This window comes from Macaca fascicularis, chromosome 20 (assembly GCF_037993035.2).
Source record: "Macaca fascicularis isolate 582-1 chromosome 20, T2T-MFA8v1.1".
In the NCBI taxonomy this organism is placed as follows: Eukaryota; Metazoa; Chordata; class Mammalia; order Primates; family Cercopithecidae; genus Macaca; species Macaca fascicularis.
Genome location: NC_088394.1, coordinates 28,052,457 through 28,173,841, shown reverse-complemented (window position 1 = coordinate 28,173,841; position 121,385 = coordinate 28,052,457). Strand labels below are relative to the sequence as shown.

Genomic DNA, 121,385 nt, shown 5'->3' with positions numbered 1-121,385 from the left:
ACTTTTTATTTTATTTATTTATTTATTTATTTATTTATTTATTTATTTATTTTTGAGACGGAGTTTCACTCTTGTTGCCCAGGCTGCAATGGCACGATCTCAGCTCACCGCAACCTCCACCTCCCAGGTTCAAGCGATTCTCCTGCCTCAGCCTCCTGAGTAGCTGGGATTACAGGCATGCACCACCACGCCCGGCTAATTTTGTATTTTTAGTAGAGACAGGGTTTCTCCATGTTTGTCAGGCTGGTCTCGAACTCCTGACCTCAGGTGATCCACCCGCCTCGGCCTCCCAAAGTGCTGGAATTACAGGCATGAGCCACCACCGCGCCTGGCAATGCCAGTTAATTTTTATATATTTTTTTATACAGATAGGGTTTCGCCATGTTGCCCAGGCTGGTCTCAAACTCCTGAGCTCAAAGTGATCCTCCCACCTTGGTTTCCCAAAGTGCTGGGCTTATAGGCATGAGCCACCATGCCCTGCCAAGCAGTGGGTTTATTTGGTTTTTCAGTTTTTTTACTCCTGGAATAAGGCCCCCACGCTGGATTTTTGATTATCTGATCAGGTATTTATTTTGTCCTTGGTGCAATTGTTTTCTGTCCTTCTACACTCATTTCTACGGTGTCTTCTTGTCTAGTATTTTGAATATCATTTGTCTGTAAGAGGCAAAGTCAATATAAAAAGGATGGATGTAGCAGGCGCGGTGGCTCAGGCCTATAATCCCAGCAACTTTGGGAGGCCACAGTGGGTAGATCACCTGAGATCAGGTGACCTGGCCAACATGGCAAAATCCCGACTCTACTGAAAATACAAAAAATTAACTGGGCATGGTGGCAGGCGCCTGTAATCCCAGCTACTTGGGAGGCTGTGGCAGGAGAATCGCTTGAACTTGGGAGGCGGAGGTTGCAGTGAGCTGAGTTCGTGCCATTGCACTCCAGCCTGGGCGACAGAGCAAAAAAAAAATCTCTGTCTCGGAAAGCAAAGGAGAAGGGAGGGGAGGGGAGGGGAGGGAAGGGGAGGGGAGGGAAGGGGAGGGAAGGGGGAGAGGGAGGGGAAGGAAGGGGATGGGGAGAGGAGAGGGGAGGGGAGGGAGAGAGGGGAGGGGTGTGAAGGGGACGGAAGGGGAGATGGGAGGGGAGAGAAGGGGAGAGGGGAGGGGAGAGAAGGGGAGAGGGGAGGGGAGGGAAGGGGAGGGGGAGAGAGGAGGGGAGGGGAGGGAGAGAGGGGAGGGGAGGGAAGGGGAGAGGAGGGGGGAGGCGGGGGAGGATATGTAACCTCGGATTACAGGCATGAGCCACTGCACCTGGCTTAATTTTTGTATTTTTAAAATAGAGACAGGGTTTCACCGTGTTGGCTAGACTGATCTCAAACTCCTGACCTCAGATGATCCACCTGCCTCGGCCTCCCAAAGTGCTGGGATTACAGGCGTGAGCCACTGCACCCAGCCAACATCAACAGTTTTGTAGAACACCATGACAGAGACAAGGCCACTCTATGACTGTGGTGGATCAGACAAAAACAAGGCCACTGTGTACTCATGATGTCTGAACACAGACAAAAACAAGAACATTGTCCAAACTATTTAGTTCTGCTCCTTTCTCCCACCTTTCAGTTGAAAATTAAGATACTCAGACATAGAATTACCCCTTCCTGGCTGGGCATGGTGGCTCATGTCTGTAATCCCAGCACTTTGGGAGGCCGAGGCGGGCGGATCATGAGGTCAGGAGATCGAGACCATCCTGGCTAACATGGTAAAACCCCGTCTCTACTAAAAATACAAAAAAAATTAGGCGGAAGTGGTGGCGGACGCCTGTGGTCCCAGCTACTTGGGAGGCTGAGGCAGGAGAATGGCGTGAACCTGGGAAGTGGAGCTTGCAGTGAGCCGAGATTGTGCCACTACACTCCAGCCTGGGTGACAGAGTGAGACTCCGTCTCAAAAAAAAAAAAAAAAAAAGAATTACCCCTTCCTTCGTGATGCGTCTAAACCAGAGCAAACCCTCTTGCCTCGAATCCTCTCCTGAAACATAACATGAGCATAAGTCCTACAATAAGTCTTTTTTTTTTTAATTAGACATGGGGTTTCACTATGTTGCCTAGGCTGGTCTTGAACTCCTGGGCCTAAGCAATCTTCCTGCCTTGGCATTCCATATTGCTGGGCTTACAGGCGGGAGCCACCATGCCCAGTCTAAGTCATCTTCAACACCTCTTTCTGAGATGCCTTGCGGTTCCCCATATTATGTGGTCTCCTTCATTGCAATGAGTCCATAAAACTGACTTTTTTTGTTTTGGGTTTTTGTTGTCATTGTTTTGGGTTTTTTTTGTTTGTTTGTTTGCTTTGTTTTGTTTTTTTGAGACATGGTCTCATTCTCTTGCCCAGGCTGGAGTATAATGCTGCAATCATGACTTACTGCAGCCTCAACCTCCCAGGCTCAGGTGATTCTCCCACCTCTGCCCCCTTGAGTAGCTAGGACTACAGGCACATGCCACCACGCTTGGCTAATTTTTTGTAATTTTTATAGAGATGGGGTTTCACCATGTTGCCCAGGCTAGTCTCAAACCCCCACGTTAAAGCAATCTTCCCACCTCAGCCTCCCAAAGATCTGGGATTACATGCATGGGCCACCACACCCAGTCCCCCAACTTTGTTTTAAAACTTTCTTTTAAGTGTGTTCTTGGTAGCCCTTAACAGAAGGACATTGACACTGGAATCTGGATGTTTGTTTGTTTGTTTTGGAGACAAGATCTCACTCTGTTACCCAGGCTGGAGTGCAGTGGCACAATCTTGGCTCACTGCAACCTCTGCCTCCTGGGTTCAAACGAATCTTGTGCCTTAGCCTCCCAAGTAGCTGGTATTACAGGTGCATGCCACCACACCTGGCTAATTTTTGTATTTTTATTAGAGATGGGGTTTCACCATATTGGCCAGGCTGGTCTTGAACTCCTGGCCTCACGTGATCCACCCACCTCGACCTCCCATAGTGCTGGGATTATAGGTATGAACCACTGTACCGGGCCTGGATTTTTTTTTTTTTCAGTGAAAGATACTGATTTTTTTAAAGTTGACTCAGAACAAGTTTTAAGCACTCTGTGTCCACTTCATGTTGCTATCACAGAATATCACAGTCTGCGTAGTTTAGAAACAATAGACATTTATTTGACTTATAGTTCTGGAGGCTGTGAAGTCCAAGATACAGGAGCTGCCTCTGGTGAGACATCATCACGTGGCAAGAGAGCATGAGAGAGAGGGAGAGGGGGCTGAACTTGCTTTTATAACAAACCCATTCCTGAAATAATGGCATTAATCCATTATAATGGCTTCTTGAGGATCCCACCTCTCAACAGTATTACATCAGGGATTAACTTTCCAACACCTGAGCTTTGAGGGACTCGTTCAAACCATAGTACTCTGAAATTGGATAAATAGGTCTATGGGTGAGATTCCGGCTGAGGGTTGCCAATTTGCAACCTTTCAGTTGAATGGTCTCCCTTCTGAATGTCAAGGTTAATACTGCTATGAACAGCTATTATGCACCTAAGTTGAACCAGGGAGAGAACACATCCTTCCACATGTACCATTTTATTTAATGTTCTTTTCTACTAAGTCATTCAGAACTCTCTGGACTCTCTTTATGCTGTGTCATTTGCAAGGTTGCCTGCTGCATGTTTGGTTATAAATGAGGTCAAATCCCAATTTTGCAGGAGGAGGTGGATGTATGCCCATTCCCTTCACACTGTGAGCCGGTAGCCATGGGAACTATGATCAAGTACACAATAACTCCCCCATGAACAAATCCTCAGGGAACAAGGTTCATTTGAATGAAACTGGCTTGACCACAAAGGAATCTGGAGGACTTTCGGAGCTTCTCGGCCTTGTGCTGCCTCCTGACTTTAAGCTGGCTCTGCAGGAGGAGGAAGTGGAGATATCTCAGGTATGGACCTCTTTCTGGGAGCTGGGACTTAGACCAGGCAAAGAAAGGAGGCGGTGGGGAAAACTCCCCCAGAGGAGGCAGGAGTGGGCCCTGCATACCAGGTCCCCAGGTCTCTGAGGGCTTTACTAGTTCTGGGAGTGTGTGGATCGAGCCTAAAGTCTAGGAGGAATTCCAGCATTACCCAGGGCGTTGGCTGGAATATCTTTAAGGACGCTTCCAGCCCTGGAATCATAGCAGCAAAGGACCCAATTGTATGACAGCTGCTTTGGCCAGTGAAGATGGAAAGACCAGGAAAAGCTTTAGGCTAAGCGATGGAGTTCGTACCCCGCTAATTCACCTCCCTTGCCGCATCCCTGACATTTCCCACACAATATGTCCTTCACTCTGTTCTCCAAAAAGCCATTGCCTTCCTCTAACTGCCGAAATGAGCCCTGGAAACCCTGATGCCCACCAGACCCCTGCCTTTCCTCTTCTCTGCTCTGTTGGCCAAGGTTTCTGCCTCAGTTGCCCTGTCTGACAATATAGTTTCCCTAGGAGTGGAGCTAGTCCTGGCATCCCAGAATCCCCAACAGGTGCTAGCCTCTGGAGTCAGGACTGTCTCCCTGTGCCCCTGTGCTTGCTGCAGAAGAAACTGATTACTTGTAACTGCCATTCTGAATATAGTCACTACCAGGAACCGCTGGCTACCTGTGACATACCATCTAGCATGGTACCACAGCACCTGGCCCAGCACCTTGGGAGGCCAAGATGGGAGGATCACTTGAGGGCAGGAGTTTGAGATCAGCCTGGGCAACAACATAGTGAGAACCCCACCTCTACAAAAAATTTAAAAATTAGCCGAGTGCGATAGCACATGCCTGTAGTCCCAGTTACTTGGGGAGGCTGAGGCAGGAGGATCACTTGAGCCCAGGAGGTGGAGGCTGCAGTGAGCTATGATCGCACCACTGCACTCCAGCGTGGGAGACAAAGGGAGATTCTGTATGTAAATAAACAAATAAATAAAAAACAAAGGAGAGGGATTTTTCTACAAGAGAGTTAACATGCAGGGTGCTATGTACCGTGAGGGGTGGAGACTCGCCGAGGTTCAGTGGGAATGGGAGCTCAATCCTGAGAGTGGGGGAAGGCATTACAGAGGCTGTGACCTTTGAAATTGGTCTTGAAGAAAGAGAAAATGTGTACAAGGCAGAAAGAAGAGAGAGCTGCACCAGCCAAAAATATGGAGGTATGGAGTAGGTAGAATTGTGAGACATTTATGTGACTGGAATGAAAAATGAAAGCTGATGCTGGAAAGGAGGGTTAAGGCCAGGTTTTGAAGGATCTCTTAAAAAAATAGTAGGCTGGGCACAGTGGCTCACACCTGTAATCCCAGCACTTTGGGAGGCCGAAGAGGGCAGATCACTCGAGGTCAGAAGTTCGAGACCAGCCTGGCCAACACAGCGAAACCCCGTCTCTACTAAAAATACAAAAATTAGCTGGGCCTGGTGGTGCGCGCCTGTAGTCCCAGCTACTAGGGAGTCTGAGGCAGAAGAATTGCTTGAACCCGGGAGGCAAAGGCTGCAGTGAGCAGAGATTCTGCCACTGCACTCCAGCCTGGGTGACAGAGCAAGATCCTGTCTCAAAATTAATGCATTATTATTATTAATTTTTTGAGACAGAATCTTGCTCTGTCACCCAGGCTGGAGTGCAGTGGCATAATCACAGTTCACTGCAGTCTCAAGCTCTTAGGCTTAAGCGATCCTCCTGCCTTAGCATCCCAAGCTGCTGGGACTATAGCCATATGCCACTGATGGAGCAGGAGCACCGTCATCTAGGACAAACACCACCACTTTAAGTTCCAGCTCCCTTTCTAGCCTCATGCATTTCAAGGAAATCACTTCTAACTACAAGCAGACAGAAAGAGCAGACAGTAAAACACAGATAAGACAGTTTGGGTACAGAGGGAGGTGGAGGCAAAGTCTCTTGGGTAACTGCCAAACTTCACTCTCATACAATGGGCCCCAGTAAAACAGTGGGCCTTAGGCCGGGCGCGGTGGCTTATGCCTGTAATCCCAGCACTTTGGGAGGCTGAGGTTCCAGACCAACATGGTGAAACCCTATCTCTATTAAAAATACAAAAATTAGCCGGGCATGGTGGTGTGCACCTGTAATCCCAGCTACTAAGGAGGCTGAGGCAGGAGAATCCCTTGTATGTGGGAGGCAGAGGTTGCAGTGAGCTGAGATCACGCCACTGCACTCCAGCCTGGACGACAGAGAGAGACTGTCTCAAAACAAACAAACAAACAAAAAATAATGGGCCTTAATAAGCACATTTCTTTCCCTTCAGGTGAACTAAGATACAGAAGTTAAAAGCAGACTCAGGGGATATGCCTGTAGCTGCAGAAAAAAGATAAACACAACATAAGTACAACAAAGAGACACAGAAGCAGTCCAAGCCTCTGATAAACTCTCCCACCCTGAATCCTTACAAACTCTTAGTCCGTAAGAGAGGGTGGCTCTGACCTAACCCTGCCAGCCACCCCTCTCAGGTTTATTCAAAATAAACCTATCCCTGATGACTGTCAAGCCACCCTTCATGTTTCTCTTCTCTTTCCTTAATTCTTACAGCCACCACGCCTGGCTAATTTTTTTGAATTTCAGTGGAGGTCTTGCTGTGTTGCCCAGGCTGGACTTGAACTCCTGAGCTCAAGTGATCCTCTCACCTCAGCCTCCCAAAGTGTTGGGATTACAGGCGCGAGCTACGGCGCCCCAGCTGGAGGATCATATCTGTTTCAAAAGGTGGAGCTTTCGCCATGCGCAGTGGCTCACGCCTGTAATCCCAGCACTTTCGGAGGCCGAGGTGGGTGGATCATGAGGTCAGGAGATCGAGACCATCCTGGCTAACATGGTGAAACCCCATCTCTACTAAAAATACAAAACATTAGCCAGGCATGGTGGCGGGCGCCTGTAGTCCCAGCTACTTGGGAGGCTGAGGCAGGAGAATGGTGTGAACCCAGGAGGCAGAGCTTGCAGTGAGCCTTGATTGTGCCACTGCACTCCAGCCTGGGCAACAGAGCGAGACTCGGTCTCAAAAAAAAAAAAAAAGGTGGAGCTTTCTGCTGGAGGCAGCAGAGTTCTTCAGGCAGAGCAGCTGAGTCTTGAGGTTGCTCTTTTAGGAAACAAACTCAGGAGGCAATGTGGAGGGTGCACTGAATGGAGGAGAAAGTGGAGGCAGCGAGAAGGGTGAGGAGACACTGCTGAGTCCTGGTGAGAGACAAAGAAAGCCTGAAGGAAGCAAAGGGAATGGAGAGGAGGGGAAGGCTTCTGGAAGACTGTGATGCATGGATTGTGTGGGATAAGGGCAGAGGGTGGAGTCCAGGCTGACTCAGAGGTTTCTTGCTTGGGAGACTGAGTAGATGATCACGCTGTTACCTGAGATGAAGACACAGTAAGAGAAGTTAAATGAAGAAAAAGTAGGCTGGGCACAGTGGCTCACGCCCGTAATCCCAGCACTTTGGGAGGCTGAGGTGTGTGAATCACCTGAGCCCAGGAGTTCCAGACCAGCCTGAGCAACATAGCAAAACCTCATCTGTACTAAAATTCAAAACAATTAGCCAGGTGTGGTGGTGCTGGCCTGTAGTCCCAGCTACTTGGGAGTCTGAGGTGGGAGAACCACTTGGGCCCAGGAGGTCGAGGCTGAAGTGAGTCATGATCGTGTTACTGCACTCCATCTTGGACAACAGAACAAGACCCTGTTTCAAAAGGAAAAAACAGAAAAAATAATAAGCTCAGTTTTTAAAAAGAAATTGTAGTAGAATAAACACAATGTAAAATTTACCATTTAACCATTTTACAGTGTACAATTCAGTGGCATTAAGTACATTCACAATGTTTGCAAGCATCACCTTGATCTAGCTCCAAAACATTCTCATCACCCCAAAGGGAACCCCCAAACCCGTTAGGCAGTGATTCTCTATTCCCCTGTGTGCCCAGCCCCTGGCAGTCCCTAATCTCCCTGTAGATTTGCCTGTTCTGGACATTTTATATGCATGGAATCATATGATATGTGACTATAGTTTATGTCTGGCCACTTAGCACAATGTTTTCAAGGTTCATCCATGTTGTAGTATGTATCAGAATTCTTTTTTTTTTCTTTTTTGGAGACTCAGCCTATTTTTTTTTTTTTTTTTTTTTTTTTTTTTTGGAGACTCAGAGTCTCATTCTGTCACCCAGGCTGGAGTGCAGTGGTGCAATCTTGGCTCACTGCAACCTCCGCCTCCCAGGTTCAAGTGATTTTCCTGCCTCCAGAGTAGCTGGGATTATAGACGCATGCCACCACACCTGGCTAATTTTTGTATTTTTAGTAGAGATGGGGTTTCGCCATGTTGGCCAGGCTGGTCTCGAACTCCTGACCTCAAGTGATCTACCCGCCTTGGCCTCCCAAAGTGCTGGGATTACAGGCATGAGCCACCGTGCCTGGCCCCTTACCCATTTTTCAATTGGTCTATTTGTCTTTTTCTTATTGAATTGTAAGAGTTATTTATATGTTTTAGGTACAAGTACCTTATCAGATGTAGGATTTGCAAATACTTTCTCCCATTCTGTGAGCTGTCTTTTCACTTTGTGGCTGGTATTCTTTGAAGCACAAAACTTTTTATTTTGATGAAGTCCCATTTATCTATTTTTACTTTTGTTGCTTGTGCTTTTGGTATCATATCTAAGAAATCATTGCCAAATACAATATGATGAAGATTTTCCCCTATATTTTCTTCTAGAATTTTTATGGTTTTTGCACTTAAGTTTAGATCTTTGATCCATTTTGAGTTAATTTTTTGTATGTGAGCTAAGCGTTCTATGTGGGGTACAGAAAAGGTCTAACCTCATTATTTTGCATGTTTCCCCCATTGCCCACCAACATTTGTCAAAAATATGAATGCTTTCCCCATCAAATAGTCTAAAAAACTATTTTCAACAAGGGAAAATAGTTGAAAATCAATTGTTGAAAATCAGTTAACCATGTATGTGAGGGTTTATTTCTGGGTTCTCTATTCTACTCCATTTGTTTCTCTGTCTACCCTTAGGTCAGCATCACACTGGGTTTTTTCTTTTGTTTGTTTTAACTTTTTAAATTTCTTGTTTTTAATTTTCGTGGGTACATAGTAGGCATATATATTTATGGGGTACATGAGATACTTTGCTACAGGCATGCAACACATAATAATCACATCATAATAAATAAGCATTTATCTTTTGTGTTACAAATAATCCAGTTATATTCTTTCAGTTATTTAAAAATATACAATTAAATTATTATTGACTGGCCTGGCACAGTGGCTCAGGCTGTAATCCCAGCACTTTGGGAGGCTGAGATGGGCGGATCATTTGAGGCCAGGAGTTCAAGACCAGCCTGGCCATGGTGAAACTCCATCTGTACTAAAAAGACAAAAAAAGTTAGCCAGGCCTCAGACTACCTGTAGTAGTCCCAGCCACTCGGGAGGCTGCGACAGGGGAATGGCGTGAACCCAGGAGGCAGAGCTTACGGTGAGCTGAGATCGCGTCACTGCACTCTAACCTGAGTGACACAGCGAGACTCCATCTCAAAAAAAAAAAAGTTAGCCAGATCTGGGGGTGCACGCCCGTAGTCCCAGCTACTTGAGAGGCTGAGACAGGGTAATTGCTTGAATCTGGGAGGCGGAGGTTGCAGCAAGCCATGATCATGCCACTGCACTCCACCCTGGGTAACAGAGCTAGACTCCGTCTCAAAAAAAAAAAAAAAAAAAAAAAGAATGGCCGGGCGCTGTGGCTCATGCCTGTAATCCCAGCACTTTGGGAGGCCAAGGAAGGCAGATCATGAGATCAGGAGTTCAAGACCAGCCTGACCAACACGGTGAAACCCATCTCTACTAAAAATACAAAAATTAGCCAGGCGTGGTGGTGTGTGCCTGTAGTCCCAGCTACTCAGGAAGCTGAGGCAGAAGAATCACTTGAACCTGGGAGGCAGAGGTTGCAGTGAGCCAAGATGGCACCACTGTACTCCAACCTTGGGAACAGAGCGAGACTCCGTCTCAAAAAAAAAAAAAAAGAAGAAGAATCATATTGCTAAAAAAAACCATATTCATTCTGTCTATATGTCATAAGTGAGATGACTTGAACTCCCTGAGCATATGTGTCCATTATTTCCACCATTAAAATGAATTAAGGTGCTTGGCATGACTGTCCCCCGTTTATTAGTTCTAATAGTTTTTTGGTGGAGTCTATGTTTTTTCCAAATATAAGATCCTATCATCTGCAAACAAGAATAATTTTTACTTCTTCCTTTCCAATTTGGATGCCCTTTGTTTCTTTCTCTTGTCTAATTATTCTAGCAAAGGCTTCCAGCTTGGGAAGTGACAGTGTTGTTGAGTAACAGTGGTGAAAGTAGGCATCCTTGTGGTGTTCCAGATCTTAGAGGAAAGTCTTTCAGGTTTTTCCCCATTCAGTATGGGTCTGTCATACATGGTTTTTATAATGTTGAGGTATGTTTCTTCTATACCCAGTTTTTTGAGGGTTTTTATTATGAAGTAGTGTTGAATTTTATCAAATGCTTTTTCAACATCAATTGAAATGATCGTATGGTTTTTGTCTTTCATTTTGTTGATATGATGTATCACATTAATTGATTTGTGTATGTTGAACCATCCTTGCATCCCTGGGAGAAACTCCACTTCGTCAAGACGATCTTTTTTTTTTTTTTTTTTTTTTGAGACAGAGTCTTGCTCTGTCACTCAGGCTAGAGGGCAATGGCATAATCTCAGCTCACTGCAACCCCTGCCTCCTGAGTTCAAGTGATTCTCCTGCCTCAGCCTACCTAGAAGCTGGGACTACAGGTGCATGCCACCACACCCAGCTAATTTTTTTTATTTGTGGAGTCAATATTTTGCCATTACCCAGGCAAAATGAGTAACATTTTGAACTCCTGGGTTAAAGTGATCTTCCCGCCTTAGCCTACCAAAGTGTTGGGATTATAGGCGTGAGCTACCATGCCCAGCCAAATACTATGTTATTACCCATTATTTTAAACTGATGACAACTTAACACTGGCTGCATAAACAAACAAGCAAAATGAAAAATAATAAAAACTGTACACTTTAACTTCATCTACTCTGTTTTGCTTTTTTTTTTTTTTTTTTGAGATGGAGTTTCACTCTGTCACCCAGGCTGGAGTGCAGTGGCGTGAGCTCAGCTCACTGCAACCTCTGCCTTCCGTGGTTCAAGCAATTTTCCTGCCTCAGCCTCCCAAGTAGCTGGGACTACAGGTGCGCATTATCACGGCTGGCTAATTTTTGTATTTTTAGTAGAGACGGGGTTTCACCATATTGGTTACGCTTGTCTTGAACTCCTGACCTCGTGATCCACCCGCTTCAGCCTCCCAAAGTGCTGGGATTACAAGTGTGAGCCACCGTGCCCAGCCCCCACTGCTTTTTTTTTTTTTTTTTTTTTTTGAGGCAGAGTCTCGCTCTGTCGCCCAGGCTGGAATGCAGTGGTGTAATCTCGGCTCACTGCAAGCTCTGCCTCCCGGGTTCACGCCATTCTCCTGCCTCAGCCTCCCAAGTAGCTGGGACTACAGGTGCCCGCCACCAAGCCCGGCTAATTTTTTTTGTTGTTGTTGTATTTTTAGTAGAGACGGGGTTTCACCATGTTAGCCAGGATGGTCTCGATCTCCTGACCTCGTGATCCACCCGCCTCAACCTCCCAAAGTGCTGGGATTACAGGCATGAGCCACTGCACCCGGCCCCCACTGCTTTTTAATTTGGTTCCCTTTATGTCTTATTGTACTATGCCTTGAAATGTTGTAGTTATTATTTTTTATTGGTTCATTGTTTAGCTTTTCTACTTCAGATAAGAGTAGTTGACCGGGCACAGTGGCTCATGCTTGTAATCTCAGCACTTTGCGAGGCTGAGGTGGGTGGATCACCTGAGGTCAGAAGTTCGAGACCAGCCTGACCAACATGGAGAAACCCTGTCTCTATTAAAAATACAAAATTAGCTGAGTGTGGTGGTGCATGCCTATAATCTCAGCTACTCGGGAGACTGAGGCAGGAGAATTGCTTGAACCTGGGAAGAGGAGGTGTGTCAAGATTGCACCATTGCACTCTAGCCTGGGCAACAAGAGTGAAACTCCATCTCAAAAAAAGAAGATAATGGTAGTTTATATATCAAAATTACAGTGTTATAATATTCTGTATTTTTCTGTGTGCTTACTATTACCAGTGAATTTTGTACCTTCAAATGATTTCTTATTGCTTATGAACATCCTTTTCTTTCAGATTGACGAACTCCCCTTAGCATTTCTTGTAGAACAGGTCTGGTGTTCATGAAATCCTTCATTTTCGTTTGTCTGGGCAAGTCTTTATTTCTCCTTCATGTTTGAAGAATTTTTTTTTTTTTTTTGAGGCGGAGTTTCACTCTTGTTGCCCAGGCTGGAGTGCAATGGCATGATCTCGGCTCACCGTAACCTCTGCCTCCCAGGTTCAAGCAATTCTCCTGCCTCAGCCTCCCTAGTAGCTGGGATTATAGGCATGTGCCACCACGCCCAGCTAATTTTGTATTTTTAGTAGAGACGGGGTTTCTCCATGTTGGTCAGGCTGGTCTTGAACTCCCGACCTCAGGTGATCCACCCGCCTCGGCCTCCCAAAGTGCTGGGATTACAGGCGTGAGCCACTGCGCCCGGCCTTTTTGAAGAATATTTTTACCAGACATACTATTCTAGGGTAATTTTTTTTTTTCTTTTAGCACTTTCAATATGTCATGCCATTCTTTTCTGGCCTGTAAGGTTTCCACTGAAAAGTCTGCTGCCAGATGGGAATTGGAGATCCATTGTTTTGTTTGTTTGTTTGAGATGGAGTCTTGCTCTGTCGCCCAGGCTGGAGTGCAATGGCGCAATCCCAGCTTATTGCAACCTGCACCTCCCAGGTTAAAGCGATTATCCTGCCTCAGCCTCCTGAGTAACTGGGACTACAGACATGCACCAATATGCCTGTTTGTGTGTGTGTGTGTATTTTTAGTAGAGATGTGGTTTCACCCTGTTGCTCAGGCTGGTCTCAAACTCCTGACCTCAAATGATCTGCCTGCCTCGGCCTCCCAAAGTTCTGGGATTACAGATGTGAGCCACTGCACCCAGCCTCCATTGTATGTTATTTGGTTCTTTTCTTTTGCTGCTTTTAGGATCCTTTATCTTTGACATTTGAGAGTTTGATTATTAAGCACCTTGAGGTAGTCTTCTTTGGGCTAAATCTGCTTGGTGTTCTATAACCTTGTACTTGAATGTTGATTCTCTAGGTTTTAGAAGTTTTCTGTTATTATTCCTTGAAAAAAGTTTCTACCCCTATCTCTTTCTCTACCTCCTCTGGTAAGGCTAATAACTCTTAGATTTGCCCTTTTGAGGCTATTTTCTAGATCTCGTAGGTATTTTTCATTATTTTCTATTCTTTTTTCTTTTGTCTCTTCTGCCTATGTATTTTCAAATAGTCTGCCTTCAAGCTCACTAATTCTTTCTTTTGCTTGATCAGTTCTGCTATTAAGGTACTCTAATGTATTCTTCTTTTCTTTTTCTTTCTTTCTTTTTTTTTTTTTTTTTTGAGACAGGGTCTCACTCTGTTGCCCAGGCTGAAGTGCAGTGGTGAAATCTCGGTTCACTGCAACCTCTGCCTCCCAGGCTCAAATGATTCTCCTGCCTCAGCCTCCTGAGTACCTGGGATTACAGGTGTGTGCCACCATGCCCAGCTAATTTTTGTATTTTTAGATGAGATGGGGTTTCACCTTGTTGGCCAGGCTGGTCGCAAACTTCTGACCTCAGGTGATCCACCCACCTCGGCCTCCCAAAGTGCTGGGATTACAGGTGTGAGTCACCTCACTTTCTAATGCATTCTTTAGTATGTCAATTGCATTTTCCAACTCTAGAATTTCTGCTTATTTTTAGTTATTTCAATCTCTGTTAAATTTATCTGATAGAATTCTGAATTCCTTCTCTGTGTTACTGTGAATTTCTTTGAGTTTCCTCAAGATGTCTTTTTTGAATTCTCTGTCTGAAAGGTCCCATCTGTGTTTCTCCAGGATTAGTCCCTGGTGGCTTATTTGGTTCATTTGGTGAGGTCATGTTTTCCTGGATAGTCTTGATGCTTGTGGATGTTCATCGGTATCTGCACATTGAAGAGTTAGGTATTTATTGTAGTCTTTGCAGTCTGGGCTTGTTTGTGCCCATCTTTTTTGGGAAGACTTTCCATGTATTCAAAGAGACTTGAGCTCCAAGCCCAATAACACTGTGGTTCTTGTGGACTCATGTAAGTACCACGTTGGTAGTCCTAGATAAGATCCAGAAGAATTCTCTGATTACTAGGCAGAGACTCTTGTTCTCTTTCCTTACCATCTCCCAAATAAATGGAGTCTCTGTCTCTTTGCTGAGCTTCCTGGAGCTAGGAATGGGGTGATGCAAGCCTTCTTATGACCACCACCACTGGGACTGTGCTGGGTCATACCTGAAGCCAGCACAGCAGTGGGTCTCACCCAAGGCCCACTGTAACCACTACCCGGATACCACCTGTGTTCACTCAAGGCCCTAGGGCTCTACAATCAGCAGCTGGGGCCACCAGTCAGCTTTTTATCTTTCCCTTCAGGGCAGTGAGTTTCCCCAGGCCCTGGGAGGGTCCAGAGATGCTGTCTGGGAACCAGAGATTAGAGTCAAAAACCTTAGAAATCTACGTGGTGGTCTATTCTACTGCAGCTAAGCTGGGACTCAAACCACAAGACAAAGTGCCTCCCACTCTACCTTCCCCTTTCCATGGACAGAGGAGCCTCTCCCAGTGGCCACCACCACCACTGGCCCACAGAGAGTTCTGAACACTCACTTAAAGCCCAAGGGCTCTTCAAGTCAACTTGTGGTGAATGCTCTCAGGCCTGGGACTCACCCTTTAGGGCAGTGGGTTCCCCTCTGGCCCACGGCAGGTCCAAAAATGTTGTCCAAGAGCTTAGGTCTGGACTTGGGGGCCCCAAAAATCTGGTTGGTACTCTACCCCACTGTGGCCGAGCTGGTACCTAAGGTGCAAGACAAAGTTCCCTTTACTCTTCTCTCCGCTTTTCTCAAGCAGTAGTCTTTCACCAGAGCCACCACGGCTGGTAATGTGCTGGGCCTTACCTGAAGCCAGCACAACTCAGACTCTTATTCAAGGTCCACAGATACTACCTGGGTATCGCTGTTGGCTATTCAGGGACCAAGGGCTCCTTAGTCAGCAGGTGATAAGTCCTTCCAGGACTGGGTCCTTCCCTTCAGGACGGCAGGCTCCCTTCTGGCCCAGCGTGTGTCTAAAAATGTCATCCAGGAGCTAGGACCTGGAATGAGGGCCTTATGACTCTGCCTGGTGCTCTATCCTATTGTGGCTGATCTGCTATCCAAGATACAAGATAAAGCCCTCTTTACTCTTTGCTTTCCTCTCCTCAAGCAGAAGGAAGGAGTTACTTTCTTTGCTGTGAGCTATGCCACCTGGGATTGGGGGAAGGGTAGTACATGCACTCCTTTAGCTGCCCCAGCTAGTGTTTAGCTAGGTCATGTGCCTTCCTAGTCCACTGGCTCTAAGGCCAGCCCAGCACTAGGACTTGCCTAGAAGTTGCAGTCCTTGTATCCTAAAATGCCTTTCAAATTTATCTAGGACCCCAGAGCACTTTAGCCTGTGGTGGCAAGGCTTGCCACAGCTTGAGTTCTGACCACTAGGATGGACAATTCCCCTCTGGTTCAGGCTGATACAAATGCTCCTTCCTTGGGAAGGCACTGGCTGAGTCCAGCATGGCTTTGCTCTCCACTGTGACAGGGCAGCACTGAGTTCATTGCCAAGTCCCTCAGTTCAATGTGCCAAATCCCCCAGTCCATGTGCTCTCTCTCCTCCAAGTGCACAGTTTCTCTCTGTGCCATGCAGCTACTGCTAGGGGGTGGGGGAGGAGTGGTGTCAATGATTCAAGACTGTCTTTCCTGGCTGGCGCGGTGGCTCACAACTGTAATCCCAACACTTTGGGAGGCCAAGGCAGGCGGATCACTTGAGGTCAGGAGTCACTTGAGGTCAGATAACTTGAGGTCAGGCCAACATGGTGAAACCCCGTCTCACTGAAAATACAAAAACTTGCCAGGCATGGTGGCGCATGCCTGTAGTCCCAGCTACTAGGCAGGCTGAGGCAGGAGAATAGCTTGAACCTGGGAGGCAGAGGTTTCAGTTAGCCGAGACTATACCATTGCACTCCAGCCTGGGTGACAGGGAGACTCTGTATCCAAAAAAAAAAAAAAAAAAAAAAAAAGACTGTTTTTCCTACCCTCTTCAGTGCCTCTTTCCGTGATATGAAGTTAAAATCAGCTACTGTGACCACTCACCTGATTTTTGGTTCTTATGATGGTTCTGAGGAGGCTTCTATTCTGCCATCTTGCTCTGACCTCCCACTACATTGTTTTTTGTTTGTTAGTTTGTTTGTTTGTTTTTGCCACTCTGTCACCTAGGCTGGAGTACAGTGGCCAAATCTTGACTCACTACAACTTCTGTCTCCCAGGTTCAAGCAATTCTCGTGCCTCAGCCTCCCGAGTACCTGGGATTACAGGCGCTTGTACCCACTCCCAGCTAAATTTTTTTATTTTTAGACTGGGTTTCACCATGTTGCCCAGGATGGTCTTGAACTCCTGGCCTCAAGCAATCCTCCCGCCTCGGCCTCCCAAAGTGCTGGAATTACAGGCATGAGCCACCACACCTGCCCCCACTACAGTTTTTGTTGGTTTGTTTGTTTGAGACAGAGTCTAGCTCTATCCCCCAGGTTGGAGTGCAGTGGCGCAGTCTTGGCTCACTGCAACCTCCGTCTCCCAGGTTCAAGCGATACTCCTGCCTAAGCCTACCGAGTAGCTGGGATTATAAGCACTCGTCACCCAGCTAATTTTTGTATTTTTAGTAGAGATGGGGTTTCGCCATGTTGGCCAGGCTGGTCTCAAACTCCTGACCTCAGGTGATCCACCTGCCTTGGCCTCCCATAGTGCTGGAATTACAGGCATGAGCCACTGCACCCAGCCCCTACACTGTTTTGATTATGATAGCTTTGTAGTAAGTTTTAAAATCAGGAAATTGAGTCCTTCGGTTTTTTTTCAAGACTGTTTTGGCTATTGAGGATCCCTTTAGATTCTGTATTAATTTTAGGATGGGTTTTTCCATTTCTTTAAAAACCATAATTGGGATTTGATATGATTTGTTAGGAATTTGCATTGAAACTGCAGATCGCTTTGGGTAGTATTGCCATCTTAACACTATTAAGTCCTTCAATCCATGAATGTGGGATGTTTTCTCTTTTGGGGGTCTTCTTTAATTTATGTCAGCAGTATATTGTAATTTTCAGTGTACAAATCTTTGAGCTCCTTGGTTAAATTTCTTTCTAAGTATTTTATTCTTTTGATACTATTGCAAAGGAAATTATTTAAATTTCCTTTTAAAATTGTTTGCTCCAAGTGTGTAAAAACTGAATTGATTTTGTGTCCTGCAACTTTGCTGAACTTAATTCTAAAATTTTTGTGTGGATTCCTTACGATTTTCTATATATAATTATATCATCTGTGAAAAGAGATCCTTTTATTTCTTCCTTTCCAATTTGGAAGTCTTTTATTTCCTCTTGGCGAATTGCTTTGCCTAGAACTTCTAGTACTATGTTGAATAGAAGTGATGAGAGCAGGCATCCTTGTCTTGTTCCTGGTCTGAGGGGACAAGCTTTTAGTCTTTCCCTGTTGAGTATGATGTTAGCTGTGATTTATAGCCTTTATCATTTTGAGGACGTTCCTGTGTATTTCTAGTTTATTGAGAGTTTTAATCATGAAAGGGTGTTGGCCGGGCACGGTAGCTCACGCCTGTAATCCCAGCACTTTGGGAGGCCGAGGTGGGCAGATCACTTGAGGTCAGAAGTTCGAGACCAGGCTGACCAACATGGAGAAACCCCGTCTCTACTAAAATACGAAAAAATTAGCCAGGTATGGTGGCGCATCCCTATAATCCCAGCTACTCAGCAGGCTGAGGCAGAATTGCTTGAACCTGGGAGGCAGAGGTTGTGGTGAGCCGAGATCACGCCATTGCACTCTAGCCTGGGCAACAAGAGCGAAACTCCATCTCAAAATAAATAAATAAATAAATAAATAAAATCATGAAAGGGCGTTCATTTTTTCAGAGCCTTTCTGCATCAATTGAGATGACCATGTGTTTTCTCCCTAGTTCATTCTATCAATGTGGTGTATTACTTTTTTTTTTTTAAGACAGAGTCTTGCTGTGTCACCCAGGCTGGAGTGCAGTGGCTTGATCTCAGTTCACTGCAACCTCTGCCTCCCGGGTTCAAGTAATTCTCTTGCCTCAGCCTCCCAAGTAACTGGTATTATAGGCACCCGCCATCATGCATGGCTAATTTTTGTATTTTTAGTACAGTGAGGGTTTCACCATGTTAGCCAGGCTTGTCTCGAACTCCTGACCTCAGGTAGTCTGGCTGCCTCGGCCACCCAAAGTGCTGGGATTACAGGTATGAGCCACTGCACTCAGCCACGCTTCGCATATTTTGAAGTGCATCTATTTACTTAGCATTCATGACTTGAATAATTTCACCAAATGAATAATTTTGGGTAGTTTGAAATTCATTCTTCCAATTGTTACAGTTTGGTGTTTGTAATAAATATGTAAAGGTAAAAGAAACAGTTTTTCTGTATTCTGCCAATCGTGTTTTTATATAATAAATAATCCATTTTTTTTCCCAGGAAAAAAAAAAGAAAGTTATTGCTTAATGTTACAGAATTTCTGTTTGGAGTGATGAAAAAGTTTTGAAAATAGTGGTGACAGTTGCACAAAATTGTGAATATAATTAATACATTGAACTATGCGCTTAAAAGTAGCTAAAATGGCCAGGCGCGGTGGCTCACGTCTGTAATCCCAGCACTTTGAGAGGCCAAGGCAGGTGGACTACCTGAGGTCAGGAGTTCAAGACCAGCCTGGCCAATATGGTGAAACCCCGTCTCTACTAAAAATACAAAAAAGTAGCCAGGTATGGTGGCAGATGCCTGTAATCCCAGCTACTTGGGTGGCTGAGGCAGGAGAATCACTTGAACTCAGGAAGCAGAGGTTGCAGTGAACCAAGATTGTACCACTGCACTCCAGCCTGGGCAACAGAGTGAGACTCTGTCTCAAAAAAACAAAAAACAAAAAACAAAAAAAGCTAAAATGGCAAGTTTTATATTATATATATTGTTTACCCCCCCCCCACACACACACACAAAATCAGGCACATACTCCTCTAACGACACTTACAGTCTATTAAGTGAATGTGGGCATTTTAAAGAAAAAAAATAACTATATGTGGTTACGGAATCAGGATAGTAGTTGTCTATGGACACGGGCAGTGGGGACTGACTAGAAAGGGGAGGGAAGGAAGTTCTTGGAGTGCTAGAAGTGTTTTATGTCTTTTTTTTTTTTTTTTTTGAGATGGCGTGAGCCACCACGCCCAACCCGTGTTTTATGTCTTGATTGGGGTGTTTAGATAAGCATTACATTTGTCAAAACTCAAGAAATTTTATACTTTAAGATCTGTGCATTTCGCTATATGTAAATTTTGTTTTGTTTTGTTTTGTTTTTTGAGACGGAGTCTCGCTCTGTTGCCTGGGCTGGAGTGCAGTGGTGCGATCTCGGCTCACTGCAAGCTCCGCCTCCTGGGTTCACGCCATTCTCCTGCCTCAGCCTCCCGAGTAGCTGGGACTACAGGCGCCTGCCACCACGCCTGGCTAATTTTTTGTATTTTTAGTGGAGACGGGGTTTCACCGTGTTAGCCAGGATGGTCTCGATCTCCTGACCTTGTCATCCGCCCGCCTCGGCCTCCCAAAGTGCTGGGATTACAGGCACGAGCCTCCACGCCCAGCCTATATGTAAATTTTACCTTAGTAAAAAACAAAACACGGTGGCTCATGCCTGTAATCCCAGCACTTTGGGAAGCCGAGCGGGTGGATCACTTGAAGTCAGGAGTTCAAGACCAGCCTACCAACATGGTGAAACCCTGTCTCTACTAAAAATACAAAAGAAATTAGCTGGGTGTTGGCAAGCGCCTGTAATCCCAGCTACTTGGGAAGTTGAAGCAGGAGAATCGCTTGAACCTGGGAGCCCGAGGTTGCAGTGAACTGAGAGGGACCCACTGCAGCCTAGGTGACAAAGTGAGACTCCGTCTCAAAACAAAACAAAACAAAAAATGTTAGCAGCTTCTAATCCCTTGACGGTGTATATAGACTGCAGCGATTTTCTCCAACTTCTCACTCACATGGTGTCTTATTATACAGAGGTTTTAAATTTTAAATAAATTTATCAACCTTCTTCATTTATGGTTTCTATATTTGTGTGTCTTGCTTCAGAAAGTTTCTCTTATTCCAGGTAATCATATTATCCTATTTTTTAAATTCTATTTTGGAATAAGTATTTCTTATTACAGGCAATCATATTAGCCTATTTTTTTCAATATGTTTATTGTTCATTCCTGTGTGGGACATGTAGCTGGTGGGCTAGGTGGAGACCATGGACAAGTTTGCTAACATTGCTAAGTCTTGGTTTTCTCATCCATAAAATAGGGATAATAATTTGTTTTGTTATTGACATAATTCAAAAAAGTAATATTTATTTGTTTATGTATTTATTTTAGAGACAGGGTCTTACTCTGTCACCTAGGCTGGAGTGCAGTGGCAATCTTGGTTCACTGCAGCTCAAGTGATCCTCCCGCCTCAGCCTCCAGAGTGGCTGGGACTACAGGTGCACGCCCCCACGCCCAGCTAACTTAAAAATTTTTTTAGACTGGGCGTGGTGGCTCATGCCTGCAATCCCAGCACTTCAGGAGGCCGAAGTGGGTGGATTAAGAGGTCAGGAGTTCGAGACCAGCCTGGCCAAGATGGTGAAACCCCGTCTCTACTGAAAATACAAAAAATTAGCCGGGCGTGGTGGCGGGCACCTGTAGTCCCAGCTGCCCGGGAGGCTAAGGTAGGAGAATCGCTTGAACCTGGGAGGCAGAGATTGCAGTGAGCTGAGATCGTGCCATTGCACTCCAATCTGGGCGACAAGAGTGAAACTCCATCTTAAAAAAAAAAAAAAAAAGCCAGGTGCGGTGGCTCATGTCTGTAATCGTAGCACTTTGAGAGGCCAAGGCGGGCGGATCATGAAGTCAAGAGATTGAGACCATCCTGGCTAACATGGTGAAACCCTGTCTCTACTAAAAAATACAAAAAATTAACTGGGTGTGGTGGCGGGCACCTGTAGTCCCAGCTACTTGGGAGGCTGACGCAGGAGAATGGTATGAACCCAGGAGGTGGAGCTTGCAGTGAGCAGAGATCACCTCACCACACTCCAGCCTGGGCGACAGAATGAGACTCCGTCTCAAAAAAAAAAAAAATTTTTTTTGACCAGGCACAATGTGTCACACCTGTAATCCCAGCACTTAGGGAGGCAGGAGAATCACTTGAACCCAGGAGGCAGAGGTTGCAGTGAGCCAAGATCGTGCCATTGCACTGCAGCCTGGGTGACAAGACCAAACCTCCGTCTCAAAAACAAGACAAAACAAAACAAAACAAAAATTGCCTCACTATGTTGACTAGGTTGGTCTTGAATTCCTAGGCTCAAGTGATCCTCCCACCTCGGCTTCCCAAAGTGCTGCAATTACAGGCGTGAACCACCGTGGCCGGCTTTGTATCTGCCTGTTTCGTTAAGGCTTTTCCATGGTAGGAAGTGTGGCTTCCCACAGTGCCTAACCAAGTGCCTGGCATTTAGCAAACGTTTAAATGTTTCTTGAATGAATGAACTGGTTGACAGAATGGATGAATAACACATGATAAAAACCAAATTGTAAAGGGGAAAGGAAGGAGTAATTTCTTTTTTTAGAGATGGGGTCTTGCTCTATTCCCCAGACTGGTCTCGATATCCTGGGCTCAGACAATCCTCCTGCCTCAGTCTCCTGGGTGGCTGAAATTGTAGGCACTGGCCACCACGCCTGGCTCAGGAAGGAGTAATTTTATCAGTCGGTTCTACTATGAAACTAAACACAAAACTAAGGCCCAAGTAGGGTAGAGAGAACCATATTAAATACATTATTTAATATCTACATTGGGTTCTTATTCAAGGATGGGCTCCAAGAGGACTGAACTTCCACTGATTGAATGTGCATGTAAAACTTTAGGTGGATGGGTGGGAGCAGTGGTTCACGCCTGTAATCCCAGCACTTTGGGAGGCCAAGGCAGGTGGATCACTTGAGGTCAGGAGTTCGAGACCAGCCTGGCCAACATGGTGAAACCCCCGTCTCTACTAAATACAAAAATTAGCCAGGCATGTGGCATGCCCCTGTAATCCCAGCTACTCAGGAGGCTGAGGCAGGAGAATTGCTTGAACTCAGGAGTTGGAGGTTGCAGCGAGCCGAGATCGCGCCACTGCACTCCAGCCTGGGCGACAGAGTAAGACTCCATCTCAAAAAAAAGTTTAGATGGGGCCAGACAGAGTGGCTCACACCTGTAATCCCAACACTTTGGGAGTCCGAGGCAGCTGGATGGCTTGAGCTCAGGAGTTCAAGACCAGACTGCACAACATAGTGAGACCCTGTTTCCACTAAAAATACAAAAAAAAAAAAAAAAAAAAGCTCGGCGTAGTGGTGCACACCTGTGGTCCCAGCTACTTGGGCGGATGAGGTAGGAGGATTGCTTGAGCATGTGGGGGAGGGAGGTTGCACTGAGCCAAGATTGTGCCACTGCCCTCCAGCCTGGGCAACAGAGCAAGACCCTGTCTCAAAAAAAAAAGAAAAAGAAAAAAAAAGGCCAGGCTCACCGGCTTACACCTGTAATCCCAGCACTTTGGGAAGCTAAGGTGGACGGATCACTTGAGGTCAGGAGTTTGAGACCAGCCTGGACGACATGGCAAAACCCTGTCTCTACTAAAAATACAAAAAAATTAGCTGGGCCTAGTGATGCATGCCTGTAGTCCTGGCTACTAGTGAGGCTAAGGCAGGACAATTGCTTGAACCCAGAAGGCAGAGGTTACCGTGAGCTGAGATCGCGCCATTGTATTCCAGCCTGGGCAACCAGAGTGAAACTCTGCCTCCAAAAAAAGAAGAAGAAAAAAAGTTTAGGCAAACATGCACTTTTCTTGTTGCCTTTTTTTTTTGAGATGGAGTTTTGCTCTTACTGTCCAGGCTAGAGTGCAATGGCATGTTCTTAGCTTACCACAACCTCTGCCTCCTGGGTCAAGCGATTCTCCTGCCTCAGCCTCCCGAGTAGCTGGGATTACAGGCATGTGCCACCATGCCCGACTAATTTTGTATTTTTAGTAGAGACAGGGTTTCTCCATGTTGGTCAGACTAGTCTTGAACTCCCCACCTCAGGTGATCCTCCCACCTTGGCCTCCCAAAATGCTGGGATTACAGGCATGCGCCACCGCGCCCAGCCTGAATGTGCCGGATTGTAGTTCCAGGAGGCCAGAGATCATGAATACTTTGTCCACCACTATATTCCCAGCCCACAGAATACACAGCCTGGCAGCCAACAGATGCTTATTGAATGAATGAGCCTCAACAGGGCTTTCTCATTCCCACATGCCATGCTGTGGTCAGGCTTAAATCATAACCCAACTTCTGCCACCTAATATATGTATGACCTTGGTTAAATTAAACCAGCAGTCCCCAACCTTTTTGGCACTGGAGACCAGTTTCATGGAAGACAATTTTTCCACTGGGGAAGGAATGGTTTCGGGATGATTCAAGCACATTACATTTATTGTGCACTTTATTTCTATTATTATTACATTATAATATATAATACAAATAATTATCATACATACAAAAACTCATCATAAAGTAGAATCAGTGAGATCCCTGAGCTTGTTTTCCTGCAACTAGATGGTCCCACCTGATGTTGATGGGAGTGACAGATCATCAGGCATTAGATTCTCATAAGGAGCAACCTAGATCCTTCGCATGCGCAGTTCACAATAGGATTCATGCTCCTATGATAATCTAATGCCGCTGCTGATCTGACAGAAAGCAGAGCTGAGGCAGTAATGTAGGCAATGGGAGCAGCTGTAAATACAGATGAAGCTTCGATCGCCAGCCATTCACTTCCTGCTGTGCGGCTCAGTACCTAACAGGTCACGGACTGGTACTGGCCCCACAGCCCAGGGGTTGGGGACCCCGACTTAAACTAAGGCCCAGGTTTCTAAAATAACATCCACTTTGAGGGCTTGTTGAGTGGATTAAGTCATAAATGTTGGTGTACTTGGCCGGGCATGGTGGTTCATGCCTGTAATCCCAGCACTTCCGGAGTCTGAGGTGGGTGGATCACTCGAGGTCAGGAATTTGAGACAAGCCTGGCCAACATGAAACCCCATCTCTACTAAAAATACAGAAAATTAGGCCGGGTGCAGTGGCTCATGCCTGTAATCCCAGTACTTTGGGAGGCTGAGGTGGGTGGATCATTTGAGGTCAGGAGTTTGAGATGAGCCTGGCCAACATGGTGAAACCCTGTCTCTACTAATAAATACAAGAATTAGCCAGGTGATAGTGGCATGCACCTGTAATCCCAGCTACTCAGGAGGCTGAGACGGGAGAATCCCTTGAGCCTGAGAGGCAGAGGTTGAGGTGAGCTGAGATCGGGCCACTGCACTCTAGTCTGGGTGAGAGAGTGAGATCCTGTCTCAAAAAACAAAACAGAATAAAATTAGCTGGGCGTGGTGGTGGGTGCCTGTAATCCCAGCTACTCAGGAGGCTGAGGCAGGAGAATCACTTGAACCCAGTACACGGGGCTTGCAGTGAGCCGAGATTGCGCCATTGCACTTCAGCCTGGGCAACAAGAGCGGAAACTCCATCTCAAAAACAATGCAAAAGAAAAAATGTTGGTATACTGTTGGAGCATTATAATGCACAACTAATTTTGTGTCCTCTCCTGCTCCCCCACCACCACTTTACTTTCTCTATGTAAGTCGATTGTTCTCAGGCCTCAAGGCAGTTCCTTGCTCTAACCAGTTTGCCTCTACTAGTCCATAGAATTGCTTGGTTTGGCCGAATGAGAAAATCAATTATGGTCATTTACAAGAACCATTGCCCAAATATGCCTACTTACTCCAAAGCACAAGAATCATGAGGGGCAGTTCACATTTGTTCACCTCCCGTGATGTACAGGTCCTATGCTGGACACTTTCATGCCTTATCCCACAAATTAGGCTTGTCCTTAAGTAGAAGCATTGACAAAGTTTTTGCTACATGGATATTAATTTTGTGCCCAGATCATAGCATTTTTTAAAAAATTGTTGACTGAATAAACTCTGTTTTAGTTTTTTTTTTTTTTTTTTTGAGACTGAGTCTCGCTCTGTCGCCCAGGCTGGAGTGCAGTGGCCCGATCTCAGCTCACTGCAAGCTCCGCCTCCCGGGTTTACGCCATTCCTGCCTCAGCCTCCCGAGCAGCTGGGACTACAGGCTCCCGCCACCTCGCCCGGCTAGTTTTTTTTGTATTTTTTTTTAGTAGAGACGGGGTTTTACCATGTTAGCCAGGATGGTCTCGATCTCCTGACCTCGTGATCCACCCATCTCGGCCTCCCAAAGTGCTGGGATTACAGGCTTGAGCCACCATGCCCGGCCTTTTTTTTTTTTTTTGAGATGGAGTCTCACTCTGTCTCCCAGGCTGGAGTGCAGTGGCACCATGTCCGCTCACTGCAACCTTCGCCTCCCCAGCTCAAGCAATCCTCCTGCCTCAGCCTCCGAAGTAGCTGGAACCACAGGCATGTGCCACCATGCCTGGCTAACTTTTGTATTTTGTCATATTGGCCAGGCTGGTCTTGAACTCTAGAGCTCAAGCAATCTGCCCGCCTAGGCCTCCCAAAGTACTAGGATTACCAGTGTGAACCACCACACTGGCCTATTTTTTACTTTTTTTTTTTAAATACAAATTGCCGTACTGTTTTCCATAGCAGCTGCACTATTTTATTTTCTTTTGAGACAGAGTCTTGCTCTGTCGCCCAGGCTGGAGTGCAATGGTGCGATCTCGGCTCACTGCAACCTCTGCCTCCCAGGTTCAAGCGATTCTCCTGCCTCAGCCTCCAAAGTAGCTGGAATTACAGGCACCTGTCACTGCACCAGGCTAATTTTTGTATTTTTAGAAGAGACAGGGTTTCTCCATGTTGGCCAGGGTGGATTCGAACTTCTGACCTCAGGTGATCCGCCTGCCTCAGCTTCCCAAATGGTGGGATTACAGGCGGGAGCCACCGCGCCAGGCCAGCTGCACTATTTTATATTCCCACCAACGGTGCACAAGTATTCTGATTTCTCCACATCCTCACCAACACTTGTTATTTAGTGATTTTTGATAGCTGACATCCTAATGGGTATAAGGTGGTATCTCATTTTGGCTTTGATTTCATTTACCTAATGGTTAGTTTTGTTAAGCATTTTTTAATTTGCTTGTTGGTCATTTCTACAGTATAGTATATATTTCTTTGGAGAAACGTCTACTCAAGTCCTTTGCCCTTTTAATTGAGTTGCTTGTTTATTGTGGTTGAGTTGTAGGAGTTCTTTATATATTATAGATATTAACCCCTTATCAGATATATGATTTGCTATTTCCTCTCATTCTGTTGGTTGCCTTTTCACTGTTCTTTTTTGTTTTGTTTTGTTTTTTGGGGGGTGGGGGTTTGAGACGGAGTTTTGCTCTTTTGCCCAGGCTGGAGTAAAGTGGTGCAATCTCAGCTCACTGCAACCTCCACTCTGGGGGTTCAAGTGATTCTCCTGCCTTAGCCTCCCGAGTTGCTGGGAATATAGGCGCCCGGCACCATGCCTGGCTGATTTTGTACTTTCAGCAGAGATGGGGTTTCACCATGTTGGCCAGGCTGGTCTCAAACTACTGACCTCAGGTGATCCACCTGCCTCGGCTTCCCAAAGTGATAGGATTACAGGCTTGAGACACCATGCCCAGCCTGTTGTGTCCTTTGATGCACAGAAAATATACTTTTCTCTACTGAATGGCCACAGCACCCTTGTCAAAAATCATTTGACTAGTCAGGGCATGGTGGCTCACGCCTGTAATCCCAGCACTTTGGGAGGCTGAGGCGGGAGGACTGCTTGAGGCCAGGAGTTTGAGACATACCTGGGCAACATGGCAAACGGCAAAACCCCGTCTCTTACACACAGTGCAAAAGTTAGCTGGGCATGGTGGGTGGCGTGTGACTACTGGCTGTCTCAACTACCCAGGAGGCTGAGGCAGAAGGATCTCTTGAGCCCAAGACGTCCAGGCTGCAGTGAGCTTTGATTGTGCCACTGAACTCCAGCCTGCGCGATGACGGAGCAAGGCTCTGTCTTAAAAAAAAAAAAAAAAAAAAAAAAATCAGCTGGGTGCGGTGGTTCAGCACTTTGGGGGCAGAGGCGGGCAGACCACGAGATCAAGAGATCGAGACCATCCTGGCCAACATGGTGAAACCCCGTCTCTACTAAAAACACAAAAATTAACTGGGCGTGGTGGCGTGCGCCTGTAGTCCCAGCAACTCGGGAGGCTGAGGCAGGAGAAACGCCTGAACCCGTGAGGTGGAGGTTGCAGTGAGCCAAGATCGCGCCACTGCACTCCAGCCTGGCTACAGACCAAGACCCCGTCTCAAAAAAAAAAAAAAGAAAAAAAGAAAAAAAAAAATCATTTGACTGTATATGCGAAGGTTTTGTGCCACAAACTTTTGTGGTTGGTGATACAAACAACATAGTCTCCGCCTTAAGGAAACCACAGTCGAATTAAATAGATTCCGTTTCAAGTAGCATCTGTCCTGTGTGCTCAGTGGGCACTGGGCCCATGTTTTCCCACATTTTGCCCCTTGAGCTTCTGATCCAACCGGTGAGATAGGTAGGATGATCCTCTTTAGCAGAGGGGTAAGCTTAGTCCCCTGAGAGCGCGGCTATGGCTTACGCGAGGGTACGGATAGTCAGGATTTGAACCCAAAGTTCCTGGCTCCATGTGTCATGCTACCTCCGGCCAGATGTTCTCACCTCTAAAACTTGGGTAGAAGTGAACCGAGATGCTCTCTACTGAGCAACTCTTCAGCTCCAGCATCCTATACATTAAGGAGTCACTAAAGGCCAGGGTCCACGAAAAAGGTGCAGACATTAAGCATGATCGGGGTGGACAGAAGAGCGGAGCCCAAAACACCACTTCCAGCTCCAGTGGACGAGTCCTACAGCGGCAGCCCTGCAGCTCCGAGCGGTTGCCGAGTCCTCACCCGGAACCCGGGCGCGGTTGGGCTGTGCTATTGGCGCGGGTGGGGGACGCACAGCCCAAAAATGCCCGCGACAAGTTTCTAGGGCAGTTCTCGCCAGTCTCTCTGGAGGGAGCCTGTGGGCTTCTGCGACATTTCTCGCACTTGCTCCCTAGCCTTCCTCCCGTTTCCACCCTTCCCGCGGAGGTTTTCCTTCCCGGTGGCCCCTTCCTCGGGTGTCCCTTTGGTACGCCCCCACCCTGGCGGGGAGCTGCGTGGCTGGCGCCCGCGTGGCCACTGCGCATGCGGACCCGTCCTTGGGGCGGGGCCGCGCGGGGAGGAGGGTCGGGGACGGAAGCGCGGAGCACGGACCCCGCCCCTTCGCGGCCCCGCGCGTGACGTCGCAGGGGGCGCCGGCCTCCGCCGGGCCCGGAGTGGTAAGCGCGAGCGGCTGGCGGATCGGACGCGCGAGACCGGGAGGGGACGAGGGTGTTGCAATCGTTCGGGGCGGGGGCTTTCCGGGGAGGGGGTGCTCAGGTGCACCAGCGGCCGCGGACCCCCAGGCTCTACCCTCTCCTCCCTTTAACCCCCTTCCAGCCGGACGGGAGGCGGGGCAGGGCTGAGCATTTGTGACACCTGCATTTCCGTGGCTCCTTCCTTCTCCCCCCACCGCTGTTTATCTCTTCGCCTTCCAGAAGTTCTTTTCCATCAGGCTGTCGCACCTTGCGTGGGAAGGAGCACCCCACTTGGAAGCAGGAGACAGGGTTCAGACCTTGGCCCTACCCCTCCTATGTTAAAGTCCGCGAGCCTCAGTTTCCCCCACAGTATTTTTTGCCTCGCCTTACCCGGTTTTGAGAATCTGTACGAGAAAGAGAAAGGAAATGGACATCTGTTGAATTCTGCATGGCCAAATACCACGCAGATTGCTTCATCCACCACGTTTAATCCTTATTACTTGGTGTTCTTAGAACTCCTATTTCATGGATTCTTAAGCTCACAGAGTCAGTGAGTAACAGAAAGGGATTCAGATCTAGCCGTTTAGCTGCACAGTGGAGTTCTTCTCCAGAATCTTCCCTTGTCTGGGCTCTGGCTGGAACTATTCCTCAGCCAAACCCTCGCCCCAGAACAGTGCTTCCTGTTTCTCCAGCTGAGAAGTCTCCCTTTGGGGTTCCTTCTTCCACCACGGAGTGCCCTGCTCTGCCTCCACTGAGATTACTTCAGAAATTAAATGCAGCAAATATTTATCCAGCAGTGCAGGGAGATGAACTTTTGGAGTCGGGAACCTTGGATTCTTGTTCTGGCTCTGCCACTTACTGTGTGGCCTTGGAAAGTCCCTTGTCTTCTCTGAGCTTTCTTTTCTCTTTGCGTAAAAGAGGTGCTCTTGTCCCATTCTCCCTCCCTGTCCTCCAGCAGGCTCTCCCCGGAGGCTCAGCCCCCTCTGCTCCCCATGGGCAACTGCCAGGCAGGGCACAACCTGCACCTGTGTCTGGCCCACCACCCACCTCTGGTCTGTGCCACTTTGATCCTGCTGCTCCTTGGCCTCTCCGGCCTGGGCCTTGGCAGCTTCCTCCTCACCCACAGGACTGGCCTGCGCAGCCCTGACATCCCCCAGGTAAGTTCCCCACCCCCATACCTGCTCTTCCTTCCAACCTAGACAGGCTTTTGCTGCTAATCTCATCTCACCCATCTCCCACCCTTCTTTTGCTCACAGGACTGGGTCTCTTTTTTGAGATCTTTTGGCCAGCTGACCCTGTGTCCCAGGAATGGGACAGTCACAGGGAAGTGGCGAGGGTCTCACGTCGTGGGCTTACTGACCACCTTGAACTTCGGAGACAGTCCAGACAGGAACAAGACCCGGATATTCCAGGCGACGGTCTTGGGTAGTCAGATGGGATTGAAAGGTGAGATCAGAGGCTGGGCTTGGTGGCTCACACCTGTAATCCCAACATTTTGGGAGGCCGAGGTAGGTGGATCATTTGAGGTCAGGAGTTCGAGACCAGCGTGGCCAACATGGTGAAACCCCGTCTCTACTAAAAATATAAAAATTGTCTCAAAAAAAAAAAAATACAAAAATTAGCCAGACATGCTGGCAGGCGCATCTAATCCCAACTACTTGGGAGGCTGAGGCAGGAGAATCGCTTGAACCCAGGAGGCTGAAGTTGCAGTGAACCAAGACTGCACCATTGCACTCCAGCCTGGGTGACAGAGCAAGACTCTGTCTCAAAAAAAAAAAAAAAATTAAGAATAGTACAGGCACGGTGGCTCATGCCTATAATCCCAGCACTTTGGGAGTCCGAGGAGGGCGGATCACGAGGTTAGGAGTTCGAGACCAGCCTGGCCAATATGGTGAAACCCCATCTCTACTAAAAATACAAAAATTAGCCAGACATGGTGGCAGGTGCGTCTAATCCCAACTACTCGGGAGGCTGAGGCAGGAGAATCGCTTGAACCCAGGAGGCTGAAGTTGCAGTGAACCGAGATTGCACCATTGCACTCCAGCCTGGGTGACAGAGTGAAACTCTGTCTCAAAAAAAAAAAAATTAAGAATAGTACAGGCACGGTGGCTCATGCCTATAATCCCAGCACTTTGGGAGTCCGAGGAGGGCGGATCATGAGGTTAGGAGTTTGAGACCAACCTGGCCAACATGGTGAAACCCCATTTCTTTTTTTTTTTTTCTTCAAGACGGAGTGTCGCTCTGTTGCAGTGGCTGGATCTCAGCTCACTGCAAGCTCCGCCTCCCGGGTTTACGCCATTCTCCTGCCTCAGCCTTTGGAGTAGCTGGGACTACAGGCGCCCGCCACCATGCCCGGCTAGTTTTTTGTATTTTTTTAGTAGAGACGGGGTTTCACCATGTTAGCCAGGTTGGTCTCGATCTCCTGACCTCGTGATCCGCCCGTCTCGGCCTCCCAAAGTGCTGGAATTACAGGCTTGAGCCACTGCACCCTGCCATGAAACCCCATTTCTACTAGAAATACAAAAATTAACTGGGTAGGCTGGTCACAGTGGTTCACACGGGTAATCCCAGCACTTTGGGAGGCCGAGGCAGGCAGATCACGAGGTCAGGAGTTCGAGTCCAGCCTGACCAACATGGTGAAACCCCATGTCTACTAAAAATGCAAAAATTAGCCGGACATGGTGGCACACGCCTGTAATCCCAGCTACTCAGGAGGCTGAGGCAGGAGAATCATTTGAACCCGGGAGGCGGAGGTTGCAGAGAGCCGAGATCGTACCATTGCACTCCAGCCTGGGCGACAGAACAAGACTCAGTCTCAAAAAAAAATTAGCCAGGCTTGGTGGTGCGCGCCTGTAGTCCCAGCTACTCAGGAGGCTGAGCCAGGAGAATTGCTTGAACCTGGGAGGTGGAGGTTGCAGTGAACCAAGATCGTGCCACTGCACTGCAGCCTGGGAGACAGAGTGAGACTCCGTCTCAAACAAACAAACAAAAATACAAAAATTAGCCAGGTGTGGTGGCAGGCGCCTGTAGTCCCAGCTACTTGGGAGGCTAAGGCAGGAGAATCTCTTGAACCCGGAAGGCTGAGGTTGCAATAAGCAGAGATCACACCACTGCACTCTAGCCTGTGCGACAGAGACAGACTCTGTCCCACCACAAAAAAAAAAAAAAAAAAGTAAGGTGAGATCACAGAGGACTGTGGGGTCGGGCATCAGAACACTCAGGGCTGGACCCTACCTCTGACCTCACCAATGATGACCTTGGACACATCCCTGGACTTTAGTCACTTCTGTGGTTCGGGCTTTCAGTGAACATGCTGCCAACAGGGTAGGTTTTCTATGAATGCTTTCTTCCTCTGCCAGTTCTGACGTTCTTTGAGTCTATCTTTGGAGGTAGGATGAAATGGGCTAGATTTGACCTACTGTTTCCTCATCCTTTAGCTACCTCCTCTTAGAGACCCCTTTTTCCTCAGGGATATCAGAGAAGCATATTCAATTAAACCAGTGTCATAAGGGCCCGCTATGTGCTTAGCATAGTTCTGTATGCCACAAAGGATGCAGAAAAAAATTAGACAACATAAATTTCCAAAGAGCTATAGTGTTCTGGGAAAATGACAAGCGAGAGAGACAGAAAGTGAAAATGTCAGTGGATGCCATTAATCCCTGTATGACATTTGCCTTATCTAAAATATGCTGAGATAAAGAGGGATGGAAGAGGGTGGTATTTTTTGACTTCTGAGGTCCTTTACAACACTATCATTCTAAGATTCTCCTATGAGTATGTATGTAACGGGGGAGTGGGTCTCTGCCTGTCCAGGTGTACATATATGTTAACAAAAATAAGGACTGTGTCTGATATATGCAGACTTGGGACAATTCTTTCTCATTCTTTTTACTTTTAAATAGATACATAATAGTTTTATTGAGATATGATTCATACACAATACAGTTCACCCATTGGAAGTGTACAGTTAGGGCCGGACGTGGTGGCTCACGCCTGTAATCCCAGCATTTTGGGAGGCCAAGGCAGGCAGATTGCTTGAGCTCAGGAGTTTGAGACCAGCCTGGACAACATGGCAAGACTCTGTCTCTACTAAAAATACAAAAAAAAAAAAAAAATAGCCAGGCGTGGTGGCACACGCCTGTGGTCCCAGCTACTCAGAAGGCTAAGGTGGGAGGATTGTTTATCCCTGGGAGGCAGGACTTGCAGTAAGCATTCTCCCACCTCAGCCTCCTGAGTAGCTGGGATTACAGGTGCTCGCCATCATGCCCAGCTAATTTTTTTTTTTTCCCTGAGACGGAGTCTCGCTCTGTCACCCAGACTGGAGGGCAGTGGTGCGATCTCAGCTCACTGCAACCTCTGCCTCCCAGTTTCAAGAGATTCTCCTGCCTCAACCTCCCAAGTAGCTGGGATTACAGGCACGTGGCACCATGCCCAGCTAATTTTTGTATTTTTTTGTAGAGATGGCATTCCACCATGTTGGCCAGGCTGGTCTTGAACTCCTGACCTTATGATCCGCCCGCCTCGGCCTCCTGAAGTGCTGGGATTACAGGCGTGAGCCACTGTGCCTGGCCAATTTTTTTATTTTTTGTAGAGATGGGGTCTCACTATGTTGCCCAGGCTAGTTTCAAACTACTGGGCTCAAGTGATCCTCCTGCCTCACCTCCCAAAGTGCTGGGATTACAGGCATGAACTACCAGGTCTGGCCTATTACCCAATTGTTTTAATTTACTTTCTCCTGATTGCTAGTAAGGTTGAACCTCTTATGGTTTATTGTCTGTTTTCATGTTGTCTGTGAATTACCTGTTTGTTTCCTTTGTTCATTTTTCTTTTCAGTTATTTGTCTTTGTCTTCTTGATTTGTGGAAGGTCTTTATTCTGGATAGTAATCCTTTTTGTCATTTAAATATAGGTATTTTCAATCAATATGTTACTTGTTTTTTTAACTTATCTTTCATTGCATAGAAGTCTTTAATTTTTATGAGGTTAGGTTTGTCACTCTTGTCCTTTATTAAGACTTTTAGGTTTTGTGTCTTTCATAGGAAGTCCTTCCTCATTTTAAAATTAGAAAATATTCTGGCCAGGCATGGTGGCTGATTGCTGTAATCCCAGCCTTTGGGAGGCTGAGGCAGGTGGATCACCTGAGGTCAGGAGTTCTAGACCGGCCTGGCCAACATGATGAAACCCCGTCTCTACTAAAAATACAAAAAATTAGCTGGGCATGGTGGTGGGTGCCTGTAATCCCAGCTACTCTCAAGGCTGAGGCAGGAGAATCACTTAAACCTAGGAGGTGGAGGTTGCAGTGAGCCAAGATCGCGCCACTGCGCTCCAGCCTGGGCAAAAACAAGAGTGAAACTCTGTCTCAAAAATAATAAAATAAAATGGCTGGGCGTGGTGGCTCATGCCTGTAATCCCAGCACTTTGGGAGGCCGAAGCGGGCGGATCATGAGGTCAGGAGATCGAGACTATCCTGGCTAACATGGTGAAACCCTGTCTCTACTAAAAAATACAAAAAATTAGCCGGGTGTGGTGGCGGGCGCCTGTAGTCCCAGCTACTCGGGAGGCTGAGGCAGGAGAATGGTGTGAACCCGGGAGGCGGAGCTTGCAGTGAGCCGAAATCGTGCCACTGCACTCCAGCCTGAGGGACAGAGCAAGACTCCGTCTCAAAAAAAATAATAATAATAATAAAATAAAATATACTGTATTTTCTTTTAATACTTAAGTTTTTTTTTAGTTTGTATAGTTCTTTAATACATCTGGACTTTATTTTATTTTATAGGATAACAGTTTGACGCTATGTTTTTTTCTACATGGAAATTTTCCCAAGGCCATTTACTGAGGCCATCCTTTCCCCACTAATTTAAAATAGGGTGAGAACCTTTCAATGGATTTTGGTACCAAGTGAGAAACTGCTTTCTTAAAAAGGATGAGCTAGTTTATGCAAACTGACATGGGCAATGTGTATCTGCCCATTTCACTGCAGCCTTGCGAGTATTGGTATGGTTGTTGTATTGATTGTAATTTAAATTAATTTAAATTGCAACTTAATTTGTGTTTATATTGATACAAAGTTCATTTCTCAGTGATACAAATAATGGTATATGGAATAGTTCATTGAATAGAATCAATGCCAAAACACCTGGTATTAAAGAAAGCCTTAAAAAATAAATAGGGCCAGGCATGGTGGTTCATGCCTGGAATCCCAACATTTTAGGAGGTCAAGATAGCAGGATGACTTAAGCCCAGGAGTTTGAGTCTAGCCCGGGCAATACAGTGATACCCTGTCTCTACAAAAAAATTTTAAAATTAGCCAGGCGGGTGGCGCATGCTTGTAGTCCCACCTACTCGGGAGACTGAGGTGGGAGGATCACTTGAGCCCAGGAGGTTGAGGCTCCAGTGAGCTGGGATTGTGCCACTGCACTCCAACCTGCACGACAAAGTGAGACCCCATCTCAGAAAAATAAAGAAAGAAAGAAAAGAATAGAAGTGTGAAGACAGAGGCTCCCGCGTCACCCCTCATTTTCTTCCATCTTTTGTGCCTTTCACAGGATCTTCTGCAGGACAACTGGTCCTTATCACAGCCAGGGTGACCACAGAAAGGACTGCAGGAACCTGCCTGTATTTTAGTGCTGTTCCAGGAATCCTACCCTCCAGTCAGCCACCCATATCCTGCTCAGAGGAGGGGGCTGGAAATGCCACCCTGAGCCCTAGAATGGGTGAGGAGTGCGTTAGTGTCTGGAGCCACGAAGGCCTTGTGCTGACCAAGCTGCTGACCTCGGTAAGAGCCTCGGATGGGTCACCAGGGTTTTGTGGACTGCCTGCTGACTGCTGTATCTTGAAGGCCCCTGGAAACAATTCTACTTTGTAGAAAAAGCACAGGTTTTATAACCCTGCCTTGGGGGCTGTGTGACTTAGAACAAGTGTCTAAACATCTCTGAGTGTCAGCTTCCTCATCTGTAAAACAGAAAACATGACCCTATCTCTTAATTCCACCAAATAAGGATTAAATGAGAATGACTGTGAAGTGCCCAGCACAATGCCTAGGACATAGAGATTTGATAAGTGACAGCTATTATTGTTTACTATTGTCTTTAAAACATTCTCTCTACCTCAAAGGAGTTCAGAAGCTGTAATAAGAGGCAAATGGGCTAATTGCTATTAGAAAGATGTGAGCAAAGTGTTATGCAAACACAGAATAAGGAGCCATTAACCCTAACTTGAACATTTGTGGAGAGTGCTTCACACAGAAGGTGGCATTTACCAAAGAGCATTGTGTACAGCAGTTTATAATGCACAAAGTGCTCTTAGGGTTCATTAATTCATTTGATCTTAAAATAGCCTTTTGAGGTAGGTGTTATTATCCCATTTTGCAGATGAGGAAACAGGTTTAGAGAGAGGGAGTGAATTGCCGAAGGCCACACAACTGGTTAAGTGGCAGAGCCAGGATTGCAACCCACACCTTCCATCAGGTCAGGATGATCCTTGAAGATCCGTCTTAAAAAAAAAAAAAAAAGAAAAAACCCCATGAGGAACGTAACCTGGGACTTGGAATCAGAGATCTGGTTTCTAGATGTAGCACTGCTTGCACTTTTTTTTTTTTTTTTTTTTGAGATGGAGTCTCGCTTTCTCACCCAGGCTGAAGTGCAGTGGCGCAATCTTGGCTCACCGCAAGCTCTGCCTCCCAGGTTCATGCCATTCTCCTGCCTCCTCCTTCCAAGTAGCTGGAACTACAGGCGCCCACCACCACACCCAGCTAATTTTTTGTATTTTTAGTAGAGACGGGGTTTCACCATGTTAGCCAGGATGGTCTCGATCTCCTGACCTCATGATCCACCCTCCTCAGCCTTCCAAAATGCTGGGATTACAGGTGTGAGCCACCACGCCCGGCCGCTTACACATCTTTAAAATGTGGATCATAATGAAGTTTCCTATCTCTTGGAGTCATGATGGGGGTTCAGGTTGATAGCTGGGCAAGAAAGTAGTTTTCAAACCATCAAGACAAATGTTCGAGCCTGGGCAACATGGCGAAACCCTATCTCTACAAAAAATACAAAAAAAAATTAGCTGGGCATGGTGGCACATACCTGTGGTCCCGGCTACTCAGGAGGCTGAGGTGGGAAGATCACTGGAGCCCAGGAGGTGGAGGTTGCAGTGAGCCGAGATCGCACCACTGTACTCTAGCCTGGGTGACAGAGTGAGACCCTGTTTAAATAAATAAATAAATGTCAACTTATATGAAAATAACATTGGCCGGGCGCGGTGGCTCAAGCCTGTAATCCCAGCACTTTGGGAGGCCGAGACGGGTGGATCACGAGGTCAGGAGATCAAGACCATCCTGGCTAACACGGTGAAACCCCGTCTCTACTAAGAAATACAAAAAACTAGCCGGGCGAGGTGGCGGGCGCCTGTAGTCCCAGCTACTCGGGAGGCTGAGGCCGGAGAATGGCGTGAACCCGGGAGGCGGAGCTTGCAGTGAGCTGAGATCCAGCCACTGCACTCCAGCCTGGGCTACAGAGCGAGACTGTCTCAAAAAAAAAAATAACATTTTCCCTTTAGTTGCTCCCTAGATGTGGAGAGCCCTCTCCCTCATGGAGGCTCCCTCTATAGCCCTTGGGCTGGATTAAGATCTCCTTCTCCTCCCCTCCCTGTACCCCTCCGTAGGAGGAGCTGGCTCTGTGTGGCTCCAGGCTGCTGGTCTTGGGCTCCTTCCTGCTTCTCTTCTGTGGCCTTCTCTGCTGTGTCACTGCTATGTGCTTCCACCCACGCCGGGAGTCCCACTGGTCTAGAACCCGGCTCTGAGGGCACTGGCCTAGTTCCCGACTTGTTTCTCAGGTGAGGTTCTTTGCTCCAGTCCTGCGGTAGCAGGGAATGGGATGGGGGTGGAGGTTGTAACTGGGGTAGAGCAGATCTTTGGACTTTTCCTCAAAGACTGCTGCTTCTGAGTCCCCGAGAACCTCTTCAACCACAGCTTTCCCTTAGGGACTGGGAACAATTTGACACCGTGAGCATTCAATATTTTTCTAATTACTTTAACTTTTTTACTATAAAATATTTAACACTTATGTAGAAAAGTCCAATACCATAAAAGGACAGCTTGGCAAATTATTATAAAGTGGATACTTATAAATACCACTGAGGAAAGGAATAGAATATTACCAGCAGTCCACAAACTCCCATGGTCCCTTCCTTCCTGACTATGCCCTCCCTCTCCCTAGAAATAACTACTGTCATGCTTTATAATTTATTGCCAAGTATGTATTCCTAAATAATATAGTTTGGGTTTACTTATTTTTGAACCTATGTAGACAGAATCATACACATTCTTTTGTGGCTGACTTCTTTCAAGCAACATTGTGATTTTAAGACTCACCCATAACTAGTTCGCATCCAAGCATTTGGGTAACAATGGTGAGTTAAGAGGGTTCGCATTTGATGATTCGTCCTGGGTATGAACCATGTTTGTCTTGCTTTTGTCCTGAAATTCCGATACCCAGTTTTATGATGAAAATTTTGTAAAATTCAACTTGAACTGCTCAGAAGAGTCTAATTGATGATACCCATTTACTGGGGACATAGTATGTGCCCAAGAACTTGACATGCACCTTCTCTCTTCCATTTAGTCATCGTTACCTTTAGAAAAAGCTGATTCTGTTAACAAGATCTTTGGAGGGAATCAGCTTCACAAACGTAGCAGTGGGTGGGGGTCATTAGGTTCACATGTCAGCCCACTAAGGGAAAAAATATTTCTGCAAAAAATCTTCACTTGTCAGAGGGAGGGTGCATGTAATCTGAGAGCCATGTTTTATGCATCCAGCTCTTGAACTGGTCTCAGCTTCAGCTGGCTGCGGTGCCCTAGGAAGTTACTATGGGAAAAGTGGAAATAGTTCAGGCTCAGGAAACTGATCGGGCCAGAGGAACTGGAAGCTCAAGATCAACTCTGCTTATTTTGCTGATGGCTGGACCTAAATGCCCCAGCCACCTACTTGGGACAGGAAATGACAGGACCCTCTCAACCTTGGACAGGGGAAGGAGGGCTTCCTGCCCCTGGCAGACCCTGGGGTCCTGAGGCTACCTTAGTTGGGATCAAATGCCTGTATTGGTCTCTAGCTGTCACTCCCTCTGCTCGTTCCTCAATTTCTGCACACATCTCAGAGCTTCCTCTAGCAGCTCTCCGACCTGTTTTGTTGTTTTCTTTTCTTTCTCCTCAGGTGTGAATCAACTTCTTGGGCCTTGGCTCTGAGTTGGAAAAGGTTTTAGAAAAAGCGAAGAGCTGGAATGTGGGGGAAAATAAAAAGCTTTTTGCCCAGTGGCGTGTATGGTGTTTATTGGGGGTTGGATTGAGGTGGGGATTTTAGGGTAGGCAGGCTTACAAGTTTTGGGGGACTCTTTTCTGTTGACTCTTTAGTTTGGACACAGGTTGCCATAGGGCATAGGTTACTTGAGCTCTCCCCATGGTTAACTTGGCTTTGGTAAACACCTGTCTTGTTTTCTTCTACGAAACAAAATGGATATAATTACAGTTAGTTGGGCGGGTGGGGTGTCAGGTCATGGAAATGCTGTGACATAAATGCACCGTGACCTTGGCAAGTCTTGCAACCTGCAGCGCCTCAATTTCCGTAAGAGATTTGACCTATTGAGTTTCCCCAGCATCAACGCGCAAAGATTCCTCGCACTTGGGGGCCCTCGTCCAGGCTAGATGGTTGCTAACCTCGGAGCAGTCTATTTTCCCGCTTTTTCCGCGCCCAGCAGCATCTTCCCTTGCCCCTCCCAACTTCCACCCTGCGCGCAGGCGCAGATCGCCGCTGCTGTCCGTCCACCCTCGCCCCCTCAAAGCTTCCCCTAGCAACAACCTCGGGCTGAGAGCAAAGGCGGGGCGAACGCATGCGCTGCAGCTCTGTCCACCGCCAGTCGTGGGACAGAGTGCCGGGCTCCTCCCCTTGCAAGCCTAGCCCTTCTCCCCGCCTCCTCCGGCCCGGGGTCCGCGTGGCGGGGGGCGCGCGCACTCGGGCTCGGCGGCTGCTGGTCTCCCAGGCCGCGGCAGTGAGAGGAGAGGGCGGGGCTGAGTCCTTCGCTGCCCCGCCCCCTTTGGCCCGGCGTCCCTACCGCGCCTGCGCGCTCCCGCCCGGTCTCCATCTTGGAATTGGGAGGAAGAGGGAGAGGGAGACCGGGACGAGACCTGGGCTGTGTTGCGGAGAGAGGCTGAGACGGAGAAGAGGAGAGGCAGAGAGGGCGCGGGGACCGTCAGCAGCGCCTTAGCTATAATCTTTCAGCTATTCTCGGAAGAGAGAAGGGAGAGAGAGGAGGCAGGGGCGGGAGTGGGGGCTGTCACCCTCGGACCCCGGCGTGAGAGGGGCCGTGCGGCCGGACGTCCTCGGGGTGGGCCCCCAGTCGGTGGCCGAAGACCTAGGGCTCAGGCTCCTGGGTCCCAAATTTCCAGGCTTTGCCCCTCGCTTCTCAGATACCCGGGTATCAGTTCTCATAGTCCAGATATCCGGGACTCGGGTCCCAACCTCTCTAAACCTGGGTCTCTGTTTCATAGAATTTCAAATATCGGGTTCAGGCCCCTGCGTGCACCAGTATCCGGGGTTCATTCCCCAGGCGTTCAAATATCGGATTCAGTCTCCATCCCGTTCAAATATTCGGGGTTCAGACCCCGCAATCAGAAATCCGGAATTCGGCAGCTGTCGCCCTCGAGGAGGGGGAGGACTGGACCGCGAGGTCAGATTAGGTTGTCACCCCCTCCCCTCCAGGGGAGGCTTCCCGGGCCCGCCCCTCAGGAAGGGCGAAAGCCGAGGAAGAGGTGGCAAGGGGAAAGGTCTCCTTGCCCCTCTCCCTACTTGGCAGAGCCGCTGGAGGACCCCAGGCGGAAGCGGAGGCGCTGGGGCACCATAGTGACCCCTACCAGGTGAGACACGGGGTGCAGGGGCGCGGGTCCCTGTGTCTAGCTCTGAGAAGAAAGGGTGCGCCTTTCTGAGAAGCTGGACTTGGGTAGGCCCTCTCCTCAGGATGGGGAAGCCCAGCTCAGCCAGTGGTCAGCCTCTGGCTAGCCTTGCCTTCTGTTGCCACCCCCTTCCCCTTCCTCTTCCCTTCATTGTGTCTGGTTGGTGGGGGACCTCAGGTGACAGGGTCTCTGATGTCACCGGGGTTCACACCCTAGGGCGCTTCAGCTAATCATATGGATTTACACTTCAGTCTTCTCGCCTTCACTTTGCCCCTCACAGCCGCCTCTCCTCCCTGATATGCCCCTTTCTCCTGCCTATTCTGCGGTGTTGAATCCCATGCCTCTGATTCCTCTGGTGGGTCTGCTTATCTGCTTTTCAGGCCTGGTCTGGTTGGATTTCTTGTCCTTGCAAGGAAGTGTGTGTATATGTGTTTGTGTGTATGCGTGTGTGTATGCTTGTGTGTGTGCTTGGAGGTGCCTGGCAATGTTTTCCCCCAGCTGCAGTTCCCTTCCAGTCTCTTGCTCTGATGGTATCAATAATCTCATCTATTTGTCAAACGATCTGTCTTTTACAAAGTGCTTTGACAGCCATTCTCTCATGTGACATCCCCGCATTCACCGTGTGGCGGCCTCTTTTATTGGCATCTTCCCATTTTACAGTTGAGAACGTTGAGGCCCAGAGAGGTTGCCCAAGGTCACACAGTGGCAAAACCAGAATTTGAACTCAAGTCCTCAATCACATCTTTCCCTGATGCATGCCTGTCTCTTGCCATCTCTTTTCCTCTGAGTTTGGGCTCGGCCAGGGTCCCCAGGAGACCAGGCTGGGATGGGGTTTAAGAATGGGGGTGAGATGAGCTTCCTTTCCAGGAGGGCTCTACTCGGAAGCTTTTCCTGATGGGAGACTCTGGTTTTTGCCACTGCCTCATGGAGTTTTCATCCACTGTGACCTTCATCTTTACTCTGATCCCAGGGTTTGGCCTGGATTCCTGAGAGGGCTGGCTCCTGACAAATGGTAGCACTACTGGCATCTTTTAACTGTTCAAGCCAAGCTGTTGGGGTAGAATGAGCCCCCAAAGGATTAAAGCTTTGTGGGGACCTTGGAGGCAGGAAAGGAAAAATCCATATGCTGAGTGTCTGCATGGTGTTCCTAAGTATGAGATCTCATTAAAATCTTACAACAGCTCCATGCTGTAATCCATTTCACTGAAGAGAAGACCAAGAACTAGAAGGAACTTATTCAAAGCCCTGTTGCTGTACATTGCAGATGGGATTTACTGGTAGCATAGCTTAGGAACAGATTGATATGGGTTTCCTCATCTGTAGAATGGAGATAACGTTGTCCATTTTGGAAGGTGGTTATGATTTAGCACTGACCTTTGTTATTGTTCAAGTGTTTGTTGTTATTATAGGGAAGGGGACCTGCATGATGTTTTGCCAGTGGGTGGCACCCCTTCCATGTGGCCTTGGGTCCTAGGTTAGCATTCTGGGACCCTGTATTGGTAAAGAGGTCAGGAAGATTCCTTTGGCAAGTTGAGAGCACCTGCCTTTGTGTGTGGGTGTGTGGTGCTGGTGAGGGGTGCTTGGCAGTATTGCTGGCAGAAGAGAGAAAAGGGCCTTACTTTGAGCAACCTGGGAGCTGCTGAGGGCTGAGCAGAGAGCAGTCATCAGTCTCCCAGGCTATTCTGAGCCCTCTGCACCCTGGGGGCCCACTGGAGAGTCAGGCTCCCTCCTTGCCCTCCAGCTTCCAGTTGGACTGAGGAGACAAAATTAACAACACAACAGGAAACAATGCCTGACAGAATAAATTACATGCTAAAATTATTAGGTGCTTTTAAGTAGCTAGAACTCTGCCCCAGGAGTCCAGCTCTGCTGAAGGCCCCTTTGTGCCCAAATTCTGACAAATGCTTAGGCTGGATGGAGCCTGTTTGGAATCTCCTTGAGGGTTTTGGTTCTGGTATCCTGCAGGAACTTTCTCTGGGTGTTTGGCTGGGTGCCCTAGGCACTCTTCCCAATGGCTGGAGTGGTCAGGACAGGCTTCCTGCAAGAGGGGAGCTGAACTTGGAGTGACAACTGAGAGAGTAATGGGCAGGCCTAACCAGGGAGCAGAAGGTTCTGTTTTCTGACCTTGGAGAAGTCCTTTTTCTTCTCTGTGCCTCAGAGATCTCACCTAGGAAATGGTGATCATGATTCTGCCCTGTCTGTTTTGAAGGGCTCTGAAATCATAATGATGGAGGACCAGCTTTGGACAAGGCACTTAACCTTGCTGTGCCTGTTTCTTTATCTGTAATATAGGGGAAATCATAATACTTGCTTCATAAGGTTGTGGTGAGGACTGAATAAGAGATAATGCATGTAAGGTGCTCAATAAATGTTATTTGTACCCTGCAAATGTCCTGTACCTGTGTGTGATGCTTATGCAATTGGACAGGACAAGTAAGGTGGCCCAGACCACCGAGAGGCCCTCACAGCCAGATGCCATTTATATCCCTATTCTTCCCATTCTAGATCTCCCCCTGCCCTTTTTGAGAGTGACTCTGCGGGCCCCTCTGGGCCCGTACCCACTTCTAACAATGGACGGATTTCCACCGCCTCCGGCCTGGCCATTTCCTCTTCTCTTCCAGGGTGTGAGAGGTTGAGGGAGGAGGGGGCCTCAGCACCAAGGGGAACAGAAAGGTGCCTGGAAACAGTTGGGGTATGGGACTTATGGGACAGGACACTTGGGGCTCTGGAGTGCTGCCTGGGAGGCAGAATGTTTTATCCTTGAGGGCAGATACAGGGGCTATAGAGAAATGAGAACTTGTTGAGTGCTGAAGGGGGTGGTGAGGATGCTTAGCTTCCCAGAATCTTCCTAGCAGTTTTAGGGACTCCAGGGACCCAGCCCGCGTGATCTGGTTGCCAGGGCAACTTCATTTTTTGGAGCTTTGATGTCGTTCCTAATCTCCCCCTCCCCTTCCTCAGCAGTGCCTCCCCCTCATCAGGGAATGAGGGGAGGAGATGGCAGAAACTTGATGGGTCCCTTCCTCTCCCTGAAGGCTCAGTCCTTGCTCTAAGGGTCCCATTTCCATTCCCCAGGCCAGGCCCCACTCTCAGGGCCCCCAGGGGCCACCATGCCAGCTGGGGGCCGGGCCGGGAGCCTGAAGGACCCAGATGTGGCTGAGCTCTTCTTCAAAGATGACCCAGAAAAGCTCTTCTCTGACCTCCGGGAAATTGGCCATGGCAGCTTTGGAGCCGTATACTTTGTGAGTTGGGTCCTGGGACGGTGTAATAGGGATTGGGGACTCTTCTTACCCCTGTGGACCTCCCAACAGCCCTTGCACACTACTCCATCACACTGGTCTTTCCTGCCTTCTTCTGCTGGGCCAGCAAGTCTTCCCATGCCTGGCTCTCACTGGGGCCTTCAACACCTTCTGGTCTGGTCCTCTAGGCCCGGGATGTCCGGAATAGTGAGGTGGTGGCCATCAAGAAGATGTCCTACAGTGGGAAGCAGTCCAATGAGGTAGGCCAGGTGCAATACAGCCAGGCTGGGGACAGGGGACCCCTGTCTCAAGGTGCAGGCTGGTAACCTCTGCCTACCCTGACCCCCTAGAAATGGCAAGACATCATCAAGGAGGTGCGGTTTTTACAGAAGCTTCGGCATCCCAACACCATTCAGTACCGGGGCTGTTACCTGAGGGAGCACACGGCTTGGGTGAGCTGGTGCCAGACTCTGGCCTGATCTTTACCCCAATTCACGCCTGTCCTTATCCTGGTCCAGTGTCTTAGGTGGGCCCTGTTCATGGTGCTGTTGTGGGATCTTGGAAAGGAGGAAGTCTCTTTTGACTGCTTTAGTCCTCAGACTTACCCACTGAGCAGAAGCCTGGCTCAGAGTGACATAGGCTGTTAGCAGGTGGGACAGGTCACTGTGGGTTGGAGGAGGCGGAGATTGAATGGGAGTTTGAAGGGATTCAGATGGGCAGTGGTGAATGTCTTGGGCCCGGACTCCGAAACTCTCCCACTACCCCCTCATTGTCTCCAGTTGCCCTTCCTCCCTGTTATCACCCCGGGGACATAGCTTGAGTGCAGGACACTCAAGGAAGCTCTGTTTTGAGTCCCTGCCCAGGAGACTCTGATCTCTGACCCTTGTCTCTTCCTTAGCTGGTGATGGAGTATTGCCTGGGCTCAGCTTCTGACCTTCTAGAAGGTAAGTGACTCATGGGCCAATAAGTGGAGAAGGGAGAAGAGCAGGGGAGTCATAGGGAAGGCTTAAGGGGAACTTATTCCAGTCCCACCCTTGCGCTCCCTCGGGTTGATGTTCTTCCTCACTCTCCAGTGCACAAGAAACCCCTTCAGGAGGTAGAGATCGCAGCCGTGACCCACGGGGCGCTTCAGGGCCTGGCATATCTGCACTCCCACAACATGATCCATAGGTACAAGCAGCACCGGCAATGCCTGGGAGGGGAGTGCTATCTGCACCACCTGTCACTTAACTGGGCTTCCCCTGCCTGGCTTTCCTGAGACACATGTCTCATCCCTGTACTTTGCCTCTGGCAGGGATGTGAAGGCTGGAAACATCCTGCTGTCAGAGCCAGGGTTAGTGAAGCTAGGGGACTTCGGTTCTGCGTCCATCATGGCACCTGCCAACTCCTTCGTGGGCACCCCATACTGGTGAGTGAGTGAGTGGTGGTGAGTGGAGAGAGCTCCCAGGATGTTGGGAGTACGAGTGTCAGGGTCTCGGCGGGTGATTTTCCTCTCTTTCCTGACCATTCTCCCAGGATGGCACCCGAGGTGATCCTGGCCATGGATGAGGGGCAGTACGATGGCAAAGTGGATGTCTGGTCCTTGGGGATAACCTGCATCGAGCTGGGTAAGAACATCCTCTTTGTTCCCTCATCTTCTTTTCCATTCTCTTCTGTTGCTTCCCAGACTACCCCATTCTCCTAGGGATAGGATCCCAGGCCTCCAAGTTCCTGTCTGTTGTGACCCTACCCTGGAGCCCCAATACAGGCAGCTGGCAAATTCTGCCAGCTCTTAGGCCTAGAGATTTTGTAGCATTCATCTCTTCCTGTCCACTATCCTGGTTCTAAATCTTTTCTTAGTGCCCATCATGTGTAGTGCCATGGACTGTGATTCTGGAGGGATAGCAGTGAATGAGTATCCTGCCCTCATGGAACTTACATTTGATTTAGGGAAACCAGGCAGGCATGTTTTCTTTCAATGTGATGAATGCCGTGTGGAGAAGTTACAGGAGCGGTTCAAATGTAAAACAAGGGACTTGACCTAGTTTAAGGGCTGAAGAAGAATGTTGAAGCCCTTGTAGCAGAATGTTGAAGCCAATCCACAAGATAAATAATAGCTGTTTGCAGAATGCAGGGAGAGCTTTCCAGGCAGAGAGAACAGCATGTGAGAGGCCTAGAGGTAAGAGCAGGCCTGGGGAACTGGGACTAGCCTCAGTTATTTGGAACCTAGCATGTAATGCAGAGAATAAGGCCAGAGGGATAAGGCCAGAGAGTTAGGCCCAAGTGAGTTCCTAAGGCCTTGAGGCCATGCCAAGGTTCTCATCTCTGTCAGCCAGCACTATTGAAACAATTCTTTAATGGGGTAGGTAACCTTTATAAAGCTTTCAACATAATGTCAGGCACAAAATAGTTGCCTAAGAAAGAGTTGCTGTTAGTTTCTCTTATCAACAACCTCCTGCAATGATCTCTCCAGTCTCTTCTCCCTTCCAGCGTGTCTTAAGTACTAATGCCGGAGAGGTCTACATAAGCTCAGTGCTGTCATTTCACTCCCTGTTTGGAGCCGTGATTGGCCTCCTGTTGCCTTCAAGACTGAAACCATCCCCATCCTTCCTCGCACCAACCTAGAGGCTTTGTTTCCTAAAGGCTGGCCCTCTCCTTCATGGGCTCCACGCTCTGAGTGTGTCATGAACTTTTCCACTTCCTTGCCTTGGTTCGTGTTGGGTCCTCTGCCCGAAGTCAGAGATTTGGACAAGCCCTTTTCCTCCATCTTCACAGTCTCCATTTACCATTTGATGCCAGACCCAGATAGTTGATGAAAAATGTAAGAAACAGACCCAAGTATAAGAAAAAACTAGATCTGTCCATTTTATTTCTAGTTTTTGGAAGAGATGTGAATACTAAGAAATATTACTCTACTATTGAAAAAAAAATCAAGTCTGATTATAAATGTCAACTCATACTAAGTCAATATCAGGGAAGCAATGTGGAAGAGGCTGTGGCAAACTGGAGATTGCTGTTTCCATAGAAAGGGCAGCTAATGTTATCTTCAGACCATTGTTATGCAGTAATGTAGACTCCATTTCAACAGATCTAATTCCTAAGGAGAAACTGGAAATTTATATTATTATTTGATTGTTACTATTGGCAGTTAATTTTAAAAATCACCGTTTAGGCCAAAACAACATGACATTTGTCTGGGCTACAAGGGACTCTTGGGGACTCGTAGCTTGCACTTTCCTTTCTAATCTCGGCTTTTTACAAAGCCCTTCTCTGAATTCCCTGAAGATACACTAGCTTGAAGGCCCACTGCATACTCTCAACTTCCCAGCCACTTCCGTGTTTCCCTCTTACACCAGTTAATACTTTGATGTTATTTTTTCAGTCCTATTTAATCTTCTTTTTTAGACTGAAAGTTCCTTCAGGGCAGGGCCTAATTCTTGTTTTTATCTTCCCCATAGCAATCATCAAGTTATCTGCTCACTTTGGCACCTAAGAAGTATTAGTTGGGTTGATAACTGAATGGCTGTCCTTCTGCCTTCATTACTGCTTTGGTGGATGTTATTTTCTTTGACCCCTATTCCACCTGTGTGCAGTGGAGAGGATGGGTGTTGTATTTTACAGAGGAAGGAATTAATTGACATGCAACAGGATGATGGGAACTTTTCAAGGTCATGTGGCAAGGAAATCAAGGAACTGGGGTTTGAACCCAAGTCATCTCAGTTCCATTCCATTGTCCTCTACCCCCTGCCACCTCTCACCTTCTTCCCTTTCACCCTTTTCTGTAGCGGAACGGAAACCACCGCTGTTTAACATGAATGCGATGAGTGCCTTATACCACATTGCACAGAACGAATCCCCCGTGCTCCAGTCAGGACACTGGTGAGGACTGAGATTCCGAATCTGGGCCCAGGGGTTAGGCCATGGGGTACAGATGCCTGGCTCATGCCTTCCCCACCCCTCTCCCACCCCCTGTGACTTTCAGGTCTGAGTACTTCCGGAATTTTGTCGACTCTTGTCTTCAGAAAATCCCTCAAGACAGACCAACCTCAGAGGTCCTCCTGAAGGTGAGGGCCTGCTGGCCTAGCATTCTCTTGGAACTTTAGCTTGTTAAAGCCACAAGAACCCCTAGGGAAATTAGTGGTTCCTAGTTCCGCCTCCACCAAGAGCTTCGTTGATGAATTCCCACCCCATCCCCAATGCCCAGTGGACTCTGTGTTTTACGAGATTTTGTCTACCAGACTGCCTTAATTTATTAAGTAATAATCTGTTTTCCCATCTTTTATTAATCAAAGATTTATATAATTGCCAGCCAGAGCTTCTGGTCAGCGTGCGATAACCAGGGTTGCCCCACTGATCTGATGTAATGCAAGCCAAAAGCCTGTGTAGCCTTATCATGGGTAAATGTATGATTTCCCTTAGGTGTTTTTTGAATTATCAAAAATAGAGGGGCCCCATTCCCTTCACAGATCCATAGGGACCTGAGGAGCCTTAGTTGGAAACTTCAGATTATGTAGTTGGATCTACTTGTTTTATAATTGTAGGATACTGTATGAAGCCCAGAGGGGCCTCATGACATGTCCAAGGTCACATAGCCCTTTAGTAGAGGAGCTGGACAAGAATCCAGATCTCCTGACTGTTCCTACCTGTCAGCCATGCTTAGAGGAAGAAGAGTCTGGGGAGTAGGTACTGGGTGGTACAGAAAATTATTGTGGGAGAAGGGCTTGGGACAAGGCCAGCATCAACCCATGGTGGGCGTGGGCCCCAGAAGAGTGCCTCAGGTTGGAGGGAATGCCAAGGGCTGTGGGTTGTAGGGGGAAGGGGAGTTGGCAGCAGGCCTCAGTGTCCTCTTCCCCCAGCACCGCTTTGTGCTCCGGGAGCGGCCACCCACAGTCATTATGGACCTGATCCAGAGGACCAAGGATGCCGTGCGGGAGCTGGACAACCTGCAGTACCGCAAGATGAAGAAGATCCTATTCCAAGAGGCACCCAACGGCCCTGGTGCTGAGGCCCCAGAAGAGGAAGAGGTGACCCAGCTTGCCCTGACACCCCTCTTTATGCCCCATGTGTGCCTACCCCCTGCAGCTGCTTCGTCCCTTCCCCAGCCCTACTCACACCACCATCTCCCCATGCTACCTCCATGCATATGCCCCAGGGCTTCCCCTTCCCTGCCCAGCAGCCTATGCCCTATTTGCAGGAGGCTGAGCCCTACATGCACCGGGCCGGGACTCTGACCAGTCTCGAGAGTAGCCACTCAGTGCCCAGCATGTCCATCAGCGCCTCCAGCCAGAGCAGCTCTGTCAACAGCCTAGCAGATGCCTCAGACAACGAGGAAGAGGAGGAGGAGGAGGAGGAAGAGGAGGAGGAGGAGGAAGGCCCCGAAGCCCGGGAGATGGCCATGATGCAGGAGGGGGAGCACACGGTCACCTCTCACAGCTCCATTATTCACCGGCTGCCGGTACACAGCTCACCCTTGGGGGGCCCGAGCCACCTGCTCTAGAACCGCCTGGGTCCTCGCCCTCGCTCCCTAAGCACAGCACTCCTCTGAGTCTGAGTGGCTCTCCTCAGGTCACTCTCTTTGGACCCAGAGGCCTCTGAGCCTTGGGTGTTCCTTCTGTCTCCCTCTAGGGCTCTGACAATCTGTATGATGACCCCTACCAGCCAGAGATAACCCCCAGCCCTCTCCAGCCGCCTGCAGCCCCAGCTCCCACCTCCACCACCTCTTCCGCCCGCCGCCGGGCCTACTGCCGAAACCGGGACCACTTTGCCACCATCCGAACTGCCTCCCTGGTGAGTGTAGCCATCCTCACTCATCCTGCTTGCTGTCTGTTTTTTAAGTCTTTTTAAGTCTAGAAATGATTTCCTCCCTGTGGCATGGTATCGAGTCCGAATTCTACCCTCATTTTCTGTTGCTGGCTCCTGCCTGCTCCCCTTAACCCTCCAGCTTCCCTCCTCTTCCCAGTGGACTGTTTTGGTCACATGGCCCAATCTGGGTGTTTCTAGCTTGGCAAACTCTTACTCCATTTTCGTGGCCTGACGTAACTGACATTGCCTGCCCAGGCTCCTCTGGCAAGTCAGGTGCTTCACAGTTGTGTGCTGGGGGAGCCCAGTGCGGGGGGAGCCTGTGCCTGTGGAGCCCTGTGCCGGGGGTGTCCAGTGCCGGGGGTGTCCTATGCTTGGGTGGTCCTGAACAGCATCATGATAGGTTTGCCAGATTCTGTGCCCCAGAGGGCAGGGATGGTGTTCAGGTGTCTGTCTCATGCCAGCAGTTAACTCTCAGGCTTACACACAGGCCTATGTTAACCCTCCCAGCTGCCCTGGGAGGGGGAGGGTAGGATCCCATTGGAGAAATGAGGCACCTGTGGCTCAGAGGGGCCACTTGCCCCAGTGCCTTTGGTGGCTCTCCACTCCTATAAGCAGGCCCTTAGTCCTCTCCTAAAATCAACTCATGGCAATCTTTTTCTCAGTTCACAGGTTAGGCTTATCATAAAACATAGCTTTTCGGCCGGGCGCGGTGGCTCAAGCCTGTAATCCCAGCACTTTGGGAGGCCGAGATGGGCAGATCATGAGGTCAGGAGATCGAGACCATCCTGGCTAACACGGTGAAACCCCGTCTCTACTACAAAATACAAAAAAAAAAAAAAAAAAAATAGCCGGGCGAGGTGACAGGCGCCTGTAGTCCCAGCTACTCGGGAGGCTGAGGCAGGAGAATGGCGTAAACCGGGAGGCGGAGCTTGCAGTGAGCTGAGATCCGGCCACTGCACTCCAGCCTGGGCGACAGAGCGAGACTCCGTCTCAAAAAAAACCAAAAAAAAACCCATAGCTTTTCATCCATGTTTTTAATAAGCCTTTAGATCACATTCCTGCTCAGCTGCATTTGAGTGTCAGCAATCCCCTTAGAGGCCACTGATTCAGTCTAGTATGTTCTTACGGCCTCTGCTTGGGGCTGGTTGTGTTCCAACAACTCTTCAGATCCCATGGTGTTTTGCGGTACTGTGCAGAGAGGTCTTGACTGCCAGGGGCTTGGCTGCCAGGACTAGTTTAAGAGCCACACATAGAGTCAATTGAGATTGAGACCTGAGATCAGACTTTGGATGAAGGTGTCCAAGCCCAGTGTTCTTGTTATTCCAGCATCTTGTGGCCCCGATCCCAGCTCAATACCTGGGGAGTGATAGGCCCACCATGTTTGCTAAAAGGGAAGGAAGCCAACACTTATTAGATAGAGTCTGAACTTACCCCACAGCCCCTATGAGGAGGTATTATTTCCCCGTTTACCAGATGAGGGAACTGGTGCTTTGAGAAGTTAACTTACTTGAGATCACATGATTGGTCGGTGGCAAAGCTGGGATTTGATCCTAGGTCTGTCTGACTCACTGTTTCAAATTAGTATGGATTGTTCCTACTTTTGTGCCAGGCCCTGTGCTTGCCACCTTTTGTCATTCATTCACACCAACTTGTGAAGTAGATAATACTACCATTATCCAGTTGAGGAAACAGGCTAGAGAGGCTGTGTGTGAGGAAAGTGCTAAATGAGAATGAAACTTATGAGTTGAAAACCCATGTTCTTCCCCATGGAAGACCCTTTGTGTTAATTAACTAGGGGCCAGGCTGAGCCCCAGCTCTCACCCTCTCTCCTGCCCCAGGTTAGCCGTCAGATCCAGGAGCATGAGCAGGACTCTGCACTGCGGGAGCAGCTGAGTGGTTATAAGCGGATGCGACGACAGCACCAGAAGCAGCTGCTGGCCCTGGAGTCGCGTTTGAGGGGTGAACGGGAGGAGCACAGTGCACGGCTGCAGCGGGAGCTTGAGGCGCAGCGGGCTGGCTTTGGGGCGGAGGCAGAAAAGCTGGCCCGGCGGCACCAGGCCATCGGTGAGAAGGAGGCGCGAGCTGCCCAGGCCGAAGAGCGGAAGTTCCAGCAGCACATCCTTGGTCAACAGAAGAAGGAGCTGGCTGCTTTGCTGGAGGCGCAGAAGCGGACCTACAAACTTCGCAAGGAACAGCTGAAGGAGGTGAGCTAGGGCTGCTCGGGGGTGGGACCAGTGGCAGGCCAGGTGGGCCCTGACCCTGCTCCCCTCTGCCCTCGCCCAGGAGCTCCAAGAGAACCCCAGCACTCCCAAGCGGGAGAAGGCCGAGTGGCTGCTGCGGCAGAAGGAGCAGCTCCAGCAGTGCCAGGCGGAGGAGGAGGCAGGGCTGCTGCGGCGGCAGCGCCAGTACTTTGAGCTACAGTGTCGCCAGTACAAGCGCAAGATGTTGCTGGCTCGGCACAGCCTGGACCAGGACCTGCTGCGGGAGGTAGGCATCCCAGTCTCCTTTCTCCTCCCACTCACTCATGGATCCCAGGGACCCACCCTTTTCCATTGGCCTCATTCTTGTCTTCTTTCCCCTTGGCCCTCGAGTGTTACAGTTCATCTTCACTTCAGTGCCCCTTTTACTTCTTATTCCCAACAGATCCTGCCAGAATTTCCGTAGGCCTCTCTGTTCCCAAGACAGGCAGGAGCTTGCCTCCCCTACACCCTCATATCCTGCCATCCCCAGCTCCCTCTGCCAAGGAGCCCTGGCTCCTCACTTTGTTGATACTGACCAGGCCCCGGGCCCTGCATTTCTTCTGCCTCAGGACCTGAACAAGAAGCAGACCCAGAAAGACTTGGAATGTGCACTGCTGCTTCGGCAGCACGAGGCCACGCGGGAGCTGGAGCTGCGGCAGCTCCAGGCTGTGCAGCGCACGCGGGCTGAGCTCACCCGCCTGCAGCACCAGACGGAGCTGGGCAACCAGCTGGAGTACAACAAGCGGCGTGAGCAAGAGTTGCGGCAGAAGCACGCGGCCCAGGTTCGCCAGCAGCCCAAGAGCCTCAAAGTACGTGCAGGCCAGCGCCCCCCGGGCCTCCCACTTCCCATTCCTGGGGCTCTGGACCCACCTAGCACAGGCACCCCTATAGAAGAGCAGCCCTGCTCACCTGGCCAGGAGGCAGTCCTGTACCAAAGAATGCTGGGCAAGGAGGAGGAAGCAGTTGGAGAGAGAAGGATTCTGGGAAAGGAAGGGGCCGCTTTGGAGCCCAAGCAGCAGAGGATTCTGGGGGAAGAATCAGGAGCCTCTAGTCCCAGTCCACAAAAACATGGGAGCCTGGTTGATGAGGAAGTTTGGGGTCTGCCTGAGGAGGAGATAGAGGAGCTTCGGGTGCCCTTCCTTGTACCCCAGGAGAGGAGCATTGTTGGCCAGGAGGAGGCTGGGACGTGGAGCTTGTGGGGGAAGGAGGATGGGAGTCTTCTGGATGAGGAGTTTGAGCTTGGCTGGGTCCAGGGCCCAGCACTGACTCCAGTCCCCGAGGAGGAGGAAGAAGAGGAACAGGGGGCTCCGATTGGGACCCCTAGGGATCCTGGAGATGGTTGTCCTTCCCCCGACATCCCTCCTGAACCCCCTCCAACACACCTGAGGCCCGGCCCTGCCAGCCAGCTCCCCGGACTCCTGTCCCATGGCCTCCTGGCTGGCCTCTCCTTTGCGGTGGGGTCCTCCTCTGGCCTCCTGCCCCTCCTGCTGCTGCTGCTGCTTCCATTGCTGGCAGCCCAGGGTGGGGGTGGCCTGCAGGCAGCGCTGCTGGCCCTTGAGGTGGGGCTGGTGGGGCTGGGGGCCTCCTACCTGCTCCTTTGTACAGCCCTGCACCTGCCCTCCAGTCTTTTCCTACTCCTGGCCCAGGGTACCGCACTGGGGGCCGTCCTGGGCCTGAGCTGGCGCCGAGGCCTCATGGGTGTTCCCCTGGGCCTTGGAGCTGCCTGGCTCCTAGCTTGGCCAGGCCTGGCTCTACCTCTGGTGGCTATGGCAGCGGGGGGCAGATGGGTGCGGCAGCAGGGCCCCCGGGTGCGCCGGGGCATATCTCGACTCTGGTTGCGGGTTCTATTGCGCCTGTCACCCATGGCCTTCCGGGCCCTGCAGGGCTGTGGGGCTGTGGGGGACCGGGGTCTGTTTGCACTCTACCCCAAAACCAACAAGGATGGCTTCCGCAGCCGCCTGCCCATCCCTGGGCCCCGGCGGCGTAATCCCCGCACCACCCAACACCCATTAGCCTTGTTGGCAAAGGTCTGGGCCCTGTGCAAGGGCTGGAACTGGCGTCTGGCACGGGCCAGCCGGGGTTTAGCATCCCACTTGCCCCCATGGGCCATCCACACACTGGCCAGCTGGGGCCTGCTTCGGGGTGAACGGCCCACCCGAATCCCCCGGCTACTACCACGCAGCCAGCGCCAGCTAGGGCCCCCTGCCTCCCACCAGCCACTGCCAGGGACTCTAGCCGGGCGGAGATCCCGCACCCGCCAGTCCCGGGCCCTGCCTCCCTGGAGGTAGCTGACTACAATCCTTCCAGCCCAAATCTAGAGCATTGAGCACTTTATCTCCCACGACTCAGTGAAGTTTCTCCAGTCCTTAGTCCTTTCTTTTCACCCACCTTCCTCAGTTTGCTCACTCACCCCAGGCCCAGCCCTTCAGACCTATAGACAGGCAGCCTCCTCGGCCGTGGAGTCCAGCAGTCACTCTGTGCTCTCCTGGCGCTCCTCCCCTAAGTTATTGCTGTTCCCTGGCTGTGTGTGCTCATCCTCACCTTCATTGACTCAGACCTGGGGCCAGGGGTGGTGGAGGGTGGGAAGAGTCATGTTTTTTTTTCTCCTCTTTGATTTTGTTTTTCTGTCTCCCTTCCAACCTGTCCCCTTCCCCCCACCAAAAAAAGAAAAAGACAAACACAAATAAAATATCTGAGCGGAACTGTGCCTTTGGCCCAGGCTGCCTCTGTCTGCTTTGTCCTGCCGCCTAGCCTCCCCGGTATGCCCCCAGGCTGACCCTCGGCCCGGCTCCATGACCTCTTCACCCCATCTCCGTTATCTCAGCCCCTCTCACTACTCAGCCTCATGCTCTCTGCCTTCATAGCTTCATTGCACCATGACCACCACCGGCTCTGGGGTCTGGGCCCCTGTAGAACTTCACCGAACTTGTTGGTCCCTCAGAGCCCCTGTTTGCGGGTTCCTTCCATAGGTCTTAGTTTCCAGGCCCTTGGTCTCCTCATGCCCTGCATTTTCTCCCAACCCGTTCCCTCCATGGTACCCGGCTACAGGGGGCCAAATTGCTCTCCTGCAAGAGGCATTACCCTAGTGGGTTGGGGGACGGGGCTGCAGACCCTCCACAGTAGGGGGTGCTGAACTGGGGGCAACCAGGCGGAGTATGAGGGCTGTGGCAGCAGGATTGGGTGTGGGCCTGGAGTGGGAGCTGAGTGTGTGAGGGGCCGGGCTGGAATGTGGATCTGGTCAGGGTGGCAGCTGCTGGCCGGTTGAACTTGTCAGGCCCTTTCTGGCCACCTCCTTTGCCCCTTTCTCCTCTGTGGCCCAAAATGGGGCAGCCCCTTCTTACCCATATCTCAGCTCGATGCTTCTCCTCCTTCCCTGCCTTCCTCCCTGAGCTGCTGGACCTGGGACTTCCTGTGTCTGTCCTTAGTTGTGTTGCTTTTTCTTCACGGGTGTTTTGTGTGACTGGTTCTTCTCGCTTGTTCTTGTGCACGTTCTCATATTTGCTCACGTGCTTCTATCTCTAGGTCACAGTCTCTCCCTCTTTGCCTGGTCAGAGCTTCCAAGATCCTCAGTTCCCTGTCCAGTAACTCCGATGTTTTCTCGTGGGTATCCCACCCACCCAACTCCGTGCACGTGCTTTGGAACCTCTTGTCTTCTCTGCATCTCTTGCCCATCGAGACCTTCCTGATCTCTCTCAACATGATCCCACCTCTCCATGTCTGTCTGTATACAGCTCCCCCCACCCCCTCTGTCTAACATGTTTTCTGTTTCTCTCCCTCTCCCTGTCTCTGCTTCTGTCTCCTCTCCTCTTCTCTCTCTTCTCCCCATTTTCCCTGGTTGTTCCTCCTCCTCCTCCTTTTCCTCCTCCTCTTCCCCGCTGCCCCCATCTCCCCTTGATCCGTCCACTGCATAGTCTAAGGAGCTGCAGATCAAGAAGCAGTTCCAGGAGACGTGTAAGATCCAGACTCGGCAGTACAAGGCTCTGCGAGCACACTTGCTGGAGACCACGCCCAAAGCTCAGCACAAGAGCCTCCTTAAGCGGCTCAAGGAAGAGCAGACCCGCAAGCTGGCGATCTTGGCCGAGCAGTATGACCAGTCCATCTCAGAGATGCTCAGCTCACAGGCGGTGAGGCCTGGGGTCCAGGGAGGGAGTGCGCTAGAGGCCGGGCTCTGTACTTCGCTTTAGAGAATTGGACGGTGCAGGGCATGCACAGAGCAAGGGCTTTTGTACTTGGGAAACTCACATACTCTCCCTCTGTTATGTTCTCCACAATGATTTATTTCATATTCTCCTCAGTGATTTTATTCTTTCTCTTAGTATTTTCTTAAGGTCTTGACAAAGCCATGTGCCTATTCCCAAGAACCACCAAGGAAAAGAGTGGCTATTATTTTTTCCTGGCCCTGAGTTAGTTTAATGGATAAACAGGGTGCAGATTAAAGTGAGTGTGGCCCTCAAGCCCATTTACTCAGACTTCTGGAGGATTTTGAAAGTTGCTGTTCTAAAAAAATGATCACACCTAACACTGGAATGGGCCACTTAAAATGTGCAGAGAGGGTAGAGAGTGGAAACGCCCCACCCAAGGCCGTTCTCTCACCCAGTCCCACCTCTCCCGGGCAACTTGTTAATAATTAACTGTATTTTGTATTTTTTCAGTGCACATTTTGAAAAAATATATGAATTTTAAACAGATGGAATCATACTTTACATTTACTATTCTCTAACTTCCTTTTTCCACTTAATACTTCTTGGACATCTTCCCCTGTCAGTACTCCTGTCTCATTTTTTTTACAGCGTAGAATTTTCCACAATATGGCTGCACCATAATTTATTTAACCCATCCCTTATTGGTGGACATTTAGGTTGTTTCCAGTATTTTGCTATCACAATGCTTCCGTGAACACCTCGAGCACATGTGCAAGTATACGTGGGGGATAGATTCTGCAGTGTAATTGCTGTGCCACAGGGTATGACCATCTTCCATTCTGATAGATGTTGAGACCACTGCTTCTTGAAACCTTAGGGCCCAGCCCTACCTGGGGCAGGGGAGGATAGTGGGGGTGGGGGAGGAGATTCCTACAACTGGTTGTTCATCTTCCCCAGCTACGACTTGATGAGACCCAGGAGGCAGAGTTCCAGGCCCTTCGGCAGCAGCTTCAACAGGAGCTGGAGCTGCTCAACGCTTACCAGAGCAAGATCAAGATCCGCACAGAAAGCCAGCATGAGAGGGAACTGCGGGAGCTGGAGCAGAGGGTCGCGCTGCGGCGGGCACTGCTGGAGCAGCGGGTAAGGGGCCCAGCCTCCAGGACTGGGGAGGGAGAGTAGGCTCCCGCCCCTGACTCTAACCTCTGTTCCGGATGCCCCAGGTGGAAGAGGAGCTGCTGGCCCTGCAGACAGGGCGCTCTGAGCGAATCCGGAGTCTGCTTGAGCGGCAGGCCCGTGAGATCGAGGCCTTTGATGCGGAAAGCATGAGGCTGGGCTTCTCCAGCATGGCTCTGGGGGGCATCCCAGCCGAGGCTGCTGCCCAGGGCTATCCTGCTCCACCCCCTGCCCCAGCCTGGCCCTCCCGTCCCGTTCCCCGTTCTGGGGCACACTGGAGTCACGGCCCTCCTCCACCAGGCATGCCCCCTCCAGCCTGGCGTCAGCCGTCTCTGCTGGCTCCCCCAGGCCCCCCAAACTGGCTGGGGCCCCCCACACAGAGTGGGACACCCCGTGGCGGAGCCCTGCTGCTGCTAAGAAACAGCCCCCAGCCCCTGCGGCGGGCAGCCTCGGGGGGCAGTGGCAGTGAGAACGTGGGCCCCCCTGCTGCCGCGGTGCCCGGGCCTCTGAGTCGCAGCACCAGTGTCGCTTCCCACATCCTCAATGGTTCTTCCCACTTCTATTCCTGAAGTGCAGTGGGGAGGAGCAGATAAGCTGGGCAGGGCAGGGGTGGGTGGAGCCTGACACTGGAGGGCACTGAGCTGGAGGCCCCCGCAAGGGTAGAGGACAGGATGTTGGCTCCAGCTCCCCTCACACCTCATCTCATGAGCTTCTTGGGGCTGGCCAGTGGCCCAGGGCTAGCTTGAGGATAGGTGCCTCAAGGCTGCCTGGGAGCCCCGCCTCCCCACCATGGTGCCAGGGTCTCCCTCCGCCACCTGGGAAAGGAGGGAGATGTGCGTGTCAAATATTCATCTAGTCCCCTGGGGGAGGGGAAGGGTGGGTCTAGACATACTATATTCAGAGAACTATACTACCCTCACAGTGGGGCCCTCAGACCTGCCACGGGGCAGAGCAGATCTGGGGCCTGAGGTGGGGAGAATGAGAGGCCACCTTACTGGCAAGAAGGATCAGGATGGGGTCTTGGGGTCAGGATGCCTGGGTCTCCCCATTCCCCTGTTACTGTCTGACGTCCTGTGCCGTCTTGTCCTTTTTTTTTTTTTTTTTTAATTGGGATCAGGGCTGGGGCGGGGAAACAAGGGAAGGACCTTGGGGAATGGTCTGCTCCTGGGCCTAGGGGCAGTCGTGGGAGCCCCTCTCAGCTGTGGGGCTGGCACAGAGCCCCAGGCAAGCTTTTAATAAACTGTTGGTTATTCTAACAGACCTCAGGATTCACCCTTTGTCTTTGGTGTGCGTGAAGGACTTGCTCAGTGGCCAGTGAATAGTACTGCTTGTACTTTTTTAAAAAAGAGAATTTATTGGGCTGTGTATCTAAACATTTCAGTGATTTTAATGACTTCAGGTGTGACCAGATCAGATCTTAAAGGTGGTCTTCAACCCCTTGACCTCTAATTCCTGTTTGCTTTGCTTTGGCTTCAAAGATTCTTAGGTTTGCTTTCCACACAGACCCCAGGCAGCTCCATGCTCACATCTTCCCGCAAGGCTCAGCAGCCAGAGTTCAGTGGAGACCTCATGTGACGGCACAGGCTCGGCCTGTAGCCAGAGGCGTAGAAGGCTGGGACTGGCCCAGGAGGTCAGGGCTTTTCCCCACCCCTTCGAGGCTAACAGCCCCTGGACAAAGTGGCTGTTTGCAGAAGAAGGGGGAAGGCTTAAGCACCGGCTGCCCTCAAGTCATTCTATCCCCCTCCCAAGTGGGCATTAGGTTATCAGGCCAGGCTAAAAGCAGAGGGGCCACTGGGCAGGCTGGCAGCACAGGAGCCACACACCCTTCTCCAATGGGTCTGGTGGCTGTTGGATGACAGGGTCTGGAGGCAGGGACTTCTTCCAGGAACCCAGGGGAAATTAAAGGGAACCACGCCAGGGGAGGAGGTGGAGGCAGTGACTCCTCAGTTTCCTGGCCCAAAATACAGGAGGTGAGAATGGGGGACCAGATTTGATGAGGTGATTACGAACACTCCTTTATTGAGTCTTAAAAAATAAACACCTTAAATGGAGAGTGTGAAGCTGAGAAGTAGCATCCCAACAGCTTGTGTCCTCGGGAACGGCAGTCTTCTCTGAAGAAAGCTGCTTCTGTTCCACAGACACCGGGCAAGGGGTGCTATGTATGCTTTGTACATGGATCAAGGGTCCTTCCTGAGGGTGGCAGAGCTCAGTTACTCTCGCCATCACTGCTGATGATGCCACGCATATGTGACCAGTCCGGGGGTGCGGGACGGGGCCGCTCTTCGTCTGAGTCCAGGGTCCGACGGTACAGCTCCCCTGGGGGTGCTGCTTCTCCTAAAGGGTTCCAGGCTGTACGTCTGCGTGGCCGGCCTAGGGGAAAGGGGAAATGAGAGATCAGATACCCGAGAATGTCCAACCTCACCTATCTGCTCCCGGGCAGTGAGAGGAAATCCCTTACCCGAGCCACTGATGATGTTCGCAACATCCAAGGAGGCTACCTCAGCTGCCTCCTCCCTCTGCTCTTTCAGGGCCCGACACTTCTCTAGGGAAGGGGTACCTGGGGCAGAAGAAGCTGGTGATCCTCTCCTCCCCAGCAGCAAGGCCCTCTACTACAGCCCCTAGGGCACGCCGGGCCTCACCTTTCATGCCTAGGGCTTCCAGTTCTGCCCGGAGGATACTTAGGCGCTCCTTGTGTGAGCAACAGGAGCCCAACAGCTTCTTGTAGTTTCGATGGGCACCACAGGCCCGAATGTAGCGCTTTAGCCTCATCACAGCTGGGTGGTCCTCTCCACGGCGACCTGAGCCAGCCTACCAAGGAAAGACAGCAGCTGAAGGCGAAGCCTGCTGGGCCTGAGGCAGGGTCTCCCTCTTCCCTAATGGTGGCCTCCCACCCCGCCTCACCCTCACCTTCCCTCCTTTGGCCTCTGGACTTCCGTCTGAGGAGGAAGAGGAGCTCCGTGTCCTGCCTTTCCTGGAGCTCTTCTTGGAAGAGCGGTTCTTCCTCTCCCCCTGGGGGCCGCCCCCTGCCTCGATGTCACTCACTTCCCTCTCCAAGTCACTCTCCTCACCACTGGTGCTGCGCAGTGTGGCCGTCTTTCTAGAGCCTTTAGCTGTGGGTTCCCCCTTCCCACTGTCTTCCTCATCCTCGCTGCTTCCACTCAACCCCTTCCCATCCTTAAGCTGGGTCCTGTCCTTGCTCCTCTTCTGCACTGGGGGTTCTCCATCTCTCCCACTGTCATCCCCACTGCCTGCTGCCTCTTTCTGCTCTTCCTCGATGTCTGAGTCTCCCATGAGCCTCTCTGCCTGGCTTTTCGGCTTACAGCTCCTCTCCTCCCTAGCTGACTTTCTCCCGCCATTGCTCCTGGCTCTGGGTTTCCAATCCTCCTTTTCCTTCTCCCCTTCTTTCTCTTCCTCCCCTCTGTGCTCTTTCTTCCCAGCTAGGATCTCCTCCTCCTCTTCACTCAGCTGTTCACTTTCCTTCAGGCTTTTAGTTCCTTTATTTCCCTCCACCTTCTTTGCTGTCCTCTGAACGGGTTCTTCCTCGCTCTCCTCGCTTTCTTCCCTGGCCTGCTTCCTACTGACTGAGGCGTTGCCTGGTGCTTGCTTCTTTGCCACAGGTTTCTTCCTAGTCTTCCTCTTGTCCCCCTTTTCCTCCTTCTCACTGCTCTCCTCTCCCCTCTGTGCGGGCAGGTCCCTCTGCAGTTCCTCATCACTGCTCTCCTCAACTGCCTTCTTTGAGGCTCGCCTTGGATTCTCCTCCTTGGCTGGGCTGACTTCTGCTGCCACCCCATTCTTTGCTGGGGGTCCAAAGTAGTCTGGGCTGGAGGCTTCAGAGCCGGACTCTGGAATATGGAGAGGAGAGAGGGTTGAGACAGGCTCCTCCTGTCCCTTCTCCCTTCACTTCGGATAGGTTGTCTCGAGCCCTGCCCTGACAGTTGGAGGGGCAGCAGGAAACAGCTATCTGTCTTCGCTGTTCCCGGTTCCTGACTCACTGGCCTCGCTCCCTCACTTAACGCCTGGGGACATAAGAGATGCACAGTGAACGCTTCTTGAGTGAACCAACGATGCAGAAGTCCCCCATAGCAGGTAGGAAGCACTAACCCGACTCTGAATTGAAGCGGAACCTTTTTCTCTCCGGGTCGCTACAAGGGGTGGGAGGCCTCTTGCCCTTCTTGGTAAGGTCCAGTTTGTCCTCCCTGGAAGCGGCTTCATCCACCTGTGTGTGCGCCAAGAGGGCGAACTATGCACCAAGGCGGCGTTCACCGCGCCCCGTCAGCCCCTCCTCCTCGGCAGCAAGCCCCGCCTCCGCCTCCCGCGGCCCAGGCTCCGGCCCGGCACACCTGCATCTTCAGCAGCTCCTCCTCCACCAGCCGCTTCAATGCCTGCTTCTCCTCTGGCTCCAGGTGGTCGCGGCCCGAGTGAGCCAGGTACCTCCGCCGCACGATGGAATGCGTGAGCGTGCTGCGGGGACAGGGTGTCAGGACGGAGTCCCGTCCCACCCGCGCCCTTTCCAACCCCATCTCCAACTCCCTGGGCACCTGAGGTCCGGGCGGCCTCGGAAGAAGCTACGGGTGAACTCCTGCATCTCCTTCTCCCGCGCCATTTTGCTCAACCCGGGATTGGCGGCTCCCGCCTTTTTTTCTTCTCGGCCTCCGTCAGCGCGTTTGACAGCGGTTCGCGCACGCGCAGTGCTGCGGCACCGTGGGGCTAAGGACCGTTGGCCCTTGGCCGCGGACCGCGTGGGCCGATAACTTTGCCAGACGAGACTTGTTTTCCTTGGGCAGTTGGAGGGTCTCGCGGATCCTACCCTTTCTTGGAACGAATCATTTTTAAATTTCTCGTTAGAAACCGATTCGGCGCCGGCAACCGTTGGGTGAAACGTAATCAGCCCGCGACTCTGCCTTCCTTCGTGGTCACGGGCACCAGCTAGGCCGCTATTATTTCGCAAGGCAGAAGAGAAGAGGCATCCTCGCGAGGAGACGAGGAACCTCGGGGGAAAATCCTTTTGTGGCTTCAAGTGTCTAAGCACATTAGAGTCAGAAACGGCGCCCTCCAGCGTCCGCCATTTTTGTGGCGTCACCGCGTCACTGCTGCGCCATCCCCAGACGCAGCCACTCGCCACCGCGCTCCTTTCCCAGTATTCCTCGGCAGGGCGGCCCGTGCGGTGACGCCGCCTAGGCGCCCGGTACGCCGGGAGTTGTAGTCCCGGTGGCACAGCCTTGCAGAGTCTCCGGAAGTGGAGGCGTGAGCGACGGGGTAGCGCCTGCTTGGGGTAGCGGGACTGCAGAAGCTGGGTGCCACTGCCGGGCCGGTCATGAACGGGCCGGCGGACGGTGAAGTGGACTACAAAAAGAAATACCGGAATCTGAAACGGAAGCTCAAGTTCCTCATCTACGTGAGTGCTGCCGCGGGAAGGCTGTAGAGGGGGGAGGCCTGGCGCGGACAAAATCTCAGTTTACTCAGGTGTAAAGTGGGTGGGGCGAGCGGCTGCCGGTTCCGGGGCCCTTCACGGAGGACCGTTGGCCCAGCGCACCCCTTGCCCGTGATACAGGAGCACGAGTGCTTCCAGGAGGAGCTGAGGAAAGCGCAAAGGAAATTACTGAAGGTGTCCCGGGACAAGAGGTGATGCACGTTGCAGGGGCGGAGGGCGATGTGGTTCCTAGGCAGTCTACATTGGGACCCCATCCCCGAGTAGGGCCACAAGTGCATGGGCTCTTTCAAGGATCCGATGGGCCTGCTGGGAGGGTCAGGGGCCCAGGGGGACATTGCTGCGCTGGGAAATCACTGTCCGTCTCTCCTTCCCTCTCCTCAGTTTCCTCCTAGACCGACTTCTGCAGTACGAGAATGTGGATGAAGACTCTTCAGGTGAGCAAGGTCTTGAAAAATTGGTGGAGGGCGTGGTTCCTGGCACTTAGCAAGCTTCCTGGACCCCTGCCTTTTAGGCAGTGGCAGCTGATGCAGCCCCCAGTGGTCCTTAAGCCTAGTTGCTTGCCTTCCACCTGCACCGTTCTTTTATTCAGGCACTTACTGAGCACCCAATGTGTTTCAGGCATTGTGCTTGGCACAGGGGATACAGCAGAGGCAGAGACAGGCAAAGCCCTTGGTCTCTTGTAATTTATGTTTTAGTTGGGAAGAATAAGTAAATGAAGACAATACACTAGAATTTTAGGTCATAGTAAGGACTTGAAGGTAATGAAAGCAGTTATGTGGTAATGATTATAGTATAACAGGGGTTGATGAATTGTTTCTGCAATGGGCCAGATGGTAAGCTTTCTGCAACATACAATCTTTGAAGCACCTACTGAACTCTGCCTTTGTAGTAGCAGCCATGCCCCATCGGCAAATAAATGAGTAGGGCTATGTTTCTATAAAACTTTATAGGGCCGGGCGCGGTGGCTCACGCCTGTAATCCCAGCACTTTGGGAGGCCGAGGCGGGCGGATCACAAGGTCAGGAGATCGAGACCACAGTGAAACCTCGTCTCTACTAAAAATACAAAAAATTAGCCGGGCGCGGTTGTGGGCGCCTGTAGTCCCAGCTACTCGGGAGGCTGAGGCAGGAGAATGGCGTGAACCCGGGAGGCGGAGCTTGCAGTGAGCCGAGATCGCGCCACTGCACTCCAGCCTGGGCTGGGCGACAGAGCCAGACTCCGTCTCAAAAAAAAAAAAAAAAAAAAAACTTTATAGGCACTGAAATTTGAATTTCATGTTATTTCCATATGAAAAATTTTTCTTTAGTTTTTTTTTTTCTTCAAACATTTAAAAGCTTAAAAGCCATTCTTGGCCGGGCACGGTGGCTCACGCCTGTAATCCCAGCACTTTGGTAGGCCGAAGTGCGTGGATCACAAGGTCAAGAGTTCAAGACCAGCCTGACCAACATGGTGAAACCCCGTCTCTACTAAAGATACAAAAATTAGCTGGGTGTGGTGGCGTGCGCCTGTAATCCCAGCTACTGGGGAGGCTGAGGCAGGAGAATCATTTGAACCCTGGAGGCAGAGGTTGCAGTGAGCCGAGATCGCTGCCACTGCATTCCACAGGGCAAAACTCCATCTCAAAAAAAGAAAAAAAAAAAGCCATTCTTAGCTTGCAGACAGCAGCAAGCAGGCAGCAGGCAACGTCTGAATACAGTACTCAAGAAAGGCTTTTCACGGAGTGACGTTTGAGTTGGGACCAGATAAGAAACCAGGCTTCCATCCTGGGCAACATAGTGAGACCCCATCTCAATTTAAAAAAAAAAAACCATGTATAGTTGTGTATACATGTGGTCCCATCTACTTGGGAGGCAGAACCAGGAGGATCCCTTGCCTGAAAGGTCAAGGCTGCAGTGAGTCATGATAGCACCACTGTGCTCCAGCCTGGGTGACAGAGCAAGACTGTCTCAAAAAAAAAAGAAAGAAACCCCATCCTGGCTAACATGGTGAAATCCCGTCTCTATTTAAAATACAAAAAATTAGCTGGGCGTGGTGGTGGGCGCCTGTAGTCCTAGCTACTCGGGAGGCTGAGGCAGGAGAATGGGCGTGAACCTGGGAGGCGGAGCTTGCAGTGAGCCGAGATTGCCCCACTGCACTTCAGCCTGGGCAACCGAGTGAGATTCCATCCAAAAAAAAAGAAAAACCAACCTTGTGAAGAAGTGAGCTGGAGCTGCCCCAGCAGAATAATAAATGCAGCTACCCTGAGGTAAGAACAGGCCAGGCTTGGTTGAAAAGCAGAGGGATGGGCCGGGCGCGGTGGCTCAAGCCTGTAATCCCAGCACTTTGGGAGGCCGAGGCGGGTGGATCACGAGGTCAGGAGATCGAGACCATCCTGGCTAACATGGTGAAACCCCGTCTCTACTAAAAATACAAAAAACTAGCCAGGCGTGGTGGCGGGCGCCTGTAGTCCCAGCTACTCGGAGGCTGAGGCAGGAGAATGGCGTGAACCTGGGAGGCGGAGCTTGCAGTGAGCCGAGATCGCGCCACTGCACTCCAGCCTGGGTGACACAGCGCGAGACTCCGTCTCAAAAAAAAAAAAAAAGAAAAGCAGAGGGATGAAAAAGAGAGAACACTGTTTTCATCCCTTTATTTGAATATTGTCTGCAATTAACTATGTTTTCCGTCATAACCGGAGCCCCACATGCATACCTACAAAACAAAGTTTAGTGAAACATTTTTAAGATCACTGTATCCAATTCATCCTGATACTTTTTAGATTGCTTTTTTTCCCTTCCTTTAGTGCTGGTTGCACACCAGTAAATTGATTTCATGACTCACTAATGGATTGAGACCCACAGTTTGAAAAAACCCTAAGGTGGGCATTTGTGGGCCTCTTCCTGGGTGGGGCCCTCATAAGCCATGTCATGTAGAATCACCTCTCTCCAAGGTGCCTTTAAACATTGGTCTGAGGCAGGGATCGGCATGTAGCAGCCAGCCACGTTTTGGGACGTAGTGTTTTGTCAGAACGCATGATACCCATTTGCTTGCTATTATAGGAGGATTGTAGATAAGGTTAGGGAAATAGGCAGGGGCTCACTCAGGTAGGTCATAGTAGGAGGTTTGGCTTTTATTGCAGCCTCTCATCCCCTGCCTCTTCTTTCCCTAGGGTCTTCCAGTTAACATCCTGTTTGAGGGGAATTCAGGGCAGGAGGTGGGAGAGGACCCAGCATGTTCATGGCTAGAGTGGGTTGCATCTGAGGAGCAAAGGCCAGCAATATGAGCCCCACTCCTGTCATGGAGGCCCACACCCTGGCCAGGGAGACACATGCAAATGACACTTTTCAGCACAGTGTGAGCGCAGCCATGATGAGTAAGAGTAGAGGGTTCCAGGAGAGCCTGCAGTTAATTGGGCTTGAGGGATTCTGGAAGACTTCCCAGAGGCGGTGGCATTTGATCTGCTTCTTAAAGGGTCTCTCTGAGCAGAGACATTGGTAATGGCTTCTATAGGTGTATCAGTCATTTGTTCCATGAAAGATGGCCCTTCTAGGCAGAGGCACTGAATAGGAAATACATTTCTTTTTTGACGAAATAGGTCAGTGTGCTGTAAAGAATACAGTTACGTTAGTTGATCGGAAAGGTGTGTTGAAGCCAGATTAAGCAGCACCATGAATTCGTGCAGGTAGTGGGGGATGTCATCAAGAAGGATGTGACCAGGTCTGTTTTAGCTCACTGTGGGGTTGGGGGTGGACAGTGGATGGCAGGGTGATGTGAGACTGCTTAGCAGGTGATTTTGACATGCTGGTGGCCTGACCTGTGTTAGTTGGCGTGGGGAGCAGTGGATGAAGGGGAGGACTTCAGGGGTGGATGAACAGGACCCTGGTTATGGGGTGTGGGGCAGAGGCAGGAGCTGAAGACAGCTCAGCTCAGAGGCAAGGAACCAGTGGCATCAAATAGCCAAGGAGTCAGAGTCTCAGCCTCACACCTTACTTTCTGAGCCTCGGTGACCTCATGTGACAAGTGGAGGTGCTGCCCTTCCCATCCTTCCTTGGATCTGATGGCAAGGAGAGGTGGTGAGTGGGAAGGAGCCCGGCACGCTGGCCATGCGTGGCAGGTGTGTTACGGAGGAATCAGAGCGGGAGGGGCGCTGGGGAGGCTGGAGAGGCTGTGGACCTCCCTGAGACAGCTCAGGTGTGTGGTGCATGTGCGTGCCCACTAGCTGGTGTGTCAGAATCCCCCCCGGGAGCCCTTCTATTGGGTTTTTGGTTTGTTTTTTTTTTTGAGGCAGGGTCTCTGTCACCCAGGCTGTTATGCAGTGTTACAATCACAGCTCACTGCAGCCTCAATCTCCAAGCAATTCTCCTGCCTCAGCCTCCTGAGTAGCTGGGACTACAGGCACACGCCACCATGCTCGGGTAATTGCTTTTGTTTTTAATAGAGCTGAGGTCTCGCTAGGTTGTCCAGGCTGCTCTTGAACTCCTGGCCTCAAGCGATCTGGCCACCTCAGCCTCTCACAGTGCTGGGATTCCGGGCATGAGCCCCCGCACCTGGTCCTCTGGTGCCCTTCTGTAGTGTGGAGGAGGTTATACCCTTCTGGGATGGACTGGGATCCCCCACCCCCACTGACCATCTGTCCCCGTCACAGACTCAGATGCCACTGCATCATCAGATAACAGCGAGACCGAGGGGACACCCAAGTTGTCTGACACACCGGCCCCTAAGAGGTGAGAAGAAGATGCATTCCTCTCGCTGGGGAGGGTCAGGTGGGGCGCCTGGGCTCCCAGCCACCTCTGACCCCGCCCTGTCCTTTCTCCAGGAAGAGAAGCCCTCCGCTGGGAGGGGCCCCCTCTCCCTCCAGCCTCTCCCTGCCTCCTTCAACAGGGTTTCCCCTTCAGGCCTCTGGGGTTCCCTCCCCATACCTGAGCTCGGTGAGTTGGGGTCAGGGGTGGGAAGTGGTGAACTAATATGCCTGGGAGTAAGGTGGGCGTCGTTTGGGCAGAAGAGCTGGGCCTCCGGGCAAGGCCTGCCCAACTTTGGGGACATCTGTCTGGGTGTGGCCCAAGTGTCTCATGGAGGGTGTGAGTGGGGGCTGCCCCCTTCTCTCTGGTATAGGAACGGGGCCAGGCGTGACTGAGGAGAGCAAAGCCCAGGACAGCATCCTGCTGCTGCCCGGCCCTTCTGTGTTCGGGAGCCCCGGGAGCCGCACTCATCACCATCTCTTTTGTTTTTCCATCTTCCTCCTGTTTGCATTTCTTTCCCCACCCTCACCCCGGTCCACTCCGCCTCCCATCTCCATCCCCGCTCCCGCCCGCAGCTGGCCTCCCCCCGCTACCCCCCATTCCCTTCTGACTACCTGGCCCTGCAGCTGCCCGAGCCCAGCCCCCTGAGGCCCAAGCGGGAGAAACGGCCCCGCCTGCCCCGGAAACTCAAGGTACCCTGACGTGGGGGCGCTAGGGAGGGGCAGGACGGCAGGAGGAGAGCCACCTGAGGGAGGCTCAAGGCGGGGGCCCGTCAGAGAATCATGAACGATTAATTTGGGGACCCAGTCAGCACTTAGCACTGAGGGGTGGATCAGAGAAATCTCAGCTCACAGGCTTGTATGGAGACAAATCAGGGCAGAACCAGCCTTGGGGGACCTGGCGTGCGGATGCCAGGGGTCCCGCCCTTTCACGGCTGCAGTGTAGCGGGGCCAGGCTCATTTTCCCAGGGTGGGGCGTGTTTTGTGATGCCAGGTAGCCCCAGACCAGGGCAGGATTACTGGATCTAGTCAAGTCAAGACTGCCTATTAGAAACCACGTAGCCTTCAGCAAGTCTCTGTTACCCTCTAGGCTTCCTAGGCTTGGCACCTATAGTGCTAGTGGTCCTACTCGATATGACCAGCAAGCGCCCCTGGAGCACCTCCTGTTACACGGCAGTGCACAAAGCAGACCAGTGCCTGCCCTCACAGAGCTCACATTCTAGCAAAATACGCAGAAAACATACTAGAAAAATAGGTACTTGTGGAGAAGAACAGAGTGAGGTCCAGAGCATGGGGACGCCGGGGGGACGAGGCTGACACTTAGGGCCCAGCAGTCGGGCATGTTCTTTGCGCAGAGACATACAGGAAGTGGCAGCAAACCGTGTGGCTCCTGGGCAGTGTTTCTGTCAGGCAGAGACCCTGGGAGGGTGTGAGCTGGGCTTGTTGGAGGGTCTGGAAGGAGTCCGTGTCGGGAAGGAAAGTAAGTGGGTCCTGGAGCAGGTCAGAGGGGAGCTCCTGAGGCGCCAGTGTGCAGGATTCGCTGTGAATGAAGCCTTGGAGAAGGCAGTTCCCTGGCGGGGCACAGGTTGTAGGCATGAAGCGGGAGTGATCTAATTGCATCTTAACAAAATTGCAGACACTGGTGGTCAGAGAACAGACTAGGTGAGCGGTGGGGTGAGTTGGGATGGGAATGAGGAGGCCACCACGGTAAACCAGGCCGAGGGCAGAGGGTCCAGAGGGGGCTGCAGACCCATTTTGGAGAATGAGGGTGGGAGTTCCAGGAGGACCCCGTGTGGGCTGTGCGGGAGAGAGGCCAGGATGCCTCCAGGGCTTTAGTCTGAGCACGAGTGGAGTCTCCCTCCCTCGAGATGGGAGGGCTGTGGGAGCACAGGCTTGGAGGGAAGCTGAGTCTGGCCGCGGATGTGTCAGGTGCCACCTGGAAAGGAAGCTAGACAGCAGCCCATGAGGGGCTGCACATTTGGAAGCTACCAGGCTAGTGGTAGATGCGAGCCTTGGGAGAGATGGGGATGGGCTGAGGGGCAAAGTGGAATGGGGACCAGCTGGGTGGCTCCCAGGGTTCTGGAGCCAGAAGCAGAATGAGAGGCCGCATTTGCGGTGGTCTAGAGTACAGGATCTGGAGCTTCAATCCCAACTCTGCCGTTTTCTCCGTGTGACCTTGGCCCTGTGAGGCTTCACCTCTTGAGTCTGAGTAGCAGAGGTGACAGTACTGGCCCTGGTCCTTAGCAGGGGGATGGCGGGCAGGGTGGGGAGTGGTGCAGCACTGGGGGGCACTTAGAGGCTTTCTGGCCTGGTGCTGACTCCTGAAGCGGAGTTGTGTCTGGGAGCAAAGTTTCTAGACATTCTGGAGAGAAGATTTGGGAAGGCAGCCCAGGTCCATAGCTGTCGGGGGAGGTGGGGAGAAGCCAGGAAAGGCCTCAGCTAGGAGAACGTGTGAGCCCAGGGTTGGAATTGGATATTCCTGGCTGAAGCCATGGTGGGAAGGGAGCCAGGGCCACAGTGAAAGCACTCTCTGGGCCAGAGCAGGAGTGGTAAGAAATTGGCAAGAAGAACCAGGTGGGGCGGCATCATGGAAGGCCTGGACACTGGCCTGAAGTGGGAGTTTGTCTGTTACTGTCAGGGGAGCGAGAAGATGGAAGGAAGGGAGTCCAAGCAGAGAAGGGATAACTGTGAAGACAGAAGCAGGTTGGTTCTGTCAGGCCTGAGTCAGACTTGGCCGGCTTTGAATCCCAGCTCTTCCAGTACTCACCATGCGACCTCAGCGTGTCATTTCACGCTTGGAGCCACAGCTCTCTTTCTCTGTTCAGTGGCGTCCTTGTGGGGAGAATGTGAGTGAAGGGATGAAAATTGCTTGGCCCATGCCTGGCTCCTAGTAAGCCACAGAGAAACGTGAGTCGCTGCCAGTCAGGCTGAGAGGATGCCACTGAGGAAGTCCAGGCCAGGGTGGGACATGCTGCGCACAGCGGGGAAGGAGAGGGGGTGGCCAGAGAAGGGGATGGTGCTTTCCAGTCATACACACGTCTGCTCCCGTGTGTACATGTGGGGGCCTGGTGCAGGGCGCGGGGGTGCTGTTCAGAGTTGGACCCCCTGTCTGTTATCCATCCTACCAGTCTCCTGTACCCTGAGGCCTGACCCACCCTGGCCCTCACGCCACCCAAGCAGCGGAGATGAGGGTGAGGGCTCCTTAGGAAGCAGAGAGGAGGCCACAGGGCCAAATGTGACACTCAGAAGGGCCACTGGAGACCGCGCATGGCGTTTCCTGCCAGCCCACCCAGCATCTAGCCCAGGGCCAGACTGGACACTGCCACTGCCCCACAGGACCCAGCGGGCCTGTGCCTCAGGACCTCCATGTCCACACCAGGTTCAGCCTCCTTCGCTGGCATGTGACCTGTCTCCGCTGCCCAGTGTCCTGAGGCTGGGAGGGCATTAAACCACCTGGCACACAGCCCGTGCCCAGTTTGTGCCCACAGACAAAGCATGGGGACTGCGGAGGAGACCCACAGAGCTCTCTGGGGAGGGTTTGTGAGGACCTGGCAGCTGGGGGTGCTGAAGGGTTGGGCAGGGCAGAGGCCGCTTCCCAGCCTCAGAGGACGAAGCAGGACTTCTGACAAATAGAGCAGGATGCCCAGGTGGAGGGGCCGCCTGTCATCCGGCAGGCAGCACTCCCGTCCCGAGGCCCTGAGTGGCGCGGTGACGCGCTCAGGTCTGTGTTTTAGAGCGCGTGCTCTGGCTGCAGTGCGGAGGAGCTGGATCTGGGAGAGGCTGCAGGCAGGGAGTCCAGTTAGGAGGCTGGGACCGCAGCCCAGGTGAGCTGAGAGGAGGGCTGGGCCTAGGTCACGGCTGCGGGGATACCGAGGAGGGGCCCATCCAAGACATGATAGAAGCTTCTGGGGGGCAGAGAAGCCACTGGGGCTCTTGGCTCAGGCAGCCTGCAATACCCTTCACCGAACCAGTGAGTTCCGCAGAAGAGGGAGAGGAGGAGGAGGGAGAGGAAGCCAGTGGCGGCAGGTGGCACCTTCGGGGCCCAGTGGCAGGCAGGCAAGCAGTCCAGGCCAACTCCACCTCTGGCTTAACCCCTGTCTCGGGGCAGCCCAGGCACCTCCCTGGAGAGGGCAGGGCCGGGCCTTTCCCTCCCGGTTTCCTATGAGGCACCCCATCCCCTCATCTCACCTCCATCACCACCCCCAGGCACTTGCTGGTTTGAGGCTCTCGAGGGGCTGGGGGCGGGCAGGCCCTGAGTGCAGCATAGGTTGGCCTGGCTGTGCCCAGGGCCCCTTCCCCGTCCCCAGAGCTGCCCTGGGGGGCAGGGCCCGGTCTCCTGAGGCCCCAGTGCCTCCCTGACTAGTCCCCCTGTGTTTCTTCCCCTGCTGCAGATGGCGGTGGGGCCCCCTGACTGCCCTGTGGGAGGACCGCTGACCTTCCCTGGCCGGGGTTCTGGGGCTGGGGTCGGGACAGCCCTGACCCCCCTCCCACCCCCCAAGATGCCCCCCCCCACGATCCTGAGCACGGTCCCTCGGCAGATGTTCAGCGACGCAGGTAGCGGGGACGATGCCCTGGATGGGGACGATGACCTGGTGATCGACATCCCAGAGTGACCGCGACATCATGCCATGCCCACCACAGCCCTGCCCGGCGCCCTCCCCGTGCCAGCACACACGAGCCCAGCTTCCTCGGAGGTGTTTATTGATGCCCAGCTGCCATGCTCCGGCCACTGACACAACCAGAAAAGGCGTAAACATGCACGGGTGTTCCCCAGGAGGGTGGCAAGGGCCCTGCCTTCAAACTCTGGCCCCCTCCAGGGGACAGTTATTTAAACGAGTGGCCGGGAGCATCTGCCCCCTGCTGGGGAGGCAGAGACCCTGCGATGGCCACCCCTTTAAAAGGGCAGCTGTACAGGGCTAGGTTTTTGCAATGAAGTTTCTGTATTAAAGGAGTGGCTCTGGGTGTGTTTTTTGTCCTTTTCTCTTTTTCTGAGGCATTCTCCTCCTCTGAACCTCCCCTAATCCGACCTCCTCCCTGTGGGGGGAGAGGGACGGGGCAGCGTGGAGAGGCAGGAGCGAGGAGCGTGGGGGCCTGGGGCCGGGCTCTGAGCACTGCCCGGGTGTGCAGAGGAGGGGGGCTTTGCATATTTGCAGGGACTAGCGAGTCAGGCAGGAGGTTTGCATATATGAATATAGAACTCCACAGCCCCTCAGGAGCAGACAGACCCAGGTCACAGAGATTCACAAAAATAAGGTAGTGCAGGGTGGGGGCAGCCCACCCCGTGTAAACGTGCAACACACTCGTGCGAAGGTTGGGTACTGCACCCGGCCCGATAGGCCTGTACCAGGACACTGCTGTCCACTCAGGCTGAGGACAGAGCCCCAGCCGCGGGGGGCAGCTCGCTGGTCAGGGCGTGCCAGCGCTCCAGGGCTGCGTCTGGCTGCTGCAGGCAGTCACTCCAGTGCTTCCGAGCCTCGCCTCGGGCACCTGACCCCAGGGACACGCCACCTGGGGGAGCAAGTGGCAGGGTCAGGGCCACCTCCCTGCCACTCACCCTCCCTCAGCACCCTCAGCCAGCTCCTCCCTCACCGATGAAGTCATTGGATTTGCCAATGTCATAGTCCCAGACGGTGACTTCCAGAGTCTTGGTGGCCAGAGTGGAGAGCTCTATCTCGTAGAAAAACTCCTGAGAACAAGGCCAGCCACCCATTCGTGAGCCGGCTCCCCAGCCCCTCCTTGGCCTCCCTCTGCATCCCATCCCCACCTGGGTACCTCGTTAAATTCTGGGTTGAGAGTCTTCTTCTTCACGCATGTCTTATGCTTGGATTTCTTGTCCACATCAGGCCTCAGGTACCTAGAGGTGGGGTGGAGGGAGAGGAACTGAGGGGTCAGGGACAGGCCAGGCCCAACTCGGGCCAGGGCAGGCTCCCTGGGGAGGAGAGGGTCAGGGCGAGGGCTCACGTCTTGACGTAGGGGTCCGAGTAACCGTTGACGTCCATGGCAGCCAGATGGGCGCAGCGCAAGATGCCTACCAGCAGTCCCCGGCGCCGAGAGCTGTAGCTGAGACTCAGCAGGATGCGGCCGCGCTCCTCCAGCAGCCCCGGGCCCTGTTCCGCCTGCTCCAACTGCGGGGCACAGACGCAGGGTCAGCCTGGGCCCCTGCCGCCTCCCACCCACGTGCATCCCCATCCCTGTGAGATGCCTCACCTCCTTCAGGTAACAGGAGATGCCCCTCAGCGCCGCCGACATGGAAGAGGGGGATGCCAGCTGAGGGGGCAAACAGAAGGTTCTGGAAGCCTGGCCTCCCCAGGGCCCCCTCCCCCGGTGCCCCTGCAGCCCCCCGCACACACCGGGACCTGGCGCTCGAGGCAGATGTTAAAATGTTTCTTCTGCGAAGGCTTCAGGCGGCGGAGGGGCACACGGATCTCCCCAATAAACTCATTGTGACTCAGCTTGTCCTCATCACAGACGGCAATCCTGGTGGGGAACTGCAGCGTCAGGGCCCCTGGGGTACCTGAGCCCTGTTCTGGGGTGTAGGAAGGGCCTTGAACCAGCCCAGCTCTGCCCTACACACTACGTCTCATCTGGAAGACAGGCTGGCACTTGAGAAGGACAAGCGGATTTGCCCATTCCTCTGTCCCTCCCTGTGCAGCCAACCGGCTGTCCCTGGTCCATCAGAACATGCTCGGCCATTGTGGGAAGCCCTCAGAAATCTTGGAGCACCCTGATCACTGCCTCCATTCAGGGCCTGGGGGCAGAAGCCAAACACCACAGTGGATGTGGCCATAGACACAGGCCGTGAGAGCCTTGGACAGCCAGACGAGGACCCCATGCCTCCTCGGGAACCCTGTTCTTTTCCTGCATGCAGCAGAGAGCCAGCTCCACAGGGACTCACTAAGAAATGATTGCTCTCCGGCCACCTGTCCTCCGGCAGCCCCTGCCCTGCCTCTGCAGTGACCCACTACCAGGTTGGGCATCTGTGGCATGGAGGATGGGCAGATCCCAACCCTGCAACTTCTGAGCCACCTGTGTGACCTTGGGCAAGTCACTTGATCACCCTACGCCTCAATTCCCATCTGTAAATGGAGATGGTCAAGGGAAAGAAAGAAATGTGAAAATACTAAGCCCAGGCTGGGCCCTGGTGAGCCCTCATTTTTAGGTCTCATTCTGGTTTTGGCCTCTTGGCCTCCCCTCCATTCCACCCGCACACCCGACACCAAGGTGGCCTCCCTGCCACACGGCCCTGACCAGGGAAGGTCCCAAATGCAAATCCAAGCACAAAGGCAGAGGTCTCTCCGGAGCCTGGGTCCTACTGCCCGCCACCTGACTTGAGGGAATACTCTCCTCACATCATCTCCTGGGATGACGGAGCAAGTTCCCTGTCCCTGAAGACTTCACTCCTTAAGAGATTTTAGGGGAACTCAAGGCATGGAAGGGGCAGACCAAAGCTGCAGAGGTCTGACTTCAGCCAAGGGCTCTGAGAAGGAGTCTCGGTAACCCAGGAACGCTTTTGGGAGGGGGCAGAGCTTGGACTGAGCCTCAGATGAGCGGAATTTAGGCTGGCAGGAAGGAGCTTTCCAGATAGAAAACAACAAGTTAAGTTCAGGAGTTGTGGAACTGGCCAGTTGGAAGAAGGGAGTCCTCTGTTTGAGGGGCAGGAGATATTTTTGTTTTTGAGACAGAGTCTCCCTCTATCACCCAGACTGGAGTGCAGTGGTGCAATCTCGGCTCACTGCAACCTCTGTCTCTTGGGTTCAAGCGATCCTCCTGCCTCAGCCTCCCAAGTAGCTGGGATTTACAGGCGCACGCCACCATGCACAGCTAATTTTTGTATTTTTAGTACAGATGGGGTTTCACCAAGTTGGCCAGGCTGGTCTCAAACTCCTGACCTCAAGTGATCCGCCCACCTTGGCCTCCCAAAGTGCTGGGATTACAGGCGTGAGCCACCACACTTGGCTGGCAGGAGATATTGGGGGGCAGGAATGGCAGGGAAGTATTTTGGCCTGCTGCCAAAGGGGCTAGGGAGCCGCTGATGGTTCTTGAGCATCAGAGAGGTACAGACTTAATGGGACATAGATCAACCAACCAGCAGTTACAATGTCAGCTGTCCCTGAGCTGCTGCTGGACCTGGGTGGTGGGGAGGGGAGCCCTCACCTGAGCACCTTGTGCGTGATGTCATCATCCGTGATCCCACTGTACGTCAGGTCCTCATTCCACACGGGATTCAGTGTGTTCCTCTGAGTCTTCGTTTTTAGCTTATTAGCCTGGGGTGTGGGGATGAAAGGTTCTCAATACCTGTCCTCCAGCCCCACGGGCTGGAGGCACGGGCTGGGCCGAGCAGGGCGAGAGGAGGCTGTTACCTTACAGGCTCCAGGCAGCAGGTGCAGCTTGACGTAGGGGTCGGCGAGGCCATTGAAATCCATGGGCTTGAGGCCCTGGAGAGGAGGGCAGGGGAGAGGGCTGGAGGCTCCCGGCACCTTTCTCCCTCTTGTAGAGCTGGACCCTGGAGGAGCCCAGAAGGGGGTTGCAAGGGCAGGAGGAAGGAGCAGGCCTGGGAAGGGAAGGAGGAATGGGCCCCCTCTGGGGGCTGCACGCAAACCGCCCGGGCTGGGGCAGCAGGGAGTGCCCACCTTGGCCCTGAGGATGCTACAATGCAGAGTGCAGGAGGCCCGGTCATAGAGAAGGTCAAACTCCAGCATGCCCAGGGCGGCTGGAGAGAGAGGAAAGGCAGCATGGATCGGTTTGGAGACAGGTGTGTGAGAGAGGCCAGCAGGTGGGCACTGGCTGTGTGTGTGTGTCTCTCTCTCTCTTGCCAGCCGGCGAGTGTGAGTGCAAGAGGCTGAGTGGGCCCGTGCGTGTGTGCGTCTGGGTCCCTGGCTCGGCTGCAACTGGGGCTGTGTGGGTGGTGGAGTGTCTCAGCAGAAATACTGAATATTGAGCCTTGCTGAAGCTGTAATCTCCACACCGACTGCAGCTGTGGCAGCCATCCCTGCCACCTCCCCCCCCCCACTGCCCTCCTCCCCTACCTACATGCACAGCCAGCAGGGCCCGTTCCCCTCCCCCGGGACGGCAAGCCTGGAGACCCCCACCAGCGCATGGGGCCTCCAAGCCCCCAGACTCACTGGCATCATCCGAGTCATAGCTGTCCACTTCCGCACCATCCTCAGGCGTGGTGGCCCCAAGGAGGGCTGCAGGGGGGGCCAGAGCCAGGGGGGCCAGATGGGTGGGGGCCTCGCCGCCGCCGCCGCCCCCTTCAGGTCCGGGTCCCCGGCGGGGGAAGTAGTCAGAGATCTGGCGGATGGGCCGGATGGGCCCGGGGCACACGTTGATGGCCATGTGCTCCTGGATGTTGATGGTCATGCGGTCGCCCCTGCGGCCCCTCATGCAGCACCCCTGGCTGGGAGAGGGCATGTGAGCCAATGAGCCCATCATACCTAGCCATTCTGGCTGAGGGCCAGGCGACAGCCTCCTCGGTCTGCAGGGCCCTCACTAGCCTCCCTTCCTAGGTGTCGAGGGAGAGGGTGGCCTGTGCCAGCTGGTGGCAGGCAGGAGGCCTGGGCCCTGCAGACCCCACGCTGGCTCCACAGGGGCTGGGCTGCCAACCCACTCCCCGCAGAAGTCGAAGTTGCACCACCCCGTCCTCACCCACCCACCTCCAGGTTGTCCCTGTATCATCTTGCCAGCTCCTTCCTCTCCTCCAGGGCTCCCCTCTGCTCTGCTCCTGAGCCTGCCTGTTCCCCAAGGGACCCTGCAGGGCCCCGCCTCTGTTTCTCGGAGGCTCTGTCCTCCTCTGCACCAGGCGCTGGTCTAGTCAAGGTGTCACCCACCCCTCTAGGCTCCCACTGCCCACTGTCCCTTCATTCAGCCCCAGGACCTGTCTGCCTGCCTGGTTCCCCCGCTCGCTCACCACAGCCCCCGGTGGAGACCCCAGCCTCAGATGCCACCCCTGGCTCCCCAGGGGAGCCAGAAATTGCAGCCGCAGGAGAGCCGAACACCCCCGTAGCGCACACAGGCTGGCACTCTCCCCAGCACCCTCACGCCCCCGGCCTGCCCAGCCCCCTGCACCTGCCTCTGCCTCCAACAGGTGCTCAGGCAATGGGGGGACGGCGGGTGCAGGCTGGGCGGCGGCGGCCGGCGAGGAGAGCGCGGAGTCCGGCTGTGCGAGCCGAGAGGGAGGGAGCGCCGAGAAAGTGCGGGGAGGAGGAGGTGAGCGAGGTGGAGGCGAGGATGCAGCCGGCGCCGGCAGCGTGGGGGGGGGGGGGGGCGGGGAGGGGCGCCGGGGCTGGGGAGGGGGCGGGATCTCGGACTCCCACCCGGGGCCCGCTCGGGAGCGCACGCGAGCGCACACACAGACACGTGTGCCCGCGCGCGCACACTTACGCAGGGGCACGCGGGCCGGAAAACACTCGTGTGCACACATCCAGCCGGGCACCCCTGCGCGCACACGCCCGTGCCCACGTGTGCACGCTCACACCCTTGCACACCCCCAGGCGCGCGCTGGCACACTTACCCGGAGAACTTCGCACGCACACGCACTCGCAAACACGCGGGCTCCCTGCGCCACCAGCAAGCAGCCGCCAGAATTGCCGGGTGTTCCCCAAGTACTCCTGGGAGACCCGGGCCCCCGCCCCCGCCAGCGCGTGTGGCCACTACTCCTCCTTCCCTCCCGGGTCCCCAGGGCCGGACCACCAGCCTCGTTGTCATGGCGACGCCGGCTCATCTCCCCCGAACCTCGCGCGTCTTCACGCCCCTCCCCCGCAGGGAGCTGGGGCCTCCGTCCTCCCCTCCCCATGTCTGTAGGGACCCAGAGGCGGACAGGAGCAGGGGGTCTGATCCGCCTGCTGTCGCCGGCCGGGGATCTCGGGGTCCCCTGAGCCAGGCTGGGGAGCCTCACGATCTGAGGGAGGAGGCAGAGGTCTGACGCTGCGGCTTCCCGCACACCTCCTCCCTTTGGCCATTCAGGCCTCTCTCCTTGTGGCCCAACCCAAGTCCCAGGGGCCCGTGTCCCCTGACCAGGGATGGCATCTCCTTTAGGAACCACCCTCCCTCACCTTTCCCCCTGCCGTCTCCAGTTCTGCCCCGCAGGTGGGAAGGGGCGTCGGGGCTTAGCTCTGAAGGCCCCCGAGCCCTGCGTTCGTTCCCCATGTGCTGCCATTTCTCACCCAAACCCTGCCACCCCCAAGCCGCCCCCCTGCCCTGCCCTGCGCCTACCACGAAGTGTCAGTCCACCCCTGGCCTTCGGTCTTCACTCACCTGTGACCCAAACTTACCATCCCGAAAACACGAAAGGGCTTATCACCCCCGCTGCCCACCACTGACTCACCCAACCGTTTCCTGCAGTTCCCGGGACACACCTAGACGGCTCAGTCCTAAGGATCTTGGCTCACATGCGCTCCTCTACCTGGGACCGGCGTTTCCTTAGGGAGTCACCCTGGGTCCCCTCTTCCTAGGAACCTTCCTGGGGCATCCCACACTGCCCCTCAGCTCCAGCGCCGTCAGGACTCCGCTCAGCACCGTTTCGCCAGTGCCTCCCCCACCAGCAGGGAGTTCCACTGGAGCGGCTGATTCATCTGGGAGTTCCTAGTGTCCCAAACTGGGCCTGGCACGAAGTTGGCATCTCTAAGTGCTGTTATTTAAAAGAGAAATATGGTTGCACGACAAAGTGAACATACCGAACACCACCTAATCTTACCCTTAAAAATGGTAAAGATGGTACATGATGTGTGTATTTCACTGCAATTTTTTTTTTTTTTAAGTCAGAGAAATGGAGTCCAGCCTGGTGGCAGATGCCTGTAATCCCAGCTACTCCAGGGACTGCCGCCAGAGGATCGCTTGAGTGAAGCCAGACTGGGCAACACGGTGAGACACAGTCTCTTAAAAATAAAAAAATAATAATAAAATAAAAAGTAAGAGAAATGTAAAGTCAACAACACTGAGGGGGTGAGGCACACACCTATAATCCCAACGCTTTGGGAGGCCGAGGCGGGTGGATCACCTGAGGTCAGGAGTTTGAGACCAGCCTGGCCAACATGGTGAAACCCCATCTCTGCTAAAAATACAAAAAATTAGCCGAGCTTGGTGGCATGTGCCTTGGGAGACTGAGGCAGGAAGATCACTTGAACCCGGGAGGTGGAGGTTCCAGTGAGCTGAGATCATACCACTGTACTCCAACCTGGGCTATAAGAGCAAAACTCAGTCTCAAAACAAACAAAAAACCCTGAGAAATCACTTATTACCCATAAAATGGGCAAAATCAAAGTGTCTGGGCCGGTGGTGGTGGCTCACACCTGTAATCCCAGCACTTTGGGAGGCTGAGGTGGGCTGATCCCTTGAGCTCAGAAGTTCAAGACCAGCCTGGGCAACATGGTGAGGCCCCTGTCTCTAAAAAAAAAAAAAAAAAAAAAAAGCCAGGCATAGTGGTGTGTGCCTGTGGTCCCAGCTACTGAAGAGGCTGAGGTGGGAGGATCTCTCTCTTTTTTTTTTTTTTTTTTTTGAGATGGAGTCTTGCTCTGTTGCCCAGGCTGGAGTGCAGTGGCATGATCTCGGCTCACTGCAAGCTCCACCTCCTGGGTTCACACCATTCTCCTGCCTCAGCCTCCCAAGTAGCTGAGACTACAGGTGCCCACCACCATGCCCAGCTAATTTTTTTGTATTTTTAGTAGAGATGCAGTTTCACCTTGTTAGCCAGGATGGTCTTGATCTCCTCCTGACCTCGTGATGGTGGGAGGATCTCTTGAGCCCAGGAGGTCAAGTCTGTAGTAAGATACAATCACTCCACTGCACTCCAGCCTGGGTAACAGTGAGACCCTGTCTCAAAAAAAAAAAAAAAAAAAAAAGTGTGTATATATATATATATATATATATATACACACACACACATATCCTTAGACCCAGAAATTCCACTTTTAGAATTTTATCTTATAGATATGCTGACCCATGAGCCAAATAATAGAAGTTCAAATTCTTTTTTTTTTTTTTTTTGAGACAGAGTTTTGCCCTTGTTGCCCAGGCTGGAGTGCAAAGGCGCAATCTTGGCTCACCGCAACCTCCACCTCCCGGGTTCAAGCAATTCTCCTACCTCAGCTTCCCAAGTAGCTGGGATTACAGGGGCGCGCGCCACCATACCTGGCTAAATTTTTGTATTTTTAGTAGACACAGCATTTCACCATCTTAGCCACACTTGTCTTGAACTCCTGACCTCATGATCCGTCTGCTTCAGCCTCCCAAAGTCCTGGGATTACAGCCGTGAGCCACCGCGCCCTGCCACGAAGTTCAAGATTCTTAAATGTAACATGTTCCAGAAGATTGGAAACAACTGAGATACCCAGAAGTAGAGGATCAGTTAAATCAGTCATGATGTAATTCCATACAGTGAAATAGTGTGCAGCCACAAGAGGCTGTTTGGCTCTTGTTTAGAATCATCTTTTTTTTTAAACATACAAGGTCTCCAAGGTCTCACTACTTTGCCCAAGCTGGTCTCAAATTCCTGGACTCAAGCAATCCTCCCGCCTCGGCCTCCCAAAGTCCTGGGATTACAGGTGTGAGCCTCTGTGCCTGGCCCTAGAATCATTTCACAGTTTCATTTTAACTTAGAAAAGCAAAGTGCAGGCTGGGCGTGGTGGCTCACACCTGTAATCCTAGCACTTTGGGAGGCCGAAGCTGGTGGATCACGAGGTCAGGAGATCAAGACCATCCTGGTTAACACGGTGAAACCCCGTCTCTACTAAAAATACAAAAAAGTAGCTGGGCATGGCAGCAGGCACCTGTTCCCAGCTACTCGGGAGGCTGAGGCAGGAGAATGGCGTGAACCCGGGAGGCGGAGCTTGCAGTGAGCCAAGATCATGCCACTGCACTCCAGCCTGGGCGACAGAGCAAGACTCCATCTCGGAAGAAAAGAGAAAAAAGAAATCAAAAAAGAAAAGCAAGTGCAGAGCATGGTTGGAATACTGCCGTTTGAGAGGGAAAGAGTTTAGCCGTATTTGCTTAGTTGTTCATATATTGTTTCTGGAGGCCTGCACAAGAAAATGGTAACTGTGTCTCTTGACAAGCTGAGAGAGTGAAAAAATAAAAATAATAAAAAGTAATAATAAATACACAAAAGAAAATATAACTATGGTGACCTCTGGGGAGACAGGGCAGGAAGAGGAAAGACTTTTCAACGTACATCCTTTTGCATCTTTGGAATTTTGTGCCACATGCATAGGTTACCTGTTCCAAAGAATACATTAAAATAATAAATTTTAGTCTTTTTTTGTTTGTTTGTTTGTTTGTTTGTTTTGAAACGGAATCTCGCTCTGTCGCCCAGGCTGGAGTGCAATTGCTCGATTGAGGCTCACCGCAACCTCCGCCTCTCGGGTTCAAGTGATTCTCCCGCGTCAGCCTCCTGAGTAGCTGGGATTACAGGCACCCACCATCATGCCCGGCTAGTTTTTTTGTATTTTTGTAGAGACGGGGTTTCACCATGTTGGCCAGGTTGGTCTCGAACTCCTGACCTCAGCTGATCCGCTTGCCTCGGCCTCCCAAATTGCTGGGATTATAGGCATGAGCCACTGCGCCTGGCCAAATTTTGGTCTTTTCTTTTCTTTCTTTCTTTTTCTTTTTTTTTTTTTTTTTTTTTTTTTTTTGAGACAGGGTCTCACTCTGTTGCCCAGGCTGGAGTGCAGTGGCAAGATCATAGCTCCCAACAGCTTGAACACTTCAGCTCAGGTGATCCTCCCACTTTAGCCTCCCAAGTAGCTGGGACTATAGGTATGCACCACCACGCCTGGCTAATCTGTCTTTATTTTTTAATTTTTTTGTAGAGATGGGTCTCACTATGGTGCCCAGGCTGGTTTCAAACTTCTGGCCTCAAGCCATCCTCCTACCTTGGCCTCCCAAAGTGCTGGGATTACAGGTGTGAGCCATAGACCGTGCCCAGCAAAATAATATATTTCTTTCTTTTTTTTTTTTTTTTTGACAGAGTCTCGCTCTGTTGCCCAGGCTGGAATGCAGTGGCATGATCTTGGCTCACTGCAACTTCCACCTCCCAGGTTTAAGCCTCAGCCTCCCAAGTAGCGGGGATTACAGGTGCACACCACCATGCCTGGCTAATTTTTGTATTTTTAGTGGAGACAGGGTTTTACCATGTTGGCCAGGCTGGTCTCGAACTCCTGACCTCAAGTGATCTGCCCGCCTCAGCCTCCCAAAGTGCTGGGATTACAGGCGTGAGCCACTGCACCCGGCCAATATTTCTAAAGTAAAGGCAACCATTAGGTTTCCTTCATGTCTCTCCAGGATAAGAAAGGAGGCAGGACTAAGGGAGACGCTGTGCAGTGTGACAGTCAGTGAGTTTAGCAAGAGGGTGTCCATGACCTGGGCACAGGCGGCCTGCAGTGAAGGGAGGGGGACACTCTGGCCAAGGAGCCTGCTGAGTCCTGTCTCCTGTGCTCTCTTCCCACGGTGCTTGCTCAACCCCAGCCCTGCCTGCCTCCAGAAAAACTTGCTGAAGGCAGGTGAGGCTGAGGCTGGAGTTCAAGCCAATTTCAGAGGAAAATGATGGACAGTGTTGAGCCCTGCTTTGTCCAGAGTGGGGAGGCTTTTGTACCAGTCACCCAGTCATTCAGTAAATATTGACTGAATATCGACTATAGATTGTGGGATACAACCAGGACCAAGGTCAATGAGCTGTGACTTCACAGCCTCATAGAGAAGATAGACAAATATACAGACAATCCTCATCCAGGGAAACTGACATGGGGACAGGGGATGGTCAGAAAGCCATGGGAACTCAGGGTCCTATGAGGCAGGAGGAAACAAAGATTAACACCTCACTTCCCAGAAGAGGAGCTGTCTCAGCTGAAACCTGAAAGATGAGGAGGAGTTAGCCAGGTCAAGCATGGGGGCAAATGTATTCCAGGCAGAGGTGTGTGTCAAGGCTGGGAGGCAGTCCAGAGCATGGCACATTCAGGAAAGAAATCATTCTACCAGCCTGGTCAACATGAAGAAACCCTGTCTAAAAAAAAAAAAATTAACCAGGAGTGGTCGCACGCACCTGTAGTCTCAGCTACTCGGGAGGCTGAGGCAGGATGATTGCTTGAGCCCAGGAGTTTGAGGCTTCAGTGAGCAGAGATCAGGCCACTATACTCCAGCCTGAGTGACAGAATGAGACCCTGCCTCAAAAAAAAAGAAAAAGAAAAAGAGAGAAAAAGAAAGAAAAAAATCATTCTGCCAAGAAGACGCCTGCACTGTGTGTTTATTGCACCACTATTCACAATAGCAAAGACACAGAATCAACCTAGGTGCCCACCAACAGTGGACTGGATAAAGAAAATGTGATACATATATGCCATGGAATAGTATGCAGTCATAAAAACGATGAAATTATATCCCTTGCAGCAACATGGATGCAGCTGGAGGCCATTATCCTAACTGAATTAACGCAGAAACAGAAAATCAAATACCACATGTTCTCGCAAGTGGGAGCTAAACATTGGGTACCTATGGACATAAAGATGAGAATAATAGACACTGGGGATTCTTAATAAGGGGAAGGAGGGGAAGGGTCGAAAAACTACCTATTGCTGGCACAGTGGCTCACGCCTGTAATCCCAACACCTCAGGAGGCCGAGGTGGGAGAATTGCTTGAGGCCAGGAGTTCGAGACCAGCCTGGCCAACATGGCGAAACCCCATCTCTACTAAAAATACAAAAATAATTAGGTGGGCTTGGTCGCACGCATCTGTAATTCCAGCTACTCAGGAGGCTGAGGCACAAGAATCACTTGAACCTAGGAGGCAGAGGTTGCAATGAGCTGAGATCACGCCACTGCACTCCAGCCTGGGCAACAGAGTGAAACTCCATCTCGGAAGAAAAAAAAAAAAAAGAAAACAAAAGAAAATAAAATTGAGGCTGGGTGCTATAATCCCAGCACTTTGGGAGGCCAAGGCAGGAGGATCCCTTGAGCCCCGGAGTTCAAGACCAGCCTGGGCAACATAGTGAAATCCTATTTCTACCAAAAAAAACCAAAAACAAATTAGTTGGGCATGGTGACTTGATCATGCAGTCCCAGCTACTTAGGAGGCTGAGGCGAGAGGATCGCTTGAGCCTGGGAGGTCGATGCTGCACTGAGCTATGACTGCATCACTGCACTCCAGCCTAGGCAACAGAGTGAAATGCTGAAGGAAGGAAGGAAGGAAGGAAGGAAGGAAGGAAGGAAGGAAGGAAGAAAGAAAGGAAGAGAAAGAAAGAAAGAAAGAAAGAAAGAAAGAAAGAAAGAAAGAAAGAAAGAAAGAAAGAAAGAAAGAAAGAAAGAAAGAGAAAGAAAGAAAAGAAAGAAAGAGAAAGGAAGGAAAGAAAAAGAGAGAGAGAGAGAGAGAAGGGAGGGAGGGAGGAAGGAAGGGAAGGAAGGGAAGAAAAGAACATTAAACCAACAGATCTTTTTATTCTTATTTTTTTACAGATGTGATTCTCTGTCACCAAGGTTGGAGTGTAGCAGCACAATTATGGCTCACTTGAACCTTGAACTCCTGGCCTCCAGTGATCCTCCCACCTTGGCTTCCCAAATTGCTGGGATTACAGGCATGAGCCCCCAAACCTGGCCTAACAGGTCTCAATTTGGGGTTCATTAGGTGAGAGATAAGGATTCAGGATGATTCCTAGGTTTCTGTGTTGAGCAGACCATCTAGAGGAATGATGGGACCATCCACTGAGATGAAAAGATGGGAGCAGAGCAGGTCTGGAGTAAGACTCCATTTATGATCCATTGCCTTGGAGATGTATTTGGACATCACAAACAGACATCTCAGAGTCTGGAGCTCCGAGGAGAGGTCTGGGCTGGAAATATACATTTGTGAGTCACTGGCATATAGATGGTATTTAAAGCCACGAGTATGGATGAGATCACCTAAGCAGAGAATATAGATAGCAAGACAAGGCCCCAGGCTGAGTTGGCTGGAGAAGGAGTCCTGAGAATTGGTGAGTGTTGCTCTGGGGATCTGAGTCAGGGACAGGTGCACCTGCTGGGAAGCAGAGAGAATGGAAAGAGAGAGAACCATTTGATTTGACAGATTATGAGCTCTTTCATGGACTTGATCAAAGCGGCTTCAGTGGATTGGTGGGGACAAAGCCAGATTAGAAGAGGTCGAAGAATTGGCCGGGCGCAGTGGCTCATGCCTGTAATCCCAGCACTTTGGGAGGCAGAGGCAGGCAGATCACCTGAGGTCAGGAGTTTGAAACCAGCTTGGCCAACGTGGCAAAACCCCGTCTCTACCAAAAATACAAAAATTAGCTGGGCGTGGTGGTGGGTGCCTATAATCCCAGCTACTCAGGAAGCCAAAGTGGGAGAATCATTTGAACCGGGAGACAGAGGTTGCGGTGAGCCGAGATCACGCCACTGCACTCCAGCCTGGGTGACTGAATGAGACTCCATCTCAAAAAAATAAGAGATCGAAGAGTCCATTAAAGGTGAGGGAGTGGAGACAGCAGGTGTAGATGACCCAGAGTTGCCCGTCTACTCTAGAATGATGCGCATCTATGAGTTCTCTCCCTTGTCACTCTTGAGGGCAAGGACCATACCCTGGTGATTTCTGAGCCATAAATGGAGTCCGGCCAGTGCATAGCAGGAGCTCAGCACATTTATGTCATGGATGGATAAATGGATGAATGGATAATGCATTGTTTGGGTTGAAACGGCCTTTTCTGGTAGAGAAAGTAGCTGTATGTTTTTGAAGCATTTAAGAAAACAAAAAAAAAGTCAACCCCAAAGGCCATAGGCTCTGTGTCCCTTCTCCCAGCTAACCTCAAGGAGCAGTTGCGTGTGGGCCTGGGGCACAAGCCCTGGCCCAGCATCAGGAACCAGGTTATTTATTTATTTATTTATTTATTTATTTATTTATTTATTGAGATAGAGTCTCGAGTGTCACCCAGGCTGGAGTGCAGTGGCATGATCTCGGCTCACTGCAACCTCCACCTACTGGGCTCAAGTGATTCTCCTGCCTCAGATTCCTGATTAGCTGGGACTATAGGCGCGCATCACCACGCCTGGCTAATTTTTTTTTTTTTTTTTTTTTGAGACGAAGTTTCACTCTATCACCCAGGCTGGAGTGCAGTGGTGCAATTTAGGCTCACTGCAACCTCTCTCTCTTGGGTTCAAGCAGTTCTCCTGTCTCAGCCTCCCGAGTAACTGGGACTACAGGCGCATGCTACCATGCCTGGCTAATTTTTGTATTTTTAGTAGAGATGGGGTTTCACCATATTTGTCACTCTGGTCTTGAACTCCTGACCTCAGGTGATCCACCCGCCTTGGCCTCCCAAAGTGCTGGGATTATAGGTGTGAGCCACCACGCCCAGCCTTTTTTTGGATTGTTAGTAGAGTCGGGATTTCATCATGTTGGGCAGGCTGGTCTCGAACTCCTGGCCTCAAGTGATCCACCCCATCTCGGCCTCCCAAAGTGCTGGGATCATAGGCGTGAGCACCGCGCCTGACCCAAAAACCACATTACTGAGTCCCTTCTGCTGCCTCTCACATGCCCTGTGGCTTTGGATAAATCCCTTCCTCTTTCTTATAAGTGACCTGAGTGGCGGCTCACAACTGTCATCCCAGCATTTTGGGAGGCCAGAGTGGGAGGATCACTTATGCCCGGAAGTTTGAGACCAGCCTGGGCAACATAGCAAGACCCCGTCTCTACAAAGAAAAAAATAAGTAGGCTGGGCACAGTCGCTCATGCCTGTAATCCCAGCACTCTAGGAGACCAGGGAGGGCAGATCACTTGAGGTCAGGAGTTTGAGACCAGACTGGCCAACATGATGAAACCCCGTCTCTACTAAAAAAACTACAAAAATTAGCCAGGTATGGTGGCACGTGCTTTTAATCCCAGCTACTCGGGAGACTGAGGCAGGAGAATCGCTTGAACTAAGAAGGCGGAAGTTGCAGTGAGCCAAGATCACGCCACTGCACTCCAGGATGGCCGACAGAGCGAAACTCCATCTCAAAAAAACAAAACAAAACAAAAAATAAGCAGGTGTGGTGGTGCACGCCCGTCGTGCCAGCTACTTGGGAGGCTGAGGTGAGAGGATCGCTTGAGCCCAGGAGGTCGAGGCTGCACTCCAGCCTGGGTGACAGACAGAGCAATATCTTGTCTCAAAGAAAAAAAAAAAAAAAAAAAAGGAAGCCATCAGCGCAGCACAGGGGAAGCAGCCCACGTGAGCCAGTCCCATAGATATTGGTTTCCCTCCTTCCCCACCCCTGCCCCGCCGCCCCCCGCCTTTTTTTTTTTTTTTGTCTCTCTGGGCTTTTTACTTGTTTAGGAACTCGAAGCGGTTCATGGCAAGTACCCCGAGTCCTAGCCCTCCTGTTCTCTGCATAGAGTTGCTGCAGAGCACCTCACACGCGCACAGATACACGCCTGGCTTTGGGCGAAGTCGCGACACTGGGTCTGCAGAGTCCGATGAGCACGCATCTTCGTCGTGAAACTAAGGAGACCCTGGAGTGTCCTTGGGCTTGGGCGGGATGGAACATGCCCGTGACAGACAGGCCCACCTGCCAATCAGAAGGGAGCTCTCCTTAGCTGGTGTGGGACCGCAGGAGTGGAAATGGCTGTTGGGAGGTGGCAGAGACGGGCGATGGGGTGGCCACAGGGGAGCCGCCGGCCACAGAAGAGGAAACGGAGGTGCAGAGAGCGGAGTCTGCGAAGGATGCGTGAATGGCCAAGAGATGTGCCTCGGAAAGGGCCTAGGGACTTCCTCTGACCAACCCCCGACGGCCATTCCCAGCCATCCGTTTTCCTGCAGCCTCAGATGCAACCTGTGGAAGATGCGAGAGGAGGCCCGGGAGTCCGCCCGGCAGCGCCTTCCCTAGGGTGGGAGCGGGGACTCAGGCGCGGACGCTGCTGCCACCTAGTGGGAGAAGCCTGCTACTCCTCTCGGTTCCTAACCCCAGGGTAGTTCCCAGCTGAGCACTGAGGCAGGGTCGGGGGAGGATGGGGAGAGCCCTGTGCCCCTGGATCTGCGGACACGATGCGAGGGGGAGCCTCAGAGAGGAACCCCCAGCCCCCAGGAAGTGCGCATTGCCCACACTACATTTCCCCTCTGTGCCATGATTTCCTCCGGTGTATAAGGGAGGCAAGAGTACCTGATTCTGGGCTGGGCTTGGTGGCTCATGCCTGTAATCCCAACACTTTGGGAGGCGGAAGCGGACGGATCTTCTGAGTTCAGGAGTTCAAGACCAGCCTGGCCAACATGGTGAAACCCCATCTCTACTAAAAATACAAAAATTGGCCGGACAGTGGTGGTGCGTGTCTGTAATCCCACTATTCAGGAGTCTGAGGCAGGAGAATCGCTTGAACCCAGGAGATGGAGGTTGCAGTGAGCTGAGATTGTGCCTCTGCCCTCCAGTCTGGCCAACAGAGTGAAACTTCATCTCAAAAAAAAAAAAAAAAAGGCCGGGCGCAGTGGTTCACGCCTGTAATCTCAGCACTTTGGGAGGTCGAGGCGGGCAGATCACGATGTCAGGAGATAGAGACCATCCTGGCTAACACCGTGAAACGCCGTCTCTACTAAAAATACAAAAAAATTAGCCAGGCGTTTTGGTGGGCGCCTGTAGTCTCAGCTACTCGGGAGGCTGAGGCAGGAGAATGGCGTGAACCCGGGAGGCAGAGTTTGCAGTGAGCCGAGATCGTGCCACTGCACTCTAGCCTGGGCGATTGAGCAAGACCCCGTCTCAAAAACAAAAAAAAACAAAAAAAACAGAGTACCTGCCTCTGAGGGTCAGTGCAAGGGTAAATGAACCAATTTGTGCAAGGAACTTGGCCATAAATGGGGTCCAGCCAGCACAGTAATAGGTGTCAAATAAATGCTACCCACTGGGCATGGTGGCTAACGCCTGTAATCCCAGCACTTTGGGAGGCTGAAGCTGGAGGATCATCTGAGGCCAGGAGTTCGACACCAGCCTGGACAACATAACAAGACCTCGGCGGGGCGAGGTGGCTCAAGCCTGTAATCCCAGCACTTTGGGAGGCTGAGACGGGCGAATCACGAGGTCAGGAGATCGAGACCATCCTGGCTAACACGGTGAAACCTCGTCTCTACTAAAAAATACAAAAAACTAGCCGGGCGAGGTGGTGGGCGCCTGTAGTCCCAGCTACTTGGGATGCTGAGGCAGGAGAATGGCGTAAACCCGGGAGGTGGAGCTTGCAGTGAGCTGAGATCTGGCCACTGCACTCCAGCCTGGGCGACAGAGCGAGACTCCGTCTCAAAAAAAAAACAAAAAACAAAAAACAAAAAAACATAACAAGACCTCATCTCTACAAAAAATGCAAAGATTAGCCAGGCATGGTGGCACATGCTTGTGGTCCCAGCTACTCAGGAGGCTGACTTGGGAGGATCACTTGAGGCCAAGAGTTCCAGGCTGCAGTGATCATACCACTGTACTCCAGCCTGGGTGACAGAGTGAGACCCTGTCTCTGAAAAGACATAAAATAGGCCGGGCACTCTGGGAGGCCGAGGCAAGCAGATCACCTGAGGTGAGTAGTTCGAGACCAGCCTGACCAACACAGTGAAACCCTGTCTCTACTAAAAATACAAAAATTAGCCGGGTGTGGTGGCAGGCAGCTGTAATCCTAGCTACTCAGGAGGCTGAGGCAGGAGAATCACTTGAACCCGGGAGGCGGAGGCTGTAGTGAGCCAAGATCGTGCCACTGCACTCCTGCCTGGGTGACAGAGACCCTGTCTCCAAAAAAATGAAAATAAATAAAACAAATGCTACCTGTGGTTGATCCAAGGGGTAACTGGAGGTGTGTGGCCCGGTGCCACCACCCCAAATTGTGCCTGTTGTCTAAACGCAGCTTCCTTTAGTTCTGGCTTTCAGCAAGATGGCCCTGCCGCAGCCCTTCTCTTTGTAAACGCTGGGGCTGCCACCATTATGGCTTTATCATCAGCAACATTCCAGAGGATGAAGACTGGTCCCAATCTCTCCTCTCCTCTCCTCTTCTGATGAGGGTGAGGGATGGGGAAGGGGTCCCAGCTCCTAGCACTTCCTCCCCTCACCCCAGAGTGCCATCAGAACAGCTCTGGGCTGTGACATCACAGAGCCCCCACCTCATGATAGCAGTCATGAGGTTGTGGCCATGGGTGCTGGTGTGGGTGTGGCTGTCTGCAATAGGGGCCATAGACACTGGTGAGAAGCTGTCTTGGGAGCAGTGGGAAGGCAGGCAGCTCTGGGGGCATAAAGGGTGATGCCCACTTAGGGACTGGGAAGCCAACCCTGCACCTTCTCCTTTTCTCTCCACTCTTCTCTCCCATCCTGCTGGTCTCACCCACCCCCCGACAACCATGGGCCTTGTCGTGGTGCACCCAGCTGACCCTGAGGGAAATCAAGACCTTCCACAGCCTCCACAATAAGGCTGGGTGGTCTCATAGGGTCCCAAGCCAGCTTCAGCCTTCAGAGATAAAGGCAGGGGTCAGCTTGGCTGTTGTCACAGACTTTGCTTGGATCCTAGTACCCAGACCCAAGCGTGCCACAGCGTCAGTCCTGGGGACAGAGTCTCCGCGCTTCTTAGACAGGCCTGACTTCTTCGATTATCCAGACTCAGACCAAGCCAGGCTCCTGGCTGTGGCCCAGTTTATTGGAGAGAAACCCATCATGTTTGTTAACTCAGGTATGAACCAGTTAGAGAAGGGACCTCCCTCCCCGCCAGGGCCTGGAGGAGAGCAGCCCCCGACCCTTCCATTGGGCCATCAGAGGGGAATTAAGGGTCCTGCTTGTTTAGCAGGTTCCAGCCCTGGGCTCTTCCATCACATCCTGGTAGGCTTCCTGGTGGTGGTCGTCTTCTTTCTCCTTTTCCAGTTCTGCACCCACATGTAAGGCCTGCCCCCTTCCTCCAACCCCACCCACCACCACCTTCCTTGGGAGCAGCTGAAGAGCCCAGTTCTAGTGGGGCAGGGTGTGACCTCTCCCCTCTGATCTCCATGCCCCACAGAAACTTCCAGAAAGGGGCCTAAAGAGCTGGACAGGGGCCCCGGACTCAACCTGAGCACCCACACCCACCTCCTCTCCTGTCGATGAGCAAAAGTTCCCCACCTTTCTCCTCCCTGACTGCCCAGCGAGGAGCTGGGTATCCCACTCCCTGTGCGTTTCCCACAGCCCAAGCCCCCCACCTCCTCCCTTCCCAGCCCCAAAGAACTTGATGGTGAGGGCCTTGGTGGCGTTCACGCAGATCGTCTTTTATTAGCGGTCTGTAAAGCACCTCCCAGGGTCCCCCAACCCCAGATTGGAGGAAGCCTTGAGAGGTCAGTAGCACCAGGGACATGGCAGGGCCCGAGGGCGCGATGTGCAGCCGATGGTGAGGGACTGGGCGCCCTCGCCTGCCCCCGGGGTTGTCAGCACTGGGAAGGCTTGGGGGTAGCAGCCACCTCTCTCCCTCAACCCCTCAACCCAACAGACTAGTTCAAATTTGGGTAAATAAATAAAATAAATAAGATTCCTCAAGCTGGCCTACCCTGGAGAGGAGCCGTGGTTGCAGCCGGCCGCTCGGGAGGCCCGAGGGCCAGCCGGGTTAGTTGGGGCGTCCTCTCCTCTCGGGTGATGGGGAGCCCTGGGGGGTGGCAGCAGAGGGGCTGGGATGGCCTTGGCAGAGGCGCCTACCCACATTCTGACTCCTGGTCCCCTTGAAACCCTGTCGGTCTCCCTCCCCACAAGCCCTCCTGCCCTCAGTGGGTGGGAGGTGGTGCCCCCTCCCCTCCTCCCGCGCAGGGGTGTGCAGGAAGGGGGCACAGTAAGGAGAAGAGGTTCCCTCTCTCCCCTCACTCAGTCCCCGAGATGTGGGGCCTCTTCCCTTTCAGGGTCATCGTCAGTCCTGGGGTTGTCCGGGCAAGAGGACCCTGGCTCCCACCCCCAGCCATCAGCCCCAGAGCCCTGTCTCCACGGGGGTGGGGGTGGGGAGGGGGAGGGTCCTGGTCCCCGGCCTCAGTCCTGGGCCTGGCAGGCCGGGGGTGGCCGGGAGCGGGGCCAGAAGAGGCGGCAGGCCCCGCGGCAGATGAGGAAGAACCAGTAGAGCTGAGGGGCCAGGAGCAGCGCAGCGCCCAGGTTGACGTGGGCGGGGATGGCCAGGGGCACGGCCAGCAGAGGCAGGCCGGCGTGGCGCCCGTAGGCCCAGTACAGGTAGGGGAAGAGCAGCACCCGGCAGCACAGGAAGCTGAGCAGCATCAGGGCCCCGTTCACCTTGTGCAGCAGCGTGTGCTGCTGCTTGTACTGAGGGAACACGGACACCGTGGCCGCCGCGGCAGAAGGGCTCGGCCCCCCTTGGCCCTCTCCCTGCCTCCCTGCAACCCTAGCAGGCAGCTCCTCCCAGACCGGACACTTTGCCAGGACACAAGCACGAGCTCAAAAGGCAAGGGGTGAGGGGGGGAATGACGAAGGGGCCAGAGCCCTTGGCAGCAACCCTGAAGGTCCCTCCCTTACCCGTGCCCCCCCATCGGGCTCCCGCACCCTCCCGTGCTCACTCACCTGGATGAGGATCTTGCCAAGGCAGACAAAGGGTGTGCTGACCTCTGCCATCAACATGCAACCCAGAAAGAAGTCTCCCTTCCCCTGTCGCCACACCTGAGCACACAGGCAGGAAGGTGAGGAGCTGGGGCTCCCCCTGGGTTCTTAGGCAGCCCCCACCCTTCCTCTTTCCCCTCTGTCACTTTTGGAGATGCTTGACTCTGAATGTCAAAACACCTGGGTGCAGGGCTGGGCACGGTGGTTCACGCCTGTAATCCCAGCACTTCGGGAGGCCGAGGTAGGTGGATCACGAGGTGAGGAGTTTGAGACCAGCCTGACCAACAGTAGAAACCCCGTCTCTACTAAAAATACCAAAAAAATTAGCCAGGCATGTTGGCGGGCACCTGTAATCCCCGCTACTGGGGAGGCTGAGGTGGGAGAATCACTTGAACTCAGGAGGCGGAGGTTGCAGTGAGCCGAGATCACACCACTGCACTCCAGCCTGAGTGACACAGAGAGACTCCGTCTTGGAAAGAGAAAAAAGAGAAAGAACACCTGGGTGCGGGAGCAGGTGCATGACTTGGCTGCATCCCTCTCACAGTCCTGCAGAAAGACCGTGTTCCTTCTGTAACAGGTGAGGAAACTGAGGCTCAGAGATGTGCAACCACAGATCCAAAGTGCTGCAGCCGGGCATTGTCCAGCCCGGGGCCAGGCTGCCCCACACCCTGGTGCCCCTGGGCTGGTGCTCAGTGAACCCTGCCTGTCCACAACTTTCCCTGGAAACGTGCTGGGTCTGCTTGGCTGCCAGTACCCAGACCCAGGGCTTCCCGGGTTCCTGCCAGCACCAGTGGGACCAAGGAGCAGGCCACCCACACCCCACCCGCCCAGCTCCCCGGGACTCACCACCGACAGCGGGAAGCACACCAGCACCATGGCGGCATGGTGGAGCACCATGAGGAACTCCTTGTGCAGGTAGCCACGCGCTATGGCCCACGTGCTGCCCGGGGCTCTGGCCACTCCGTCATCCCCTCCATGCCCTTTGACCTGGTGCTTGTGCCAGTGACAGAGAAACATGGCATAGATGTCGTAGATGAAGTAGGGCACAGCAAACTGCGTGTAGGCAGAGGACAGCCAGTGTCTGTTGGGCAGAGAGACAGGAGGGGGGAGGGGGTGGGTGGGTGTGGGGAGCAAGGAGGAAAGGGGACACCAGTGGGCGGGGGCAGATCTCAGGGGTTGGCACGGCAGCCCTGGACAGCAGTGGAGTCTCAGGTACAGATGAGGGATCCAGAGGGTAGAGGGTGAGAAACTTGCCCAAGCTCACGCAGTCACGCAGCTAGTAAGCGACGGTGCTGGCATTCAAATCTGTGGCCTCAGAACCCACCCATGTTCCTCTCTCTGCAGTAAAGTGGGGGGAAAAGAAAAGAACAGAAGATGCCCACAGACCAAATGGCACAGATAGAGTGCCAAAATAAGCCCAGGCCAGGCAGGTGGGACCTTCCTTGCCGTGGTTATTTGTCCTAACCTTACCATGAGGTTAGGACCAGCAACAGCTGAATGGGTGAGAGTGCTGGAGAGAGAGGTCACAGGGGTGGACCCCCATTCCTGCCTCCTGAGGCAGGCGCTCTTCCAAACTTCCCGTGCATGCACTTATTTACCCCTCCCAAAACCCTGTAAAAGGTAGGTGTGGCCATAACCCCCACCGTACAGGTGAGGAAGTGAGTCACAGACGGGCTAGGTAACCTGGCCAAGGAAGGGACATGGGCAGTGGCTCCACAGCCCTCACTGCCATCCCCACTGTCCCCAGAAGGTCCAAGAGGCATCAGAGACAGGCCCTGTTGGCAAGTGAGGGGTCTTGTCAGCGCTGTTTGCCCTGCCCCAAAGTGACCCCATCTCTTTTCTGTTTTGTGTTGTTTCTCAGGGACAGCCAGGCATTAAGGGGAAAATGCAGAACAAAAGGAGCCAAGGACAGAGAAAGTTCCATGTACTTGGAGAGTAAACAAAAATGAGAAATGGATGAATAGACAAGACAGCATTTTTCTTCTGGAGTCAGCACATTGCCAGTTTCTCTTAAATCCTGTAGTCCCGAGACTGGTCTGGGGTGGGGGCGGAAGGTCAGAGAGGTAGGCCCCGGGGAGCTCGCCCCACATGGGGGAGGAGGGATGAAAGCAGAGTCAGCCAGAAGTTATCACCAAACATGAGGCATGTGGAGGGAGCTGTGGAGAAGTTGGGGCTGAGGCCTCTGAGGATGGGGAGCCTAAGGCAGGCAGCCTGTGAGTGGAGCCAGCCCATTCTCCAGCAGGGACGGTACCAGGGAAAAGGGAACCTGAGACTGTGATGCAGTGGTGTGGAGCTGCGGCCCAGAGGCAGGGGAAGATGAGAGGGGAGGAGCAGCTGCAGAGAATGCGAGGCAAGAACACAGGGAGAAAAGGTCCAAGTGGCCTGGAGGAGTCAGGGAAGGAAGCTGCCCACAATGCAGGCCCAGCAGAGGTGATGGGAGATGGGGCCCGCTGGGCTGGTGCAGGAGACCAGGAGGGGCCACCAGGCCCTGGGCTGTCATGTGAGGTGTTAAATCCCATCCCCACCCTCTTGGCAATTAGGTGCTCAGAAGTAGGAACAGCTGCTGCCCTGGATTAACCCGGATCCTCCCCACCTACCTGAGGATTAAAGCAGGGAGGAAGGACAGGAACAGACACAGGGGGCCTGGGGAGCAGGGGGGGTGCAGAAACCAAAAGGTGACCTCTGCATGTGAAGGCTGGGGAGGAAGTGCTGGATCCCAGGCTCGGCTTGGAGAAGGGGTGGGGAGGGGCGGGCAGAGGCCAAGAAGCAGCCAAGTCCCTGGGCAGGGTGTGAAGAAAGAGTTAAGCCAAGAACTGTCCTCTGCAGCTGCCACTTAACTCAATTCCTCTCGATGAAGCCCTTCCAGGAAGGGCGGCTGCCTCACCACAGAAGAGGCAACTCATCTTCGGAAAAAGAGGAGGCAAACAGAAACAGGGCACCCCCCGTCAGAAGCGTCCAGAGAATGTCCCCTGGGACTCAGGGGCTGCCACAGAAGGGAAGTGGCGCTGAAAGCTACGAAGCGGGTGTTGTGGGCACCTCCAAGGCAACTTGCAATGGGCCACCCATGAGTCACCTAGGGCGGTCGTCAGCACCACGGACAGGGCCCCTCTCCTCTCCGTCCTCCGCCTCCTGCCCGCACACCTCTGGGCCTTTTTGGCAAGCACCAGACACTGCAGCAGCTGCCTGGCCACATTTTGGCCTCTTCGCCCTCATCCCCTCCTGCACTGCCTGGCCGTGTGTGGCCTTGTGCGTGTCATCTTTCTCCTCTCCTCTCCCTCACGCATGGAGTGGGTGCCAGATGCCTGGATTCTGGGAGGGCCTGAGGGGTGAGCCCGGCATGAGGAGGGGGCACCCCATCTGGGTGCTGGAGGGAAATGGGATCTGCCTCCTGGGGTGGAAGGCAGGGAAGAGGTGGGGAACCCACGACAACACAGGAGACCTGGAAGCCAACTAGGAAGCACTTTGAGGATCCTCTGTGATCCCCGCTCCTTCTCCCCCTGGTTCTGACCTTTAAGGACAGGACGGGATAAATTTATCCCTGGGTGTTGAGTTGCAGTTATTGCAGTGAACTTGCTCAGGTCTAAGTTAAGGGCTTGGGGACCACGGACAGAGTTCCCTCCAAGATGTGGGGTCTTCCAGGGTTATGTGTACACACCAACCACTGGCACCTGGGCAGGGGGGTTCTCGCGGCACTTACTGGTCATCGATGATGTGCTTGCAGGAGGTGGAGACGATGTAGCCGGCAGTGGAGGCCATGATGGCCTGGACAGAGGACACCAGCCTGGGGGAGAGAGGGAGGCGTGCTAGAAGGGCAGAAGGGAAGAGGCGTGTGCCTTGATTTCTCCTCGTTGCTAGTCTAGCGACTGCACTTTGCATTCAGCCACTTCTCGGACCAGTCCTTGCCCGCCTTCTCCCAAGGCTGGGCTGCCTGAAATGTGCCCCACCACAGGCACCTCACGGCTCTCTGGTCTGCTCGGCTGCTGTTCCTCGGTCCACCCCACTCCTTGCCACCTTCTCCCTTCCCCATTTGTGGAAACTGAGTCTCCCTCTTCTCGGGGCGGCAGGGTGTCCGTCCTGAGGTGAGACCCCACTAAGAGTGAGCTGCTGATCCGGACCTCTCCCCACGAGGGGAGCCTGGGCCAGTTCTTGCCCCATTCAGCTGCCCAGTCATGACGCGGGCCTCACTCTGGACCCTTTGTGACCCCCGAGCTCCCCAATCACTCTCCCACTGTCTCCTGACTGCCACTAGCCTCCACTCTGCACTCTGGCCCTGTTCTAGGGGTATACAGTTGCACCATCCACTCCTCCATCCCTGGCCCCCAAACACTCGCCCTGAATGACACCTAGCTGTCTGGCCCTGGCCTCGATCCCTAATGTCTTACAGGAATGTCTTCACTGCATGCCGGCCCTGTTTTGGAGGGTGGGAGGGTGTACCGGGAAGAAGAGAGAGGCAGGCTGAACACTAGTAGACCAGATGGCAGGGCTGGACGAGGTCTCCCAGGACAGTGAGCAAGGCAGGCAGTGAGGAGAGAGGAAGCCTGGGGGTAAAGCCCCCAACCCCCATAGGAACTCCCAGTACCCAGCCACTGAGGGTCCAGAGAAGTGCCAGGTCCTTTCCATTCCCTGAGAAGCCCAAGAAGCAGAGAGGAGCTGAGGGGAAGGAAAGTGGTTTACCTGGCTGAGACAATGACCGCGTCGGCCTCCTCCCAGCGCAGCTGGGGCAGCCGCTGGAGCGTATTCTTGGAGAGGAGGAAGAGTCCGGGGAACACCACCCCCCCGGCCACCATCGGGGTCAGCATGGTGGCTGAGGACTTGGGCAGGGAGGCAGGCGGGCCGTGAAGGGTCAGGGAGGCTGAGCGGAAGGAGTTAGGGGTGGAGAAGGGACGCCAAGCCCGGGAAGGAGGGAGAAAACGATGGGAAGGGGCACAAAGGGGACAGGGCGGCGACGGGATGGGGCCAGAGAGTCCAATGAAACTGGGGAGTCAGGAGGGGGCCAGTTGGGCAGAAACGGGGGAGGGGAGGATGGGAGAAGGGGAGCAGGAGCAGGCCAGTGAGGGATGGGGAGAGGCGAGGAGGGGATGGCTTGGTGAAGGACAGAGAGGAAGAGGGGACAGGAGGAGGATGCAAATGGGGGAGGGGAGGGAGCCACCAGGCAGGTGGGGAGGGGAGGCTTACGTGAGAGGCTGGGAGGGCTCGAGGAGGCGGGGAGGGGGTGGGGGTGGGTCTGGGTGCCAGCCCCAAAGGAAGGAGGCAGGCAGGAGGGAGCGGAGGAGCAGGCAGCAGGGAGCGGAGGAGTAGCCGGGCAAGCGGTCAGCGGTCACCACCACTCTCCCAGCTCCACTGCCTCCTCTCGCTGCCGCCCCGGTCCCCGCCACCCGGCACAGACACCGCACATGGCATCATAGAGACTCCGTGCCCAGCCCCCTGCCCCCTCGGTGGGGAGGGGGAGGGGGAGGGGAAGTGACCAGCTTGGGGAGGGCGGGGGAGGGGCAGGGAAATGATGGCACCGACCAGACACCGAGAAACCGGACCTGCAGCGGCGTCTCCCCATGCAGCTCTGAGCCACAGCCTCGGCTGCGACAGAGATGGGGGGAGCAGAGAAAGAGGGAGGGGGAGGCCCTTAAAGGAACAGCAGCTGCGGCGGCACAGGGGGCTGCTGGGGACAGGGGCCAGCTCTTCTCTTGGGGAGGAAGGGGGCTTAGGGCTCCTTGGCCAGCTGGGAGGGGGCCCTGAGCCCCCACAGGGGCCTGACCCTGTTTCCCATCAGCACTTTGCAAATGCCTGGCATCTCCTCCCTCGCCAAGCCATCCCTCTGGGGCCTGCCCCGGGTCCCAGCTTTGGGTGCCCACTCCAGCGAAAGACAGGCTTCCCCAGGAGAGGGAGCGGGAGCAAGTGGTGCTTTCTCAGAAGGAAGACTGAAGAAGGGGATGGGAGGAAAAATATCTCAACACAGTATCCTCAGACCCAGAGGCTCCCTCACCCTATGGTCGGGAAGGAAGCTGACATTGGCCAGAGGGGGCACCTGACTGTGCCGCAGGGCTGCCCATGTCCCGTCTGCTGCAGGAGCTCCGAGGGCGCTGTGCCTGTCCTTCCCACAGGGCCAGCAACGATCCTGAGGCTCCCTGAGGTCACCCAGTTCAGAAGTGGCAGAGCCCTCTCATTGCAGGTGTCGGAGGGGCAGGGAGTGGAAGAAGGGGGGAGTGGGGGGGCGGGGGGCCACTGCCTCTCAGGAAGCCCCAGGGAGCCCTAGGATGCCCAGGCCCTATTCTTCAGACAGCCAGCCCCTCCTGACCGCCCCTAAATTCCTACCGCTCTCTAGGAGCTCCTAACTTCCCTTCCTCTGCAACTTCCACAAACAGCCTAGTTTCAGAGTGGGAAAGTACTGCGGGGTGGGCTGGTGCAAGCTCCTCACTGGCCCATAGAGAAAGTGAGGCCTGGGGACTGGGCCAGGGTCGCGCTGTGGGACTGGAGCCAGAGGCACTGCCTCCTTTGACTTCTGCCCTCCCACCTGATCCCAACTGTCCTGTGGACTTCAGCATGACAAGGGCCTGTTATGCAAACTCCTTTGGTCTCCAAGCTCAATAATCAACCCTGTGGTTTGCCTTTCTCTGCCAGAGCCCACTCCTCGCCTCCCCAGAAGAAAAGCCGGGGACTGGGATTTGCTGTTTTGTGCTGCCCTCTAGCGGCGATCTGTAGGAAAGCACCCAGGAAGTCTCAGGCCGATTTGGAGCCGGTTTTAGAGACAATAGCGGACCTAGCTCCTGCCCTCAGCCCTTCACTGGAGGGGGAAAGGGGATCCAGCTCTCTGAGTTTCTACTACATGCTGGGCATAGTACCAGGTGATTTCTACTGATTCTTATTTGGTATCCCTGTTTTATAGAAGAAACAGGTTTAGAAATCTTGTGGGTTTTGTTTTGTTTTGTTTTTTTGAGATAGGGTCTCATTCTCTCCCCCAGGCTGGAGTACAGTGGCACGATCATGGCTCACTGCAACCTCAACCTCCCCAGGCTCAAATGATCCTCATGCCTCAGCCTCCCGAGTAGCTGGGACTACGGGCGCACACCACCATGCCCAGGTAATTTTTGTATTTTTTGTAGAGATGAAGTTTCGCCATGTTGGCCAGGCTGGTCTCAAATTCCTGGGCTCAAGCAATCCACCCACCTCTGCCTCCCAACATGCTGATATTACAGGTGGGAGCCACCATGCCCAGAGGAAAGCTGGGTTTCTTTTTTTTTTTTTTTTTGAGACGGAGTCTTGCTCTGTTGCCCAGGCCGGAGTGCAGTGGCGAGATCCGAGCTCACTGCAAGCTCCACCTCCCGGGTTTATGCCATTCTCCTGCCTCAGCCTCCCCAGTAGCTGGGACTACAGGCGCCCGCCACCTCACCCGGCTAGTTTTTTTGTATTTTTTAGTAGAGACGGGGTTTCACCGTGTTAGCCAGGATGGTCTCGATCTCCTGACCTCGTGATCCGCCCATCTCAGCCTCCCAAAGTGCTGGGATTACAGGCGTGAGCCACCGCGCCCGGCCAAGAAAGCTGGGTTTCAAACCCATGGTTGTGGCTGGGCGCGGTGTCTCACGCCTGTAATCCCAGCACTTTGGGAGGCCAAGGCTGATGGAGCATGAGATCAGGAGATCGAGACCATCCTGGCTAACACAGTGAAACCCCATCTCTTCTAAAAATACAAAAATTAGTCAGGTGTGGTGGCGGGCGCCTGTAGTCCCAGCTACTTGGGAGGCTGAGGCAGGAGAATCGCTTGAACCCAGGAGGCGGAGGTTGCAGTGAGCTGAGATGGCGCCATTGCACTCCAGCCTGGGCGACAGAGTGAGACTCCATCTCAAAAGAAAACAAAAAACAAAAAAATCATAGTTGCATAACCCCAAAGCCACACATGAGCAAAACTGCAAAAAGGACTGAGGTTGAGGAGGCTGGGTGATGGGTGGCCACCGTAACTACTCGAGATTGAGGACTACAAGGCTGGTCACGGAACTGTGGTTTCACTTCAGATGAGTAGAGACAGGCTTTTTTGTCTGCCAGGAAATCCATGTAGACACCCTAGTAAAATCTGTGTTCCATGTACCGCCTCCCGCTCCTATGGTTTGCTGATAGTGCGCTTTTATGGTAAGCTTTGTCACACAGGTCATAGATCTGCAGCCCAAGGGCCCAACCCAGCCCACAGACATGTTTTGTTTGGCCAGTATGCAGTTGTCAGTATAGTAGTTCTTAAATAAGTTCTTAGTTACTTATCAGTATTCAAGAATTGGGAGAGGCTGAGCGTGGTGGCTCACGCCTATAATCCTAGCACTTTGGGAGGCCGAGGTGGGCAGATCACCTGAGATCAGGAGTTTGAGACCAGCCTGGCCAACATGGTGAAACCCCATCTCTACTAAAAATACAAAAATTAGCCAGATGTAGTGGCGCACACCTGTAATACCAGCTACTCGGGAGGCTGAAGCAGGAATGTTGCTTGAACTTGGGAGGTGGAGGTTACAGTGAGCCACGATTGAGCCACTGAACTCCAGCCTGGGCAACAGAGTGAGATTCTGTCTCAAAAAAAAGAATAAAAAGAACTGGGAGGAAGCCCACCACAATGACATGCACCTGTAGTCTCAGCTACTCAGGAGGCCGAGGCAGGAGGATCACTTGAGCCCAGGAGTTCAAGACCAGCCTGGGCAACATGGAGAAACCCCGTCTCTACTAAAAGTACAAAAATTAGCCAGGCATGGTGGTGCACATCTGTAGTCCCAGCAACTTGGGAGTCAGCCTGATTCTCAGGGTGAATCACTTGTCAGGGAGGTCAAGGCTGCAGTGAGTCATGGTGGTGTCACTGTACTTCAGCCTGGGTGACAGAGTGAGACCCTGTCTCAAAACAAAAGAAGAAGAGGCCGGGTACAGTGGCTCATGCCTGTTATCCCAGCACTTCGGAGGCTGAGAAGGGAGGATCCTGTGAGCCCAGGAGTTCAAGACCAGCTTGGGCAACATAGTGAGACCCTGTTTCTACCAAAAAAAAAAAAAAAAATTAGCCAGGTGTGGTGGCGCATTTCCTGTTGTCCCAGCTATGGCAGGAGGATTGGTTGAGCCTGGAAGTTCAAGGCTGCAGTGAGCCATGATAGTGCCACTGCACTCCAGCCTAGGCAACAGAGCAAGACCTGTCTCAACAACAACAATGACAAAGAATCATAACTGAAAACATTGGCCCACGTTCTAACTGTATAACTTTATCAGTGGCTGGAGCCGAGCAGCACAGGCCCTCAGCAGAGAAGGTGAGTCCTCCTGCCCACATCCTCCCCGCAGAGCCCACATCCCTCATATTATCTGCAGGAGTTTGCAGCCCCTGCTCTATAGGCACGGATTCACATGATCTTCATACAACATCTCCATGAAGGAGAGTGGGGGTTATTATCAAGCCCATTTACCAGTGAGGGATCTGAAGTTCAGAGAAATTAAATGACTCACAAAAGACACCACTGTTGGTGTCTTTTTTTTTTTTTTTTTTTTTAAGACAGAGTATCACTCTGTCGCCTACGCTGGAGTACAGTGGCATGATCTCAGCTCACTGCAACCTCCACCTCCCGAGTTCAAGTGATTCTTCCATCTCAGCCTCCAGAGCAGCTGGGATTACAGGCACCTGCCACCATACCTGGCTAATTTTTGTATTTTTAGTTCAGACGGGGTTTCACCATGTTGGCCAGGCTGGTCTTGAACTGCTGACCTCAGGTGATCCACCTGCTTCAGCCTCCCAAAGTGCTGGAATTACAGGCGTGAGCCACCGTGCCCAGCCTGCTGATGTCTTTTGACTCCAAATCCCAGCTCCACCCCACACTCTGCTTCTGTTTTCACCACGAACTCATTCTGAAAGTAAGAGGTCAGTTCCACCAGCCGTGGCCCCAGGAAGGACACCCGCACCCTGGTCCTCTTACTTGGATGCTACCAGGACAGCCTCTTGTTTTTCCATCTGCAGGCTGGCGTGGTTCTGCAAGCCCCAGCGCAGGACAGTGAAGCACAACGGGAAGAAGATGCAACCCCCTGCGAATAGCAGGGCCATGCCTGCCTGCAGCCAAGAAGGCAGAAAAAGACGGCCATGAGAACACCTCAACACAACACCCTCAGAGCCCCCGGCAGCCTTCTTCACCCCCAATGAGGCAAGGCCCAAGAGACCCATCCATCTGTGGCCGTCCAAAGCCACCAGGCAAACCTCTTCTCTAAGCTCTTTTGCATCCTTATTACTCTTTTAATATTCATCATCCGGGGCAATTTGACATCCTAATTACCCTAATTTTTTGTTTTACACACCCAATTTAGACAATTTCTTTTCTTCTTCTTCTTCTTCTTTGTTTTTATTTTGAGATGCAGTCTTGCTCTTGTTACCCAGGCTGGAGTGTGGTGGCATGATCTTGGCTCACTGCAACCTCCACCTCCCGGGTTCAAGCAATTCTCGTGTCTCAGGCTCCTGAGTAGATGGGATTACAGGTGCCCGCCACCGTGCCCGGCTAATATTTGTGTTTTTAAGAGAGACAGGACTTTACTATGTTGGTCAGGATGATCTCGAATTCCTGACCTTAGGTGATCTGCCTGCCTTGGCCTCCCAAAGTGCTGGGATTACAGGCATGAGCCACTGCACCCAGCCCCTCCTACTCTTAAACTCCACCCTTTTCCATCTTCTGCATGCCCCCCCGCCGCCCACCTTATGTCACCTCTCCCTTCTCCCCAGGCCTCACCTCTAAGGGACAGGTTGGAAGACAGAAAGGAAGGTTGATGTTTCTCCTCAGCACCGAAAACTTGGAAAAAGGAAGGGAGGGGGTTGTCAAGATAGTTGGAACTTTAAAATGACATTCCTTGAAAAAACAAAATAAAGCCAAAGCGATTGTTGTTCCATTAAAAAAGAAAACAAAAGAAATAACAGGCGCAAGGCTGAAACTACATATATTTACATAGATATCATTTTTGTTTAGAAAGACCTCCCCTCCCATCTACTCTGGGGAGCAGAGGTTTGGGGCAGGCACAGGCAGGATGAAGGGAATCAGGCCCTGTCATCCTGCCTTCCTGAAGTGGCTTCCAAGGGACCTTCTTGGGACAAAAGGAAGGTGTCAAACTGCAAAGGCACGAGGCTACTCTGCAGAGGCAGTTGGGGAGGGCAGGAGTATGCTCTCCCGTTGGTGGACTGGCTAGAAGATGCCATCCTCCCATTGGCCAGCCAGTTGATACATGTGCCCTATCATTTGCTTCCTATGGGGACTGGGGGGCGGTTCCAGCAAGCCTTGCCTAGAATTGGCCAGTTAGAATCCATTGGTGACTTGATGGACAGCTACGTTTCAGGGACGTGTACAAAGAAGGAAAAGGAGGGAGGGGGAAATCAGAGCAGCTGCACAGCCCGGCGTGGTGGCTCACGCCTGTAATCCCAGCACTTCGGGAGGCCAAGGCGGGTGGATCATCTGAGGTCAGGAGTTCAAGACCATGCTGGCCAACATGGGGAACCCCGTCTCTAATAAAAATACAAAAATTAACCAGGCGTGATGGCGGGTACCTGTAATCCCAGCTACTCGGGAGACTGAGGCAGGAGAATCACTTGAATCCGGGAGGCAGAGGTTGCAGTGAGCCGAGATCTCCTCACTGCACTCCAGCCTGGGCGACAGAGAGAGACTCTGTTTCAAAAAAAACAAAAACAAACAACAACAACAACAAAAAACACCAGCAGGTGCGGTGGCTCAGGCCTGAAATCCCAGCACTTCGGGAGGCCAAGGTGGGAGGATCACTTGAGGTCAGGAGTTCAAGACCAGTTTGGGCAATATAGTGGAACCCCTGTCTCTACAAAAAAAAAGAATAGTAGGCCAGGCGCGGTGGCTCATGCCTGTAATCCCAGCACTTTGGGAGGCCGAGGCGGGCAGATCACGAAGTCAGGAGATCGAGACCATCCTGGCTAACACGGTGAAACCCCGTCTCTACTAAAAATACAAAAAATTAGCCGGGCGTGGTGGCGGGCATCTGTAGTCCCAGCTACTGGGAAGGCTGAGGCAGGAGAATGGCGTGAACCCAGGAGGCGGAGCTTGCAGTGAGCCGAGATCCCGCCACTGCACTCCAGCCTGGGGCGACAGAGCGAGATTGTGTCTCAAAAATAATAATAATAAAATAGTCCAGTGCAATGACACATACCTGTGGTCCCAGGTAGTTGAAAGGATGAAGCGAAAGAATGGAAAGAATTGCTTGAGCCCAGGAGTTCAAGGCTGTAATGAGCTATGATCATACCACTGCACTCCATCCTGGGCAACAGAGCAAGACCCTGCCCCCCGAAAAAAGCAGTCCTAAGTAGTTATTGTAGGCAGTGTAGGATAAAAGGTAAAGAAGGTCATTTCGGCCGGGCGCGGTGGCTCACGCCCGTAATCCCAGCACTTTGGGAGGCCAAGGTGGGTGGATCACGAGGTCAGGAGTTTGAGACCAGCCTGACCAACATAGTGAAACCCCATCTCTACTAAAAATAGTGGCGCACACCTGTAATCCCAGCTACTCAGGAGGCTGAGGCAGGAGAATTGCTTGAATCCAGGAGGCACAGGTTGCAGTGAGCCAAGATTGTACCACTGCACTCTAGTCTGAGCAACAGAGCGAGACTCTGTCTCAAAAACAAAAAAAAGAAAGAAAAAGAAGGCCATTTCTACCGTGGAAGTACATGGACTTCAAATTCAGAGTCCACAGATAATCAAAGAAACATTTCATTTCCCTATTGCTGAAATAAAGAAACAAATAAAGAAACACACTGAATGGCTCTGTTTACATCAAATTCAGAAAAGCAAAACATCTATCATGAAAAATCAGAACAGTGTTTAACTTGGGGAAGATATTGACTGGGAGGAGACCCCAGGGAACCTTCTGAAGTGTTGGAAATGCCCTTATATTGATCACCAGTGTATACATATGTAAACGTTCTCGAGGCATCCTCTTAAAATGTGTGCCCCTAAAGTGAAGCTGCAGTTTTTAAAATGCTAAATTTAGGCTCTTCCTTTCTCTGAATGATCGTGGGCAAAGCCTTTATGAGCCTCAATTTCTTCATCTGTGATGTTGGGTTAATAATAGTGTCAGATCATTAAATGCTGCTTATACTACAGGTATAAGCATTGATCTACATTTTCAGTCTCTAAAATAAAAAAAAAAAGTCCAGTGTGGTGGTGCACACCTGTAGTACCAGCACTTTGGGAGGCCAAGGCAGGAGGATCACTTGAGGACAGGAGGCTGAGGCTGCAGTGAGCTTTGATCATGAGACTGCACTCCAGCCTTGGGCCACAGAGTGCAACTCCGTCTCTAAAAAAAATAATTAAAAATATCAAGTCATGGCCGGGCGCGGTGGCTCAAGCCTGTAATCCTAGCACTTTGGGAGGCGATCACAAGGTCAGGAGATCAAGACCATCCTGGCTAACACGGTAAAATCCCATCTCTACTAAAAAATACAAAAAATTAGCCGGGCGAGGTGGCAGGTGCCCGTAGTCCCAGGTACTCGGGAGGCTGAGGCAGGAGAATGGCGGAAACCCGGGAGGCGGAGCTTGCAGTGAGCTGAGATCCGGCCACTGCACTCCAGCCTGGGCGACAGAGCGAGACTCCGTTTCAAAAAAAAAAAAAAAAAAAAAATCAAGTCATTTATCCAAAGCAACCTTGTGGGTAGGGATTATTACTGTACCTCTATTTTACAGATCAGAAAACAGAGGCACAGAGAGGTTTGGTACCTTGTCCAAGGTTAAACAGTCAGGAAGTGAATAAAAATGTTTAAATCATATTTTCTGAATTTGTTTGTCTGTATAATGTTAAGCAGATATAGAAAACATAAACTCATTTTCCTAAGGAACTGAAAGGCTTTTTTTTTTTTTTTTTTTTTTTCCTGAGACGGAGTTTCGCTCTTGTTGCCCAGGCTGGCCTGCGATGGCGTGAACTTGGCTCACCGCAACCTCCGCCTCCCAGGTTCAAGTGATTCTCCTGCCTCAGCCTCCCAAGTACCTGGGATTACAGGCATGTGCCACCACACCCGGCTAATTTTGCATTTTTAGTAGAGACGGGGTTTCTCCATGTTGGTCAGGCTGGTCTCGAACTCTCGACCTCAGGTGATCCGCCCACCTCGGCCTCCCAAAGTGCTGGGATTATAGGCGTGAGCCACCGTGCCCGGCCCAAAGGCTTTTTTTTAAAAAGGGGGGAAAAATCACCACTGAATACAATTTAGACATCCTCATTCATATTTTCAGAACTTATCCTTCTCCTCTTCCTCCTTCTTCCTCTTATTCTTTTTTTTTTTTTAGATGGAGGTTCGCTCTTGTTATCCAGGCTGGAGTGCAATGGCACAATCTCAGCTCACCGCAACCTTTGCCTTCCAGGTTCAAGCGATTCTCTTGCCTTAGCCTCCTGAGTAGCTGGGATTACAGCCATGTGCCACCACACCCGGCTAATTTTGTATTTTTAGTAGAGATGGGGTTTCTCCATGTTGGTCAGCTGTCTTGAACTCCTGACCTCAGGTGATCTGCCCACCTCGGCCTCCCAAAGTGCTGGGATTACAGGCGTGAGCCACTGCGCCAGGCTTCTTCCTCTTATTCTTTTGAGACAAGGTCTCACTCTGTTGTCCAGGCTGGAATGCAATGGCGTGATACTACCTCATTGCAGACTCAAACTTCTGGACTCAAGCAATGCTCCTCAGCCTCTGCCTCAGCCTCCAAAGTAGCTGGGACTACAGGTGTGCACACCACACTCAGCTAATTTTTGTATTTAAAAAAAAAATTAGCTATGTTCTATGGAAAGGAATCTTTTTACTTTCTATAGAGATGGGGTCTTGCTATGTTGCCCAGGCTGGTCTTGAACTCCTGACCTCAAGCAATCCCCCTGCCTTGGCCTCCTAAAGTGCTGGGATTACAGGCATGAGCCACCATGCTCGGCCAGTGTTTGCTTCTTTAGCTACTTTATTTTCTTCCCTCTGGATGGGCCTCTGAAAATTAAAACTTAAACCAAGAGCGGCTAGGCATGGTGGCTCATGACTGTGATCCCAGCACTTTGGGAGGCGAAGCGGGGAGGTGGATCAACTGAGGTCAGGAGTTCGAGACCAGCCTGGCCAACATGGCGAAACCCCATCCCTACTAAAAATACAAAAATTAGCCAGGTGTAGTGGTGCATGTCTGTAATCCCAGTTACTCAGGAGGCTGAGGCAGGAGAATCGCTTGAAACCAGTAGGCGGAGGTTGCAGTGATCCGAGATGGTGCCACTGCACTCCAGCCTGGGCAACAGAGCGAGACTTTCTCTCAAAAACAAAAACAAAACACACAAACAAAAAAAAAAACAACGAAAAGATCCTGAGCTGGGATCTGAAACCGGGCAGCCTGCCCTGCTATTTTCCCAGCTCCTGCATAGCTCATTGTGAGGACTAAATCGTGCCTATGCATAGAAGCTACAGTACTTTACACGGTAGCCGGTAGCCAGCTACTGTCATTACAAGTCAGCTACTGTCATTCTCAGCACCCACCGCATGCCAGGCACCGGGCTGAAACACTTTATATACATGCTCCCATTTAATCATCTATGCCACCTTACAAATAACTTCCCCATTTTACTGCTGAGAAATCTGAGTCTGAGAAAAGTTGAATGACATGCTTCAGACCATACAGTACATGACAAACTCAGTCAATGTGACTGCTGCCTTCCAAGTCTGATGAAAAGGAGATGAAGAGAGGGGAAGGCGGGAGGGGAGGAGAGAAGATGGGAGAAGGAAAAAGGGGAAGAGAACAGATGAGAGGAGGAGAGGCAAAAGGAGTGAGGAGGAGTAGCACTCCTCCAGGGTTACTTCTTTTCCTTTTTTTTTTTAATTTATTTTTATTTATTTTTATTTAAGACAAGGTCTCACTCTGTTGCCCAGACTGGAGTACAGTGACACAATCACAGCTCACTGCAGCCTCCACCTCCCGGATCAAGTGATCCTTCTACCTCAGCCTCCTGAGTAGCTGGGACAACAGGCGTGCGCCACCACACCTGGCTAATTTGGGGAGGTTTTTTTTTTTTTTTTTTTCTAGAGATGGGGTCTTGCTATGTTGCCTAGGCTGGTCTTCAACTCCTGGGCTCAAGCGATCTTCCTGCTTCAGTCTCCCAAAGTGCTGAGATTACAGGCGTGAGCCACTGTGTGTGACCAGGGATGGTCATTTTCCTCTGCACCTGTGCTTACCCTGGACAAGAAAATGTAGAAGGGAGGAAAGTTTCCAGGCCATGAGCTGGTTAGAGTCAGGCCCGAGTCTCACTGGAATCTGGACTCTCTCCTACATTTCTTCCTTTCCTTGTAGATTTCTTCTTGTTTAGGGCAAAACAGTCCAAGGCTGCACAGGCTTGTCTGAGAGAGAAAATATGAGAGGAGAAAATTGTGGTTTTGAGCAATGGCTTTAAATTTTTTTAAAATAGTGACCCACAAGAGATATCTTTTATTTTGTTTCTTTATGTATTTATGTGTTTATTTGTTTATTTTTGAGACAGCATCTCAATCTGTTGCCCAGGCTGGAGTGCAGTGGCACGATCTCGGCTCCCTGCAACCTCTGCCTCCCGGGTAAGTGATTATCCTACCTCAGCCTCCCGAGTAGCTGGAATTACAGGCACATGCTACCATGCCCGGCTAATTTCTGTATTCTTAGTAGAGACACCATATTGGCCAGGCTGGTCTGAACTCCTGACCTCAAGTGAGCCGCTCGCCTCAGCCTCCCAAAGTGTTGGGATTACAGAGGTGAGCCACTGCACCCAGCCGAGATATCTTTTATTTTGTGACCGCAGTTCACGTACCCACATGTTGAATGGAAAACCTTTGCACAACACATTCTGACTCATTATATGCAGTGCCCTGTGGAATTTTCTACATCATTTTTCCAGGAAATACTGATCATGACCCATTAAGCCAATTTCACTGCCCACTAGTGGCTAAACAAGCAAAGCGAGAGAAACCTTGGTTTGGAGAGCAGCGTTTCCCAACTTTTCTTTCATTATTGTTCCCCTGAGGAGCCCTTTTCAGACTTTTTTTTCTAATCGCTGCCTATCATGAAAGTTTAATAACACAGATATACTGTATGTCTATTCACGCATATCTTTTCCATATTAAAAAGAGTAAGCTTTTTTTGTCCCCTTGGGGGCGATATTATCCCAGTTGAGAAGGCATCATTGTCCTAATGCTCATTTTCTGAGCCACCTTTATTTATGTATTTATTCACTTATTTACTTATTTATTTTATTTTTTTATTTTTTTCAGATGGCGCTTTACTCTTTTGCACAGGCTGGTGTGCAGTGGCATGATCTTGGCTCACTGCAATCTCCGCCCCCCAGGTTCAAGCGATTCTCCTGCCTCAGCCTCCCAAGTAGCTGGGATTATAGGTGCCCGTCACCACACCCAGCTAATTTTTGTATTTTTAGTACAGATAGGGTTTCACCATGTTGGCTAGGCTGGTCTCAAACTCTTGACCTCAAGCGATCCACCCGCTTTGGCCTCCCAAAGTGTTGGAATTACAGGCATGAACCACTGTGCCCAGCCTCTGACCCGCCTTTATACACACCAATCCCAACATCCAATGAGATAGGATTAGTCCCATTTTGCAGGTGATTAAGTGGAAGTTGAGAGATTATATTAATTACTGAAGATTGAAATAGCTGGCAATTAGACTGGGAATCCAGAAACTTACCAAGATCCTAACTCAGCCTCTAGCTTCTCCAAACCTTTGTTTCCCCATGTAAAGAAAACCCTCAGTTATGGTCAGTTATGGTTTTTTGTTATTGTTGTTGTTTATCTCTATTTGACCTAATAAGAGCAAACATTAAGCCAGGCACAGTGGCTCATGTCTGGAATCTCAACACTTTGGGAGGCTGAGGTGGGTGGATCATGAGGTCAGGAGTTTGAGATCAGCCTGACCAACATGGTGAAACCCTTTCTCTACTAAAAAATACAAAAAAAAAAAAACTAGCCGGGAGACGTGGCGGGTGCCTGTAGTCCCAGCTACTCGGGAGGCTAAGGCAGGAGAATGGTGTAAACCCGGAGGCGGAGCTTGTAGTGAGCTGAGATCCAGCCCCTCACTCCAGCCCGGGCGACAGAGCGAGACTCCGTCTCAAAAAAAAAAAAAAATAAATTAGCTGGGCACGGTGGCATGCGCCTGTAATCCCAGCTACTTGGGAGGCTGAGGCAGGAGAATTCTTTGAAACTGAAAGGCGGAGGTTGCAGTGAGCCGAGATCAGGCCACTGCGCTCCAGCCTGGTGACAGAGTAAAACTCTCTCTCCAAAAGGAAAAAAAAAAAGCAAACATTTATAGAGCATTTACTAAATATCCGGCAGCAATCTAAGCCCTTTACATATATTAACTAATACAATCTCCACAATAATCTTAAGACGGACATACTGGGATTTTTGTTTTGTTTTGATTTTTGAGACGGGTCTCTCATTTTGTCTCCCTTGATGGAGTACACTGGCATCATTAGTTCACTGTAACTCAAACTCCTGTGCTCAGGGGATCCTCCTGCCTCAGCCTCCCAAGTGGCTAGGACTACAGGCTCTCAGACTCATCACTGCCAGCTTATTTTTAAAATTTTTTCTACAGATGGGGGTCTCGATTTGTTGCCTAGGTTGGTCTCAAACTCCTGGCCTCAAGCATTCTCCTACGTTGGCCTCCCAAAGTGCTGGGATTATAGGCACAAGTCACTGTGTCAGGTGAGACACACTCTCAGTCACTGTTCAGAGGAGGAAATTGAGGCACAGAGAGGTTGTGTGACTTGCTCAAGGTCATGCAGGTAGAAAGTGGCACAAGTAGGGATTTGAACCAAGTCATGTGATTTTCAGAGCACTGGCTGTGGGTTTTTTTTTTTTTTTTTTTTTGTCATCATGTATTATTTTTTGAGATGGGGTTGTCACTCCGTTGTCCAGGCTGGAAAGCAGTGGTGCCATCTCAGCTCCCTGCAACCTCTGTTTGCCAGGCTCAAACGATCCTCCTGCCTCAGCCTCCTGAGTAGCCTCCCAAGTAGCGTGGCTGGGACCACAGGCACGCCACCATCATGCATGGCTAATTTTTTGTATTTTTGGTGGAGACAGGGTTTTGCCATGTTGCTCATGCTTGTCTCAAACTCCTGAGCTCCATCCAGCAATACGCCTGATCCTCCCACCTTGGCCTCCAAAAGTGCTGGGATTACAGGCGTGAGCCACCATGGTTAGCATGACCTAACCATGTCCTTTTTTTTTTTTTTTTTTTAACTCTGTCTGCCAGGCTAAAGTGCAGTAGTGCAATCTCAGCTCACTGCAGCCTCCGCCTCCCAGGTTCAAGCAATTCTCCTGCCTCAGCCTCTCGAGTAGCTGGGATTACAGGTGTGTGCCACCACACCTGGCTAATTTTTATATTTTTAGTGGAGACGGGGTTTCACCATGTTGGCCAGGGTGGTCTCGAACTCCTGACCTCAAGTGATCTGCCTGCCTCGCCTCCCAGAGTGCTAGGATTACAGGCATGAGCCACTGTGCTAAACTAACCATGTACTTTATTTTCTTTCATTTGAGACGAAGTTTCGCTCTTGTTGCCCAGGCTGGAGGGCAATGGTGCTATCTCGGCTCACTGCAACCTCCGCCTCCTGGGTTCAAGCGATTCTCCTGCCTCAGCCTTCCGAGTAGCTGGGATTACAGGTGCCCGCCACCACACACTTGGCTAATTGTTTGTATTTTTTTAGTAAAGACAGGGTTTCATCATGTTGCCCAGGCTCGTCTCAAACTCCTGACCTCAGGTGATCTGCGTGCCTTGGCCTCCCGAAGTGCAGTGCGGGGATTACAGGAGAGAGCGACTGCCGCTACCATGTACTTCAAAAGGAAACTTTTTATCACTCTGGAAAATAGAAAACCAGTACCACCTGTGATAAACAGAAGGTAACAAAAAATACAAAAATGAAAACACATTTTAAAACATTCTAGCTAGATACTATCGGCAGCTGCTCATTCTGAACTCAAGGCTGGCTCTCTCCTTGTTAAAAAAAGAAAGATCAGGTCCGGCACAGTGGCTCATGTCTGTAATCCCAGCACTCTGGGAGGCTGAGGGGGGCAGATAAACTAAGGTCGAGGGTTCGAGACCAGCCTGGCCAATATGGTGAAACCCCATCTCCACTAAAAATATAAAAATTAACCAGGCATGGTGGCGTGTACCTGTAGTCCCAGCTACTTGGGAGGTCGAGTCAGAAGAATCAGTTCAACCCAGGAGGTGGAGATTGCAGTGAGCCGAGATTGCCCCATTGTATTCCAGCCTGGGTGACAAAGCAAGACTCCATCTCAAAAAAAAAAAAAAAAAGAAGAAAGAACAAAAAGATAAGCATAGATAGGTGTTAAAGGATTTCTGGCAGCAAATTGAGACCTTCTCCTGCAGTAATCAGAAATGCTGAAAGGGAATTGGAAAGAGAAAGAGAGTAGCTTGTTCAGGGTGTGTGTGTGTGGTGTGTGTGTGGTGGGGTGTGTGGGGGTGGTTGTATGGGGTGTGTGTGTGGTGTGTGTGTGGTGTGTTTGTGTGGTGTGTGTGTGCTGTGTGTGTGGGGTGTTTGTGTGGTGTGTGTGTGCTGTGTGTGGTGTGTGTGTGGTGGGGTGTGTGTGGGTGGGTGTATGGGTGTGTGTGTGTGTGTGTGGTGTGTTTGTGTGGTGTGTGGTGTGTGTGGTGGGGTGTGTGGGGGTGGGTGTATGGGGTGTGTGTGTGCTGTGTGTGTGGTGTGTGGTGTGTGTGTGCTGTGTGTGGTGTGTGTGTGCTATGTGTGTGGTGTGTGGTGTGTGTGTGCTGTGTGTGGTGTGTGTGTGGTGTGTGTGGTGGGGTGTGTGGGGGTGGGTGTATGGTGTGTGTGTGTGTGGTGCATGTGGTGTATGTGTGGTGTGTTTGTGTGGTATGTGTGGTGTGTGTGGTGCGTGTGGCGTGTGGTGTGTGTGGTGTTTGTGTGGTGTGTGTGGTGTTTGTGTGGTGTGTGTGGTGTGTGTGGTGTGTGTGTGTGGTGTGTGTGTGTTGTATGTGTGGTGTGTGTGTGTGTGTGTGGTGTGTGTGTGTGGTGTTTGTGTGTGGTGTGGTGCATGTGTGGGGTGTGTGTGTGGTATGTGTATGGTGTGTGTGTATTTGTGTGTGTGGTGTGTGTGTTTGTGTGAGTGTTGATGTATGTGGTGTGTGTGTGAGGTGCGTGTATGTATTTGTGTGTGTTGTTTCTGTGGTGTGTGTGGTGTGTGAGTGTTGGTGTGTGTGGTGTCTGTGATGTGTGGTGCATGTGTGGTGTGTGTGTATTTGTGTGTGGTGTGTGTTTGGTATGTGTATGGTGTGTGTTGGTGTGTGTGGTGTGCGTGTTTTTTGTGTGGCGTGTGTGTATTTTTGTGTGTGTTGTGTGTGTTTGAGGTGTGTGTGTTGGTGTGGTATGTGTGTTTGTGTGAGGTGTGTATTTGTGTGTATGGTGTGTTTGTTGGTGTGTGTGGTGCGTGTGTGTTTGTGTGTGGTGTGTGTGCTATGTGGGTGTGTGTGGTGTGTGTGTGGTGTGTGTGGTGTGTGTGGTGTGTGTGTGGTGTGTGTGGTGTGTGTGTGGTGTGTGTGTGGTGTGTGTGTGGTGGGGTGTGTGGGGGTGGGTGTATGGGGTGTGTGTGGAGTGGGGGTGTGTGTGGTGTGTTTGTGTGTGTGGTGTGTGTGGTGTGTGTGTGGTGGGGTGTGTGGGGGTGGGTGTATGGGGGGTGTGTGTGGTGTGTGATGTGTGTGTGGTGTGTGTATTGGTGTGTGTGGTGTGTGTGTGGTGCGTGTGTGTTTGTGTGTGGTGTGTGTGGTGTGTGGGTTTGTGTGGTGTGTGGGGTGTGTGTGGTGTGTGTGTGGTATGTGTGTGTTTGTGTGTGGTGTGTGTGGTGTGTGGGTTTGTGTGGTGTGTGGGGTGTGTGTGTGGTGTGTGTGGTGTGTGGTGTGTGGTGTGTGGTGTGTGGTGTGTGTGGTGTGTGTGTGGGGTGTGTGTGTGGTGGGGTGTGGGGGTGGGTGTATGGGGTGTGTGTGTCGTGTTTGTGTGTGGTGTGTGTTGGTGTGTGTGGTGTGTGTGTGGTGCGTGTGTGTTTGTGTGTGGTGTGTGGGGTGTGTGTGTGGTGTGTGTGGTGTGTGTGTGGTGGGGTGTGTGGGGGTGTGTGTATGGGGTGTGTGTGTGGTGTGTGGTGTGTGGTGTGTTTGTGTGGGGTGTGTGGTGTGTTTGTGTAGGATGTGTGTGGTGTGTGGTGTTGTGTGTGTTGGTGTGTGTGGTGCGTGTGTGGTGCGTGTGTGTTTGTGTGTGGTGTGTGGGTGTGTGTGGTGTGTGTGGTGTGTGTGTGGTGTGTGGGTGTGTGTGGTGTGTGTGTGGTGTGTGGGTGTGTGTGGTGTGTGTGTGGTGTGTGGGGTGTGTGTGTGCGTGGTGTGTGTGCGTGGTGTGTGTGTGTGGTGTGTGTGGGGGGGTGGGGTGTGTGTGGTGTGTGTGTGCATGTGTGTGTGGTGTGAGTGTGGTGGGGTGTGTGGGGGTGGGTGTATGGGGTGTGTGTGTAGTGTGTTTGTGTGTGTGGTGTATGTGTGTGGTGTGTGTGTGGTGTGTGTGGTGTGTGTGTGCGTGGTGTGTGTGTGTGTGGTGTCTGTGGTGTGTGTGTGTGTGGTGTGTGTGGTGGGGTGTGTGTGTGGTGTGTGTGGTGTGTGTGTGTGTGGTGTGTGTGTGGTGGAGTGTGTGGGGGTGGGTGTATGGGGGGTGTGTGTGGTGTGTTTGTGTGTGGTGTGTGTGGTGTGTGTGTGGTGGGGTATGTGGGGGTGGGTGTATGGGGTGTGTGTGGTGTGTCTATGTGGTGTGTGGGGTGTGTGTGTGTGGTGGAGTGTGTGGGGGTGGGTGTATGGGGTGTATGTGTGGTGTTTGTGTGTGTTGTGTGTGGTGTGTGTGATGTGTGTGTGCATAGTGTGTGTGGTGTGTGGGGTGTGTGTGTGGTAGGGTGTGTGGGGGTGGGTGTATGGGGTGTGTGTGTGGTGTGTGGGGTGTGTGTGTGGTGGGGTGTGTGGGAGTGGGTGTATGGGGTGTGTGTGTGGTGTTTGTGTGTGGTGTGTGGTGTGTGTGTGTGGTGTGTGTGTGTAGTGTGTGGTGTGTGTGTGGTGGAGTGTGTGGGGTGTATGTGTGGTGTTTGTGTGTGGTGTGTGTGTGCGTAGTGTGTGTGTGGTGTGTGTGTGGTGGGGTGTGTGGGCGTGGGTGTATGGGGTATGTGTGTGGTGTGTATGGTGTGTGTGTGGTGTGTGTGGTGTGTGTGTGGTGGGGTGTGTGGGGGTGGGTGTATGGGGTGTGTGTGTGGTGTTTGTGTGTGGTGTGTGGTGTGTTTGTGTGGTGTGTGTGGTGTGTGGTGTGTGTGTGGCATGTGTGTGGTGGGGTGTGTGGGGGTGGGTGTATGGGGTGTATGTGTGGTGTTTGTGTGTGTGTGGTGTGTGTGTATTTGCGTGTGGTGTGTTTGGTGTGTGTATGGTGTGTCAGTGTTGGTGTGTGTGGTGTGTGTGTGTGAGCTGTGTATTTGTGTGTGTGGTGTGTGTGTGGTGTGTGTATGGTGTGTGTGTTGGTGTGTGTGGGGTGTGTGTGGTATGTGTATGGTGTGTATTTGTGTGTGGTGTGTTTGTGTGGTGTGTGTATGGTGTGTGAGTGTTGGGGTGTGTGTGAGCTGTGTGTGTATTTGTGTGTGTGGTGTGTGTGGTGTGTGAGTGTTGCTGTGTGTATGTGTGTTTGTGTGAGGTTTATTTGTGTGTGGTGTGTGTGATGTGTGTGGTGTGTGTTGGTGTGTGGTGTGTATGGGGTATGTGTTTGTGTGGTGCATGTGTGGTGTGTATTTGTGTATGGTGTGTGTTTGTGTGGTATGTGTATGATGTGTTTGTTGGTGTGTGTGGTGTGTGTGGTGTGTGGTGTGTGTGTTTATGTGGTGTGTGTATGGTGTGTTTGTGTGGTGTGTGTATGGTGTGTGAGCGTTGGTGTGTGTGGTGTGTGTGGTGTATGGTGTGTGTGTGTGTTGGTGTGTGTGGTGTGCATGTTTGTGTGAGGTGTGTGTGTATTTGTGTGTGTGGTGTATGTGTTTGTGTGGTGTGTGTATGGTGTGTGTGTTGGTGTGTGTGTGGTGTGTGTGTTTGGGTGAGGTGTGTGTGAATTTGTGTGTGTGGTGTATGTGTTTGTGTGGTATGTGTATGGTGTGTGTGTGGGTCTGTGTGGTGTATGTGTTTGTGTGGTATGTGTATGGTGTGTGTGTGTTGGTGTGTGTGTGGTGTGTGTGTTTGCGTGTGGTATGTGTGTTTGTGTGTGTGTTTTCTTGCTGCCATGCCACCCAAAAAAACCCAAGATGGGATGCACCCCACCCTCTGAACCCTTGTTGGGTGGTCAATGGGTGTTCAGGACATCCCAGCCCAGGAAGGGAGACACACCAGCCTGTCCTGGTCTGGGTGTGCAGCCAGAAAGCACTGGGCCAGCCTGGGCAACACAGTGAGACCTCCTCTCTACAAAAAGTCAAAAAAATTAGCTGGGTGTGGTGCTGTGTGCCTATAGTCCTAGCTACTTAGGAGGCTGAGGTGAGAGGATCGCTTGAGCTAGGGAGGTGGAGGCCACAGTGAGCCATGATCACGCCACCGCACTCCAGCCTGGGTGACAGAGGGAGACCCTGTCTCAAAAACAAAACAAAAACAAACAAAACAGAAAGCATTAGGCAGTCCACGCGTGGAGCAGCAGTGCAGGGCAGGGGTATAGGAGGGCCCATCCAGGCCTCTGTGACTTTAGCCACCGTCTTTCCTTCCCCTAGCCTGTCTCCCCAGGCGAGTCTCACCCCCACGCAGTCCTCAGAGACCCGCCACCCAATTTACCCTTGGCTTGAGTTTACCGTTCTCTGTTCTTCCAGGCTCTGCTGCCCACAGGCTATTTCACTCATCCTCTCCACCGGGTTCCTTGCGGAGGTGTGCAGGTGTGATATCATCGAAGGCTGTGAATAAGTAAACAATAAGCGGCCAGAAGTGGCCTGTTTCCCACGTGATACCCAGGGAAGGGTCCGATTCCCCCCGCCTGGGCTCTGGGGTGAGACCTGGCTGGGGTGCCAGACCATTTATTATTTAGTACTTTTACTTACCTGTCCCAGGTTAGGGACTGTCCCAGGCAATGCCAGTCCCACCCTCTATCTGCACACCAGAAAAAGCTGAGGGCACAGCAGATGAGTTGCAGCCAGACAGCTAAGGGTCCAATCCCTTTCTTCTCACATCGACTGGCTGTTGAGACATTGGCCAAATTTCACAACCTCTCTGAGCTTCCACTGAGCACACACCAAGTCCCATTGCCAGGCCTAAGTCCTGCTTCTGCCAGTCACTAGCCTGGCGTTCTTGTGCAAGGGATTCAACCCCTCTGAGCCTTGGGCGCCTCATCTATGAAACAGCAGCACCTCTCATTAATCAAAATGAGATCCGTGTAAAGCACAGTTGCTATACACATATGTATTGTGATATTCATTAATAGTCATTAAAAATTTATGTATTTAGAGATGAGATCCCTCTCTGTCATCCAGGCTGGAGTGCAGTGTCATGATCATGGCTCCCTGTAGCCTTGAACTCCCGGATTCAACTGATCCTCCCTCTTCAGCCTCCTAAGTAGCTGGGATTGCAGGCGTGAGCACCAAACCTGGCCTGTTGTATCATTTATCTATCTGTCTATCCATCTGTCTGTCTATCCATCTGTCTATCGATCGATCAATCACAATCTCGGCTCATTGCAACCTCCGCCCCCAGGGGTCAAGTAATCTTCCCACCTCAGCCTCCTGAGTAGCTGGGGCTACAGGCATGTGCCACCATGCCTGGCTAATTTTTGCTTTTTGGTTTTGGTTTTTTGTTTGTTTGTTTGTTTTTGAGACAGAGTCTTGCTCTGTCACCCAGGCTGGAGTCCAGTGGTAAAATCTCAGCTCACTGAAACCTCTGCCTCCCAGGTTCAAGCAATTCTCCTGCCTCAGCTTCCTGAGTATCTGGGATTGCAGATACGTGTCACCACGCTTGGCTAATTTGTGTATTTTTACTAGAGACAGGGTTTTACCATGTTGGCCAGGCTGGTCACAAACTCCTGACCTCAAGTGATCCACCTGCCTCGGCCTCCCAAAGTGCTGGGATTACAGGTGAGAGCCACCACACCCAGCCTAATTTTGTATTTTTTGTAGAGACTGGGTTTCACCATGTTGGCCAGGCTGGTCTCAAACTACTGACCTCAGGTGATCCACCCACCTCGGCCTCCCAAAATGCAGGGATTACAGGTGTGAGCCACCATGCATGGCCTATAATTTTTTATTTGTTTGTTTGTTTGGGTTTTTTTTTTTTTGTTTTTTGTTTTTTTTTTTTTGAGACAGTGTCTCACTCTGTTGCTCAGGCTGGAGTGGAGTGGTGCAATCATAGCTCACTGTAGTCTCAAACTCTTGGGCTCGGGCCTGGCACGGTGGCTCACGCCTGTAATCCCAGACCTTTGGGAGGCCGAGATGGGTGGATTACCTGAGGTCAGAAATTCAAGACCAGCCTGGTCAACATGGTGACCACTAAATATACAAAAATTAGCCAGGCGTGGTGTCAGGTGCCTGTAATCCCAGCTACTCAGGAGGCTGAGGCAGGAGAATCGCTTGAACCCAGGAGGCAGAGGTTGCAGTGAGGTGAGATCGCACGACTGCACTCCAGCTCGGGCAACAAGAGTGAAACTGTGTCTCCAAAAGAAAAGAAAAAAAATAAAAAAACCACCACCACCACCACCAACAAACAAACAAAAAAACTCCTGGGCTCAAGAGATTCTCCCACCTCAGCTTCCCAAGTAGTTGGGCCATAAATGCACACAAAAATTAGACAGCATGCCTGGCTAATTTTTCTTATTTTTTTGTAGAGATGGGGTTCACTATATTTCTGAGGCTGGTGTTGAACTCCTGGGCTCAACTGATCCTTCCACGTCAGCTTCCCAAAGTGCTGGGGGATTGCAGGCATGAACCACTGCACCTGGCTATATATTTTAATGAGCCTTCGTTCTATGCCATGTACTTTGCATACATTTTCTCAAATAATCACAGGAAGCCCTGCCAGTCCCTGAGGGTCATCCCCACTTTCCACATGAGGACAACTGAGGCTCAGTGAGGTCAGTTGACTTGGCCAGGGTTGCACAGATACACTGTGGCAGAACTAGAATTCAAATCCAGATCTTTCCTGGTTCTAAAGGCTTTTATTTTTTTCTCGCCCAGGCTGCAGTTCAGTGACTCCATCTCAGCTCACTGCACCCTCTGCCCTCTACCTCCCGAGTTTGAGAGATTCTCCTGCCTCAGCCTCCAGAGTAGCTGAGATTATAGGCACGTACCACCATGCCCAGCTATTTTTTATTTGTTTGTTTGTTTTTGTTTTTGTTTTGTATTTTTAGTAGAGACGGGGTTTCACCATGTTCGCCAGGATCGTCTCGATCTCCTCGCCTCGTGATCCACCAGCCTCGGCCTCCCAGTGTTGGGATTACAGGCGTGAGCCACCGCGCCCCGCCTTTGTTTTTTTTTTTTTTTTAGAGGCAGAGTCTCTCTCTGTCACCCAGGGGGGAGTGCAGTGGTGCGATCTCGGCTCACTGCAACCTTTGCTTTGTGGGTTCCAGCAATTCTCCTGTCTCAGCCTCCCAAGTAGCTGGGATTATAGGTACCCACCACCATGCCCAGCTAATTTTTGTATTTTTAGTAGAGATGGGGTTTTGCTATGCTGGCCAAGCTGATCTCAAACTCCTGACCTCAGGTGATCCACCTGCCTTGGCCTCCCAAAGTGCTGGGATTACAGGCGTGAGACACTGCACCCGGCCTAAAGGTTTGTTTCATTTTGTTTCCAACTGGGCCATTATTTCCAACCTACAAAATGGAAGTAATTGTTTCTGCCACTCATGCCTCCTGTAAGGATTAAGTAAGATAAAGTCTATTGACACCAGCTCTAGCTCGGCAGAGCTTCATTCCCCCAGGGTAATTACCTAAACACAAACCTTTCATTTTCATACTAAGGAGGCTGCTGAACCTCTTCTTAATCTCTGGGAGATGATATCATTGGATGTCCATTGGAGGCAGCTGAAATTATTAGATCAGAATCAGAACTGCCAGGTCCCTTCCCATGCCCAAGCCCACTGAAGCTTCTTTCATCTTCTGGGATTCTCTGCATCTCTGATCTCCCACCCACCCCACCATGATTGGAAGTATACAGTCCTGTCTGCCTTTTCCCAGGGGAAATGCGGAACTACATATGATACTATCTGACCTCTCCAGCTTCCAGCTTCAAGGAGAGGAGACCTTGTGGTTACCTGGCTATTGTGAAGTCAGTTTCTCTCTGCCCCCAGCAAATGGTGTGATGTGGATAGAAGTGGGGCCTTGGCACAGCCAGGCACCGTGGCTCACACCTGTAATCCCAGCACTTTGGGAGACCGACGTGGAAAAATCACGAGGTTAGGAGTTTGAGACTAGCCTGGCCAACATGGTGAAACCCTGTCTCTACTAAAAATACAAAAATTAGCTGGGCATGGTGGCGTGTGTCTGTAATCACAGCTACTCGGGAGGCTGATATAGGAGAATTACTCAACTTGGCAGGCGGAGGTTGCAGTGAGCTGAGATCACGCCACCGTACTCTAGTGTGGGCAACA

General features: G+C 51.8%; 7 protein-coding genes across 39 annotated transcripts; 4 read left to right on the top strand and 3 right to left on the bottom strand.

Annotated features, from left to right (window-relative positions):
* Positions 1-3,812: 3,812 nt before the first annotated feature.
* TMEM219 (transmembrane protein 219) lies at positions 3,813-38,911 on the top strand. Of its 8 annotated transcripts, none has more exons than XM_005591594.5 (6): positions 3,813-3,927; positions 29,568-29,766; positions 29,866-30,055; positions 35,154-35,383; positions 37,267-37,437; positions 38,814-38,911. In XM_005591594.5, exons 2-5 carry the CDS (start codon positions 29,602-29,604, stop codon positions 37,402-37,404), a joined length of 723 nt encoding a protein of 240 aa, XP_005591651.1. In that variant the 5' UTR covers positions 3,813-3,927; positions 29,568-29,601; the 3' UTR covers positions 37,405-37,437; positions 38,814-38,911. The 8 variants fall into 8 exon arrangements, with proteins under 8 accessions (XP_005591651.1, XP_065392856.1, XP_005591650.1 ...); XM_065536784.2 differs by having other exon boundaries at positions 29,565-29,766; XM_005591593.4 differs by lacking the exon at positions 3,813-3,927 and adding an exon at positions 28,538-28,591.
* An 825-nt stretch (positions 38,912-39,736) lies between these two features.
* On the top strand, positions 39,737-58,378 carry TAOK2 (TAO kinase 2). Of its 4 annotated transcripts, none has more exons than XR_012428789.1 (19): positions 39,737-40,510; positions 43,619-43,785; positions 43,971-44,042; positions 44,133-44,234; positions 44,681-44,726; positions 44,856-44,952; positions 45,077-45,190; positions 45,298-45,389; positions 47,547-47,640; positions 47,744-47,825; positions 48,618-48,785; positions 48,956-49,216; positions 49,387-49,548; positions 51,402-51,767; positions 51,847-52,050; positions 52,373-52,612; positions 55,326-55,927; positions 56,903-57,085; positions 57,166-58,378. XR_012428789.1 is itself a non-coding variant. In XM_005591599.5 (19 exons), exons 2-19 carry the CDS (start codon positions 43,654-43,656, stop codon positions 57,685-57,687), a joined length of 3,150 nt encoding a protein of 1,049 aa, XP_005591656.1. In that variant the 5' UTR covers positions 39,737-40,510; positions 43,619-43,653; the 3' UTR covers positions 57,688-58,378. The 4 variants fall into 4 exon arrangements, 3 of the variants coding, with proteins under 3 accessions (XP_005591656.1, XP_073883023.1, XP_005591654.2); XM_005591599.5 differs by having other exon boundaries at positions 55,715-55,927; XM_074026922.1 differs by lacking the exons at positions 55,326-55,927; positions 56,903-57,085; positions 57,166-58,378 and adding an exon at positions 54,471-54,826.
* A 729-nt stretch (positions 58,379-59,107) lies between these two features.
* HIRIP3 (HIRA interacting protein 3) lies at positions 59,108-62,207 on the bottom strand. Of its 4 annotated transcripts, none has more exons than XM_015442229.3 (7): positions 61,657-62,207; positions 61,459-61,579; positions 61,220-61,358; positions 60,026-60,960; positions 59,758-59,926; positions 59,577-59,675; positions 59,108-59,488 (listed from the first exon to the last, which is right to left on the bottom strand). In XM_015442229.3, the coding sequence occupies exons 1-7, from the start codon at positions 61,719-61,721 to the stop codon at positions 59,325-59,327; spliced, it is 1,692 nt and encodes a 563-aa protein (XP_015297715.2). In that variant the 5' UTR covers positions 61,722-62,207; the 3' UTR covers positions 59,108-59,324. The 4 variants fall into 4 exon arrangements, with proteins under 4 accessions (XP_015297715.2, XP_005591669.2, XP_015297716.2 ...); XM_005591612.4 differs by having other exon boundaries at positions 61,220-61,334; XM_015442230.3 differs by lacking the exon at positions 59,577-59,675.
* A 134-nt stretch (positions 62,208-62,341) lies between these two features.
* Positions 62,342-72,210, top strand: INO80E (INO80 complex subunit E). Of its 10 annotated transcripts, XM_074026936.1 has the most exons (9): positions 62,342-62,513; positions 62,670-62,740; positions 62,931-62,983; positions 66,813-66,939; positions 67,170-67,248; positions 67,341-67,452; positions 67,839-67,955; positions 70,997-71,086; positions 71,654-72,210. In XM_074026936.1, exons 3-8 carry the CDS (start codon positions 62,963-62,965, stop codon positions 71,063-71,065), a joined length of 525 nt encoding a protein of 174 aa, XP_073883037.1. In that variant the 5' UTR covers positions 62,342-62,513; positions 62,670-62,740; positions 62,931-62,962; the 3' UTR covers positions 71,066-71,086; positions 71,654-72,210. The 10 variants fall into 10 exon arrangements, 8 of the variants coding, with proteins under 8 accessions (XP_073883037.1, XP_015297721.1, XP_065392855.1 ...); XR_012428798.1 differs by lacking the exon at positions 66,813-66,939 and having other exon boundaries at positions 67,637-67,955; XM_015442235.3 differs by lacking the exon at positions 66,813-66,939.
* Positions 71,947-78,816, bottom strand: DOC2A (double C2 domain alpha). 10 transcript variants are annotated; one of them, XM_065536780.1, is made up of 12 exons: positions 78,586-78,816; positions 77,328-77,418; positions 76,385-76,655; positions 75,893-75,972; positions 75,623-75,697; positions 75,417-75,526; positions 73,613-73,739; positions 73,470-73,529; positions 73,224-73,387; positions 73,035-73,116; positions 72,852-72,948; positions 71,947-72,770 (listed from the first exon to the last, which is right to left on the bottom strand). In XM_065536780.1, the coding sequence occupies exons 3-12, from the start codon at positions 76,644-76,646 to the stop codon at positions 72,625-72,627; spliced, it is 1,203 nt and encodes a 400-aa protein (XP_065392852.1). In that variant the 5' UTR covers positions 76,647-76,655; positions 77,328-77,418; positions 78,586-78,816; the 3' UTR covers positions 71,947-72,624. The 10 variants fall into 10 exon arrangements, with proteins under 10 accessions (XP_065392852.1, XP_065392853.1, XP_065392854.1 ...); XM_065536781.1 differs by having other exon boundaries at positions 78,617-78,816; XM_065536782.1 differs by having other exon boundaries at positions 78,664-78,816.
* An 11,314-nt stretch (positions 78,817-90,130) lies between these two features.
* On the top strand, positions 90,131-94,713 carry C20H16orf92 (chromosome 20 C16orf92 homolog). Its single transcript, XM_065536777.2, is given in 4 exon segments — positions 90,131-90,410; positions 90,733-91,093; positions 94,119-94,200; positions 94,636-94,713. Coding segments are annotated over 4 exon segments (705 nt in total). The 5' UTR covers positions 90,131-90,226.
* TLCD3B (TLC domain containing 3B) lies at positions 91,436-98,333 on the bottom strand. Of its 2 annotated transcripts, none has more exons than XM_074026920.1 (5): positions 97,449-98,333; positions 96,472-96,555; positions 93,621-94,112; positions 92,739-92,834; positions 91,436-92,483 (listed from the first exon to the last, which is right to left on the bottom strand). In XM_074026920.1, exons 3-5 carry the CDS (start codon positions 93,789-93,791, stop codon positions 92,199-92,201), a joined length of 552 nt encoding a protein of 183 aa, XP_073883021.1. In that variant the 5' UTR covers positions 93,792-94,112; positions 96,472-96,555; positions 97,449-98,333; the 3' UTR covers positions 91,436-92,198. The 2 variants fall into 2 exon arrangements, with proteins under 2 accessions (XP_073883021.1, XP_005591659.1); XM_005591602.4 differs by having other exon boundaries at positions 93,621-93,855.
* Positions 98,334-121,385: the final 23,052 nt, after the last annotated feature.

Excerpts from the sequence above, each read along its gene's own strand:
- TMEM219 (XM_005591594.5), top strand. The coding sequence starts at position 29,602 with ATGGGCAACTGCCAGGCAGGGCACAACCTGCACCTGTGTCTGGCCCAC. Across the intron at positions 29,767-29,865 it reads GCAGCCCTGACATCCCCCAG|GACTGGGTCTCTTTTTTGAG; the intron begins GTAAGTTCCCCA and ends TTTTGCTCACAG. Across the intron at positions 35,384-37,266 it reads TGACCAAGCTGCTGACCTCG|GAGGAGCTGGCTCTGTGTGG; the intron begins GTAAGAGCCTCG and ends ACCCCTCCGTAG.
- TAOK2 (XM_005591597.5), top strand. The coding sequence starts at position 43,654 with ATGCCAGCTGGGGGCCGGGCCGGGAGCCTGAAGGACCCAGATGTGGCT. Across the intron at positions 47,641-47,743 it reads GTGCTCCAGTCAGGACACTG|GTCTGAGTACTTCCGGAATT; the intron begins GTGAGGACTGAG and ends TGTGACTTTCAG. Across the intron at positions 49,217-49,386 it reads CCATTATTCACCGGCTGCCG|GGCTCTGACAATCTGTATGA; the intron begins GTACACAGCTCA and ends GTCTCCCTCTAG.
- HIRIP3 (XM_015442229.3), bottom strand. The coding sequence starts at position 61,721 with ATGGCGCGGGAGAAGGAGATGCAGGAGTTCACCCGTAGCTTCTTCCGA. Across the intron at positions 61,580-61,656 it reads CGAGGCCGCCCGGACCTCAG|CACGCTCACGCATTCCATCG; the intron begins GTGCCCAGGGAG and ends CTGTCCCCGCAG. Across the intron at positions 60,961-61,219 it reads CCGCTTCAATTCAGAGTCGG|AGTCCGGCTCTGAAGCCTCC; the intron begins GTTAGTGCTTCC and ends TCCATATTCCAG.
- INO80E (XM_005591611.4), top strand. The coding sequence starts at position 62,433 with ATGAACGGGCCGGCGGACGGTGAAGTGGACTACAAAAAGAAATACCGG. Across the intron at positions 62,741-62,930 it reads AAGGTGTCCCGGGACAAGAG|TTTCCTCCTAGACCGACTTC; the intron begins GTGATGCACGTT and ends CCCTCTCCTCAG. Across the intron at positions 67,453-67,838 it reads CCTCCCCATACCTGAGCTCG|CTGGCCTCCCCCCGCTACCC; the intron begins GTGAGTTGGGGT and ends TCCCGCCCGCAG.
- DOC2A (XM_065536778.1), bottom strand. The coding sequence starts at position 77,966 with ATGACAACGAGGCTGGTGGTCCGGCCCTGGGGACCCGGGAGGGAAGGA. Across the intron at positions 75,973-76,384 it reads CTATGACTCGGATGATGCCA|CCGCCCTGGGCATGCTGGAG; the intron begins GTGAGTCTGGGG and ends CTCTCTCTCCAG. Across the intron at positions 75,527-75,622 it reads TGCTGCCTGGAGCCTGTAAG|GCTAATAAGCTAAAAACGAA; the intron begins GTAACAGCCTCC and ends CCCACACCCCAG.
- TLCD3B (XM_005591602.4), bottom strand. The coding sequence starts at position 97,573 with ATGCTGACCCCGATGGTGGCCGGGGGGGTGGTGTTCCCCGGACTCTTC. Across the intron at positions 92,835-93,620 it reads TGTGCTTCCCGCTGTCGGTG|GTGTGGCGACAGGGGAAGGG; the intron begins GTGAGTCCCGGG and ends CTGTGTGCTCAG. Across the intron at positions 92,484-92,738 it reads TTGGCAAGATCCTCATCCAG|TACAAGCAGCAGCACACGCT; the intron begins GTGAGTGAGCAC and ends GTGTTCCCTCAG.